This window comes from Scomber japonicus, chromosome 16, assembly GCF_027409825.1.
Source record: "Scomber japonicus isolate fScoJap1 chromosome 16, fScoJap1.pri, whole genome shotgun sequence".
Classification (NCBI taxonomy): Eukaryota; Metazoa; Chordata; class Actinopteri; order Scombriformes; family Scombridae; genus Scomber; species Scomber japonicus.
Window position 1 is genome coordinate 7,712,149 of NC_070593.1, and position 121,896 is coordinate 7,834,044.

At 39.7% G+C, this 121,896-nt stretch overlaps 10 protein-coding genes across 14 annotated transcripts in view; 3 read left to right on the plus strand and 7 right to left on the minus strand.

The window, feature by feature from the left end:
• Positions 1 to 9,063, minus strand: part of rtf1 (RTF1 homolog, Paf1/RNA polymerase II complex component) — a 9,885-nt gene extending 822 nt beyond the window's left edge. Inside the window, exons 1-18 of the mRNA XM_053336182.1 lie at positions 8,927 to 9,063; positions 6,604 to 6,714; positions 6,245 to 6,395; positions 4,950 to 5,151; positions 4,603 to 4,720; positions 4,235 to 4,346; positions 3,997 to 4,135; positions 3,708 to 3,885; positions 3,501 to 3,583; positions 3,294 to 3,381; positions 3,063 to 3,170; positions 2,886 to 2,963; positions 2,677 to 2,798; positions 2,121 to 2,178; positions 1,442 to 1,519; positions 1,245 to 1,346; positions 368 to 482; positions 1 to 254 (exon numbers count right to left, since the gene is read on the minus strand). The exon at positions 1 to 254 is cut by the window's left edge and continues 822 nt beyond it. Of these exons, the coding sequence (XP_053192157.1) occupies positions 148 to 254; positions 368 to 482; positions 1,245 to 1,346; positions 1,442 to 1,519; positions 2,121 to 2,178; positions 2,677 to 2,798; positions 2,886 to 2,963; positions 3,063 to 3,170; positions 3,294 to 3,381; positions 3,501 to 3,583; positions 3,708 to 3,885; positions 3,997 to 4,135; positions 4,235 to 4,346; positions 4,603 to 4,720; positions 4,950 to 5,151; positions 6,245 to 6,395; positions 6,604 to 6,714; positions 8,927 to 9,010 (2,034 nt within the window). The 5' untranslated portion in view covers positions 9,011 to 9,063 and the 3' untranslated portion in view covers positions 1 to 147. The remainder of the gene's footprint in view (positions 255 to 367; positions 483 to 1,244; positions 1,347 to 1,441; positions 1,520 to 2,120; positions 2,179 to 2,676; positions 2,799 to 2,885; positions 2,964 to 3,062; positions 3,171 to 3,293; positions 3,382 to 3,500; positions 3,584 to 3,707; positions 3,886 to 3,996; positions 4,136 to 4,234; positions 4,347 to 4,602; positions 4,721 to 4,949; positions 5,152 to 6,244; positions 6,396 to 6,603; positions 6,715 to 8,926) is intronic.
• Positions 9,064 to 10,347: 1,284 nt separating this feature from the next.
• ndufaf1 (NADH:ubiquinone oxidoreductase complex assembly factor 1) lies at positions 10,348 to 14,125 on the plus strand. 2 transcript variants are annotated; one of them, XM_053336189.1, is made up of 5 exons: positions 10,348 to 10,502; positions 11,773 to 12,309; positions 12,837 to 13,022; positions 13,151 to 13,225; positions 13,858 to 14,125. In XM_053336189.1, exons 2-5 carry the CDS (start codon positions 11,800 to 11,802, stop codon positions 13,996 to 13,998), a joined length of 912 nt encoding a protein of 303 aa, XP_053192164.1. In that variant the 5' UTR covers positions 10,348 to 10,502; positions 11,773 to 11,799; the 3' UTR covers positions 13,999 to 14,125. The 2 variants fall into 2 exon arrangements, with proteins under 2 accessions (XP_053192164.1, XP_053192165.1); XM_053336190.1 differs by having other exon boundaries at positions 11,776 to 12,309.
• A 553-nt stretch (positions 14,126 to 14,678) lies between these two features.
• On the minus strand, positions 14,679 to 18,638 carry nusap1 (nucleolar and spindle associated protein 1). Its single transcript, XM_053336184.1, has 12 exons — positions 18,496 to 18,638; positions 17,514 to 17,576; positions 17,212 to 17,424; positions 16,814 to 16,967; positions 16,597 to 16,686; positions 16,364 to 16,476; positions 16,226 to 16,276; positions 15,989 to 16,125; positions 15,566 to 15,729; positions 15,355 to 15,471; positions 15,149 to 15,254; positions 14,679 to 15,041 (listed from the first exon to the last, which is right to left on the minus strand). The coding sequence occupies exons 1-12, from the start codon at positions 18,568 to 18,570 to the stop codon at positions 14,954 to 14,956; spliced, it is 1,371 nt and encodes a 456-aa protein (XP_053192159.1). The 5' UTR covers positions 18,571 to 18,638; the 3' UTR covers positions 14,679 to 14,953.
• Positions 18,639 to 19,295: 657 nt separating this feature from the next.
• Positions 19,296 to 21,898, plus strand: oip5 (opa interacting protein 5). The gene is made up of 5 exons (XM_053336262.1): positions 19,296 to 19,524; positions 19,945 to 20,011; positions 20,436 to 20,558; positions 20,820 to 20,901; positions 21,809 to 21,898. The coding sequence occupies exons 1-5, from the start codon at positions 19,353 to 19,355 to the stop codon at positions 21,896 to 21,898; spliced, it is 534 nt and encodes a 177-aa protein (XP_053192237.1). The 5' UTR covers positions 19,296 to 19,352.
• Positions 21,899 to 28,680: 6,782 nt separating this feature from the next.
• chp1 (calcineurin-like EF-hand protein 1) lies at positions 28,681 to 35,368 on the minus strand. Its single transcript, XM_053336116.1, has 7 exons — positions 35,037 to 35,368; positions 34,221 to 34,293; positions 32,809 to 32,889; positions 32,073 to 32,200; positions 31,873 to 31,934; positions 30,968 to 31,090; positions 28,681 to 30,339 (listed from the first exon to the last, which is right to left on the minus strand). Exons 1-7 carry the CDS (start codon positions 35,101 to 35,103, stop codon positions 30,286 to 30,288), a joined length of 588 nt encoding a protein of 195 aa, XP_053192091.1. The 5' UTR covers positions 35,104 to 35,368; the 3' UTR covers positions 28,681 to 30,285.
• A 3,227-nt stretch (positions 35,369 to 38,595) lies between these two features.
• Positions 38,596 to 49,927, minus strand: lgmn (legumain). The gene is made up of 14 exons (XM_053335925.1): positions 49,846 to 49,927; positions 49,317 to 49,479; positions 48,430 to 48,527; positions 46,320 to 46,401; positions 46,078 to 46,160; positions 45,905 to 45,980; positions 45,084 to 45,146; positions 44,845 to 44,911; positions 44,191 to 44,309; positions 43,260 to 43,349; positions 42,878 to 43,084; positions 41,571 to 41,741; positions 40,511 to 40,578; positions 38,596 to 39,095 (listed from the first exon to the last, which is right to left on the minus strand). Exons 2-14 carry the CDS (start codon positions 49,455 to 49,457, stop codon positions 39,053 to 39,055), a joined length of 1,308 nt encoding a protein of 435 aa, XP_053191900.1. The 5' UTR covers positions 49,458 to 49,479; positions 49,846 to 49,927; the 3' UTR covers positions 38,596 to 39,052.
• Positions 49,928 to 52,053: 2,126 nt separating this feature from the next.
• pcnx1 (pecanex 1) lies at positions 52,054 to 90,176 on the minus strand. Of its 4 annotated transcripts, none has more exons than XM_053335613.1 (36): positions 89,848 to 90,176; positions 87,752 to 87,966; positions 84,787 to 84,892; positions 81,984 to 82,020; positions 81,034 to 81,099; positions 79,220 to 80,947; positions 75,776 to 75,905; positions 73,362 to 73,555; positions 71,700 to 71,793; positions 71,289 to 71,346; positions 70,396 to 70,613; positions 69,054 to 69,207; positions 68,720 to 68,752; positions 66,497 to 66,668; positions 65,738 to 65,848; positions 65,423 to 65,514; positions 64,766 to 64,875; positions 64,230 to 64,335; positions 63,940 to 64,032; positions 63,232 to 63,382; positions 62,569 to 62,710; positions 62,208 to 62,385; positions 61,908 to 62,016; positions 60,838 to 60,967; positions 60,672 to 60,730; positions 60,215 to 60,430; positions 59,059 to 59,312; positions 58,735 to 58,965; positions 58,165 to 58,265; positions 57,836 to 57,986; positions 57,514 to 57,744; positions 56,764 to 57,038; positions 55,878 to 56,056; positions 54,692 to 55,122; positions 53,678 to 53,818; positions 52,054 to 53,342 (listed from the first exon to the last, which is right to left on the minus strand). In XM_053335613.1, exons 1-36 carry the CDS (start codon positions 89,998 to 90,000, stop codon positions 53,202 to 53,204), a joined length of 6,990 nt encoding a protein of 2,329 aa, XP_053191588.1. In that variant the 5' UTR covers positions 90,001 to 90,176; the 3' UTR covers positions 52,054 to 53,201. The 4 variants fall into 4 exon arrangements, with proteins under 4 accessions (XP_053191588.1, XP_053191587.1, XP_053191590.1 ...); XM_053335612.1 differs by having other exon boundaries at positions 70,396 to 70,628; XM_053335615.1 differs by lacking the exons at positions 73,362 to 73,555; positions 75,776 to 75,905.
• A 2,222-nt stretch (positions 90,177 to 92,398) lies between these two features.
• Positions 92,399 to 96,556, minus strand: med6 (mediator complex subunit 6). Its single transcript, XM_053335672.1, has 8 exons — positions 96,529 to 96,556; positions 94,999 to 95,158; positions 94,492 to 94,583; positions 94,028 to 94,110; positions 93,811 to 93,919; positions 93,500 to 93,615; positions 93,339 to 93,366; positions 92,399 to 93,156 (listed from the first exon to the last, which is right to left on the minus strand). Exons 1-8 carry the CDS (start codon positions 96,548 to 96,550, stop codon positions 93,026 to 93,028), a joined length of 741 nt encoding a protein of 246 aa, XP_053191647.1. The 5' UTR covers positions 96,551 to 96,556; the 3' UTR covers positions 92,399 to 93,025.
• A 1,405-nt stretch (positions 96,557 to 97,961) lies between these two features.
• Positions 97,962 to 103,593, plus strand: LOC128375255 (tetratricopeptide repeat protein 9A). The gene is made up of 3 exons (XM_053335557.1): positions 97,962 to 98,979; positions 99,389 to 99,571; positions 102,500 to 103,593. The coding sequence occupies exons 1-3, from the start codon at positions 98,493 to 98,495 to the stop codon at positions 102,580 to 102,582; spliced, it is 753 nt and encodes a 250-aa protein (XP_053191532.1). The 5' UTR covers positions 97,962 to 98,492; the 3' UTR covers positions 102,583 to 103,593.
• Positions 103,594 to 107,561: 3,968 nt separating this feature from the next.
• Positions 107,562 to 121,139, minus strand: map3k9 (mitogen-activated protein kinase kinase kinase 9). Its single transcript, XM_053335503.1, has 12 exons — positions 120,666 to 121,139; positions 118,850 to 119,263; positions 114,682 to 114,862; positions 112,715 to 112,863; positions 112,241 to 112,416; positions 111,904 to 112,144; positions 110,760 to 110,882; positions 110,605 to 110,627; positions 110,486 to 110,565; positions 110,215 to 110,327; positions 109,014 to 109,790; positions 107,562 to 108,244 (listed from the first exon to the last, which is right to left on the minus strand). Exons 1-12 carry the CDS (start codon positions 121,054 to 121,056, stop codon positions 107,790 to 107,792), a joined length of 3,123 nt encoding a protein of 1,040 aa, XP_053191478.1. The 5' UTR covers positions 121,057 to 121,139; the 3' UTR covers positions 107,562 to 107,789.
• Between the last annotated feature and the right edge of the window lie 757 nt (positions 121,140 to 121,896).

Genomic DNA, 121,896 nt, shown 5'->3' on the forward strand with positions numbered 1-121,896 from the left:
TCGCATCCTCCTGGAGTCACTCTCACTCACGCACTCACACACAGTCATTCGCTCTCAGACACAGACACACACATACATACTCTCTCACTTCCTCTTTCACAGCCAATTACTCATGCATTGTGGTTTCTAGATGAGGGACTGGCCACATCAGATCAGCCCCCTCCTCTTCTTGTAATCCTCCAAGTTGAGGGACCTGCGGGGAGCGCCGTCCTTCACCGGCAGCGCGTTGGAGCTCACAGACAGAGACTTTGCCTCTGTAGAGCACAAAGAGGGAAATTAATCATTGACACAAATAAACACCTTTGTACTATTTATCCATTTTCTGAATCATGTGTCCTGTTCACAGTGATAAGAAACATCATCTCACCTGCGTTGGGAACCTGTAGGTCAATCTTAACGTCAAAATCATGAACTTTAAACAAATCCTCTGAGAGGTCAGTGGTTGGTTTAGGGACATCTTTGTCTTTCAGGTCTGTTTGACCCTGTAACAAACAAAAGGACACATGAGAATGCTTCAAGGTAAAGACTCAAGATTCAAGTCCAGTCAGTGTTCGGCCGTGTTGTACCATTATTTGTTCAGATACCTCATAAAAAAAGAGCATTTCTGCCACACTTCAATTAGTCAGACCAAGTAAGTCTCTTTAAATGTTCCAGTTTGTTAGAATCCTTCGACTGCAACTGAACAGCAAAACACATTTGATGCACTTCATTTGACTAAGACAACTGAAGCTTCATATCATCTGCAGGAAAAACTTTTAAATACGCTTTATTCCTCCTCAAAATGAGGACTGTGGAATTTGTCCCTATTCACTTATTGCGAGCAGATTAGGAGAGGATCTTCTAATGTTCAACCTGTAATGTTTCAACCTGTTCAATGTTCATTTGTACCTCTGACAATTGAAAAATAGTGAACCTATCCTTTGAAGTCGTCATCTTGTTGTCCATCTGGTCAAAAAAAAAATGATGACTCTGCACTTATATATACGTACGTATGACAGTGGTTTTACACTTTCAAAAATGATATCAACCTGATTACAGAAAAGCAGAAATAATTGCAGCAAGCACAGTTTCCTGTTTACACGACAGTTTACTTGGTAAAGGACTACGAGCAGGATTTTGGCATCGGTTCCACTCTGCCAAACATGTGACCGAAAGAAAATGAACACCTGAAAGATTTCCCTTAACATCTTTAGTGTGACAGTAAAGGGAGTGAGGGAGTGTGTGAGTGCTCTCTTTCTGCTTACCAGTTTGCTTTTGTCTGAACCCGCAGAATCTGGTTGTGACCCAGAGCCGTACTTCTGGTTCAAGTGGGCGAGAATAGCTGCGTGGACTGACGGGTCTCTGGCCTGCAGAACCGAGACGAGCAGAATGACAGGTTAGATGAACAGAAGTAGATTTATAAGTGTGTAACTGCACTGCACATATAGAAACGTTTACTTACATTAGACACCATGGTGGGTTTGCACTGTCTTCGTGTGAAAGGATCCATTTGTTGATTTTTAGCATTTTGTCCTTCAGCCTGCAAGCCAGTAATAACAGAGCACATAAACACCAGTGTGGATGGAGATACTGACTCATTTACTATCATAATCATCCTATTCCTAGAAGTTCTGTACATCACTTTTCTGACAGGTGACAAGTTTGTAACTATATTTAAGTTAGTGCAGTGTGAGAACTGCTGTGTTATGGGAACATTCAGAGGCTAATTTTACCATGAGATACAAAAATCTGTTCTCCACACATACACTGCTTTGACTGGCGTGACGTGAACCACAGCGTGACTGAACACATTTCACACCGAGGCGCTGCCACATTAAGAAATCGTTTGAATTGTGGCAGCATTTCAAAAAAGTTGGAGGGTAGTAAACGCATCATTTGCAACCAGTGTGTCAGAAACTCAATTTGCAGGAGCACTTGAAACGATTAAAAGCTTTCCTTGTCGTCCTTCAGGAACATTTTATTGTGCATGTGCTACTCCTCTTGCAACAGACAGTACTTGATGTGAAGATTGTACAACAAGGTTCACATCCTGTATTTGAAAAATTTCTAAATCTAAAAAAAACCCCATATGTAATCACCTAAGGTTATAAATCAACAGCTGTACGAAAGAGGAAACTTACCACAAGAGCTTTCTCAGATTCAACAATGTTCCAGCTTCTGTTCCTCTGATTAATGTAGCTGGACAATTAACAAAAAAAAAAAAAAAGTCAAGCGTCAAATGGGATTCTGTCATATTTCTCCAAAACATAAGAGTTATGTTTTTAAGAACTGTACACAGGAAATCACAATCAGAACCAGATTTATTGCCAAGTAGGTAATCAGATTACAGATAAAGGAATTTGTCTTGGTGGTGTTGTGGTGAGCAGCAACTAAAAATAATATATACACCGGTATATTTTTTTTTTTATTTAAATGGAAGAAAAAAGCTTGAGATAACCCAAGTCCTCTGATATATTGCTACCCACATGTTTAATGTATTAAGCTGTTATTTCATGGGTGAAGTGAAGTTGGAATTTGCTTAACTTTCTTCCCCGTTAGGTAATATTATCAACCCTTGTAAGTGAAAGTACAAACACATAGAAACATTCCTTCACAGTGGACCCTTGAATTATGTAACTGAAGTAGTAAGACCTGCAGAGAGATTTAGTTAAAGAGTAATAAGTGTAGCTTGCAAACCTGATGGCAGAGATGTTTTTAGTCCTCTGTCTGTCAAGTGCTTCTGCCCTCTCCTCGAGCTCGTTCAGCTCATCCTGGATCACTTTCACTTTATCTCCATCTCCACTCTCTTCTGCCATGGCCTAGGATCAAAATACATGATATTTAACACTTCAAAAGGCTGCAAAGACAATAATGAAAAAAAAAAACACTTTCTTGATTTCCTTTACCTTATCTTTGAGTAGCTGTGTTTTCTTCATGGCGTAATTTGGTGGTGCTTTTCTGAATCTGTCTTTCTCTTTAACAATCTAAAAGAGAGAGAAGACCGAAAAAGAGAGTTTATGTTGGACTGGATCAGGAAACCAGAAACCAGAGAAATCAACGAACATCTGGAAAAACAGACTCACATCTTCTATGTCTTTATCATTGAATTTGTAGTTCAGCGCTTCTTTGATGGACTGCTCCTTTTTGGTGATTTCATCAAGAGTTGGGACTTGCATCCCGGCAACAATCATCTGCAGAGGGGGAAAAAAAAAAAATCACACAAGACTTAGACTGTTCCCTCTTTGTCCTTTCAAGTAAATTCCTCAGTAACTGGATATTAAAGTTTTTGTATTTTTGCTCTCAGGTTCACTTACCGCTTCTTTCCACTTCATGAACTCACTTTCTGTAAACTCTTGATTTGATACGAACTCGAGCCTGAAAACTCTCGTGTCACCACCGTGCCTGAGGAAGACATACATCATTAAAGAGATTATATTTATTGGGAGCAGAGATAATGTAACAATAGATCCTAATGACTGAACCCTTAATATGTATAATGTGTCTATAACTGTACACCCTACCTTAATTGTAATCCTTTGTTTGTTCGTGTTGATCCGAGCTGGTAAACCTTTGCAGTCTCCACCACGTCTACAATTTCAGCGACCTTTCAAGAGCAACAAAGAGGATTAAATTTAAGTAAGACTTCACCATTAAGAGTTCTGCGTAACTAGGCATCCCTCCTGATATTCAAAGTCTCAGCTCGTCCCCATCACCATCGCCATGCTTACCCTATAAACTGGTTTACTGCTGCTGTTCCCGATCCCTATTCTCACAAAGCAGCCGGTCACAGTCTTAGCAAAGAAGGGCATGTGACACCAGCGCTCCAGCTTGTGTCTGGAGAGGCGGACCCTGTTGAGCTCGTCTGGTAGAGAAACAGGCTGCGACTTCGGAGGAGTCTCCTCTTTTCTGTTGGAGCAAACAAAAGTCAAGGTCACTATGAAGCCAAAAGAAGTGTGACCAAATTTTTCTAATGCTTAAAAAAAATAAAAATACTACGCCCAGTATAACGACACTTACTCGTCATCATCATAAGACGATGAACGTGAACTCCGGTCGCTTTTGACTGATGACTTGTCGTCGTCTTCCTCCTCTTCCTCTTCGTCGTCAGAGTAAACCTCGCTCGTCTTGAGGGGCTGACGTTTAGCCAGCAGTTCCGCTGCTCACCAAAGAGATGAAACATCGGTATTTAGAGGAGACTGAACTGAACGACCAGGTGACAAAGAAGTAAAAACCCACACAGACAAACGCTGCACACCTGTTTTGTTTTTCTTCTTTTCACGTTCGGCTTTTAGTTCTTCCATGGCCTGGGACTTTTTGTCAAGTTTTTCGTCACGTTTGGATCGTCTCTCCTTGTTGTGTGACATGACCTGGAGAGGGGTGAGATAAACACACGCCACTGTAAAGATGCAGAACTGCTAAAACATTTGCTTGTAATTGAAATGTTGATTTCTGAACTGTGACAGAGTGAGTCCAACACATTCCTTCCATCTTTAAAAAGGGGTTGACCCAAAATTTTGAGTTTAAAAAATGAGATTGTGGACCAGGATTTTTCTCTCTTTTTAGCTCAAACTTTCCACATTCATAAACTAATGAGGGGGAAAGTTACCATCAAACAGGACTCACCACTTGTGTGTCTTGAACCTGAGATAGTTTCCTTTTTTCTTGTTCTTCTTCCTGCTTCTTTTTCTTCTCCTCTTTCTCCTTCTTCTTTGCCGTCTTCAGCTTCTTCTTGATTTCAAACCTGTCAAAATAAATGTCATCTCGAGTGAATAAAAACACACAAACACTCAGTAAATTAAAATGAGGTGTGCTCATTTTATTGCCAGGCTGCTGAGAAATGCAATTAAAGGAAAATTTTAAAAAAATGCAAAAGAACTGCTTTTTTCAAATTTAACAAACAATATGAAAATGTATGCCAGGTACCATATTTTAAGACTCTCCCTGCTTCTCACATCACCACCACTACTCACCGTCTCTTTAGCACCTCTCGCTTCTCAATACGGTTGAACAGCTCTTGTTCTCTCTCCTTCTCCGTCATCTGCTCCAGTCGAGCTCGATCCTCCGCATCTCCCATCAAGTCATCGTCGTACCCGTCCCTGAAAACGTCGTCCTCAGAAGAGTCCGAGTCTGAGCTGGAGGACGAACTGTTGCTCTCTGAATCAGACACCTCACCTGAGAAAGAGAAGATCAACCGCGTAAAAATCCAAGTGTTTAGATAGATAGATAAATAGACAGATAGATAGATAGATAGATACTTTATTGATCCCATTGGGAAATTCAGGTATCCTGCAGCTCACAGTCAAAACAGATAATAGCCAACCACTAATTTAAATCTTAAAATAGTAAAAAGAGATAAAAATGTGAGCAATCCCATCCAGATTAAATGAACATGTGCACGGTAGAGATGTGCTGACAGTTGTTCTCAAACTTTAATTAATCAGTATCGGCACATTAGGAATGAACAAATTCAATTATCTTCTTTTATCTCATTGTGCTCCATTTAAACCAGTTATCACACGTCATGTACAATCTTAGCTGTGAGCTTTGACCTATTTTAAAATGGAAAATGAATGTATCTTAAAAGCTACTTAGTTACAATGCCTGTATTTCAGCAGGTGGCAGTAAAAGCTTCTTTCAACATGACGTGGAATTTAAAAAGGATTTTCTCTGGCGTGTTTTAGATTTGTAAAAGCTATTTATATTTTTAGTTTGTTGTTTATAAAAAATATGAATACTTGTAAGGGGAACTGTGATGTAGGGTTTTTTTTTTCTTCTTACGGCAGTGATTCAACTGCCAAGCATATCTTGGATTAACTCGTTGTGATTTGACACTTTCACTGATTCTTTAACAGAACACGTTTCCAGATTTTTTTACCCAGAGATCTTTCCAGGTTTTCCGTAACTGTGAGTAAGCAGTGTGTGTAGTGGGAACAATGTCACACAAATAAACAAACAACAGCTTAGATTTGTGCGCCAGCTGGAATAAAAGGGATGAATGTGTGAGTCACCTAATCCCCGCCACCTAAAAATACTCATTGTTGTGGCACCCTGGTGATATGTGTAATCTACAGTTCATGACGTCTTGCTGCGTAGGAAGCTGTTACACAAGATCATGTGTGATAGTTTGTTCTGTGAAAGTGGATCATTATGTTAACATTTATCGTACAAGGTGACCGAAAAGGTTGTTGGAGGGTCTTTCTAAGGCATGAAATGTTTGTTATAAAAAGGCATCTTTTCCCCCCATGTTCATGCAGGAAACACATACCCTCCTCTGGTGCGGAGCTCTCGGCTGAGCTGTCTCCATCTGAGCTGCCAGACGCCGTTGTTTTACTAACTTTCTTCTTCGTGGCGCTCTTCTTCTCGGACCCCTTCCCTGGCTTGACCTTCTTTTTGCCTTTAGTGCCACCCACAGTCCACTAGACAAAGGAGGGAAAATTGTTTTGGTTATTAAATAAACCATAAACGGACAGAGAATAGAGGTTTAGAGTAATTCTGCTTAACATTAACAAGCCAACGATTATCCGAAGAGGACTCTAGTATGTTTAAACTATATTCTTAAAGTTTTGTTAGGTCCTAAACTGAAATAAATAAAATCTTTTAGAGCATAGACCAAGACAGTCCCACCTCATCATCGCTGTCGGACGTCTCGGAGTCTGTAGAAGCTGCAGGCTTGCTAACCGGCTCTTCCTGCTCACCGGAATCAACCCTCTTCCTCTTTGCCAAAGACAACAGCTCCTGAAAATGAGATGACACTTTATGTAGTTCACAGACAACAGGCGAAGAAATCACAGTCACACAATATGTCTTTAACTCTAGTCTGGTTAATACCCAGCAATAAAATACTGAAAATCATTGATTCACATGGAAAACCACGTTACACCACGATACACAGCTGAGGATGCACCAGGATGACATATTTAAGGATTTACTTGTCAGCTTTGAACTTTGCATACATGACAACAAATCTCTGAAACACAGGTGATTTAACTAAAACAAGACTTTGAAGGTCATTCATCAGACATGCATCCAAATTACTTCTACACCAGTGTGGCAAAGAGCAAATGTGTACTTTGTTTATCAGTGGTGAGTTTCACACAAATAGCGATTAACAAAATGCATTCTGACGACAGGTGTGAGTCCCAATTAGAGCTGAAACGATGAGGCTATTAATTAATTAGTCTACAGAAAATATTTTAAAACAAAATATTTCCTAGTTCAAGCTGCTGTGATGATTTTTAAATTTAATTAGTCTAATAAACGGAATATCTATAGACTTTGGAGTGTGTGTCGGACAAACAAGCAATCAGTTTCATCTTCAGGAAATTATGATTTAAAAAAAAAACTTTTAAATTATATTTAACTTTATTTTCTGGTAATATACGGACTAAAATCTTAATCCATAAGATCAACAGCAGATAAATTCATGCCACAAGTTTTCTACAGTGCCTGTGAAACCACCAAATAACAAAACGTGAAAATAAATGTGCACATAGATGTTTTTGTCCTCTACTGTAAGAATATATGGCAGCTGTAGTCGATCCAGAAAGAAGCAGCAAACTCATAACTCCATCCAATGCAGAAATGTAGAAATGCTATGATTTGTCAACTAATACATTAATAGCCAACTATTTTAATAATCTACTAACAAGTCACAAAATTGGCATCACCACCAGGCAATTGCTGGTAAAATATGCAAGAAGCTTTTAGATTTGCTTTATTCACTGGCAAAAAAAAATCAATAGCAATCTACTGAGTGATAAACCATTAAACACCTCTAGTAGGTTTTCGGAGAAACAGTCAAGCAGCAAATAACAGCTGATTCGGGAGATGTGAGAAGTTAATTTTGTTCTGTTTGATCAGTTGCTCAAACCAAACAAGTAATGCAGCATTTAATTCATGTTTGAATTGTTGTTATGAGTTTGAGGCCATGTCAGGTATGGACTGACACTGTAGAAAGTAAAAGCAGCTGTGTGCACATGAGATACTAAGTCTTTATTTTAAGTTAGTTTGTCATTATTTTGAGGTACTAAGTCTTTATTTTGAGTTAGTTTGACATTATTTTGAGACACTGTCTTATTATAATAACTTCCATAATATTCATTCATCACACTGGCGGAAATTGACTTCCATATATATCTGATTTTTTCAATCTGTAAGCATCCAGAGAGTGTGGGAAGTAAAGGTGCTAAAGTTACACCAGCTATCAGACCTGCTGCTGGTCTATTAGAGGTAATACTAGTACATCCATAGCTCTCACTACTATTAGTGAATACAGATGAATTACACTAGTGATCACAGCAGACCTGCACAGCTACTCCTCCTGGTGTGTACAAGATAAGATTGCAAAAGCTCGGCAGCAGTCAGCTTGTTTGACAACAACACCACAGAAATAGCTCCTCAGCGCTGCACTCATGATGTCATTAAAAGGAGAGATAAGCTAAAACAAGTGCGACTCTACTACAGGGGTCAGTTTGTGCAGGCATACCACGTTCCTCCTCAGCCTGAGCGCCAATAACTAAAATATCTGCACCATAAACAACTGAGACAAACAGTTAATAGCCATATCCGAGTAGTTTTAACCAGTAAAAAGCCCCCTTGTGGCGCCGCATTTTACGTGGGAAACATAAATACTGCAGGAGTGTAACCTTTACGTTAGCATTACGTTAGCTGGCTGATACTGCGTTTAAGTTGATGTTGCGTTTACATAATGGTAGCTACGTTAAGAGCGAGAGGCTAGATTAAAAAAGCTTTAACAATATGTGTCTATGTGATTTCTGATAAAGTCGTGTTTAAGCAAGGTGTAGTAAATATAACAGGACACCACGCTCAGGTTTTTTTTACAAAGCGAGGCCAAAACAGCAGCGCAGTCAGCTAGCAGCATATTAGCTTCACCTCAAAGACTGCTGACAGCTTAATTACTAACATAAAAATAGAGAAAATTATCTACCTGGTCTAAATTGTCGTCGCTGGCACTGTCTTCGGAGTCAGAGTCAATCACGACCCGACCTTTCCGCTTCTTTACATTCACCATGATTAGCTGCACGGCTAACCTGTGTCGTCTAAATGTTTGAGGTTAGCCGCTGCTGCTACCTAGCTAGTCAGACACACAAAGGCGCTAATGCGCATGCGCGTTCCCACTGCTCCCACCACATTTAATGTCTCAATAATAAATACAATAAAATGAAATAATAAAATACTACTACTACTGTTGCTGCTGCTGCTGCTACTACTACTACTACTACTACTTATAATAATAATAACAATAACATACTACTACTACTACTACTACAACAACAACTACTACTACTACTACAAATAATAATAATGCAAGCTAATTTATTATTTAATTGCTCATTTTGTGTTGTGTTTTGGAAGGATTGGGAAAGTTTTTTGTTTTTTTACTAAAACTTCACATAAGATCTGTATTGACAAAAATAATTGTGCAATATTAGTATTTCAGGTATACCACTAATTTCACTTCACTTCACAAATCTGTGCAATAATATCTAACTCAGGTATATTATCACTCAACACCAAAATTACTCTTGTGAATAATGTTAGGATTACTTTATTTATTTATTATTTACTACTGTTGTTTTTAATGTCTTTGTACTCATTATTCATTGTACTTTATTCTTTTTTAATAACGTTCTTTTTACTATCCACTTTGCTGCTGCATAATTTAAATTTCCCCATCATGGGACTAATAAAGGAATATCTTATCTTAAAAGTATTATTTTCTGTTTTGTGTATCAAAATATTAATATTCGTAGCGCTTTAAACCTTTTTATTTTGTGAGGAATATTTCATATTCACAAATCTAAAATAACAAAAATATACCCCAACATTTAAGTTTTATTTTAATTGAAATAAAATAGTATTTTGAGACTCTACACTGTATTATAAATGAGAAAAGTACATCTGTTATCAAAATCTATTTGATAAGTTAATAATAAGATAAGTTAATAATGAAGATTAAATTCTAATATTTCATAATAATGAAAAATATTTCATAATAACAAACGTATATATTTACTTAATAATTAACGTAGGGTTCAGAATAATTTATTTTACTTTCTGATATTATTACTGATTATTATTACGTTAAGAGGAGTAAATTAATCATTTTTAATTTTTAAAAAGTGTCCTAGAGCTGGGATGGGAACTACATATTGGTAGTGAGAGTTTCAGTCAGGACATGAATGTTTGGTGCAACACGAGCTACATTCAAGATCATCTCTATGTTCAAGACAACCATAAAGCTGCAGTCACGTGTTTCTCTCTGTGTCCTGATCCTGTGTTACATTTACAGCATATCTGAACTTGTGCCTCTGAATGCAGCCTCAGAGCTTCCGGTGTGGAGCCGGACAACCTTGGATCTGTGCACGAACCTAAACCAGCGATGTATTAGTAGTTTGTGATCAATATCTGCGTTAAAAAGAGACAATTTAACACTGTTGTCAAAATAAAAACACGACCTGGAGCCGCTAGTGATGTTTCCACCAGACACGAACATGTTCAGAGTAAGTAGGAACAGATTATTAAACCTACTCTGTGTACTAATGAGTCATTAGTAGTAATTGATTGTAACCTATTTAAAATGTATTTATTAACAAGGCTGCAACAGACACATGTTAGTAATGTAAATGGGCAGTTTCATTATCGATGATTATTGATAATCCTCTGATAACCAATTTACTTAGAGAGCTACCTGAGATAAAACTGTCTTCATATGCACTCACTGGCCACTTTATCAGGTACACCTGTTTAATCTAATGCAATCCGATACAACAGCTCTGCCATCATTTATATCCTAACCCTCATGAACTGTTCAGGCTCAAATTTTACCCATTTTTACATTTGAGAGCTGTAAAAACATCATGAAACATTTCTGTGGACCACTGTATACAAAAAAAGGACATAAAATGCATCTTTTTTTCATTTTTGTGCAGCTGATACACATTTTTATATATGCAAATGTATAAATTCGACCTGAATCAGCATTCAAACATGTTGTTATATTCATTATATTCTATAAAATGTTCTCCTTGGACCATAAAATAGTGAATGTGAATGTTTTTGAATGATTAATCAAACATTTATTAATGACTGACTGGGAATGGGTCATGGTTGATGTACTGGAATGCATTAGATTGAATGGTGTTTTAATAGTATCCAATATTTTCTCATTAACTTAGGAAGACCTTTCAATATAATGCACTCCAGTACACCACAATTAACTAACAGTCAACTTAATGACACAGTGGGATAATTTTCTATATTTTCAACTGATAAACAAGATTAATAGCAAAACATAGATCAGCTAATAGTTTCAGAACTACTATGAAATGCATCTTAGACTAGATAATAATGTAAAGATTTTATATATTGTAAGAACTGCAATGAGTCATCAATCGACAGGAAATGAATCACCAACTATTTTGATAATTGATTAATCATTTTGAGACATTACTTTGAGAAATTAAAGTGAAAATTCTTTGGTTCCAGCTTATTAAATGTGAATATTTATTGGTTTCTTTAGTCCACTAAATCTTTGGGTTGTTTGTCAGGATGAAACAGACATAACAATTAATTAATTCATCAGTTGACAAAGGAAATAATCATTAACAGCAGTCCTGATGCAGATGTTTTTTTACAGGTAAATACAAGAAATTTTGAAAATCCATTATTACCTTAAAACTCAAGTGTCATAACACCAGTTTGTTTGAGCTGATGTAACCATGACTTTTCCTTACTGTGGGATCAATAAATGTATCTTTATCTTTATCCCAGCAGTGAATCCTCCAGATCAACACTGAGATGTCTCTGCCAAAGATCAGTCGTCTCCCTCCAGCGAGGCTGCTGACCTCCGTCCACCAGCAGCTGTTTCTCCCCGCTGTCGGTCCTCCCACTGTGCCCAGAAGAGCTGTGAGTCACGGGGAATACAGACGGCCCGGCCAGCCCAGAGACGACAAGTTTCCATGGCAGAAGATTAATTTTGACTTCTCGAAGGGCTTGGAGGGAGTAAAGAAGCATTTTGCGCTGCTGAAAAAGGAGTTTTCTGAGCGCTGGGTCGGTCCAGACGGGAAAACCCTTACTGAGCACATACTGGAGCAGAACAGAGTCGTGTGGGAGTTCAGAGGTACAGAGAGCCTGGAGCAGTGGGCGGTGTCCTCGGATCGTGAGATAGGAGGTCAAAGTGAAATCTACTTGAAGCTTGGCAAAAACAATAATACATGTCTTCTGTACGGGACTCTGAGCTCTACTCCTCCGAAAGATGGAGAGACACGCTACAGTGGCTACTGCAACATGCGCTCCAAGAAACCTCTGGTTAGTGTCCTGCTGGGTCTTCATGTCCTGGGGAAGTTAGTAGTGTTTACCAGCTATATGATGCTGCCGTTACCTGTGGATGGAACATTTTTCTACTCTATTCATAATGAATCATCATTTTAATATTGTGGGATTTTAAAAAAAGATATTCTATTTACACCCATTTCTTTTTTAATGATCTCTCTTCTGTATGTGGTAGTGAATTTGTGGTTAACTATGAAGCAAGTACTGCATTAAATTCCTTTTACAATGATTTCTGAAATGATTAAAACAATTAAACCAGCAATGTTTTTACAATCTAAGATACTGAGACATTTTTATCTTGTGTATGATGTAGCTTAACGCCACTAACAGCCACTTTTAGCAAGAAAGCAGAAAACAGGAACAGGCTTGAGTATCAGTTGGTTCATTTGGTATTCACCTCCTGAAATGTACACACATATTTCCTCTTCCCCTATTTCACTGTGTGTCCAAAGAGGTTCCTTATTGCTCTTAACTAAACTTTATTTTTTCAATTTCGTCCGCAGGCTTCATTTGATAGAAAGAAGCATTATGATTGGTCAAGTTTCAACACGCTGCATATGCGCGTGCGTGGTGACGGCCGTCCGTGGATGATCAACATAGCAGCAGAAACATACTTCGCTCACCAGAAGGACGACATATACAGTTACTTCCTGTATACCAGAGGAGGACCCTACTGGCAAGACGTCAAGGTATGATGTTATTCAATTTGGTTGTTGCTCTGCTGAGAAATGAAATACTTAAAGAGACATTACACTTTTGTCTTTCCCCACACACGTTTCTCTAACACCTCTTTGTCATTTTCCTCACTCATTTGCAGATCCCTTTTTCAAAGTTCTTCATCACACATCGGGGAAGGATACAAGATGATCAGCATCCTCTCTGGGTGGATAAGGTACAGCAAAGAAAGTCACAATGAAGTGGCAAAAAATTATTAAAATCAAAGTCCATGGCTTTCCTGCATGACATACATTAATAATCTAGGCCAGGGGTGTCAAACATGCGGCCCGTGGGCCAGAACCGGCCCGCCGAGGGGTTCCTTCCTACCTTCCTTTTTTCCTTTTTATCATTCCTTCCATCTGTCCTTCCTACCTTCCTTTTTTCCTTCCATCTGTCCTCCCTCCCTTTCTTCCTTCTGTTCTTCCTTCCTTCCTTCCTCTGTTTCTTCCATCTGTCCTTCCTCTGTTTCTTCCATCTGTCCTTCCTTCCTTTTTTTTCCCTTTCCTTTGTTCATTTCTTCCTTCCATCTGTCCTTCCTTCCTCCGTTTCTTCCATCTGTCCTACCTTACTTCTGTCTGTCCCTCCTACCTTTCTTCCCTCTTTCTTTTTGCCTGTCTTTCCTTCCTTCCCTCCATCTTTTTAATGATCCGGCCCACGAGATCAAATTGGTCTGTATGTGGCCCTTGAATGAAAATGAGTTTGACTCCCCTGATCTAGGCTGTTAAAAACTCCTGGTACATCAGATGTATTTGAGTATGGGCACAGACTGTCTGAGTATATATATATTGAGTCTGTTTCTATCTACAGGTGAACACCATTGGATTTACCTTGGGAGATAAAACAGATGGTCCATTCCAGCTGGAGATAGACTACATTGGCGTCTGCAAAGACACTGCACACACTGAGGAGTTTGCCTATGAGGCGTACAAGAGGAATCCTGAAATTTGAGTGCTACAGAAGTGCTACAGATGGAGCTACTAATTGTATAAATGTATTATACTGTTGCTGGTAATAAATGAATGAACCACCTTCTTGTGGCAGACAACCAATTACACCTTATTTGTCTCAGTAATTCTTCATGAAAGATGTTGTAGAGCTGGATTTTTGTACAGGTATCAATATCACACCTCCAGAATTGAATAATGCCCTCAATAAATGTTTCTGATTATAAAAATGAGCTATGTAATTAACTGTAACTGAATAAAGATTTACACTGAAGTATTTAAGAAAGGCTACTTACTTCAAAGACTCAAATAAAACCCATTAGATTCAGGTCTTGTTGAAGGAAACTGATCATGTGACACTGAAGAAATGTAATTTCAATTATAGAATCATCAGGATATCTTTTGCAGCTCTCCCTCAGAAAAAAAAAACTTTAAAACTTCTTTGCCTATTTTAAGCCAATAATCTAAATGAAGCTTTGTTTACATTAAAACTATTATAAGTGTAAATGCTCATGTTTTCATGGGGCAAAAATTAAAATTATTACACTTTGGAAAATTGGAACAGCCATATTTTAATTTTTTTTATAAAAAGCAAAGGAAACAGACAAGAAATCTTCTGTACCAATGTCTTTTTATATGTCTTCTCCCAAAAAAGGGGGTAAAAACAGCACATCAACTTTTTAAAAGAACAAAATTACAAGTTTCCAAATGCAGCAAAACAGGACATCGATTTTCTACATATCAAAATACACAAATGCATCATTCAGAGCTATAAAATGTTTTACTAATGCACGAATAAAATATAAAAATAAAAACCCCACAGAAGGCTGGATGGAAGCAACAGGTTTCCTAACCAAAGAGACTAAAAAGAGATTGCAGAAATGAGTAAACTGCAGACAGTAAAATATTTACAGTGGAACAACGAGCTGTACAGACGTCTACAAACAAGCGGGACATTTCTACATCATGACGAGGCCTCTTCTTGCACCGAGCATGTTCGCTTTCTTCTGCTTCCGATCCTCAGTGTGTTTTGTTCTTCTCTCCGCTCTTAAATAAAACCAGAAAAACATCCATAAGAGTCTGATGTTGTACCAGTTGAATTTATTAATGAGAAATAAATCAGTATTGATGCATCTTTTAGATTTTAGACTTACCTTGTCTGGACTTGGTGCTGTTTGTAATTTTTCTGGTGTGAGTTTGAGACCAGCGACTTGTTTCCTGCTGCGTTTTCTTTGGCCTCTCCAAACGGCTTCAGTTTACCTAACGAAGAGAGGAGGAAATAAACCCAAAAGAGGTTATTTAATATACTGGTGCTGCAGTATACTTCAATGAATCACGGATACTGAAAGGGGTTTTGTACCTGTATGAGGCTTGTAGCTGAGGGGACGAGACAGACTGGCCTTCAGATCAAAGTTAGTCTTCTTCTGTGTTCCTGGGGTTGTGTTAGTGCTGGTGTTTCCAATGAAAACGAAAGGCCCTTTGAAATGAAAATAGATAAAGAAATCAATCATCTCAGTCCATCCATACCAATAGTCAAGTTCAAATGTAACAAGTTCAAATTAAAAATGTACCTGGAGTCTTGGATGCAGAGAAAGTTAAAGTCTTCATGGTGTTGGGCTTTCCTCCATCTTCGGTCTGTTTCAGTGGGGTACTCGAGGTCACACAGAGGGACTTGCGTGCTGGCGTTTTCACCAAGGACCTCTTATGCTCGTTGTCTTGAGTGGCTTCAGAGAACCTGCATGCAAACACAATCAGTTATTCATACAGCATCATACAGTATTAAAGACTATTTCATTTTTAACATTTGAGAGATTACACCACGAGAAACATGGATGAGAGAAGGTCAGGCAGGATGCTACTTGTCCATCCAAAGATTCAAAACTTCATAGTAATGTCTCATTACTTGCTAACTTGCCAAATTCGCCAAACGGCCGAAATGAGACAGTATTTGGCTGCTGATATTCATGTCTATGTCTGTGAAGAAAGAGACTCACCGAACGTTGATCCTGCGAGTGGAAATGACAGATGGTCTGAATAGAGCATCTTTCTTCTCTGCTGGTTTAGTTTGGGGAGCTGGTCTCTTATTCACCGTGACAGGGCTGAACATGGAAGTACGACTCACATTTGCCTTCTGTAAAATATATACAAATTATCACCTTCACTGCACTCTGGAAGTAACCAATATACTGTGAAATCTGAACGATTATGGATGTTTAACATGTGGGACTCACCACTTGAGTTTTAACATCAACTTTCTGCTGTTTCACTTTGTCTGAAGGCATCTAAAAAATATAAGCAAATATCAATGAATACAATAATTTTATGAATTCATTTCAGCCAACCAGGACTGTCTAGAAGCTGTTGAGTACCTTCAGTTCTTTCACTGGATTCTTGTAGCTCTCAATCTGCTTGTTCTTCCGATGGACGTATGAGTCAATGGACTCCATCTTGTTAAAATGTGCCTCATGGAGCTTTTTGAAGTCTACAAGAGAAATAATTTACAAAAATAATTGTAAGAGTTTGTTGAGACTTCTAATATAGTTTTCCCCCCCAAGATATGGAAAAAGAGGAAACAAAGAGAAAAAAAAAAAGAAAAACTTACTTGGAGTGCTTGGCTTCAACAAAGCCTTCTTCTTCTGGACCCCTTCATAACGAGGGATCTTACCAGCTTTGGGGATTTTTGATGCATTTCCTAGACAAACAATTTCAATATGTATAAAATAAAAATAAGGATGAAGAAATCCTAATCTCCTAAGAAATCAAAAATGATACGCTGTCAAACTGTTACAGATCAGTATCACAATGCACAGGTGCTTCACCTTTGACAGCAGGCTGCTGCTCACTGTTGGCGGCTGGTGGCTCTGCAGGAAGCTCAGTGTCCACTTTTTCAGAGTCACTGGCAGAGGACACGCGTCTCTTTTTAGCACCTCTGGTACCACCGCTTGGACTAGATGCTGTGACTTCAGCATCAACCTAAAAAAAACAAAAATAGTTTAAGGGATCAATCCTGCTGAATACAAGGAACTGACACCACAACAGAACATGCCTGTGCATACCGACTATATTTGTTTTATCAGTGAGGACTAGAGGATATTTGCAAAGAAACATGTCAATACAAACTTGGATTTTGTTTAACATAGACGTGCTTATTAGATTTATCATAGTTGTAGGTGTTGGTGTTGTGCACTGATGTTGAGTATATTATGATGTGTTATACCTCTTCTGCAGTGGGTGGCAACTCATTGCACTCGGTCACCGTTGCAATTTCAGAGATCTTTCTCTTGGTCCCATTTCCTTTCCCCCGACGTGTGTTCACAAACACTGAGGTGCTGGAAACGTCTTCCTTGCAGGTTGCATCCTTATTTTCCTGAGTGCTGACTTGAGCCTCATTTTCATCTTTTTGCTCAACAGCAGCATCCTTCTCATTCCCCTGGTAAACACCACAGCAGTATGTAAACATCACATATAGACAAAACAACCATGGTGTAAGGCTGATTTTATAAGAATGAATTAGCTTACCTGCTCTTCCTCCTTCTTTTTTTGTTCATAAAGCTGCTTGATTGCCTTCAAGAGTTTATCGCCCTGTTTACAGACAAATAATGTTAGCTAGTTAGTCAAATAATAGGTTAAAATGTTAAGCTCTAGTCCCTGAAGGCCTTCTTGTGATATTGGGTTGCTCTGACTTTTTTTTACTCTTCCATCTACAAGCCCTCATGTTTGGTATGGTCATTGCAAAAAGGGTTATCTTGAGTGAGTGGAAGTCTGTCTCTCCTCCTTGCTTTAAAAAAAATAGTTGAATGACATGGTCTCCTGTCTATGCCTTGAAGAAATTCAGTTCCCTTTTTGTCTAATTCCCACCCCAAGTTTCTTACAGTCTGGGGAGCCTTTATTGACCAGGAAAGAGATGTGTCTCACTGGGACTTAATTCAATAGGACTATGCTTTATTCTGCCGTATTGCATTGTATTGTATATCTCCAATAAGCATTTTAAGCAGAATGTGATACATCCTTCTGGTGCTCTGCCAGCTATTCTGGTCTGATATTTGTCATTGTAGACATATTTTTCTAGACAAGGTGGCACCTTGTACATCCAAAATAAGACTGCTAGACTCTACGTAAAAATACATCACTTTGTCTATTATGTTGTGAAAATGCAAAGCTCATAAATAAATGTATTTAAAAAATTACTATGTTAAGATCTGTCTTAAAACGACAGTCAGATGCCCATGAATGAACACTGAAAGAGGTCTGGCTGTATTCAATCAAATGTGCTTTCAATAGAAAGTAAATCATGATGTGTCCACATAGTCATTTTATGCATTCAAAATGTGGGTGCCTGAATGTTGTTTTAAGATGATGTGAATAAAAATAAACCCATTATTTAAATGCTTTGTTCAATTTTGGTTAGATACGTTAGCGTTACACAGACGGACCAGCCTCAACAAACCACCGTAACTGACAAATATCGCTGTATTAATTTAAACAGAGTAGCTTAATTTACCTTCATGTTGGCTTTAAGGCCGAGCTCCTTTGCAAGGCTTCGTAGCTCTGCATATTTCATGGAGTCCAGGTCCATGTTGATGTTATAGTTTGCTCTGTTTGTTGAAATGAAACAAGTATATATCCACGTTGTTGTCCTCTCTCACGGTGCGGTGGGATGTGGCTGCTGCTCCTGACGGTTAAAAACTGTACTGATTCAAAACAGGAGCGGGAGCCGTCTGATTGGCTTCTGGGTGTGAGCGTAAGAGCACCACAGCCAATCAAAGCGGAGGTGCGTTTTTTAGCCGTCAACGTAAAAAGTACTGGTGCGTTCCAGTTACCTCGGAAGTTGGAAGGCCTATGTGTGGGTATTGACTTAGATGAGACACACAAAAATAAGACAAATTTGCTAATAAACAGGATATAACTACACATTTTACACTGTTTATGCACGTGGCTATCATCTTTGATTTTGATGTCGGAACTTTACTTCTTTACGAGTTGGAAATCCGACATCAGGGGGCGTTCGAAGTGAAATTTCCGACTACCGAGTACAACTTGAACGCAGCAAATAAACCATGCGTTGTTTAAACTTCTCTCAGTTAACTCCTCATTTGAATTTAACCTAGCCATATAGATTCATAACGCTATATTTTTTGGCATAATCTTACTTATTATTCAATTATTTTCATCATGTGCTTTAGCAGTGTATAATAATATATATATCTGCATTTCTAACATTGTTCCAGACGGTGGCAGTGTGAAGTCGAGCAAACCTTGCAGCACGTCCAGTTAAACATAAAGAAGAAAAAAATCCAAAATAACAAGCGGGACTGCTATATTACCCAGGCTATTATTTAAAACTCACCTTTAATCAACATGGAGTTTAATGAGAGCCTGATAAGTGAACGTGGTGACACTGATGTAAAGCTGACCATAATGGATGAATGCAGACCGATGACTCTTCACTGCGAGCAATGCAAAACAGTCCTGGGAGACTCCCTTAGTATCTGTGGAGAGGTGAAATGTTTGGACTCGATTATGTGCAGGAGTAAGTTCACTTCATCTCTCATTCATAATTATTGACACTCTATAAGTAAAGAAAATAATGCATGAGTTGTTCAAATGTTGGAAAATATGGACACAAATTAACTCAGATGATGGTGAATTTACCTGTTGTGTACTCGTGGGTGGGTTGTTTGTATGGGAGCCGTGAGGTGCAAAACACTAAATTAGGGCTCAAACTAACAATTATTTTCATTATTGGTTCATTGATTAGTATAAAATGTCAGAAAATGGTGAAAGTTACATATCTAAGTAGAAATTTGTCTTAGGTTTTCATGGAAACAGAGCTATTTGGTGCCATAGGTGGGACAGTGTATCATAATATAGTGCTTATACTGTAGGTAAGATTTGACCCAGCTGTACAATACCTGATATGAAGACATTTTTACTGCTTGTTTTTCATCAGGAGTCACCAATGATGTGGTCCTCAGTGATGAACTGGAATCAGGACATAAAGGGGAAATGGCTAAATGGTGAGTGAATGCAGTGATTCTGGATAAAATATGATGCTCTTATGAGGCAAATTGGTTGTGCAGCTGTTTTCAACCCTTGTGTGACACCCACATATATTAGATGCATACAATAAACAGCATATAATGTATAAATGGTCCTAACATAACATAATGCAACATCAAAGTTAGGTTTAAAATATTAATAATGATCTAAAAGGACTGACCAGGCAGACTGTGGTTGTTTGATTTGAGCCCTTGAACCCATAGACTACAGTTTTAGGGAGCAGGTACCAGGTGTGTGTTGCATGTGAAATCTTCCTCCACCACTTCCTCCCTCAGGTGGTATACTGGGATTAATAAAAATGCTCTTCTTAGTCAACCTTTAGCCATGATCAGGATCTGTGTCAGCGTTATATTTGCTCTAACTGCTCTCGTTTACTTCCAGCATCTACAGCTCTCTGAAATGTCGCGGCTGCCACTGTGCTGTGGGGAAGGTCATTCACTCAGCGCCTTCACGTTTGGCTGTGATTCGCTCCATCTATCTCCTGCACAAAGCTAACATCAGCTGGTAAGCCCCGCCACTTCTGCTGAGCACACAAACATGTTGACTTGTACAGATGCACTGCTGTCTGGAGAGATTAAAATAAACAAGTGCTGAATGAGTTCAGTGCTTGAATGGCCTTTTTTTAAACACAGCAAAGCTCACATTATATTTATATGTTGTGTATCTGAGAAATACACTGTTGTAAAGTCACTTGGTGAAACAGTGCTGGTGCATTATAAATAAATAAAAATCAAGTTGTGCATTTACTTTGTCTTTCCTGTACAGTTACATCCTCAACAGCTGCTCAATGGTGAGAGCATCCACACTCAAATTTAACCTGAAGCCTCTCAAGGAAAACATTCATGAGGTGAGACAAGAAAATGTGATTAACTTGATTTGTGTGTATTATCCTCAGGTTGGGAAGGTTACTTTGGAAATGTAATAGGTTACTAGTTACCCTATTTAAAATGTACTAAGTAATGTTACTATTTTAATTACTTAATCAAAGTAATGTTACTGTTATGTTAAGTTACCCATTAAGCACCAAAGTTCAGGTGTTTTTCATACTGACATGATTTATAAGGGAGATCATTTCTTCTGTTCTGGGCTTACTTGGTACTGTGACACCATTTAAGCACAAAATATAAAAACAAATATTGATCTCATAGAATCAAAAACAGCAATGTATGTATTCAGTAACATGTTAAATATTAAAAAATTAGGAAAAAACCCTCCTGAGCAAAATCGTAAAGGTCTCTCTTCGGATGTAACCTCCTTTTGTAATTATCAACATTTTCGTAAGTAACTAATTTAATTACACATTTTTTTACAGTTAGATTTATTTTGTAATAAAATTATGAAATGCCGTTACATGTAACTAGTTACTCCCCAACATGATATTGCATTTTTTCTGATGACCATGGTTAAGATCTGTGTACAACTACAGTGCTTCATTTCTTACAGTCATTATATGAATACTGTTGTAACATTCAATTTAAGTTTCTTGTTGACTTGCAGACATTTTTTTCTACAACTAATTTAAAATTTGAAGAATATGATTAATCCTTTTTAAAAGTCTAATTTTGCATTAAACGGGTAATTACACTGGCCTGAAGGTGGCACTAGCTACTTTTTAATTTACCCTGCTAGATGTTTCCAGATGTGTTCAACAGGTCAACAGTGACACACGAGCACTGTGTGAAGAAATCCAGGCAGGAGTGACCAATATTTAAACATAAATCTCCCCCCCCCCCCCCCCCCTTTTCCCGCTGCAGGTGAAACGGCAGTTTCAGGCAAAGTATGATAAGATGGCTGTCATTAAACGCAGACTGGAGGACAGTGTTGCAACTGAAGCGGACAAGTAGTGTGAACACTCAATGTTTTCTCCCTCAGCTCCTTCTTGAAGAATAATTTGTGTTTTATGTTGTATTTTTCAGTGTTTGGTGTTTTCATTAAATGTTTTTTGGTGATATAAGCAATGCCGTCTCGTTGATCTTGTTCTGATCGGTCTCTGCAGATGTATTGTGGATATTGGGATGCAGAAAAAAAATCTCATTTATCTTTTAGTTTGCGGATTGGATTAGAAATTTTGTGGCAGGTGTTTAAATTAAATAACAGTAGCCTATTAATACTCTAGTCTTTGGTGATCCACTGACTTCATCTAGTGCCACTGGCAGGTCAAAACCTCCATTTGTCTTTAAATTTTATTTAATGAGAAGATATTTCCTCAAACTAATGATTGATTCTTGTTGGCCTCAGCTGTACTTAATGCAAACCTAACATAATATATATCTAAACATACACACACAAACAGTACTTTACATGCTATCTATAAACATGCCAATAATAGAATGACACCATTTTATACATTAAAGAAATTATTTGACATTATTTGACACATATTGGTATTTGCCCTAAAAATCCAGTATCGGCCTCTTACATCCTCACACAGCTGCTAAACATATAAACAGGAAGTAAACATCAACACGCAGTCGTCCAATTGGCACCATGCTGCATTTTATTGCTGAATTTCTGATACAGTTTCATTTTTTTCTTGTTTTTTTCATTTTTATTTTTTATTTTTAAGTTAATACAAAACCAGACAAGAGGCTCACACGTAATAAGCATGCCCATTTCCTCCCTCTGGAGTGCATAGTTTCTACACAGTCCACCTCCTCAGTGGAAAAGTTGATCAACAAAAGTAATGTCATTAATCATCTCACCTAAGCTTTGTTTGGGTTTTTTTCATTTTTTATTCATGGGAGCAAAGGTTGATCACTGTGGCTGTACTGCCTATTGCCGTGGTCATTAACACTACAGAGTAAGAGCAGAAACCACTCTTACAGCTACTTCTTTGTTGGTGATTTGTTTGTTTGAGGGGCGGGGCAGGGGGGGGTTGGTTTATCTCATGATTAGCAGTTAAGTGTTAAAAAAAAAAACCCAAACAGATGATCAAAAACTACTCCAACATGCTTTCTGTTGTCCCCGACCTTGTCACAGAACATCTGATATGAACATTTCAACATCCTAATTACACTCATTCACATTACAAAGTTGGATTATTGCATGCAATACAAATCATTCATTTTTCTGCTAATTCATGCATATTCATTTTTTAAACCCATATATTCATGTTGCTAAAACGCCTACTATGCTCACAGATTGTGATTGTAAATCCCCACAAAAGAGAAGAAGAGCATTACAGGGTTTGTTTTTCTTTTTTTTTTTAGAACACAGTATTCAAGACAGGATGGTGATGATGACGGTGCAAGTCAGTACATAGAGAGAAAGTGCTTTTCAAACAAGTTTCGATCATTAAGTCCTTTGCAGCCACAGAGTTACTATTACTATTTCTACAAAAAAAAAAAGAAGGAAGGGGTGGGGGTTTTATAGATTTAAAAATGCTACAAGAATCAGAATTGAATCATTTCATGTACTATAAAGCATCTCTCATGTACCGAATGGTTTTAGATTATTGATTTGGTGCTGAAAGAATACAAGGCAGGGAAGTTAAGTCTCTGAAAAATATAAATATTTAGTAGAATTTGTTAATGTAATAACACCATGATGCTACAGCTGTCCTCACCTTATTCTGCAGTAAAAAACCCAAAACCATTATAATAGTAATAATAATAATAATAATAATAATAAGTGATACTGTATTCTAAAGCCAAATATTATACGACCCTCCCCCCAAAAAAGTGACTAATAGAAAGCTACAGTAGGAATAAAAGAGAGGAAGGGAGGGGAGGATCCTTTCCACAAGAGATTACAGAGTCCGTATAACACTTACACCCTGGCACTAAACTCATGCATTATTGTCGGTTATTGCTTCTAAAACTCTAATCAAATACAATTTTATGGATTAAAATATAACGCTCTGAATCCCGAAAAACTATGAGGTATTATGTACAATACATGTCATGGTGAGACTAAAACGCTACGTTGGATCGCTATCAATTTAGACCCAAGTCTAGAATTTAAAGTAATACTCTTAATATAACTTTTTTTCCTCCACCATTGTTGTGTCATGTTTTTTTGGGAGCTTTTTTTTTTTTGGCTGTTGTATAATAACTACTTAATTATTTTCATGCTTAAGAGTGCATGGATATAATTTTAAACATCTCCAGCTTTTTCTTTTTTTTTTTAAATCCCTAAGAGCATACAGCAGTTCTGTTAAAAAGCATTTATATTATTAAGTATATACGCCTATGTGAAACCACTTAAATCAATACTTTGTCATTTTTATACCCTGATTGTGTTAACTGGATTTTAATCATGCAACTTATTCTACACCCGAGACATGAAACAAAAAGGGAGATCTTGCTCAAATTTGTCTCTCGATGTAGTGTGTTTTAATTCTACGTCGATCTGCCGCCTCTTTTCCTTTTTTACTGAAACCCTTTTCCATAGTTTTGAGCTCCAGTTTAGTCTAGAAATCAATTTCACTATTCTTCATGAAGCAAGCATCACTACTGGTCATGCATGGCAACTATAATGTTGGCACCACAGTCCCGCTAAATAAGCTAATGCACATGAGTCTATATATATCTTAATGGAAGACATTGGTGATTTTGTTGCTTTCAAACAACTTGTCACTTGTTTATACAATATACAGTTTGGTCAACAACATGACAGTTAAGATCAAATATTGCACATATCCCGGAAAATGTGATTTTTCTTTTATATAAATCATGTTTTTAAAAAAATAAAATAAAAAGAGAAGCAAGAAAAAGCTGAATAAATGAGACCAGGGTTTCCTTCAGGCTAGGACAAATTCAAGGTGATAATAATAGTTTTCAATAATTTGAAACAAAGCTGCAATTTCAGCACTTGTATCTCTCAACTTACTGGACAGATAGAGACGGCAGGTAGAGACAAAACATGATGATGAGTAACAAACCAAATTCACTTCTCTCTTCTTTTTTTTTGGATCATTTGTTTCACGGTTCATGGCACAAAAGGAACCAGAAAAGGTTAGTTCTGTCACTACCTGCAGTTTGTGGAGAATGTAAAAAAAACTAATGAGAGCTACTGTTGAGTTGAGAAAAGTACAAAATGAGAGCATGTTAAAACCTGAAAAAGGACTAAATTAGAGCGCATCCAGAGAGAGCGAGAAGATCCAAAAAAAAGAAAAAGAAAAAAAGTATGTTAAGGTGAGGGAGAAGACAAAGACATGAAAATGACTTAACTGTGGGAATAAAAAGAAAAAAACAACGACATTTATTTTGAAGGGGGGGAAAGAACAAATTAGATCACTGCAAATTGCCAAAGCAATCTCAAAGATTAAGTCATGTGAATAAACTTGTTAACTTGGAAGAAGAAAAAAAGAGAATAAAAAATAGGGGAGAAAAGCAAAGAGGAGAGCATTGATTAAAAAATACGATCTTCCCCAGAAGAGATCGGTAGGAGACGAGTGTTCGACTGTTTTTCTGAACTCAAAGTAAATACCTGTGCTTGTTTTGTGGGCTGCTCTGTCTTTCATTACACGACATGATGATATAACTGCTGTGGCGCTTGACAACCATTAGGCTACTTGTCCTGATCACACTCCCTTTCACTCCTGTTGGACTTGTTATGGCAATGAGGTAGTGCAAAAAAACGAACATAAAAACACCCTAGGAGTCTAATTTAATCACAGGGCTTGATCTTTGCTACAGTATCTTGTGTCTTTACTTTATTCCCAGAAAACGGGAGCAGTTAAGAATTTGTTATGAAACTGCTTTAATCTAATTACAATATATGTGTGTGTGTGTGTGTGTGTGTGTGTGTGTGTGTGGGAGGGGGGGGTTTATCTGTACTTGTTCAGGAAGCATCAGTAACTATGTTTGCATGAAGCCTGATGAGAATCTCACCAAAATCTGACTGAAAATTTCCACATCATGGAGACTTTTAGGCAAATATGGCCGGTGCAGAAACTCTGCAGCCGTCTTAAAAAGCTGCAAAGCCGCTGCGTAGCTACATGAAGACGTAGTAAGAGTGTGCATCGTGAAAGTCAGACTAGCCCAAAAATCTTAGCAGACGTCCTCACTGATGATCAGGCTGCAGAAACAGACCGGGACAGGAGGAGATGCTGTGGTGGAGAGAGGGCCAACGTCCCAGTGACAGCACCAAGGAGGGCACCCATTGTCCCAAAAACCCCAAAAGAGGTCATCTTCACAAAGACTCTTCATTCTTTACCTCCGCAGGTCTGGGTGGTGGTGATCGGTCAGTGGTGCTGAGACTGAGATGAAGGAGAGATCGCTCCAGTCTGGAAAATCCATCCTATAAAAAAGAAGAAAAAAAAAAAACCCACACACACATTATTTCTATATTATTGCACAACTGAGTTAAATGTGTCAAATTGAGAGACTATTATGATGATTTTGGTCCTCTAGACAAGAGCTGCAATTTATTTATTATTTTCATTGTCAGTTATTTTATCAATTAACTGATTTATAATTTGGTCAAAGTGGGAGAAAGAAGCCATTTAGATCACACCTACAGCCCAAAGCGGTGTCTTCAAATATCTGTTAGACCGACAGCTAAAAATCCAAAGATAGATAGTTTATAAAAATAAACAACACAAAAAACAGCAAATCTTCACATTGTATGTGTGCTTTAAAAATCCACAGTTGTCCTCCTGTGCAAAAATGTATTTTAAAGATTATCTGAAGCTAATATGAAGCTTCAGGTGTCCAGGTTAGTCTAATTAAATAGATATCTTTCAAAGTTACAGCCTGTTTTGCACCAAATTGCCTTATTTATTTGTTCTAATCCCTCCACTGCAGCTCATAAGAAAAAGGAGGAAACACAATGAGGGGGGGTCTGTAACACTGAAAAGGTACCCACTTGCTTTGACAAACTTAGATGACGAAAGCTTTATATTATAGCTTCAGATAAACTTTTAAATATATTTTTGCACAAAAGGAGGCTTGAGGATTTTGGATTGTGTTGCTTGACAGTGAGAAAAACCTGACAGCTGTTTAAAAAAAAACACTAAAAAAATGTGTGAACCTATCCTTTAAAAGATTAATGAATTAACAAAATAGTTCATTTTCTGGTGATTGACTAATCAGTTAATTGACTAATTGTTTCAGCTCTAATCTAGTCAAATGCAGGAGACACTCATTAAGCAAGACAATAAGACAGAGGTCATTATTTGACTGGGATACTACAGGGATACTCATTGTTAATGGGTTAGAGTCCACAAAGTGCTCATTAATTATTTAAGGCCTTGATACTCTGACTGACTTCCAGCTACAGAAGCAGAGAGTTGTCTAATTGTGTAGATACTGACTTTAAATGTCGAAAAAAATCACAATGAATATTCAGGTTTTTTTAGGGGGGTGGGGGGGATTATTTCACCTTTTAAAGCTCATTACCAAAACATGCAAAAAAAGGATGAAAACGGACGCAAGGAGAAATGTGCAAAGTTAAAAGCTGCTCTGACATGATAGAGGAAAAAAAGCACTGACCTTGGTGGACGGTGGTCCGAAAATGATGCAGAGAAATTTCCCCTTGGGTTTGAGCTGCAGCTGCACACAATGGTAAACAAAAAGCCAAGAGGGTTTCTTCCTCCTTCTTCTCTCTACGGTGACACCTTTACGTCTCCCAAACACTGCTCGGTTACAAGGGTTAGTTTCGTACAAGAAGGACCCCCACCGGATTGAGGAGACATTTAAAACACCTCCAGCAGCCCCCCTCTTTCCTCCCTCCGTGCACCCCCGGAGAGGGGAGGAGAGGAAACAGGCTCCCCTCGTCCCTTTCTCTGCACACCCTCCGCTCTACGCCATTTTCGCTCTGCTACTACGAGCCAGCGGAGGAGCTCAACGATTGGGCGGGAGACCTGTCAATCAAAAGTAAATCCCGCCCCGGAAGTACTTTATTATTATTTATTTTTCAGCTTGATTTAGATCAATAAAAACTATTAGGGTTGGGAAGGTTACAGATTACCCTATTTAAAATGTAAGTAATGTAATTATTTCAATTACTTAATCAAAACAATGAAACTTATTACATTTGATTACTTTCTGATTTCTAATTTTCTAAGTTCAAGTGTTTTTAATGGATACGAACATAATTTATAAGGGGAGCGTCATTTTTTTTATAAAGCAAGATTTATCTCTCATTTGAAAATGTATTCATTAGTTCATGTAGATTTTGGAATATAAAATAAAGATATTTCATGAAAAAAGTCAAAAGTCTGACATAATATATGTATTCAGTAATATGTTAAATATTTAAAATGAGGAAAAAACCCTTCTGAGCAAAATCTCTTAAAGGTCTGACTTGATGTAATCTTTTTTATAAGTAGCTGTAATTTAAACATTTTTCTCAGTAACTGTAACAGATTAGTTACATTTATTTTGTAATTAAACGCTGTTACAAGTAACTAGTTACCCCCCAACACTGAAAATAAGAAAGACCCGATTAATCCTGAGGGAAATTTAGATGTCACAAGAGCACCATCCAACACACAATAAAATAAAATACACAATTAAAATGCATTTATTTCATCTCCTCTGACCTGGATTTAATATAAGAAGTGTTCATATAGTCTACAGATTAGAATTAAACCAGTTTAAGATCTTTAAACAAACAAAATCTCTAATAAAAAACAAAACAAGCCACAACAACCTCCCAATAAATGACACAAGGCAAACATGGCACTTACTTTATTCAAATCAAATTCATGAATCACTTTAATAATACCTATAAGACCGACATCACATAACATGTGAATCATCTGATTGATAATCACGTAATGATTAATAAAATGGTCACATTGTACTTCCTGCACTGAGCCGCTGGAGGGTGTTCTCATAATGATTTAACAAACTCACATTAAAGATTAAAATGGATCATACATCTACACTCCAGTTCATGTACACGAGCCTGTACAGAAAATATATTTTTAATATATTTAATCAAGTTTAGTGTCTGGGATTAGCTCGGTGGGGAAGAGTATTGCAAGACATGTTTCAAACAGACAGACACATTTTTTTTTTTTAGCCACTGTGACATTGATCATTCAAAGAGAAGCATAGCACGTTATCTTAGTTTACCTGTTTGTAAATCTGCAAACTAACCGGTCCACGGCCTGATCTCCACCACAGGACCTGACACTGTTATCAGAGCTTTATAAAGTCTCAATCATGGGTTTTTTGCAAAGTAGGCCGCGGAGGCAGCTAAATCCTCGTGATGCAATTTTACAAATGCACTATGTTATCAGAGCAGCCGCTAGAGAAGACACACTATCCACTGTCCAAACGGATAACAGCATTTTGTGTGAAATCTTCATTTTTAGCACAATGCTATAAAGACGTATGCCACAGTTTATTAGTTGTAAATTAAAATCATTCTCTTATATATATCACATTATTAACATGCTGAATCAGCAGTGGCTCCGACAGGCCCCAGGTGGTGACTGGCTTTTTAAAGATAGTCAAACTTGCTTTGGTTGAAATCCAACAATCGAAACAGGTTTATTACAATCTATTGGCAGTAGCTGGCTTAAGCCACAAGAAAACAAAACACTCAAACATGGCCATAGGTTCCAGGTTACCATTAAGATATTAACTTACAAGTGGGAACCAAAGCCATGGCACTTCAGTGAGTTAAACATAAAGTATCAGTGGAGCAGGCCCTGCTTTGCTTTGAGGGACAAACTTATAGCTGGCTGGTCAGACTCTGCCACAAGTCGTAGAGAAGGAGTCATAAGATCCTGTTAGCGTTAAAAACACGGCCTGTTTTTAAGTGGAGTCACACGTTACAAGTTTCGCTTTGAACCGTTGCATATTTATACGGACGAGGACGCCGCACATGCTAAATAACCATTGAACAGCACGAGTAAACTTACTCACTGCAATAGCAAAAAAGCTTTTATGGTACAGTGCTATAAAATCAGTTTTCATGTTAAAGTGGGACAGCAGTGGTAACGAACTGTGACCCTCTAAAAAGGTTTCTAATAAATAATGTTCCATTACTGGGAAAAAGAAATACATAGCAACATTGCATAAAACAACCCAAGGCACGCAACTTTTCCCTTTGTTTACAGAGCGGTGCAAAGGCAGAAATGCAAGATCTACAATACCATCTACCTAATGCTTGGTCTGAGAGTGTTTACTAGAGGTGTGGGCCACAGCAGCCTGCTGGAAAGCTGGATGGGATTGTGTCCTGACATCAACTGAAATGTTGAAGCTTTACTTAAAAAACAATAATAATAATAATATGATAATAATATATTAATAATAATAATACTAATAATAACTTAGTGCAGGAACCGGATGCTCATTTTCTGTTCCACATCCACCTTCTCCAAAACCTGTGAAAACAATCAAAGCAGAAGAAGTTTAGCTGCCAAAAAACACAACTACATGTCTATGTTGAGGTGCTGTTATGTGTAACAGGCACAGCATGATCATTTCACTGCCAGGCTTTAGAGGCTTTACAGAGCTTAGCCAGTATTAACTAACACAAGCAAATCCCCTCTCATAAAAACAGTAAGTGGATGCTGAATCAGCTTCTGAATTTTAATCAATTTGAAACTTGTTAGCAAGTCTTCACATGAATAATGAGACTGTGTGCTTGATGTAATGAAAGTAAGACTCAGGATTAACCAAAATGAATAAATGCTGCACTGTTTTCATAGTAACTAAACAACGATACAAATTTTTCCCTCTGCAAAGGCGTCGTGTGCTGGGTAAAATGTGACCCTGAAAAACAGTCTATTTCCTGTTCTGTGGCTCTAGTTTGTTTCACCACTGAGGTTTCTGATGCTAAAAATGTATGTGCTCATGGTAGTGGTATATGGCCAAGCCTTTTAAAAGCATCCATCAAATACCATTTTTATGATGTTGCTAGTTTAGAAACAGTGCTAAGAAGTCAAGCTTACAGTAGTATAAATAAGTCGATAAAGTTGTGCGTGTGAGGTGACAGAAAACAAAACTCGCCTTGATGAATTCATTGAAGGAAATGGAGTTGTCCCCGTTAGTGTCGGCCTCCTGGATGGTCCTATCAGCAATGCTGCCTAGCTGTTCATCTGAAATGTTTACACCAACCATCATCCGTAAGACCTGCGAGCAATGAACACCATGTTATTTTACAGTTAATGAACGCTGCTGGAAAAAGATTAAAATAATAGTCACAATGTTTTGAAAACAATGTGGTGAAATGTTTTGAAAACAGTGTTAATGCTACATGCATTTAAGCACCACATGAGATCATTTGTACTTATTTTGGTTAAATGGCAACTAATCAGCACCCACAGTTAAAGGTATAGAAATAACAGTGAACACATATTTACTGAAGAACAGCTAACATTATGTAGAGCTGCTCATTTACAGTCTTACGGGATTTTGCATCTCGAGAAGCAGGCGACAGAAATGTTTTGCGCTAAACAAGAGATCTGTCTGAGTCATTTAACACCGAGCTTAATTCAATTACAGGTCACACAATGTCACACAAACTGAGATGGTTTCACAGAGAGACGACAAATTACACAGAGGAAGCTCAGAGGAAGCCAAAATACAGGACATTAGGCTGTCTGGGAAAAAATCAACCTGTACTTAAGGTGAGATGTGGCATCATTATCAGCACTAGGGCAAAGTCTTCTCATAGACAGGGAAATCCCTCTCTCACACTCCCAATCTCTCTCTGTAGAGCGCTTTGAAATAGATAGCGCACAATAGCATTTGTTCCTTTGTTAAACAGAGTGAAGTGCAAATATTACCACGCAAGGAAAGGAAAGGAAAGGCGTCTTTGAAAAAAAAATACACATTGGCTATCTGATTGTGTTAATTGTTTAAACCAACTGTGACTCAGCGCTCCTGTTTACATCACAAAGCGATCCACTCACCTGGAGCAGCTCGTCCCGTGAGATTTTGTCATCCCTGTCCAGGTCATACAGACGAAAAGCAACTAGAAAACAAAAATGTGAGAATATAGAAGTCATGAGAGAGACACGGTGAGCTCATGTTATTAAGTCCTGTGAATGTTCATGATACAGGTGAGCGGCTCCACCCGGACAACGCCTGTGTGACCGGGCTCCACACTCACATAGAAGCTTGTTTGTCCGGCTGTTGAGTGGCTCGCTGGCGGCGGAGTTCTTGCTCTTCTCGTTGTCCTCGATCGGTCTGAAGTGAGCCAAGGTCCGCATGAAACCCCTGAAGTTTACCTGGTCCTCCCTGAGAACATTATGACACAATGAAGGAGCTCACATGGTGGAAAACAACAGACACTAAATGACAAAGCACTGATTTTTCTATGTGGGCTCAGATTACCTTTATACTGGAGATAAATGTTACCTCTGTGGGCGACACAATGAAAACTCCAGCTAGTCGTAACCTAACACCATTTCACAGGGTTATACACTCTCCACCTCTAATCTCGAGTTGTTCTAAAGCTAAAAAAGCCAAAACCAGAGAAAACAAGAGTACATCTGAAAGCATTAAAAGCCATGGCTAAAATTAAGACGCCTACACATCTGACTTTTTTGGATTTTAATGATACATCTGCCAACATCTGGTTTTCAACTTCCACACCGATAAAAACAGCAAAACGGCTGCCAAATATATGGAGAGAACCTGCGGTGCGGTGCTCAAAAACCCCAGTCGATTTTTTTTTTCTTCCTCTGCACAGAATTGGCAGAAAAAAGACGGAAGCTTCTCAAGTCTGCAGTCTCGAAGCCGCAACTGAGAAGCATGACAGGCTGGTTCAGCTTTGTGGCGGTGGTGAGTCAAACGTTTAATGCACACTCCTGCGAAAAACAAGACCAACAACAGGGACGACTCACCCTTCAGGGAAGAAGGCATTGATGATTCTGTCTCCCAGAGGATTGATAGCCAACTCTGGGATCCTCTGGAAATCTTCTCGACTGCAGACATGAAGATATGATGGAGTGAAATTGCAGTTTTATACATTTTAAAAAGACACAACATTGAAAGAGAGATTGCTCAGCTACATCCCTGCATCAAATAACTATTTATATCACATCAGAACAAGGACTGTCAGGCTGTCACATTCAATATTCTTCAAAAGCCAGACTAGCATTGTCCACATAACAAGCATTTTTCAGTGCTAAAATATGTTTGGCTGCTGAAATAGTCAGTCAGTTAAGTCAGTGAAATGGCTCTTTTGTCCAACAAGCATTGAGATACATGTAAAATCTCACTGTTGTGGCAACTAATGGATGATAAGAAAGTCACCTTGAATGTAAACGAGGCTGTACCCGACTGCGTGCCGTGACTTCAAGCCTCAGGGCAAGAACAAGACTTGTTATGTGTAAACACGACATCTTTTAAAAGAATTCGATCTACGAAAATAAAAGACGGATGTTTCATTTGCTTCCTTTTTTTTTTACCCTTGAAAGTTTGATTTTGCAAATGAATACTCGTTGCCAAAGCAGTTTCAATCTATGCTGCCGTAATGATTACCTATGTCTTCACCTATTGCTTGTTCTGTTCAGACTGAGGATAGAGTGAGAAGTTAATCACAAACTGTAGAAATGTCACACTGAGGTCTCAATTCAACACTCAAAATCTGACAGTGAGTGCTCAGATAAGCTTCAATCACAGCCACACTCATATTTTCTGTAATATTGTGAAATTTTAACCTTTTTAGGTAGAGGTTTTCTGTCATTATTCTGTACATTTTAACTTGTGCAAACTAAACTTAACCAAACTAAAGATGACTGATGTTTTACTACACTGTGACTCAACACCTTCGTCTAAATAAGATACGTCATTAACCGACTGATGACATGTTTAAAACAACTTACTTACTTAGTTTATACTATATTTGTCAGCAAATTTCTACAATCTCCAAATGAGTAAATCTACTAAAATACTTTTTTAGCTGTCCAGATTGAGGATGGAGTGAGAAGTTAATCACAAACTGTAGAAATGTCACAATTAGGTCTCAACTTAACACACAAAATCTGACAGTGCTCAGATAATAAACTTCAATCACAGTCACACACATGTAAAGATGATTGATGTTTTACTGAACTGTGACTTACCACAAAAATTGATTTGATAAAAGGAAACAAATGTAGATAAAGCTAATATGAGACAAAAATGACCTGCATGCACCTTTATTTAATAGCAGAATAGACCTGGTGAAGAAACCAAACCAGCCACATCACCTAGCTTAGTGTTTAGTGTTTTAAAGCATCATATTGGTGGTTATGTAATAATGATTGCTTACCTGAGGGTGCCGTTTTCTCCTTTATCCAGACTGGTGAAGCGACTGTACAGGCGAGTGATCTGACTGTGGGAGACTGCAGGGCAGATACACAAGGTGATAAAAGATGTGACTAACAAATAACCAGCAGATGACAAAGCAAAATATCAAAAAATAGGCAAGAAAAAAAAAAGCCTTTCACTAAGACATTTATCACTAGACATTACTACACTATCACAAGACTTTGATAAGTGGTGTTAGAGGTTGTGTGGTTGCACAACTATCCTGTTATACAGCAAAGAGAGCCGGTACAGCAGCATTTTAACAGTACTAATAGTCTCTAGTTTGTTAGTTAATGGGTTAAATTAGGTTATTAAACTGTAAATGTCTACCTACAGTGAATGGCTTAAACTACAAGTAACTGTGATAACTAGTGTTAGAGATTGTATGGTTGCTTGGTAACTACCATGTTATACAGCAGAGAGAGCAAGTAAAGCAGTGTTTTAATAGTGCTAATAGTTACTTGTTAGTAAGTCAATAGGTTAATTTAAGTAATTAAACTGTAGGTATCTACCTAAAGTGAATGGCTTAACCTGTAAGTTACTTTGGTAACTTGAGTTAGAGGTTGTGTGGTTACATGTTATACAGCAGGGAGAGCTGGTAAAGCAGCATTTTAATAGTGCTAATAGTTACTAGTTAGTTAATGGGTAAATTTAGGTTATTAAACAGTAAGTGTCTACCTACAGTGAATGTCAGCGTTAATGTTTCAATATAAAGTAGCTCTAATGTCTTCAATCTCCTTCAACACACACAGGAATTAAGTCTTGTGTCATGACTTACAGCCAGTCTCCTTCTTTATTTCTTCAATTTCCTCTTCTCGGAGTAACGTGGACGCCCGGGAACCCATGGTGAAACCTCTTTTTTTCTTCTTTTTTCTTTAGACCAGATTGAGCAATCAACCAAAACCAGCTGTGAAAGAATCTCGTTAGCAAATAGGCTAACTCAGCGAGCTAAACACCAAAAACAAAACAACCTTGGTCGTTTTTAGCTGTGTTAGAATAATAGGTTTCAATCCAACTCGTCGTTTTTTCTGTCTTCCCAAAGATATATCCAGATTCAGGTTTCTACTAAAGCTTTACTCCTGTCCGTCGTGTTTTGATGTTATGGCTCTGGGTCAGGTTAGCTTCCTGTTTTATGAAGGGGGCAGGCATTAGCAAGGACCCCTCCCTTACAGGACGGCCTCTGCGGAATGTGGTAGCACCGCTTATCGCCTGATTAAAATGTATATTTCAAAAATGTTTTAGCTTCATCATTATGTTTCAGATCGTCGTATTTTTTAGTTGGCTAAACGGGTAAAGATAAAATGTACAATTATAAATTAAAAAAGTGTATATGTTATGTTCATTCATGTTTAAAATAATCCGGCAGTGTTAATCTGTTGGGGCACCATCCTGCTGGGGTGACCGTCTCAGCCATAACACTCGCCTAATAGCTTTATTTTGTGTTTTAAATTTGTTTTCTTTCACATATGATTTTATTGCAATAAAGTGTAAAATAAAATAAAAAAAGTATTAAAAAAAAGTATTAAAAAAGTAAATAAATGAAAAGACAATCTGGCAGTGTTAATCTATATTGCTTTAAAACGAGACTAGGGTACCATCCTGCTAGGGTGACCAGCTGAAAATACCAACATCATCACTTCATAGCTTTATGCTTGTGTTTTTGTTTTGTCTTCTTTCACACACCCTCTTCATATATTATTGCAGTGGAATGTATTATACTTTATTTCATTATCTGTTAGTTTTTAATCAGTCAGTATTTGTAGCCATTTTGTAGTCATATTCTCAGTTGTTTCTACAGATGTATGCTTGAATTTTTGTATTCAATAAAGTGGAAAGAAGAAAAAGGAAAAGACAATTTGGCAGTGTTTGTGTTCACATAAAAAATATACAAAATAATAAATGATAATAATAATAATTTGTTTAAACACTATTTATTGATGTTGGTTTCCAGATCAGTTGAGATGTTTAGTCTTATCTTGTACCTTCAAGTCTTAAACACTGAGAAAAACAAAAACAAATGAGTGAAATTACATTAATGTAATTTAATGTGTACATAAAAAAATCGGCACCCTCTAAAGAAAAGATTAAAAAATTAAATTTAATTAAATTTAACACAGGTTTGATTTAGATTTTGAGATGCAAGTCAAACTCTCTCCGCTAGATGTCGCAATTTCATTATTTTACATGGGATTTAATTTTTTTCACTGCTGCATTGAGTTGATGTGTAATGTGCACCTGTCAATCAAACCCCACGCCCTCAGACAGTCAGCTGATCTGTGGCACAAACAGGCTGACGTCATTATCTCTGCAGATATATTTCATTATGAACCAAAAAACCTTTCTGACCAGTTCAGTGTCTGACCTGATGACTTCACTCTGGGTGAGTTCAAGGGTTGTCAGGGTTACAACAGTTCAATCTTAAAAGGGAAATCAGTTATATATGAATCTTATAATTTAACTATATCAATAGTTACACAGGTAGAAGAGCTTTCATGTGTGCTGCAGAAATTAATTAAAATTACAGTCGCAGGTTTCTTTCTGCATCATCATCTCTCTGCCATGTCAGCAGGTTATTAAAGCCTCAAACTGCTGCTGTTTCAATCCAATTCTAGTATTAAAGTTGTATTTTTATTTTCTCCTTTATTCTAATTTTATTCAGGGTTTTATTATTTATATAGACTAATGAGAGGTCTGTCTGTATTACTTGTTTTCATGTTGTTTTAAACTTTATGTTGCTGTCTTTGCACAAAGGTTTTTAATCTCTGTGAGGTTTTTCCTGGTAACAGAGTTTAATAAGAATAAAAAATATATCCACTAGCTATTGAAACATTTCACTCATGTCCTGAATCAAAACTATAAATGTCCTCAACCTCATGGAGTCAGTAGACAAAAAGTCAGGGCACCACCAAAGTTACCAGTTATCACTCAACACCAATATTACTCATAATATTACAATTATTTTATTATATATATATATATTTACTGCTATTGTTTATTGTTTTTGTCCTTATGTATTTTTTATTGACACTCTTCTATTTTTATGGTCCACTTTGCTGTTGGAGTACTGTACATTTCCCAATCGTGGCACTAATAGAGGTATATATGATCTTATCTTATTAGGATTTCATTCTCTGTAACCCACAACTATCTGAACCAAACTCCATCCAATAGTTTTTTTAGTCATGTCACTTTGTTGGTGAAATATCTCCACATGTTCAGGATGGATTGGCACAAAATGCTTAAGGAGATGAATCCTAGTGATTTCAATGATGCAATGACTTCTCTTCCAGCTCCATCAACTCAAAATCTGACCTCATATCAAACAGTTTGACTTTCTTATAATGAATATTTCAGCCTTACAAAGCTGCTAGTGTGGCTGTACCCAATATATTTTAAAAGAAAGTCTAAAAGTGAAATGACAGTATTATCTAACACAAATAGTCATCTTATCATTACATGGAAATGAATGCAAAACCTCTTTGAGCATTTACGGCTCTCATATGAACACTGAGCAAGATCCTCAAACAGAAACACTGACTGAGTGTAAACATCTCGGTACTCTTTGTATTTTATTGCTGTTCTTTTTAACCCTCCTGTTGTCCTCGAGTCAAGGAAGGAAGGGAGGAAGGATGGAAGGAAGGAAAGGAGGAAGGATAGAAAAGAAGACAGGAGGGAAACATGTAATAAAAGGGAGGAAGGAAGGAAGGAGGAAGGTAATGAGGGCGGAAGGAAGGACAGATTGAAGGAAGGGAGTAAGAAGGAAGGAAAGGAAGGGAGGAAGGAAGGAAATGAGGGAAGGAAAGGAAAAAAGGGATGAGGAAGGAAAGAGAGAAGGAGGGAGAAAGGAAGGACAGATGGAAGGAAGGAAGAAAATGAGGGAGGAAGGAAGGAAGGAACAGTCAAAACAGATGGGGTCAATTTGACCCTGGAGGACGACACAAAGGTTAAATATACAGTATTATAGTAATTACTGAAACACAATCAAGGCATTGTACAATAAAAAGGAGAAGAGAATCATTTAAGATGGGCAAGTCCCAAACCATAATTAAGTTTCCCAGTTGAGTTTCATATTAAATGTGTTTTCTCATGAACTGAAATGTCTTGTAAAAAGGATGTTAAGACAAATAATCTCTATGAAGATGACAGTAATGATGGTAAAGAGGATGTGTGTCAGGAAGGGAATGTACACTTTAAGAGGATGCTAATCATGGGAAAATATGTATTAGGTAGATTTAACACTATATTAATCCTCTTCTGAAGATTAGCTACAGTCATCTGTCAAATAGCATCTCATCATTAAAACACAAATGCTTCATATCCACAGAAAACAAGAGTCATTTTGTGGCTGTTTTGGTCTGTCAGATTTTATTTCCAAGATCCTAGGTTTACAATAAAGTCTCTTGAGGATGGACAAGCATTCAGTGTTTAGTGTATGCTCCTTACACGTCAAACATTCATAAAGCTGGGAGCGGCTGAAAGAGCTAAGAGCAAAACATTTTTCATGAAACCGTCTTGAATCAGAAGAGGTAAAATATCATCCACAAACTCTTCACAGTGATAGTGCAACTTACCATAAAAACACATAAAAAAAAATTCTCAGTAAAATCAAAAAACATCACAAATCTTTTAAAAATATGAAGAAGAAAAAAAAAAAGAGTTATATATTGTATTGATAAAATAACGTTGACTCTGCGTCACATTGATTCGTAAGAAGTGCAAAGAGAAGCCTCGTCTTCTCAGGCACGAAGGAACCGGATTGATTGGAGGCTTTAGTGGATTTGTAGAACAATCCTTTTAGTTGTTGAAACGGCACACGGAGTCCATGGCCAACAGGATCCTGCAGAGGAATAAAACAAAAAGGTTAAAATTGTATTTCTGTAAACCTTCACAGGGATACCATCTTTTAAATGTGTACTGGTTAAACTGGGTTCTGGTTACGGCCATGAATAGTGTACACAAGTCAAAACAGGATATTCAGTTCAGTGGTTTTTAAAAGCAGTAAATCCTGTTTCAAACCCAATGACTGCTGCTGTTCTCACCTTATAAATGACTTCAAACTTTAATGGAGCGCTAAAATTATAGTTTACTAATTTCTGCTTTCTTGTGGAGCATTTAAACAACACACCGTTTCAGCACTAGACTGATATTAACCCTCCTGTTGTCCTCAAGTCAAGGAAGGAAGGGAGGAAGAAGGAAGGAAAGGAAGGAAGGACAGAGGGAAGAAAGAAGGAAGGAAGGTAGGTAGGTAGGTAGAAAGGAAAAGAGGAAGGAAGGAAGGAAGGAGGAAAGAAAGAGAAAAGGAGGAAGGGAGGAAGGAAAGAAAGAGGGAAGGGAAGAAGGACAGAAGGAAGGAAGAAAGGGAGGAAAGAAGGAACAGTCAAAAAAGACTCATTTGACCCGGGAGGACAACACGAAGGTTAAAAGCCTAATTTTACTGGATTAGATATTGGAAAGTTTGGAAGACTGGATCCACTTTGATAAAGGTTGATTCAAGACCACAGAGACAAAAAAGCAGCTTGTAAGAGTCTGTATAATCTGTATTAAATGTTTATATAACAACATGTTACACTAGTAGCTCTATAAAGCAGCCATCTACCTGTGGCCTCAGCAGTGTATCTGTAATTTGCTCTTTAGTCTGTTTATTTCTAAAGTAACAATTAACACTTCATTTCCCCCTATTGAAATGGTATTCATCTTGTGTTACCATTATAGTGATAATGGCTTTTACTACAGGCTGGTAATAATCTTATTATGTATTAAATGTTAAATTTTATGTATCATTATTGGATTATTATTGTTATCCCATAAATACAATGATATAAATGTCAGACTTTCTTTCTGGGCAAATAATTGAATATCTCACTGCTGCAGTTTAAAGCACATGGCTGGTGATTTTCTATATTGTTTTTAACATGTCATCCAATGCAACAGTGAAGCTTATTGACATGTTTTTAATAGTTTTGGAAAACAGCAGAGATCTACAGCAGAGTGAGTGAGAGAGAGAATAAGATATACAGTACTATAGTTGGTTTGGCTCTCTACATGAGATTTGTTGTAACTAAAAGAAAAATATAGAAAAGTTCCAGCCACATCCGTCAAGATTCAATTTTGTTTTACATAGATTAAAAGAAAAGGTATTGAGAAACTGAAATACACCACAATCAGATGACTTCTTATTGTCTACTCTCAAATGACAAAGTTAAACCCACAAGTACAACAGAAATAGGGAGTTAAAAAAGAAGTGGGAAGTACCTTTCTGCAGGATATCCAGTCTCACACAGGTTCACCAGAGCGAACAGATGTCTCAGAGCGTATTCATACTGAAAACACATGACGACATGACATCAGAAATGTTCCCAGACGGTGCTTGTGGCTCATTCAAAATGTCAAAAACAGTTTCAGTTTTTTTTTTTTTTTAGAGTAGAGTAAACCCGAACAGCAGTGTGGAAGTACCCCAAAAAGAACATATTGTGTTTCAGTCCTACAATGATGATGATGATGATCAGTGGATCTAATTACTGTCAGGCAACCTTTTCCAGATCATACATCTCACTCATTTCTAATCTACATTTGTCTTTGTTAGGGTTGCCGGGTAACATCAGGTCGTATCACAGGAAACTCTTTGATGGAGGTGGAGACATAAACAAGACCTATACTGTGCCTGCCTTATGCCTTATCTACCTTTTTTTTGGCTTTCACAAAACTGAAAAACAAGAGTTGAAAGTGTAAGAAAAAAAAAAAAGAAGGAGAAAGCCATGTGTTTCTGTTCTGTGGTAAACAGTAGTTATCTTCCTGTGGTTTACAGCTCGACATGACGAAACCTTCATCCGTGTGAAATCTTTAACCCATTGTTTGACAAGCGTATCAAAAGTAATTGAGGCGGGTGAGGCTTAGCAATCATTGTCGAATGCTGGTTGCTGCTTTATCAAATCCTCTAAATTTCTCTCATTCTTCTTTTTCCTTCCCCTCCATCATACGTGATCATCCCGGTCATGTGTTAAAACATAAAGCCAAGAATTCAAGTTAATCCTGTTCTTACTGCTTGCAGTCAGTAGTCAGTCTGGGTTATTTTTAGCTCAATGCAAAAAAGTCAAATATCTGATACCTACATATGAATAGCATGTGAAACAGACCTGACATTTCCCCTTTTGAAGCAGAACCATATACTTATCATGTGAGTAAGTTCCAACTAGTGGCTGCAGCTAAAGATCCTGCCACAACAGTCACCAGTGAATCAGTGTTTCTAAACGAGGATCTAAAAAAACAGGGTGGCCCCACTTTAAATATGCAGATTCTTCGGGTGCAGCTGTACCTCAGTTTTGTGCCAGTTGAAGCAGTTGTGTTTGTAGTGGTTGACCGCAGCCTTGTAGCAGTGATGCTGGGACAGGTCGGCTTTGGTGTTGAGAATCTCCTCGGCCTTGTGTTTATCGTCCGTCACCTTCTCCACAATTTTGCGCATCGTCTGAGCCATCATCTCCCTGAGCTGAACACACACACACACACAGAAGTTCACACACTTTTAGAAACCTGTAACATGGGAACAGTCATGGTATATTTTCCAGTTGTACAGTCACATCTGTTAAAACTGATTTACATTGCATGCTTGAACAGACACAGACTACAATTACATGCACAAAATATTCTGGCTTTTGCCCTTATTCCAAAAAAAATGACAATATTCCTACTAAGCTGTTTAGATTGCTAATGATAGATTAATATTCCTGTTTGTGAAGATGTTTTTTAGGGTTTCCCCCTCTGCTCCAGTGGGAACAGGAATCACAAAATCTCCACAGGCAGAGAAGTAAACCAGAGAGGTGAAAAAGGTGAGCTGCTGCCTGATATTTATAGGTGATATTAATCTGACTGTTATTTTAAATGTATAGTTACGGGCACAACCAGTACCGAGGTTGATCCATGACTTAACTACACTGCTGACTCGTCACCCTCAGTCCATGTCTGCATGTCAGGATAATAATCAATCTCCTCTGTCCCCATCGTGGAGAAGATGATGGGCTGTTTTTCCAGCTCGCCCTGAACAGCTCTCCACTCTTCTCATCTGTCTGCTCTCCTGCTCCTGTCTACGTCATTCTGCCTACACAGGGGTCAACAGGCAAGAGGTCGAGTGTCGCAAACTGCTGTAAAACTCCCAGCCGGGCCTCGTATTCCAAATGCCCTGTATACGTGTCCGAAAGAAGAACACTCCTAAAACCCAAATAATGTCAACAAATCCCACAGGTTGTTTTTTTTTAGATTTATTTTGGGGTTTTTAGCCTTTATTTTGATAGTAAAGGGCAGAGAGGCCGGACAGGAAACGGGGGGTGACCTGCGGCATAGATCCCTTACTGGAATTGAACAAGGGAAGGGATGCTGCTGTTATGTTACGTTCGGTATATGACCTGGTTCGGCATATCTAAAACAGAATATTTAACATGACCTCTATTAAATTCAGAATATTTGTCATAGTTGGAATAATCTTGAAATATTAGTGTGCATGTAAATGTAGTCACTGACAGAAGACAGGAACGTGCAACCTGCCGCACACAAAACACCAGATAGACCTGAAACAGAGAAAATTAAACAGCTGACAGAAAACTCACAGCTGGTTGTTTCACTCTTTACCTTGAGGTGAACATTGATCTCCATCAGCAGCCCCCTCACAGCGTTGATATCGTTGGAGGCCATCATCTTCCTCTTGAGGATGGCCAGAGGAACGTCAGGGCTCGGGGTCAGATCGGGATCTGCAATCGGCTGCAGGACCACTGGAGTTGGCTGTTTGTCGAACTTGGAGTTTCCTTGGAAGCTTATAACTTTCATGTGGGCCATAGTCTGTGGAGAGAGTAACACACTCGAGATTAATGTCAGAATAAAGACGGGAACCCAAACTCCCCTTTCCCCCTCCACCATCACTTTTCTGCCACTCATTTCTTGGCTGAAGGACACAAACACAGCAACAGGTTTATTTTTATTAACTCTACATTTCAGCTGTGTTCTTCTTTCTCACCTTGTTTCCGAACTGCTGGACGTGGCTGGTGTTTGTCTCACGCTTGACGATCTTGAACTGTTTTAGCAAGGTTTCTTTTGTCAGGTCCTCCTGGAAGCACAATGTGGGACGAAAAAAACATCACAACCAGTACAGTAAATATTTCCACAACAAACTGTAGTAATCTATAAAATCATCTTTTTTTAAATGATGACGTTCAAGTGTCTGTTTTGAGATGCTTGTAAACAGGTTCAATCACTGCTTATACAAACGAGTCAGACCTTTAAACTGCCGCTGGAGATGATAAAATCACCACTTCCTGTTATTGCCTAATTTCACTCCAGATGTTCTCAACAGCAAATACACCTTTCCCGTACTACACGCACTCAGAGTTACAGTTGTACTGTATGATATCAGTCAGGAGTAGTAAAATCATCATTAATTATATAAAAATAACTGGAAAAGACAACATTGTCTATAGAAAATGCAGTTGCTAGCTTGCTGACATGACTCTAATATTTATAAAATTACATCCACGAACACTGTCACAAGTTAAAATTGCTTCAAATCTTAATTATTTGCATGGCGGATTTGTTTGGGGAAGCAGTTCAAGTTTCAGTTGAAGCTGAAGCACTGAAAGGGTTTGAAGTGTCTGATGAAGCGTATGAGACGAAAGCAGCTGAGGTCATGTTTAAACCCTGCAGGCGGCTGAATCGCCAGCTTGTATGTGAGCACTTAAAGTACAGATAGTTCAGGGGTAACAGCTGGGAGCAAATGAAATGTTGACTTTGCTGTCAGAGATGATATTTTAAGAGAATGAGATGAAATTTCAGCTAAAGTTCAGTCATTATACAATGAGTTATTTAATGAATATGCCAGTGTATTCAAGAATAAGCTCCTTTACACTTAACAGGAATAATAATAATAATATTATTATTATTATATCACTCACGGCATCTGAATCCTCCATCCAGTTAACACTGTACCAGTCTCCCAGGTATGTGTCCCTCTTCTCGTCATAGTAACAGGCGTAAGAGGACTCATGAGCGTTGGCAGCTGTAGTGGCATACACTGAAAAACAAAGACATATCCTCAAGTTATATTGTGTGACAATATTATAGAAAAATATCATTAATTACTCACATGTCTGTCTCTAACATGTAACAACAAGTGAAAGACCACAACCTCAAGTTCTGAGGAAAGTTTGTAAAATGAAGGCGTGTAAAAATCCATTTAAGATGGTAAAACCTTGATCTGTGTCCTGTGCAGGTCCTGACCTAAGTCTATCACATGAGGCTGAGCACATGACAGAGTGACTACACTCACAAGTTACAAGCCATAATGCTGACCTCACTGAGCAGAGTGAAGTAAAGTCCACAGACAGTGCTGACCTCAGCATACTGTAGTCTGGACAACACGTACAAACTAGTTTTGTGTCTTAGTTGTTCAGATATGGGTCAGACAGTCACGAGGAAAAGTGAAGGTCATGTTGCTGATAAATAAAAAGAGTTCATTGACAGACGCTGATTATTGATGGATTAAGTTTCATTATCTCTCAGTTTTACTGGGAAGATAACTCATTCTGCTGAGTTTAAGTTCAACTCACCGTCAATATCAGCAGGCAGGTGGGTCATCATTGATCCGGATTCGCAGGCTTCAATGTAGAACACCAGCTGTGTGTGTGTGTGTGTATGAGAGAGAAGAATGAAGATGCATGGCAGAAAAACAAAACAGGCGTTATGATCTGATATTCCTGCACAGCTGCATTAATCATCTGATCACATTTGTAGAGCTTGTCCACACATGCAGGCCTGAACATTTGCACAACTGCATGTTGCTACGTACCTTTTTGTATTTCTTATTTTCGTGCATGTACTTAATGGTTTTTTGGAGGTCGTCAACTTGGAGCTGCAGAGAGAGAGAGAGAGAGAGAGAGAGAGAGAGAGAGAACAAAAACACTTTAATTTGACATTTTCAGAGCAGATAAAGCACCATGTTAAAAACTTTCCCGTATTCAGTCATTGTCAGCTAACAGCATGCTAAAAATGTTTATAGAATATCATGTTCATATTTATCAAAATGAGGGGTTAAAAAATAGAGCTGTAATGATTAGTTGATTAAACAATGACACAATCTACAGAAACTATATAGTTAACTACTTTCATAATTGATTCATTTTGAGTATTTCTTATAAAAAGGAAAAAAAAGTCTAAATGATCTGGTTCCAGCTTCTTAAATGTGAATATTTTCTGGTTTTAGTCTACTATGATAGTAAACTGAATATATTTGGGTTGTGGACCCAAAAACCTGCATCTTGTACTTTGGGATCTTGAATAGTTCTTTGGATACTTCAGACTGTGTTGCCCTTGATGTTTGTTGTATATCATTGTCTTTCCACTCACTTCTGTCTGGCTTTATAATGTAGTATAAATATTTTCAAACACTGATTAGATGTTAAATTTAAGTTTAAGTCTCATATGGTTTGGTATTAAAATATATATTAAAAAAAAAACAACTCTTCATAACATCTGAGTGACTCAGTGTTTATCTGACGGAGAAAGTTGAGCAACATGAGAGCAGTTAGTTCCTGATTATTTTCTGTGCTTGGTGCAGCGAGATCGGGAGGAGTGAGCATTAGAGAGGAGCAGGAAGTTGAAAGTGCTCACATCATCATTAGGGAACGCCAGAATGCCTGGAGCCCCGTGATCAGTGAAGTAAACAAACACGTGATCTTTGGGTCCGCTGCAAAGAGAAAGACAGCGAGTTTAAAAAAGGGGAAAAGAAAACGTGATACGTGCCGTTCAGATAAATGATGATGCAATAGTTTAGATTCACTTACCTCTTCAATACTTTCCCAGAGCCACCTTTGACTTTGGAAGCGTCGCCTTCCAGCACTGCCAGGAAGTTTTCAGGGGTCACATCCTGCAGCAGAAGAACAGAAAAGTGTAATACATGAGGAAGAGATTAAAAACCAGAAGTTTATTATAACAAACAGAAACACTGATTCTTCCACTATAAAAAAAAAAAAAAAAAAGGATGTGATTTGCTCTCTTGTACAAATATTTGCGCTGCAGCACTCACGTCGCCGGTGTAGTCTTTAACTACTCCCTTGTACACATCTGTGCCGTTCGGCCTGTTGATCAATATTCCCGGGGTGGGGTTACTGGAAATAAAAACAATGATTCAGATTTACAGAGGGAAGTGCAACCAGCTGACAAAAGACTTTCACATGATGATAGAGAGTGACACATTATTGATTCACAGATCAGGTGACAGTCACGGGTCAAATAAAAAAACAAAAAAAAAAACACCTCCACAGCATTTCAGGTTTTTCCTCATTTACCCTCACCTCAACTGAAAGCACACAAACACATTTCAGAGAGTTTCAGTTTCTAATAACAGTGCCACCGCTGACTTGAACAGACTCAGTGAGAAAACATTACAAGCTGCACTCTTAGTTAGTTATTAACCTCAAATCAAATAAAAGGCAGAGGATCACATCAGCCATAAAAGAACATGACAATGGATATTAAACAATCAGTGTTGCATAACTTGTCTCAGAAACTTGACCTACATTATGTCAAAGTATTTCAATATGTGGACATGTCTCCTAACACTGAAGGGCAGAGACAGTTAATTACAGCCAATTATTGGTAATTACTGTTTAATCAACCAGCAGTGTGATTAAGCTGCTATCTGCAACTTTACTGTCCACACATGGGTTTACTTTGACAAATAAAGTAATCATTTATATACATTACAAATAGTATAATAACTATAATATACATTACAAATAGTATAGTATAGCTATTCTACATTTGAGTTAGTGTTTGTAGTTACTCAAACTTTATTTATATAGCACCTTGCATACAGCTTAATGTTACTGTATATAATTCAATCTTTAGTTGTTTATTTTACCTAGCTCATTGATTCTGTGTTTTGATTTATGGTCAAATATGCTGCTGTAGCACTTTAATTTCCCTTTAAGATTAATAAAACTAGTCTATAAATTTAGAAATTAGAAAACATCCACCAGTTACAGCTTCAGTATTTGCTGCATTGTCTCTGTTTCATATCACTGCACACTGAATATATTTGGTTTTTGGATTGTTGGTTGGACAAAAGATATTTGAAGATGTCACCTTGGCCTCTAGGAACCTCTGATGGACACTACAGAGCCACCTTTTTTTTTACACTATTACATCTGATACTATTTAATCCTTCTTCTAGAGTAGACAAACACTTTTTGAGAAGGTTTTGTTGAGTTCGTAACATGCAGTAGGTGAGTGAAATATAAAACTTGAAAGTCTTAGTGTGAATTAACTACCAACTGATTTGGCAACTTTCCCGAGTCAACACTGAACCTGGCCACATTGGTATTAAACACTTTTGTTTCTCAGTGCATGTCTGGGGTTTCACATTGATCCCAATTCTTACTGAAACTGATGGATGTGCTTTCACTACTGCTCCTCTGTCCAGTCTCCATGTCAGTAATATAATAATCCAAGCAGTCCTGAAGGAGCACTAAAATGACTTCCTTGTGATTCCTCTCAGCAGGTCTATTTAACTCAGCTGTCTGCTTTGAGTCCTGCTGCTCAGACAATAAACGATGTAGGAAAGACACACCAGAGACATGAGAAATGCCAACATGACAGTGCGATTATTTAGTGGCTCGCAGATGAACAGCCCTTTTCCTGCAAGTAGGGCTGCGACTCACGACTGAACCCACAGTGAGGTTATGAGATAGCTTCATTTTGTCTGACCAACACTTTTAAACCTACATTTTTTGTTTACCGTCACATGAAACAAAGAGAAAGAACCATTACCCAACCTAGAGAAGCTGAAATAAGGTCTTTTTCTGTTAGTGGAATAATCAGTTAATAGACTAATTGTTGACTAATGTTATTCAAATCATTTTAATAAATGTGAAATGATCAGAGTGTCATCATTGCACCTAACAAATTGCTATTTAGAACAGTAATACAACATGTAAATATTGAGCAAAGTTAGTCATTAAAACTCTACAAGTATCCTTTAAACTGAAACACACATGTATTAGTGACTTATAAAACCAAAAAATTCTAAGTCTGCATTTAGGAACCGAGATCAATTTATCGGATGTTGAACTTTTCTTGCACGTTCTACTAACATGCAAAGGGGAAGTAACAAAAAATAAAAAAAGTCAACTCACTCCTCATTCTGTGCCAAGTCATCATACATCATAACCACAATCTGCTCATCTGGGATGCCGTTCTTGTGGACGATCTGGTAGGCATGGCAAGCATCAGCCTGAGAGAGAGAGAGAGAGCAGTTAGTACAGGTCAGCAGCACATTATCAGCATCAGTCTCTCAGACTTTTAAGAGGTTGGGAGAAAAGTGTGGGAATGCATTATGAAGGGGAAGTGACTCATCCTTTATTTCAGTAAAAGTATCAATACAGCAATGCAATAATACTCCAATAAGAAGTAAAAGTCCTGCATGAAAAATCCTAAGTAAAAGGACAAGTAGGATAAGTATTATGAGCAAAGTATTAAAGTAAAAGTAGTAGTTTGGTTATATAAAAATGATATTTTATTACGTATGATGTCATTAGATTTTTGATTGATTCATTCATTAGATTATTAATAGTGAAGCATCAGTGTTAGAGCAGCATGTTACTGTTATAGCTGCTGGAGGTGTTCTGATACACAAATCTGTTTTAAGTTTTTGGTGAAACATTGGATCATTTATTGAAATGAAACCATGTAAGAAGTTTAGAGGGAAAAACAGCTGTTAACAACTCAGACATCTGAAATGTGAGCCAGACTACACACTGCTTTTTGTAAGATGTTAAGAGACTAGTTTCATCTTTAACAATGGGTTGTATTTTAAAAGCTTGCTATATTATCCATTGTTGCAACTCTTCATCTGAAAAGTAACTGAAACTGTAAAGTATTTGTTATTTTCCACCTCTACTTATCCGAATGTAAACTTGGTCTGATCAAAATCAATGCTGATTATTAAGGAAACACTTGAGTCATAGTGTACACATGATAAGGTGACATTGTGGCAGCAGTTTCCTTATTGTGCACCTCTCACCTGGTGTCTGTAGTTGTACCAGCCATTGGATCCAGCAACAATCACCACCCAGTTTTTACCCCCGTCTGGCTGCTCGGTAGGAAACGCGTTAATCAGCCCCAAGCTGACGCCGAGCAGGGCGAGGAGCACTGACCGACACATGTCCACTTTTTCTGGGGAAAGCCTGTATGGATGTCAGGAGGAAGGAGAGGAAAGGGAGGAAGGGGGGGTTAATACCTCCACTCTGGTTAAATTCAATCCCACAATAGAATAAAGTATGTGGCTGAACTTTCGATTCAAGTCGCGACAAATAAACAACAGCTAAGCACAAAAACACACAGAGAGACTGTCCACCTGACTGCCTGGATGTCACATGATAGCAATATCTAGTCTGCTCTCGGAAAGCTACTGTTGCTAGCTGACAGCACAGCGAGCTACAAAACACAGCGGTTAACTTTTTTAAAAGCGCGAACAAAAGCTATTAAAACATACTGTATATTAATATAAGTGAAATTACATATCGAAGAGTGTTATTTTTGGGTTTTGTTACCTTTAGTTTTGTTGTGTGGTACGAAGCAGAGACCTGAGGACCACTGGACCATCCTCTTCGGGACGCACCGGGACCTTTATATACGTGACGTCGGGAAAAAAACGGCTGGAATTTCATCACAGCAGCCAATCAGAGAGCGCGAGGGGCGGGACCTGACTGTAAAGAGTCACATGGGTGAAAAACAACAACATGAAACATAAGTAAAAACGGGATAAACTTTAACCTCCAGTGAATTCTCATAACTGAAGAAAAAAACCCTCTATGAATAACATCATGCATTCATTTATAAGAGAAATGATACCCTTTCCTCTTCACTAACATTAATCTGACAGTGAGAAATCAGTTTTTAACATACAGGGTTGGGAAATTTACTTGGAAATGTAATAGGTTACAGATTACTAGTTGCCCTATTTAAAATGTAATAAGTGATGCAACTACTGCAATAACTTATTCAAAGTAATGTAACATATTACATTTCATTACTTTTCCAATTTTCTAATTCATGTTTTCAACTGTTTACCCATTAAGCCCACCAAAATCTAAGTTCAGGTGTTAATGGATACTGACATTATTTATAAGGGAGATCATTTCTTATGAGGCAAGATTTATCTCTCATTTGAAAATGTATTCATTATTTCATGTAGATTTTGGAATACAAAATAAAGATATTTTATGAAAAGTAAAAAAGTAAGAAGTCTGGCATGGGCTTAATTGGTACTGTGACACCATTTAAGCCCATGTGTGTTCCAGATAAGCCCACATCATGATTTATTCACAAAATATTAAAAAAATATTGATTTGAAAGAATTAAAGACAAACATTTTTTTTTTAAAAAGCTCTCGCACACTGTCTCGCTCATTTGGCACATGCCTGATGAAGGTCTGAGAGAAATGTTGTTACTTGCTACTATCAATTTTTGGTTGCACATTCCTCCTAATCACCTGCCACTATTCAGGTGTGCAGAGCCTTATTTATTTATGTAAAGAATTAAAAACAGCAATATGTGTATTCAGTGACATGTTAAATATTTAAAAAATAGGAAAAAACCCTCCTGAGCAAAATCTTAAAGGTCTGACTTCAGATGTAACTCTCTTTGTAATCAACTGTGATTTAATTACATATTTGTTCTCAGTAACTGTAACGGATCACAGTTACATTTATTTTGTAATTAAATGACATAACATCATTACAAGTAACTAGTTACTCCCCAACACTGACAACATATGCACATACTGAGTCAGTTGTAACACCTGAACACTGTCTGTCAAGATTCAATTTGTATGAAAATTGTATAAAAAGGGGCCTCCCAGTATTAAACCTAATGTAAAGTCATAGAAAGCTCTTGGTTGAGAAGTAATGCACAATTAAAATATATTTCTGGGACCCACGTGTGGCAAATTTGAGCAGTGAGATGATGTGGCGTATATGATAGGAATGGGCCGGTATGAGATTCTGGCGGTATGATAACCATAAGCAAAAATATCATGGTTTCACGGTATGGCGGTATTGCGATTACAGCTCTAAAATGTTCCTAAAGGAAGAAAAATAAAGACAGACATGATAATTTAACCTGAATCTGTAATGAGAGTGTGAGGGGTGGTGATACTCTATGCTGCAGCTGCACCACCTGAGGGATTTCTGACCAGCACTTTCTGTCTTTGACCAGACAAAAAACAGCTCATACCTCAGGAAGGGTATGACAGAAAATTTGGCGGTTTTGGTTATTGTGGCTTTTTCAAATCGCGGTATACCTTGAACACGGTTATCATCCCATGCCTAGTACATGAATGTACTAATTCCTCAGAGCTTTAGTCCCACATGAACAGTGTGTGATGATATGCAGTTTTGCAGCACCTTATAAAACTGTTAAAGTGGATACAGTACAGGACGGTCATATGATCCACTTCTTCCATAACAAACTTATAAACTATAACAACTAAGAAAAAGGGTTAGGGTTAGGCTGTTCTAGGTCACTGTACCTGCTGATCACAAGTCTCATTTTAATGGTCTTCACTCATGCAACATCTTGTTTTTACCGTCTGTTGATGACTCAGCTTCCTCATCACAAAATGCAAACTCAAGCTTCCTCTGACTGCTGACTTCCTTACTTTCCATTTAGTCACTTATGGATGAATACATAAAGTTCATCAATAACAATCGGAGGAGACATATTAAAGATGTCAGCAATAAATCAAACTTTTATTTTTCAATATAGAAAAGAATTAAGTTAAATAGTGAAACAGTCCATCAAAAATTCGGCATCTTGTTTTCAACCAATGGTCCTTAACACATTAACCTTTGTCCCAAAATGAAGGAAAAAAAAAGTAACAAAGTGTAAATACCGTGTTCACAGTAATAAATATTGAAAACAAAATCTTTTATACATTGACATTATATATATACTGTATATATATATATATTTGTGTAAATATATATATAGTTATATATATATAATCATATACAGTAAAAAGTTAATTTCAAGTTTATCAAACATAAAATAGTGAAATAAAAATGGCTGAAAACAGAATGATGATTGCATTTTTTTTCATTCCCAAGGCATCGGTAACCATGGCCATTCAGAGTCTGTAATAAATAAAAAGTGATATTATCTAAAGATTGTAGTGCATTGCTGTAAATAAAAAAAAAACAAAAAACAAAATTATAGTGCAAGTTCTGTTTTCTTTGCGCAAAGTAAATCTTGCAAATTTCAAACTAATCTGAACGGAATGACAACAATGAAACAGAGAAGTTTGTTGAACGCAGCACCGGCACGTCTTTAGACTTCAGTCTGTTGGGCACCACATCCTTTTCTCTGTTGTCTTGGCAGCGGGAAGAAGAAGAAAAAAAAAAAAAAAAAAAAAAGCTTTCACATGTATGAAACCAATGGCAGATATTCAATACCAGGCTTATTTGGCAAATTATTTTAAAGACAAACAAAACACACAAAATAATCTCCACACACTCTTTACACTCAGCTTCGTCAGAATTGCCAACAAAAGTCAATGAAATGCATAGAAAGTAATTACCAGTAGCAAGAACTAACTTAACTTAAGGGTTCGATTTTTTTACTGTCATGCAGCATTTCTAAGATGCAAAGCAAGGCAGATACTGTGGGGTGTGTGTGTCGATGCAGTAAAGGATGTCGGATGAATGTATACTCTGCCTCTGCTTGCACTTTTCCCTGGCTTCCTCTCCCCCTCAGCGATAAGGAACGGGGGGAGGGGGGAGAGCTCCCGTTTCCTTTTTTTTTAAAATTTCGGACGCAGGTGTCCGGCAGGCGTACTGCTGAAAGCCAGGGAGGTCGTCTGGCTTCGTCTTCACACAAGCGTTTAATGTGTGACGTGTGCTTGCTCGTCTCAGACCTCTGCACCCAACTCAATGACCCCAGTCTCAATAATGGGCACTAGCTTATCTTCCACCTGTACCAGCAGGATGGTCTTGTCGATATGGGAGCGATTGGCTGAGTCTCGGCTACAAGGCACCCACCGGTGAATCACCTGCAGAGGGCAACAGATGAAAGGAGGCGACCAGTCAGATTTATGAGGTGTTAAACACAGAGGAAGTAGGTCACAGAGGGTGTTATGGGCCAAAAAGTAGGACACAAATATAAATGAGACCATTATTGCAAAACCACATTATAGCAGAAGAGGTCAGAGAATGTGTGTGCGTGTTGAATTTAATTAATGTTAAAAACTACAGCAGACCTTGCTCACTTGTAATAGTGAGTCAAAGGTGAGCTAATGGCTAACAAGGGGCTCATCCATTAAAGAAAACTCCATACATCACAAGTTAATTGAGATAAATCTGTTGACGGTGATCTCCAAACACTTACATGTCCTTCCATGCCCTCTATGGGGTACCAGTCCCTCCAGCAGGTCCGTCCTGCCCTCAGTCTTATGGTCTCGTCAGGCCACTGCAGCTCTTTCCGCTTCGATAAGTTGATGGTCTCCAGCACCTGACTCACATCCACGATCTGAGCGACATCACAGAACAACAACGACGACTACATTTATATTTTGGCAGCATGTAAGGGGATCAGTACTCAAATATGACGGACATATAAATGAATCGTAGAAGAACAAAGTCAGAGGAGTGCAGATGGTTCATTATTTAGCACTGATGTCTTTTAAATGTTTATTTTCTGGCTACGACACATACAATAAAACCAAAATGTCCCCAGTTTGATTCTGACTGGGACCTTTAATGCATGCCACTGTACACGTTTCCTGTCTGTATCTCAACTGTAAAGTATGTAATAAAAGAACAATATTGCAGTTTATTTCTGTCATAAGCAGTGAAACTTGAGGGAAGGAACCAGCGATCATATACAGAGTCAAAGTTCTTCTTGTGACAATTTATTATCAGTGGAGCAGTGATGTCATGTCAGGAGGTAGATGAGCTCTAAAATGAGATAAATGACCATGACATTCTTTTGTATATTTATATTTTATAACTATCTAAATTCTTTGCTTGATTGTTGACTTACTATTTTGTAATTATTTAAGTTACATAATGCTTAAGTTTCACAAGTTTAATATGTTATTAGATGATTGTATGTTGTATTAACACTTAAATATTTTGGAGGTTGCTGTAAATGTATTAAAAATAAAATTAAAAAGGTTTTTTTAGGCCACAGTGCTGCTGATTTTTCAGAGATTGTTCATCGTCAGTTTGAGATAAGCCGGCTGAACTGACAGGTGCACGACGATTTTAAGGTGGGAGTGAAAAACAGAGTACAAACCACACAATCGTGTAAAGTTCTTTGGCACCGTTCTGTTTGTTTAATGCCAGTGTTCTATTTAGTTTTCACTCTTGCTTGGTTCTCTCTCTGGTTCATTTTACAAACCTGCACTCTGTAGGAAATGTCATCTCTGCGCACGGTGGAGACGGTGGGGTTGTGTTGTTGTGGGTGGTGGTGATGGTGATGATGCTGGCTGAGGGGATCGGTCACGGGGCCGCACATGCCGTCGTTACCCAGGAGGCCCACCAGCGTGTGGCGTTTGCAGGGAGGGATGCTGTGGCTGGAAAGGGATGCGGAGGGGCCGGCCGGGTCGGAGGTGGAGCCCAGCCGGAGCTGTAGGGAGGTTGGGAGCGTGCGCAGAGACAGCTGGCTGGTGGAGGAACGTCGGCAAGGCTCCAGGCCCGTGGTGGAGGTGCGCAGGGAGGAGTGGCGGCTGCTGCTGTAGCGGTAAGAGGACGACTGGCTGGCCACAGAGGCTCGTGCGGGAGAGTGGCGAACCAAACCGGACTGAACAGACTGAGAACTCTGACTGGTGCCTGGACAGGAGGAGAGGAGACAGAAAGAGAACAAAGATGGTTAATTATGGAATTTTTAAAGCAAAACTGGGTCGGATTTTTAACATGGAAAAAAAACAGACCTATTGTTAGTATGTTTTACCGTCCATATTGGATACCCAGTATGGTTAGTGGATCATGTTCTGGTGTCAGACTTTCTAAGCTGACTAGAAAATGGGTTAAAAATAGTTGGCAGGGCATCAGATTCCTGGATCATATTCTGTTTAGGTTACCTCTGGGGAAATAGCTGACATGCCAGCAATATTATTGTATCCTGTTCACTCTCAGTCGCTCATTGTCTCATTGCCTCATGCATGTAGCTTGATGATCCAGGCCTGTATTAAACGTACAGTAAGGAAGAACTCCTGATTCACCTCATCTTTGCATCACAGAAACATCTACTCTCACCTGTCTTCAGATTTTTTTTTGGGGGGTTGTATTTAATGCTTTTATTGAACAGTAACAGCAGAGAGATGAGAGGAATTGAAACACCAATTGTGGTCGCGGCAGTTCATGACCAAAACTTCAACTCACACCCAAACCACTGTGGAGCCTGAATCTTTTCATGTTTAAGCTATCTGAGCAAAATTTAAATTTAATTCCTGCATAATTCATATATATGTAGATTTGTAAAGAATGTCCCCTGTGAAAATGAACATCTCTAAGTTCAACTGAGCCAAAATAGATTCATTTGTACTTTAGATGGTAAAATCAGACACAGAAACATTATTTCTCACCCAGAGTGTGCGGCTGGTACGAATGAGGAGGGACAGGTCCAGAATTTCCACCCTGCGACACTGAGCTCTGCTGAGAGTCACCCCCGGTCCCGTTTCCACTGCCACAAGACAGCCCCCCTGCGTCTGAATCCTCGATGTTCCCTCCGCTGTTACAGCCTGCACCACAGCCTTTCCGTAACCTGCAAGAGAGAGAAAAAAAAAAACACTTATAGTTGAGCTAGACTCAGATTAACCAAAAGAAGCAACAACATCAACAGACCATACAATATCACCACTATAAAAAAACAACATTTATATGGTATAGTATATGTTAAAGGGAAGTACTCTTGTATTGAGGCTGCAGATTGAGCTGTGCAGAATCTGATCATCAATCACCTGAGTCAGCGTCGGTTGGGGGTGAAGACTAAAAGTTTGACAAATAAAACAAATGCGATGATGCTGATGCGGGGGGTTAGAAAAGAAGAGAGGTTACCAAAACCAGAGAAGCATAACACACCCGAATCTCTGCCTGATCTGTCGGTGGTTAAGTTGCTTTGTGTTTTGATCACCTGACTAAACCTCCAGGAAGAAGAATATAAACAAGCACACCTGCCTAGACATCACCCCCCCTCAGGTGCAATCACTCAACCTTAACAAAAGGTTATACATGTGATCTCCTCGTGTTCCCTCTGTGATTACAGCCATGTGTTGTGTGTGTGTGTATTTGATATATAATTTAATATAATTCCCACACACAATTTGATGTACTTGAACAGTATCATCTGTCACATGGCATAAAAAAGGTAATATCTTTTGTTCTGTAACACCTGTGAACTATTTTTTTAAACTGTCCACGTGAGTCTAACAAGTGCAGCAGTACACCATCAAACTACACTCCACCACAAACCTGTGCCATGTGCTGACGACAAAATTTCGGATGTTCCCGATGCTGATGGGACCTCCCAGGATGTGTCCGAGCTGGGGGTGCGAGTTGCAGTAGGAGGTGGTCAGTGGAGATACGTAGATGGGATATCCGATGGGCTGGTCACAAGAAGAATTGATCATGTTCCGCAGAGCCTGTTTAGCGTTCTGGATACTCCCACGTTCTGGGTTTCTGTTCCTCAGGAACACCAACTCCTGCTGCTGCCCTGCCCAAAGGCCTCGGACACATTCTTTATTCACCTGCAGCACGAGAGACAATTTCTTTACCCTCAGATACTGTTCATATCCAGACTCATAATTACATCACATTCATAAATTCCCCGTCAGTCATTAATAAATGCTTGATTAATCCTTAAACTGTCAGAGAACAAACAGAGAGTAATCTATTTATTTATGTGGAAAAAAGACATTCACAATAACTATTTTATGGTATTATAGAATGAATACAACATGTTTGAATGGTGATTTTTTAAAATGTTGGTCAAATGTGTACGTTTGCATGTATCAGCTGCACTCATTTTTTTTAAATGGATGTATTTTATTTCTAATTTTTTTATACTGTGGGTCACATTAGGAAAGGTCTGGCTAAAAGAAATGTTTCACAGTGTTTTTAAAGCTCTGAAATATAGAATTAGGTCAAATTAGACCCTGAACAGTGTGTAAGGGTTAATAAATGTTAGTCTTACAATCAATGAATCAAATCTGTAATATCTACCTTGATGACACGGAAGCTGAGGTATCGTCGATTGAGCATAATGATTTTATACTCATTGGTGCCTTCGTCGAGTACGTGGCGCAGGGCGAGGAGTGACTGGGCGTTAGACAGCACAGCGCTCCTCCAGGCTGGGTCGCCCTCGTGAGCGATGACCAGGTTCTGCTGGTGGGAGGAGATGGCCTCAAAAAGAACCGCCGGTTCATCGTACTCATCGGGGGACGTGAAGTGGTCCTAATAACGAGAGGAGCAGTATTTGGTTGTTAGAGATCAAAGCTGAACACAAAGACTGAGAGAAAGAGCAGTTTCATGAGGAGAGCGTCACCTGGTGTAATTTGAGAGACATTCGGATTCCAGGCACCACAACTTTCCTGAGCAGTTCCATGTCTGCGAAAATCCATTCATCCCGCACTGAAGAGATGCGGAAATCTCCTTTAAATAATGCATGAAGTCCGTAAAGGAAAGACTCCAGGTTGCTGTGATGGAAAGCAGAGAGAACATCCAGAACGTTCATTACTCAAAATCCAGAGCACAGACAGAAAGGAAAAAGAAGACCTTCAAAGTTCAAAAGTTCTGTTTCACATTAGCTCGTTTGGCCTACACACATGAACATTTTAAATTGTTAACTTATTATAATGAAGATTACTAAATAACCTGGACATATGATGGGCTGCTGTTCCCAGAGCTCTCCTTCCCAGCACACACAGGCCGAAGCACAGCAGCACCAGAGCAGAGTCTTTCTCACTGTCCAGAGGCTACAAACACACACAGAGCAGAGACAGAAAAAATATGTATGAAAACTCAAATTCCAGTTAGTAGCAACTTTGACCTACAAAACTTTTGTAATATTGCAAAACATTTGATTTACATGGGTGTATACCCAACCTTTAACCCTGACATGTTCAATGTTTTTCTTCACTTCATCTGACAATGAATGACGCAGAGCAGAACTTATTGGGAATGAAACAAACTCAACCCCATTATCCCTTAACGTTTTATTAAATTCAAACTTCTTGTCTTCACATGTTTATGAATTTTGAGCATCAACTCATGTCAAGCCAGTAATTTCTTTACACTATTGCCAAAAACAATCCCTCTAACCTCCTTCTTTTTAGCTGAATGACTGTTGTCTGTCAGACCTGAGATATTCAGAAACAACCATTGATGCCAAGTGCCTCCTTTTATTGTGACTCAGCCTCTTAAAAAAACATCAGAGAACATTACCTTGGCCCGTCGAGAGTTGCAGTACTGGATCCAGCCCAGATAGACTGCACAGAAACTGTCCCTAGAGATGCCTGCGAGTCGATGGTCATAGTCTTCGTCGATGTTGGGATTGAAGGTGGGATCCAGGTCGACGTAGTTCCTCTCCCCACAACCCCGCAGCCCGTCTTTCATGGTCTCATTAGCCAGCCACTCCTCCAGTTTGGGGGAAGCGATCACATAGTAGATGATACCCTGAAACCAGGAAGGGGGCGATGCAGTTAGAACACATAGAAGTCATATAATGTGTGTTTAAAAACGTTAGATTGGCCTTTTAAACGGACACACCTTGACATAGTAGGTGGTGAGGATGCGTCGTAGGTCGAACACCTGCAGCATGGAGGCTGCGCTGTTGTCTGTGATGCTGTAGCCCTCCAGTACATACTTAGTGACCAGCACCTCCCAGGCCAGCCAGCGCTGTCCGAAGGCGGCGTTAAAGGACAGAATGTGAGGAAGGTGGCCCGGCTCACAGCAACAGCAGCCTTCGTCTTCCTCTACGCCCTCGGTGATGGCCTCCACTTCCCTCTGCTGACAGTAAGTTCCTGTGGAGTGAAATCAACATGTTCAGACTACGATACTTCTGTGGAGACACGGGACGGTTCTGTAAAAATGTGCAGCTAACAGAAACACAGCGATCAAGAATTCTGCCCAAAAATGTCCCTTGTCTGAATATAGAGGAATATAACAGATAGTGGAAAAAAAAGTATGAAAAAATCATTGTTGCTATAAAAGAGTTAAAGTTGTTAAGTTGCTAACAGACTGATGAGGATGCATAATTTTTTGAGGTGTGTTTCCAATTCTATAAAATGTGTCACATGCGCTCTGTTTCAGCACGTTTGTTGTACAGCAGCACTACTGGCTGAATTACACAAAGTCATGCTGATAAAGCGCACATACACCCACACACACACACACACACACACACAAACACACACAGGTATGTTTAACAGGAAGATAAAGCATGACTGGACTGATTAATATGGTGGAATGCTCTTTTCTCAAATGGAAATTCTGGGCAACTGGTTAATAATCCTCATTCACTCTTTCTTTTAAGTTCAGATCAAACTCAAATACTTCTTTTTTTATTTTTTGGGTTTTAGTTTAATTTGTTAAGGTAAAAAAAAACTGGGGCTGGAGTTTATTAAATCAAGAAAAATCAGACCTGGAGACTAAAGCTGGAAGTTATAAAAAGGGCATATTGACCTAATTTCACTAAATCACTAAAACAGTAAAACCACTGGATTTATTAATGACTTTATAATCTAATGAACTCATACTGAGTCTAATGTCTTGGCATTTTATTAAGACTCTCACTGTTGAACACATACTTTATGCAAATGTATATAATTACTCTACATGTCTTACACTAGTAGCTGAAGTGGCTTGAGTTTAACCCAATTTTAAATAAACTCCTTTGGCAGCAACAAATGGACCTTCTTCTCACCTCTGAACTCCAGCCCTCGCAGCTGAAAGGTCACCAGGCCATTGCCGATCTCTATAAGGTGCACCAGCGCGTTCAGGTAGTCGGAGGCCAGGATGAAGCAGTCGCCGGTGCTGAAGTTGCCCCAGCGGCCGAGGAGGAGGTCTCCACACAGGCTGTGCTGCAGGGAGCGGGTCAGGTGCTCGTAGAAGATCGAGTTTAAATTGTTGTCATCAGAGCCTGACGAGAAAAAAGATGAAAAAAAGAGAGGAAGCAATGAGGACAGATTATTTAAAAAACATTTTTAATCACTGACATCACTGGAGCAGACGTACAGATGTGTTCTTTTAGCCTAAATCATCAAGTACAACTTAGATAATAGCTTCCCATTTTTCCTACATGTCTTCCAATTTGCATAAATCAAAGACAGCTGCATCAAATCGTCAAAATAAACTTGTAAAATTGGAGGTTATGCTCTCACCTGGATTTCTGTCCAGCTGAGAGGCCAGTCGGGTGTTAGAGTGATCCACTCTTTTAGTGCTGCATAGAGAGAAAATTAAAAATCACAAATTTCAGATGCACATTCACAGAAATAATCAGTTTGAGATTTGAAAATGAAAATGGGATTTTGACGCATTTTTCCCTACTTGTAATCTCTTTCCCAGAACTTGACAGGGCGGACGTAGGAGGTGATGAAGATGGCACTGCCTAGGAAGGGGTTGAGGGGAGTGGAGAAGACTGTAGACACTAGAGCCTGGATGAACAGCATGGCAGAGTCTGAAGGGGCCGAGGTCAAGGATCATTGGAAAAATATTCACAGTACATAGAATTTGCTCTCTTTATATTTAAGATGAGCTTCATGAAATCTCAATGGACAAAAGAGCTTTATTCAATTTTTAAGGAGGTAGACATGCAGGAGTGATTTGTGCTGTAATGTTAACGCCAATAAAAATAAGTTTTTACTCAAATTTGAAGAAAAATGGCTTGAAAATGTTTTATAAAGGCCAAAATTGAGAACATATGTGCATATCAAATAAAAGAGCTGGTATTCTTCCTCTGGCCAATCGAGGTTGGTTCGATTCAAAAATATTACAGGGGAAAACTGTGTGAATTGTGTGATTTGGGTGAAGTGGAAAATTAGTCCAATTTTCTTTTGTATAGTACAAATTACATTGGCTGCAGAGAGAGAGTTACTGTTCTATGAAATCACTCCACAAAACCCTGTAATCTGGCGTTCAGATGAGCAAAAATTGGAATGGGTATTTAATTTTGATGTGTTCAAGGCTGATAACTGCCTGGAAAAGAAGGCAAAATAGTTGAATGAGTAGTACCTAGACTTTTCAGTAGTACATCATAAGCTCTGTACTACTCAATGATGGCTTTGCTGCTTCTTTATTTTATCTTTTTACTGTTTGATAGTGTATTTGCTGTACTCTGGTCCTGGCTTGATGGAATTTGTGGTGTCATTCACTCATTCACCATTCATTTAGATACACTTTGAGACATTTCCATTCATGAAGAGCATAACATGAAATCAAAAATCCACCGAGTTGACTCAACACTTCCAACCAACCAGAGTTTCAACAAAAACAAAAACAGAATATTATCAGCTTTACAAAGGTGGTGTTTACAGGCGGGCTGTTGTGGTGCAGGTGTACATAAGGAACTGGTGACTCAGTGTGTGAACTGGTGATAAAAGACGGCAGTGAAAGGATACGAGGCACAGCAAAGGGCTGAGCAAAGGCGTGGAAGGCTGACCCCCATGTGATCTGCCAGGGGGCGATGTAGGTGTAGACAAAGTGCAGCTTGTAGAACAACTCCCACATCTGTAAAAAAAAACAGAGTACATAGAAAATGAGCATAAATAGAAACAGTTACATTTGTTTCTACACTTAGACACACCAGTAGATAAATAACTGGTGGGTATTAATTACATTTGAATGATTATTATTATGTCTCTTCTCTACAGCATCAGACCAGAGAAAGCTTTAACACTCATTACATATTCCTCTCTCACCTTGCTGAAGACAATGGACATGAGGAAGAGGTCGAGCAGCAGCGTCTCTGACAGGTGGCGGTAGTCGAAGGTGAAGAAGAGGACGGTGAAGAGGATCGTCACGTACTGGTATGTCGGACTGCTGTAGGAGGAGCGAAGCAGCTTCAGGCCCGCCACTGTGATCATCAGAGCGCCGACCCTAGACGGACAATAGATTACAATATAAATATGATAAAACCTCTTAATCATTATAAACATAGATTTTTTGGATAGTGAGATGTAGAAGGATGATACTGTATTGAGTTATATGAGTAGATAAAATTGGATAGGGGACATCGGATAGAATGAGACAAAGATCTTTAAAAACGTTGAGAATTCTCACTCTGTGTCAAGTTTCTTTGGACTGGCGAGCTCTCGGGCGCTGCCGCTCAGCTCATTAAGGATGACGAGTGGATAGAGGACATTCTTTTCCACAAACAGCAGCCACACGTGAAGCTTTTCAAACCACATCACATGAGCCGCATCTGACGAGAGAGAGAGACACAGGTGAAGCTTAGAAAACTTAATAAGATAAGAGATGAGAGAAAAAGATAATCCTTTATTAGTCCCACCATGGGGGAAATTTTACAGGGTTACAGCAGCAAAAGTGGGTTACAAAAATAGAGCATCGATAAAAAAGAGTAAAGCAATAAATAGTAGGTAAGAAACAAGCAATAAGAACAAAATAGTAACATTATGGACAGAGGAATGGTGTCAGACTGATTAATCATCCTACATCGAGTCATCATTATCAGATACAGCAGCACAGTTAAGAGACACTAAACTATATGAAATCAATAAAAGTCAACCTGGATTTCAATCTGCATTTGCTCTGTTCATATTTACAACTAAGAGAACAAAGTAATAGTTTCTACTGAACACTCAATATTCTTGTCTGCACAGGAATTGCACAGCTGAACAGTAAAAGAACTAAATTAATAGTTTTTATATTTCTTTAGGTGTGATTTAGAACAAAGCAGTGACCCAGAGAGCCATGAGTACTTACCCCTGACTTCAAACTGATAGTACTCCTTAGTTTTGAGCAGAGGGTGAGAGAAGCAGTACCAGGGCAGCTGCTTGCGGACTTGAGGCAGCAGGTAGTGGGTGAGCAACCCCACCGTCCCCAGCAGAGCATACAGGACATAACTGAGGAAAGGCTGAGGGAGCAGAGAGACAGAGGAAATTAATCCTTATACATTTTTGCAGACAGATACTCAATGTGTATCAGACCATCCTTAAAAATGTGCCTTAAATCAAGCATGCTTTTGTAATGTATTTGTTCTTTTCTTTAGGGCTCTTATTGTTTGATTTGTTGATTATTTTCTTGATTAAGCAATAAATGTTTGGTTTTTAAGATGTCAAAAAATAGTGAAAAATGTCAATCACTGTTTCCCAGAGCAAAAGGTACAACCACAAATGTCATGTTTTGTCTCAATAACAATCTGCAACCCAAAGATATTCAGCTTAATGTCACAAAGAGCTAAATAAACCAGAAAATATTCACATTTAAGAAGTTGGAAAAGGATAATTTTAGCGTTTTCTTCCTTAACAATGTCTCAAAATGAGGAACTGATTATCAAAATAGTTGGCAATTAATTTCCTGTCAACTGTCTAATCATAGCAGCGGCAATATCACATATAAACAAGTGATCAGTGAAAGTTTATAGGATGAAATAACAGAAATCAGCCTTTCATTAATAAATATTTACTCTACCTGCAGTGCTATAAACACTGTGCTGACATGGATGGCGAAGTAGAGGACAGCGATGACCACACAGACGATCAGGTCAGACTGCAGACGCTCGTTCTACATGTTCAAAAACAAAAGACAAAGAGTTCAGAAGTAAAGAAATAAAAAAGTTGACTTCATGTTTAAAATGACTAAATGTGGAGAAGCCAGCTGCTTTAACAAATGGACTATTATCAAATGACGATCTTTGTTCCAGTAATATCACCAACAGAAGTCCTGGCTTCATCTAGTTACATGATGAAAGTTTAACTCACCACCGAGGCCCTCAGCTTCTCTGGCAGAGGGTCCTGTACTTCTGACAGAGGGTCCTCTGGGTTCTTGTCTTTCAAATTGGGCAAAAGCTTGGTCTGTATCAGCGAGCTATAAGGCAACAAGTAAAAGATTAGAAGGTTCAAATACCATGAATTTGCTGGGGTTGTTCTATCTCAGGGGGAATATAAAATCACTGCTAACACTACAACCATTGTATGAGGCAGTTTGAAGCTATCTGAACTAAACATTTTTGAAATGCTTACAAAATCCCTCTGAGATAATCTGCAGCATATGTACTCAGAGAACTCACAGATTATTCTTAAATGTGGATTTCTCTCTCACAGACTTGGGTCAAGCGGTAATGGAAAATACTTTTGATGGCCTGTTTTTGCCCTTGCAAGTGCCAGATGGGTGAGTTCACCACATATGACTTGGTGGCAAGTATTAGAAACTCACATTAATATCTATTTCTATGTGAATCACAGACACCGCAAAGACTATCTGAGTGAGTTTGTTGTATGAAAGGCTGTGAACTTACATGAGGACAGAAGGGTCGCCGCTCTGCCGGCTCAGGTGGTAGGACACTGCCACCAAGAGGCCGCAGAACACAGAAAACAACACGGGGATGTGGTGAGGCTCCCACGTCTCCTGAGACACCGAATGACAAGATTTCAACATATGTTATATTTAAATATATTAATGTGAATTTATTACTTCTGCATGAATTCAGGAGCATATGTTGCTGATGATACTGTTAGGATATATTTATAGTTTACTGAACATATTGTACAAGGTCTGATAAAAGTTTGTAATGACTTTATTTTGTAATGGTCTAGACTGTATGTGTGCTTTTAACATTGGCTTTGAGAAACAGTGGTAACTAAATACAGAGCTATAAAAGTTTGGACAGCTGAGGTTATTCTCTGGCAATCATATTTTTTGGCAACAAGTTATTCTTACATCATTAAAGCAACAATACTGAGGCTTTTTTTGCTGCGTGTCCCTGTCTTCAAATATCTTAATATTTATTGCTTTTGTTGAGGTCTTATAATCTGAAACTGAGGCGATAGTTAAATGAAAGTACCTGCTGTAGTGGATATAGCTCATCTAGACTGTATTTCCTTCATCACATTACTTTTTGATAGCAGTTCAATTATTTTGCATCTAGAATAGTTTTCGAAAGATTTGCTCTCACCTTCAGAGCTCCGTAGCAGAAGCCATAAAGCAGAGCGACGGTGACGACGCTGCGCAGGACGCTGTACAGCGATGACAGAAGGCTTGTGGAGGCTGCAGAGAGAGCGCACAGAGCACAGAGAGGATGTCAGCAACGAGACCACTCAACCCGACAGGCGCTAGGTCGGGCAGAATGCTAATCAGCACTTTGTCCTCTTATAAAGTCTGTTATATCATAATATTTAAAGCAAGTGTGCATGAGTCGTTACTGTCTCATTTAGTGGAGGTCAAAGTCACCCTTGCGGAGATGCTGCTGTGCATCTTACAAGTCACTCACCGTTGCCCCCGAACACATGGATGTCCAGCTGCTCAAACAGATACATGACGAATGTGTTGACTTGTGGCAGCAGCCCCACGAAGAAGATGATGGGAAAACACAGGGTGAAGACTGCAGGGAGGCACACACACACACAAGGGGTGGCAGGGTTATTAGCGTGACAAAATAAATCACAGGCTTTTAAAAACACATTTTTCATGTTTTAAATGACATGTTTTCTTCCTTGACATCAAGCTTCAGATTGTGCAGATGACAATGACTTAGTGTTCGTGCGTCTTTGATAAAAGGAGCAACACGTATTATCACTTCCTGTTAGTGCACAGTGGCATGTCTCCAGAGCAACTGAAGCAATTACTGTTGATTGCTGTTTGATGAGAGGCTGAAAATTCCCTAAACAAATAAACCCAGCTTTAAGTATAGAGAGATTGGGGCTCTTGTACATAATGCACTTTCTGAGCCATGTAGCAGCAGCTCAATTTGTCTGGTTTTGCAAGTCTCAGCGGTAAACAATCTTCAGTGTATGGACGGATTATCTCGTGTATCTTTTGTGTGTGCTTTCAGTCATTTTTTAATGAGTGTCAGAAGCAATTAATTTAGTTATCTTTTATCTCCTAATCTGATTTTTCACTGTCACGTTAATTAAGTCTTGCGATTCTGTTTCACACAGCACTATCTATGTGATTGTGGATGTGCCACACGAATATAGATTGTCGTTATTAATACTGTACATAAAATGATATCTGCTTTATTTGACCTTACCTATGACAAGGTCCCTGGCAGAGGCGAGTACCAGGGAGCTGGTGAGTGCGACTCCGTACAGGGTTACGCGGGAGGAAGTGGTCTTCAGACTGCCGTAGTGGAGCAGCCAAATGAGGCCACAGCACAGGCAGAAGTAGACAGGCCGGCTGTACGCTATGATACGATTATGGCCCTAGAGAGGAAAGGGAAGGATGTCATGTATAAGTGGTTTATTAGAGAAGATGGGTTTTTCTTACTGTGGTCCAGTTTGACTCAGCGTTCAGTACATGCAACCCTGTACATTTAAAATGACAAAAAAAAGAAGTTCCCAAGACAGAAAATATTTTACATTTCTTCAAATATATTGTAGTCCATTCTTTACAAGCCCTAAAAATGTGTGCTGTCTTGTTACACTGTAGATTAAAGCTTACAACACATTACATTATAGATGGTGTGCAGGACAGGTCTCTCCCTTCTGGTGGTGTGAGTAATTACAAAAACACTGACGACTAAAGGCCTACTCCGCGGCTTAGACGGAGGATGAATTGATTTGAGTGCCAGCAAAATTACTAATTTCACAATCAGAATTGATCCACTTGGCCTAATAACATTTAGAAAGTCTAAAAGAGATGGAAGATTAAATCATGTTATGCATTCATTCGGCCGCTGCAGGTATGTCAACGCTTACACCAGATTTAAAAACTCCACCTACTGTGAAATATAGGGATTTAGCTGGCGGTGATTTGTTTATTCAGCATTGTTCTAAGTCATTTGGTAAGGACTTGAATGTAAATGGAGGTTTATTTATATGTAAAAGATCCACACTGCAGGATTAATAGCACAATTCAATAAAACCATCATTCTAATGGGACGTTACTGCTATATAAAGAATTAATTCACTAGTATCAGTGTCATATGAGCCGAGGGAACAGTGACACAGGTATAAACAGAAATAGCATGGAGAGTGTGAGGTTTCACAAGAGAGAATGCGTGTGTCTGCAGCGTGCGAGTTTCAACCCGAGAGGCAATGTGCTGGCCTGCTTTTTCACCGAAGGGAGCAACTGACAGTTTACGCACCGACAATCACATTAAATAGGACCAGGTTCCCACAACATGTGTCAACGATATAATGAAAAGGTGGAAGGAAAAGGAGTCTTGTGAGGTGAGGTGAGGTGAAGGAGGGCGGAAAAACAGGAGGGGAGGGAGGGGGCGGGGGGGGTGAGGAGGAAACAGAAGGAGAGAAAGGGGTGAAACAGACAAATAGCAAGAGAGCGAGTCGTGGTCTAAACTCTGGCCAGCTATTTAAAGCTCGTGCCTGCAGCTGAGTAGGAGCTGCATTAATAAAAGACACTGTTTCAGAGCAGGCTACTGACGCAAAGGGAGGGGAGGAACACACGGCCTCGCAGGGGGAAACGCAACATCATTTACAAAAAAACCAGGACACAAAAAGAAAAATAGTGAATAAAAACTATTGGTGCTTTATTTCTCTGCCCTCTCTGTGGGTTGAAGGGTAGTTTGTTCTCTGTTAGTGCTTGTTTCTAATGTTCTCCTCACTAGGTAGGTTATCACTCAAGATATGAGCATCCTCACATTAAAATCCTATAAATCATTATTTCAATACCTCCTTTTATAGTAGTTCTTATTGTTTGTGGTCGGGTTTGTCATTCAAGCATATGAATGTGGGAGGAATTCACAGGAAACATTACATTAATCTAATCCAGTGTTACTCTTTTTTTATTTTATCGCCTCCTAACACTAAATCAGAGCTGTATGAAGCCACTGCTAATGCAAACCCCAAATTTCCAAGAGGCAGTCACAGGAAAAACAATGCTTTTGTCACCATGGTTACAACTGACAGCAAACATTCAACCAATATGAATCTGCAGAACAATACATGGTCATTTTCAGTATTTTGACAGCTACAGCTACATCAGTTTTAAATATTCTATGAGATTAATTTCTCAGTAAAGTAACCGTCTCCTGAAAACTTGCACTGAAATCATGAAAGCATGAAATCAGAGTGCAATTGTTTATGGCATGACAGAAAAAGGGGAAAGTTATTAAGTGACTTAGTTTGGCTGCACTGTAAACAGAGAAGATAATTGCTTCTCTGTTGTAATTCTAACATTATAATTGTTGGAGGAGTGTTTGATGGAGTATGAAAAGGTACTTGTGCTCTTAAGGATTAAATGGCCCCAAAAGTGTCAGAGAGAGATAGGTGATTTCTAAGTGATAATTACTTACATGTCGAGGGGAAGAGGAGTCTGGTTGAACACTCTGTTAATTAAAAAAAGACAGGTGAATTCACTCATTATGTTGATGCCCTGGAAAACTTTGAACAAAGACATTCTGCTACTTCTTTACTCACAGTTCAGAGGAAATAATGTGCAAAATAAAGTTTTGAGTCATTAGCATTGAGAATTCCCTCTAAGGCATACCCAACTTTGAAAAAACTGCAATCATGTGTTTGGTTAAAAAAAAAAAAAAAAAAAAAAAAAATTAAATAGCTTCTTTGTAACAATGGTTCTCTGTTTTCACTTTTAAGGTCTTATCTGTTAATGTTGTGCTCTTAACTCACCTTTAGTAAGGAATACTGGCAACTTGCAATGACGAGGCAGAACTGAAAGACCCAGATGTCAGTGAAGAAGCCTTTTACCAGCAGCACTGAACCCAGGAAGGCCACCAGGACAGCCAGCACTACCGCCAGCACATTCTCTAAAACCTCACGGTTCCTGTAACACAATGGAGAAAAAGTCAGGCCAGGACCACATAGACAAGTTCTTGAACAAAAGACTAAATTTCCCTCATATTTACTATATATATAAAAAACATAAACCATTGCCCAGAGTCTTCTTTTTTTTTTTTTTTTTTTTTTTTTTTAAGTATATTTTTGGGGCTTTTTGTACAGGTTTTATTGTACAGGTTAGTAGAGAGAGAGAGAGAGACAGGAAATGGGAGGCAGAGAGAGGGGCAATGACACACAGGATAGGACTGCTCGGTGCGGGATTTGAACTGGGTTTGCCTGCAGTGAGGACTGCCTCAACACATGGGGTGCTCTACCCACTGAGCTAAACACTGCCACTATTGCACAGAAACATCTTCAATAATATAGAAAGCACATATGCATTAATGTGGTCGTATTATCATTTTTAAAGACTCAAAAGTGGCTTTAAAAATTGGTGTTAAGACTGTATTTATAAACAGATCATCTAATATAGAAGTGAAACTGTTCCAGAGTCTGCAGACAACAGTGAAATATGTTCACTCTTACATTTTAACTGGGGGCATGGCATGATTAGTCAGTACATTTCAAAGGAGTTGGAAAATAGAATAGAGAGTCTAAAGAGGTCTGAGATATAAACTGGCATCAACCCATGCAGTGCTTAAAAGTAAAGAAGTTTAGAATCCACTTAGGCTTCAGCGGTAGATATTGTGTTTCCTTTTGGTGCCAGTGAGGAGCCTTGCAGCTGCATTTACGATTAGCTGCAGGCAAGTCAAGGCTGAATGGTGATGGCACTCCCACATTAAAAGAATTACAGTAATCAAGATAAGGTTGAATAAAATAAAAATTAACAGCATGGTTGATTTGCTTGTCAAATTTAGAGTCAGAATGACATTACTCCCGTTATTATTATTTCCATTTGAGGAGGTTAGCTAGTCTTCTGCAGATATGCACTAAAAAAGTTCAGTTATATTACAGCATTCATGTAGCATATCACTGAGGAGATTTATATTATGAACAGTATCAGTCAGGTTTGGACACTCTCAGTAGAGAGTTCTTCTTTTGAGTTATTTAAAAGAGTTACACAAAGTTTAAAATATAAATATATCTTCCAAGATTCACACTTGGAGATACAAATTGCGTAATCTGTCAAAACAAATATCCAACATGGCAGTAAATGATTGCCTCCCCGCCGTACCTGTCAAACAGTGCCAGGAGAGTGAGCCGATCAAAGTGCAGGCCGACCCACAGGTAGGGCAGAAGCCACAAGCGATAGTACTGCCTGGCTTTGCCGGCAGCTGTGGTGGCTGCAGGGTCCTCTTGGCCCGGTGGTGCATCCTGAAGCTCCGGGCTCAGATCTCCGTCCTGCTGCTCCAGCAGCTCTGGGTCCATCGTCAGCAGACGGTTCAGACGGATCTGAGGGAGGGAGAGCTGTCTCACAGTCAGAACGAGGTCAAGTCAGGACAAGTCAAACCAATTCATACTGAATTTTGTACAATGATATAATTCAAGGTATCTTACAAACTTGATTTTAGAAAGAGCGGTAAAAAGAAATAGAAAAGGATAAACAGGAAAAAGACTGCACCCCTGCCACCCAACCCACTCCCTGCCATCTGGATTCTCATTGCAGAGCTGCTTATTAAGCCAGCACCAGATGATCAAAGACATCTTTATTGCTCATGTAGAACAAGCATATCAGTACGTAGGTGCCAGGCTGTAAAGGGCCAAAACTGAATGTTCAAATTTGGTTAAGGGGCAAACTAGTAGCCACTGTAGTGGTTTTAAATTGGTGTAATATGATTTGTTTTTGGTGTAAGGGTAAGAAGAGTGAGAAGAGAACTGCCAATAAAAGAAGAAAACTATTAAAAAAACAATCATGAATGTGAATATGTAATGCAGGGCACCCACAATAATTAATAATGTACATTAATATGCAAACAGATTGAAACTGGAGACCAAGACAACACATTTTTCTGCATGTGAATGCTTCTGTCACAGTCTGTCAGTCTCCATCCTCTCTGTAAGTGAAGCTCACTGTGTCTATCACACACTGTACACACAACAGCAGCAGCTCACTGGTTGGATGCTCACCAGGTCATGAGGGTAGAAGCGAACTGAGGTAGAACTGGAGAGGTGGGAGTCGGTGTCCCTGCAGGGCATCAGACAAAATGAGAACACTGATGAAGGAAAAGCATTTGATGCACTTACCCTATTAAATCATGATTCACTTCCTGATGACCTAAAACTAAATAGCCAATAGGCTATTTGCTTTGTACAGTATGGTTTTACGATTATGTTTTGTTTTTTTAAAAGCTGCAGTTCTACAAAAAGGGGACACCATCTCAACAAAAACATTCCCATGTTCCTATTCTAAAACAACATAGAGTCTAAGCAACTACTGTAAGCTGTCTGATTAGAAACACAACAAGCTCCTGACAGCAGCCAGATGGTCTACTTTATTATATAAAAGCAAATTAGATTAGTTATCAGCTTGATACTCACCATACATTATTGGAGGCTCGTCTGGTTGCAGGTTCAAAATTGACCAGGGACATGTCACACCCGCCAGCCTCATACAAGGAGGGAGTGAGCTTTCCTGAAAACACACACAGCAAGAGAAAGAAGCACAGTGAGTCCTCAGAAATCATTAGCAGAGCATGACTGTGTCCGTGGGAATAATTCCACTGAGCTACATGTTTACATGATGGGAAGTAGATGGTTTTGGTAATATTACTGTGTTCATCTGGGATAACTGCATTACTGAGTGAATTTGCTTCCTCCCAAAGAGACTATAAGCAAGTCAGTCATTTCTTACTCATCCTGAAAAGCAGTCAGGTTGTTCTCACTGTGTTTCTGTTGCTTCAGTGGAGCTTTACTGCAAACTATTCCTCAGGTGAGATATGAAACTTCAATAGACTCATAAACCATCTGAGGCTTATTTTAAGTATGTCCACAAATCTTATAAAAAGTACATCACGGATTACGAGAATGATTAAAGTGAGATACAGCTTCTCTTAAAAGGTTTAATATTTTTCAAAATATTGTACTTATGGGTGCTGCAAAAGTTAAGTATCCAGTAAGTGGTCAGTCTTCTTTTCCCCTCAGTATCCCTACGAATGGTCTCTGTCTCAAAACTGTTAAGGTAGATTTCCTCCAGTTTGTCAGTTAAAAAAAATAAAAAGATACTTGTTATTTTCCAGGGGAGCTTGTGCAACAGAAAATTTCAGGAATTCCTTTGAGCCTTGAAATACACATCAAGATAAAATGCTGTTTATTTAAGGATATTCGATAAGAATATGACCTGTGTTAAATTTGTGCAATACCTTTCTTTCTGAAGAAATCTTCAGAGAGCTACAAAAGGAAAATATTTTCTTAAGTTGCTTCTTTGTGCTTAGGAAACCCACATCTTTAGTGCCGAGTTCTGAGAATCACAGTGACATCAGGGGAGTGAGTAAACTCGAGACGCTGTCCAAGTAGTGAAATCATACGTGAATAAAGACTAAGATTACAAGCCCACAAACACACACACACCGACCACCAGCTTTTCTTTTACCAGCAATCTGCTCCAAGTCACATCATGAGTAGGAGTAGTAATCCATTTACTGGTTCAGAGGAAGGGGCGGGGACAGCTCACACAAAAACCTCTTCTTTTTTTTTTCAACCATCATTATGTTCATCAACGTCTTAAGAGTCAGCGAGCATTTGTTTTTATGTATAAGCATCAAAAGCAATCGGTAGTAACAGTGTGTTGTCAGCACTGAGAGTGTGAGGGCTGTGACCAAAGGGTAACACGCACATCCAAGTGAGGTCACGTATTGGCTACAGACACAATATCACAGACAGAGATAAATGGAGCATAGATAATTGAGCTTGGCTTTGACTGATTGCAACAGTCCACCGACCGTGGATAATGGAGCTCTGCTATGACTGACTGCAGCAGTCAGGACCGCTATCTAACCCAGCTCTGTTCTAGTAATTACAAACCACCAAAACGTCTGTGGCAACTTTCTTACTGAAGAACAATAAACCAAAACACAAGGCAGAAAAATCCAATATGTCAATACAGATCCACTTCCCCCACAAACTACCAATCCTGCTCTGTGTTCTCTGGGAAATAAAATCCACTTTCTTAAAACATGTCAGCTCTCTTCATGCGCTCCCTACCGAAGTCATCCTGCAAGCTGGTAGCGCCAACCGTTGAGGCCTTGTCCTGAGAACCCTCCAGGTGTGTGCTTCCATTCCTGGCCAGCAGGGAGGCGCTTGCGCTCAGCACGGTCACCTGGGACGGGGTTCTAGATGGCTGACTTTTCACCTGGGAAGTAGAAGGCTGGGAGGCCTGGCTGAGAGCCTCCTGAAGACTGTTGGAGGAGAAGGGAGAAGGGGAGGAAATGAGAAGTGGTGGAGATCGAGGAGGGGAGAGGAGGGGAGGGGAGGAGGGGGGATGGGGGGGGGTACTGTTGATATATAACCTCAGTACAGGGGTGGAGGGGACGGGACAGGTAATTTCACAATAGAGGGATTTTAGGTGATGTGATGCATATTCTGGTTGCCATAGTGGAGATCCCCTACTGTAAGGCTGAAAAATGGCTGAAAAAGCACCGACTTTGTTCTGAAAATTAGATGTTATTGCAATTTTCTATCAACAAATGTATAATCTTGTCACTTTTACACCCAATTTGTATCCAATCACCTCCATGACCATGCTGCTTTAAATTTTCGTGTCCACATTAACTGCAATTTTGTGTGATCTGGAAAAGAGGCAAGGGGCTACAGACATATTATTATCTGAGACCAAACACATCTCAGCAATCTTTATCACTTACTTTTCTTTTTCATGTTCCACTTTTACAATTACTTGCACAGTTCAGGTAAACCTCCATAATGACACCAGACATTGATATAATATGTGGCATTAAGTGTAGAGCTTTTACTGGAAACTTCTTTCCTAAGACTTCTATAAAGTCCCTGTGACTTAGCTCTCCATCCTTTTGATTAAAACCTGTTCTAAATCTACCCGGGGTTTATGTACCCTCAGGATACAGCATGTTAGATCATCCTCAGTGAGGCTAATAAAACCATGCTGGCTGATGAGTGAATAAGGAAAAAACTTGCATCATCACACTAATATGAAGCGCTCCACCTATTTCTTAATATTAACCATATTAATCACCATATTTTAAGGGATCATACAATGATAAATTTTGCCTTTGACATAGTATAAAGAGTCTGATGCACCACTGAGACAGTCAAAAAAGTATTTGTAGTGAAGGGATGGGAGAGGGAGGAGGGATCAGTGGAAGAGGGAACAATTTTGCATTTTGCAAGTTTATTGACCCCTGGCAGGCTGCTCACTTGTTTTCCTTGCTTATCATTTTTCAAGGCTCAGCATTTGGATATGTGACCTTGCAAGATGGATGCGGGAAGATGTAGAGCCTTGGCTAGCGGGGAATAGCTGCTGGCATTTGTACAATAAAACCGGTTGAAGTTATGTACAGACATCATAGGAGTATGATATCTACACCATAAAGCCAGTGGGACATAAACTTTCAGTATTAGATTGCCATATTACATTCACTAATACAGTTAATTTTAGAGATATACATCTGACAGATTTAATGTCTTTTTAAATTGACAGAAGGAATAAACAAGATGTTGCAATGAGAGAATCTGTGACCTTCCAGTTACGGCACGGTCTCTCTAATCAGGCTACGATCTCAGAGGAGTGTCTGGTAATTTGTATTCTGTAGGGCAGCGGTCCATCACGCCAGGTCACTCTCATCTTGGACAGCGGGGGTTTAAAATACAACTCTGGCCAATGTGGACTTTGGTTTTCAAGGTTGTATCTCAGCACATAAAGTTAGAAACACTCACAATTTGACACAACTCTAAAAAGAGTGCAGTGAGATGTAATGTGCCCAAATTTTCGACTGTTGAAAGAAAAAAAAAAAAAAGGAAAGAGTGCAAATTTTGATGGGAGCACATCTTCCACCTGTGTATTGCTGACATGCAATTTAAAACTATTCAAATCTATTTAAACACACTATAATCCTAATGGCAACCAGCTTTAACGTTTGATTTTCACAATTATCAAAATCATCTTCATTTCTCCTTAAAAAAAAAAAAAGAAGAAGAAAAGAGCAAAGTAAATGTGAAACAGCAGGATGTCTGTGTTATTGAAATCATGCACAGCTCTGAGAGGAGACGGTATGTCAGCCAAGTAGATTAGTCAGACCTTGTGGCTTTGTGCCTTTAAGGTTGTAAAGGAGTCCATTCTGTGATCCGTAATCAAAATGGGGAATTTAAAAAGATTAGATGGCATGATAACAGCATGAAAACAGTGAAGTCTTGAGAAAAAAAAAAAGGAGGACGAAAGACATCACATGCAGAGTGGAGACACCAATCCAGTGATACATGCCGCCTTGCACTGTCCCAGCATGCATAGAGCAGAAGACGCAAATTGGGTGTTGATGTGGTGGGGCAAGAAGAAGGGGCGCCAACCTGGTAACATGCGAACACCAGGCAACAAAAAAAACAAAAAAAAACGACAGAAACGATTCCCTGCTCCATGCACGGCGTACCTGAGAGGAGATCCAATGAGAGAGGTGGGTGGTGTGGGGTTACTCCCTGCGTTGTGCCGCCGCCGCACCGCCTGCCGACGAAATGTGCTACGTTCACGTCGAAATATGACCGTCTCCTCGCTTCCCGGGGCTGTCGTGGTGAAAGACATGGGTTGGCCAAGTCAGCGTGGATGTGTTTCCTTTTTTTATTTAAGAGCTTGATGATGACATGTAGAAGGTGATATTCCCTTTTATTATTACCCTACTTTTACATTTTGACAGCAAAGCAACACTTAGAAAATTCAAAATCTGCCACTTTGAACTTCAGACCTCTCTCCAAAATGAGAGCGACCGATGATAATATGACAACCACTACAACATGAGTGACAGACCAACACTGCAGCAGCGTGTACTGATGATGTCCTGATGGTTGAGACATTTGCCACAATATCCTCAATTTCACTCCGGCTGCTTTTACAGAGTATCATGCCCCTCCCTGTCTCCCCTCGCTTCCTGTCTGTATCTCTCCTGTCACTGTCAAATAAAATAAAAAAACCCTCAAAACAATCTTTCTTCTCCCCACAATGAGTCACAGCATGCATCACGTCAAGAATCCAACATGTCACAAACTTCATCATGTCTGGGATAGAGCTGGGAAATAAATTAGTATTATATTAGATTTTGAATATTGTAATATGGAATAAGTGTCTTTTCCTGCTTTTAAAGGTTGCATTACAGTAAAAATGTTATTTTCTGAGCTTAACAGACTGCTCTATTATCTGTCTTTATCCACTTAGCCGGTATATTCACATTACTGATGATTATTTATCAAAGATCTCAATGCTTATATATCTTGTGAAAGCACTGATAAGCACTCAAAATATATATGGTCTGCAGGTTGGCATTTTTAAACCTTTAAACATGAGACACACCTCCGTACTGCAGACGCCCAGACACTACTATAATAATCACCATTCCTCCTATTAATAGTTTACTTTAAATAGTGGGCAATAAATTTCTAACCCAGACACTTGGGGATCATCATTGTTTTGCATCACTATTCACAGCTATGGGATGACTGCAATGTGCACATCTAGAAAATGTGAGGCATTGCATTGTGGGATTCTTAACCCTTGCATACTGTTCAGGGTGAAATTTGACCCAGTTTTACTTTTTAAAGCTGTAAAAATAAATATACACATTTCCTTTGATGGATTTTCCCTAATACGACCCCAAATATACAAAAATATAAATAAAATGCATCTTTTTGTTATTTTTTTGTGCAGCTGATACACATTTTTGTGCATAAAAATGTCCAAATTTGACCATAAAATAGTGATTGCAAATGTATTTTTTCTATTAATAAATAGAATACGCTCTTCATTAAGGATTAATCAAACATTACTTAATGACTGACAGGGGATTTATGAATGTGAATTGGTGTAGAGACTAACTAAATATGAACAGTATGTAAGGGTTAAAGCAGGAACGTTTTTATTCCACTGCTGGAATTTTTCAGGGTATTTTATCTTGCTCAAACTCCCCGTTGCACAAATGATTTTGAACACAACAGCACAAGTGGAACAGGAGGACCATAAACAAGAGAAAAAACAAGAGATATAGTTTGCTTACTTTTTATTCTACTCCTATCAGAAAACCACCGACGAGTTTATCTCTGACATGCTAAAATGTAGCATAGCAGTAGCACAAATCGAGAACACAGCAACATGACTCAGCAAACTGTAGCTAACTTGTCAAATTTAGCTAAAATTAGCCACAGAGCACAAGCGAGACCTTAGTGGTAAAACTGTGTGTGTTATATTGAGCACAAGTGAAGCAGCTTATGTGGCTTCTTTAGTGAAAAGATACATATGCTTGCTGCGTTAAATTAGTGTCTTAAAGTGGTCTAAAGAGTGACATAGAAACATTTTTAAGGCAAACAAATCCCCAATAATCACCACTGACCAACCAACACTCAACTCACTAGGATTTATTGCCAATAAATTCACCCGGGTGAAACTGTCTAAGCGTCTAAAGCAACTAACTAAAAATCCAGACAGTAGGGATCAGATGATAATTAACCACTAATTTTCAAAGGTTTCCTGCCAACAGTCGACATGTCCAAGCATATCCTGGCTCTAATATTGTACGTCCCAGTGGGCGTACACCGAAGAAAGCTAAGAGACAATCAAAACATAACAAAATATCCACAACACACTTAAAGTCAATGAACAAGAAACCCAGACAGTCGAGAACCCAGCAAAAAAAAAAAAAAAAAAAAATTATAAGATATTATCCTGTGAGTTTGAAGAATGTGGGGGAGGGAATGTCTATTAGTCTCAGTGTGTATGACACTAATAAGAGAGCTGCTGTTTGTCTAACCTCAGCACAAAGCACACACTGTGCCATCATGCTAATGGTGATATACACAAGGAACACTATGCTTGGGTCAGGATTGTCACTCCATGGAAACTCACCATGGTTACACTGAATGAGGAAGGCAGACACCATCTCTTATGCAGCCACACACACACACACACACATGTACAAAAGAAATGATGAAGCAAGAATTTTGTCTGGGCTACACCCAACACCGTCTGAATGTTTGTCTTTTCTACCACAGTGCTCCTGCTAACAGGCCAGAATACAGCTATCCAGTAAAATGAGCATGATGTCTGGTTTCCAATACACAACCATAGCATCATTCAGCTTTACTTAACCAAACCGTACCATTCAAAAGATAACAAAACTAGAGTAGGGCTGGGCAATATATTGATATCATATCGATATCCTGATATGAGACTCGGTATTGTCTTAGAATTTGAATATTGTAATATCATGATATAGCATAGGTGGGGTTTTTTTTTATGTATTTTACCCACTTGGTATAACTGACTAGTAACTGGCAGGTTGTTATATAGTGATCTGTATTGTTTTAATTATTAATATCATTATTATTATTCATTTTCTGAACTTACCAGATTGTTCTAGCTGTTCTATCAATTACCTTTTACCCACTTTGTCATTATATCCACATTACTGATGATTATTTATCAAAAATCACATTGTGTAAATATTTTGTGAAAGCATCAACAGTCATCCCTATAATATCATTGCAATATCGATAGAGGTATTCGGTCAAAAATGTTGTTATATTTGATTTTATCCATATCGCCCAGCCCTAAACTAAACTGATAATGCTGCCTGTAGTCTGTCTGTCTGTATCAGTATGACGCAGTTCTGAGGATAATTCACTCAATTTGTGTGTTTGTCTGACCAACTGGAGTAATCAGCACCTTTACATCTGGATATCCACAGGATGAAACTAAATTAAAATGTCCTGTGATGCATTTTAGATTCACTACACTGACAAACATAAAATGTGAACTACTCATCAAACACCAGTAGTAAGCCAGACAGAGTGTAGCGTGTTCATTATGTTAGAGCGCTGTGTGTGGTACGTACCCCGCAGAGAAGCAGCAGTAGCATCCTGAGGCTCAGTGAAGGCTCCCTGGTTGGGCAGACTGTTTCTTGAGCGGGTCACCGACTCCAGCTGGGAGGCCCGACCCAGCAGGGATGCCGCATCCAGGACTTCCCCTTCTTTGGCTTCCAGGTCCGACTTGGAGGTGGTAAGGGGTCGAGGCCCAGCTGGAGCTCCCAGGCGGCTGGGGTCATTAAGGCAGGCGGCTGTGCCACTGTCCAAACTCAACACTCTAGCATGCGTTTTGGCACTGCCTGTGCTGGGGGTACGACGAGAGGTACGCCGCTTCCCTCCGGTTCGCACTCCTGCCTCGGATCCTGCTGCAGCTTTAACTGTGGAGGAGGAGGAGGCTGCGTTGGCTGCGATGTGCTTGGCTTTCAGGGCCCTGTAGCGGCCCTCTGGTGAGTGGCAGGAGCGGGAGGTGGTGCTGGAGGAGCTGTCTGTGCTAAGGTGGTGGGTGGAGTGGAGACTGGAGGCGCAGCTGAGTTCACTCTGATCACTGGAGTCCTCCTCTCCGCCCCCAGTAAACACAGCACTACAAGGCTTGGCCATACCACGCAATGACACGTAGTCCCGGTGACGGCTGGCATCAAAGCTACTTGCCCTTTTCTTGCCAGTCCGTCGACGTCCACTGCGCCCTGTGGACAGGGAAGAAGTCCTCTGAACGAGATTGGCTGACTTTGGTTGGTCGTCTTTAACCTGCTCCTGCTCTATGGCCACTCCACACGTTGAGCCATCAGCACTGGTCCTGATGCCGGGCTCATCCTGGCACCTGCTAGGTTCTACGAGCTCTTGGGCCGCTGAGGACGGAGTGTCAGCAGGTTGTTTAGAAGTCAACTCATTGGCATGAGGGTTTTTGTTGGCCTCCCTAGAGGGCAGGTTACTGAGACCTCGAGAGCTAATACTACCAAGGCTAGAAGTCCTGCCGTCTACAGAAGCAGATGCATTATCTCCTCTGTCCCGTACGCGCTCGTCCCCTGAAAGTGAGAGCAGGCTCTCCACGTGTGTAGAGCTGGTCTGTTCACTGTGGAAGCTGCTGACAGTGCTGTTGGTGTCCCTGTCTGTGCCACTGCAGTAGCTCTCAGTTGAGCCACTGCTGCGAGTACTCAGACTCCGGAGGCTATCAGCGCTGCGCTCCCCTCCGTGGGACTTTCCTCCTCTACCAGAGCCTTTCCCACTGCCACCAACCTCCACCTGGTACAGACCTGAGCTACCTTCCCCGGCCTCCCTGGAGGCGGAGCGGGCTACTCTTCGTGGTTCTTTGTGTCTATAGCACTCTATTCCTGATGTCGAGGCCACTGCTTGGTCCTGCTGGTACAGCCGCTCGCTCCCCTCTCTATCACACAGGATTGGCCTATGTGGCCTCGCAGTCTCCAGCTCAGACACAGGGTCAAGGCCACCTCTCCTTGGTGGAGGGTATAGAGCAAAGTCTGGTAGACACGGGTCTGGGAAAGCAGAACCCGCCGAGCTAGAGGTCCGAGGTAGGCCCCGAGAACGGAGCTCCTTTCTAAAGGTCTGAGATTGCATGGATGCATGAGTGGTCACCTCTGTGTCACAAGAGGAGTGCGACAGGCTGAAGTGATAAGCAGCAGAGTTACAGAGATCAGCAGGCTCTCTGGACAGTTCTGAAGGACACAAGGAGGTGGAGGGCTGCAGGGAGGCGAAGGAGTCGTTGGGAACAAGGCAGTACATCTTTGTGTCTGATAGCAGATCTAAAAGGAAACAAAGTGTTGAAGTGTCACAGCCAGTAACATAAGCAGGTTTTCTGTTTATATACGAGTGCCATGCTTGCTTTTACCGTGATCATGACTGCAGCTCTCAACAAGGGTCAAACTGATGTCATCTGAAGTCTTTCCCACATCTCCTGCAAGGAAAGGAAGAACGCAATTAAGAGATGACAGGGTTAATCAATTATTAATACTTTCACAACCAGTATCTCTAGGCACCCACACTTTAGACAGCTAAGTAATAGACACTCCTTCTCCTTCTCCTTCTCCTCAGAAACACTACTTCTAAGAAGCAGGCTGAGCACAGAAAGGATTTCTCGAATGCCCCAATGGCTGTTAAAGATAACATTTTGAATACATGAAATAGATGAAACAGTTTAAAATAGCGTTCTTCTCAATTAGTGTGTCTCCATACTCTATTTCAGAGTGACCATGACTTCCTGGGAGTTTGTGAAGGACAGCCTGAATGGATGGAAGCCTTAAAGAGAAGATTAAAAAGCTAAACCCCCGCAGAGCCCTTGTTCAACTTCAGACCATTTCCTGTCATCACAAACTGCCAGCTAATTATAATGGCATCAAACACACTCACTGAATTATTCAGACAACACAGCGTCGGTACAATGGACCCATAGCAACTGGTTCACTTCTTCTCTTCCTCTCAGTAGCTCAATAAAGGCCTGGAGAATGACTCCCATGCTAACAGCATATTGCTTTTTCTGTTTTTCGAGCTCAGCAGTGCCTGTCTAAAGCTGCCTCATCTTAGCGTGACTGTTGAGGTCATGGGTAGTGCTGAGTCAGACCTCATCTCCTGCTTAGTGGGGGGTGATCATGATCAGTGATGTGGTGATCCCGCAACAGGAAAATACATAGCACAGTCACAAGACGACTGTAAAACATTAACTGAATTGTAATGTGAAACAATTTCACCTTAAAATTGGTGGAGGTGCACAGGTGGAGAGATCAAAGACTTATGATTTATTTGATTTAATTTAGGTATACATGAGCAGGCAGTCTGAGTTACCTTTGGCTCCTGTTGCTCTTCCATGGCTGGACGCAATCTGAAATATGAATGAAAAGACAAGTGAGGAGGCCATTTATCCTTTGAAAAACATCAGGTTATCAAAAGATCATTTCTAAAGCAAAATCATTCATAAATTCAAAGTGAAAAAGATGTGTGATCATTATGGGGATACAACATCCAAAGAGGACATGAACTGTGTCTTTGCAAACAGCCGGCGCCTCTTCACTCGCATCACAGAGAAAAGTTTTGGCTTCTCTTCCTGCTCGGCTCGCAGCAGCTGAGCAGAACATGCTGGCTGATTATCGACTCAAGGACACAGTACAAAGACACAGAACACGGCACCCATGGGGATTCAGAGGTTAAATATATCTCACAGAATAAAAACAACTAAATATCTGTGAATATTAAAAAGGAGATATGTGCTGACAGGAAGCTATGTGAGGATCATGCCTAATTAAAACACACACACACACACATACCTCCTTCATCTAGTCCAGCCATAATAAAAAACAAGATCATTTTAAACTCTAACTTTTATTAACTTTCACATTAGAAAAAAGGAAAAAAAGGATTAAAAGCTGTCAGGACCTGCTGCTTTGCTTGTGGAGAGATGACAAATAGTTGCCAGTAGCATGTAGAGGCAGTTAATTGATCATTTATCACTTGTAACACAAGTAGTGATACAGAACAACGCTCTGAATAAACTGGTGTATTCAAACACTGGTTGTAGCCACCAGCGACATTAACTGGTGATAAATAGAGTGTCAAAGACAATTAGGCTGTGTCTAAAAATCACTCCCTCGTCCACATTCACTACATCCTACATAATAGATACTCTTTTTATAAATAAGGGAGCAGTACAGAGAGTTTTGGGGTTATGCTATCATCGTCATCAGATAGTAGTAGAGCACAGATTTAAAGGCAGTAAGTGGAGAACATAACATAGCAAGTCTAAAACTCAAACATGTTCAGTGTTTATGACAACTATAAAGTCAAAGTCAACTTTATTGTCAGTTGTGCTACATGTACACGACATATAGAGGGTTGCAATTATATTTCTCTGAGACCCTCTGTGAAGAAGGAAACAATAAAAACAATAAAATAAATAAAAACAATAACAATAGTGCAACTAAAAACACTGCTGTAAAGCTTCAAGTACAAACAGTGGATCAACCTACAGTCTATGGGATCAACAAGGCACATGATATATTTAAGTATATTTACAAAGTAGTGCAAAGGGTGTGAGACAGATTGTCCATGTGCAGCAGATTATAATAAGATCATAATACGACACAAAGCAAAGCAGCAAGTCTTTACACTGAAGTAGCTTCAAGCAGCAGATTCCTTACATCTTCTTGTGGATAAATGACAACACTACCAGCAGAGACAGAGACATGGAGGAATAACATGCAACAAAGGCCCCGCTGCTGGAGTCCATCCACGGGTGTCGTTGCCATATAATGTTGCTTGTGTCTTAGCCAGTAGCCCACTGGGGTGCATGTACAACAATATTTCTATTTACCTACTAATCAATTAATTGTTTCAGCATGATACATTACATTAGTAAACAGGGAGTCATTTCAGACACAGGCTCACTAGGAGCGGGCCAACATTTTGCAGGACCTGGCTTTTAGTGCAGAAGGGATGTACTGTTTACAATGACCTTAAACAGAACTTTGACAGTAAACACACTGTTGGCCCAGTAATAAAATCATGGTTTTTTTCCTGGAAATTACAGCTGGAAAAAAAAATGGTGTTGTCTTACATTCGAGGACAAACCATAAGTGTAGGGTTCACATTTGAACTGACATCAGTACTGGAACCCAACTGTACCCTTTTTGGGTATTTTACTGTCTTTGCAACAACAAAAACATAATTTCAATGGTAAAAAAATAACGTCAAACTTCTGAATTTACACATTTATATGGGACATTTTATTGTGACACATGAAATAAAAACCCCTCCCTACATCCTTCTCCTCTCCCAAAAACCCAAAACTACAACCTCCAGCCTGTCACAGTCATCAGGGCAGAGCGTGAGAACGCTGTCGTGTGTGTCTTGAAGAAAACACATGTGATATCCTTCCCAAGATCTAGGAGTCAGTCTAGGTTAGTTACTAGTGGGGTTGGGAAAAAGGGGAAAAATGGGGGAAAAGACTGTTTTCGGCCTGGATTTGAACAACCTGGAGGTTTAGGGAGGTGGCTACGTAGTCTCTCTCTCTCTCTCTCTCTCTCTCTCTCTAATGTGTACTATCTCACCAACAAGCAGTAAACAAGGAGGGGTTTCTAAAAAGGCTAATGAGGAATGTTATCAATATTTATATGAATTCACAACACAACCCATTATCGAAGTACTGAAATGTGGCACCAATTGATCTAATGTAAATATGTACTCAGTAGTACATACGTAATTTGGTCAGTAACCTTAAAAGCAGCTGAGTTCGGTGCCCAACCCTACATAAATGTCATTAGGCATTAAACACACTCTATTTCTGTCTCTCTGTATCTGTCCCTGTCTGTCTTTCTGCGACTCGTCACATTTGTGTAGAATAGTACAAATGACGGTCGGTTAATACAGTGTACTCACAGATTAATGAATGCAGATTTTTTTCTGGGGATGATATATGGAATTAAACTGTTTGATGTATTTGGTTTTAAGTGAATCAAATCAAAATGAGATTACTTTTATTATATTTATGCATTTGCCTACTAAAAAGGAGGGGTGGGTGTAATAAAATCAGGGTCATCTTGTACTTGTCCCAGTACACAATATGTAGTGTGGAGTATACTAGCGCTGTGCTTACCTGCTGGTTGGACTCCATCCCAATATAGGAGTTCCTGGAACTGCAGTCCACCGGCGGAGTCTCTTGTCTGATGAAGTCTGCCATCTCGATACCCCCTCCAGGGTCCCTGTACAGACAGACACATGAACATAAAGAGCATGTTAACATCCCATTACATGTTATTTATCTCCTTCAATTCACTCAGCCAACCTGACTCTCCTTCCAGGGGGAGAAATGTAACTTGATAAAGCAGGTCCGTATTTTAAAACTGAAAGAGTAAAAAAAAAAAACAGACACAAGCCACCATGTAAATTTTCTCCAGGCCTATATTTAGCCTAGATGTGCTTATTTAACCAGTTGGCATGTTGAAACAAACAACTTGCAGGAGATTGTCTATAAATCATTTCCATATGAGAAAAAAATGTTTCATAACGGGTCAAACCACAAAACATAAACACTCCATGTCATACTACAAAAAGAAGCGCAAATAGAGAGTGGAGATCGGGGGGGAAAAAGGACCGGTGAGAGAGGAAAAAAAAAAAAGAAAGTGTGGGAGTTAGTGCAAAAACACCTTAATCAACTACAGCTCGGCTTGTCTGCTTCTACTGTAAACTCAAACAACCTGGAATGTAACTCCAGATGTGCGGGCAAAGCTGCGACTGCAACTGCCCCTGTGGTCAAGAGCTCTCATTCTTCTCGCTGCCTTCTTTTCCTCTCTCTCTCTCTCTCTCTCTCTCTCAGCGTCCTGCTCAGCGCTCCCTCTGGAATGTGAATATGAGTCACTTCTCCGAGTCATGGGCAGGAAAATGCTGCAACCTCTCTGGCTTTTGTTCCTTCTGAATGAGAGAGCTAGACCTCTTCATTAAAAAAAAAAAAAAAAAAAAAAGAAGAGAGACAGAGACAGGAGGCTGGCATTCAGAGGTGGTGTAACACATTATTTGGTGCTTTGTAATACGCTAACAGTGCCCATTACTTCTCGGTAATGGATGACATGAAGCTTTTTAAAATGTGCATAACTCTTTGATATTGTTTTATTAAAAGGAGGCACCACAGTCACCATTATACTAAAGCATAACCCACATGCTGATGAGCTCATTAGTTACTCTAAATAAAGCTTTATTAGCACATGTTTCCATGACAACATACCTGTCTTTAATAAAGGGACACATGTTGAACTGTATGTGGTTTAAAAAAAACTTTAGAGTCTAAATCTGAAGGAAGCTGTCGTATTAGAAGTGCAAAAGGTTTTCATATAGATGAGAAAAAATGCAGACTTTTAATATTTCTCTAAGGAAAAGTGATTCACCTCCTACCTTTAAGATGTTTATAGACCACTTAACACTTTTTTTTCCTTTGGAGAGACTGACTTATGAGAAATATGGTCATGGAGAGATTTTTGTTGAATTGTGGAGGCTTTTACTTTCTTAGTTTTGAATTTAGGCCTTTTATTTTATTATATGAAATGTTAATTCATTCTTAATGATCACCAGATGCTGTTGCTGTTTTCTTTCATTTGTTGGTTTTGTTTGTTATTATTGTTTCTTGCATTTGTACTTTTGATTTGTATCGTGCAGCTGGTGTGTTTATGTATGACGTGTACATGAATAAATAAGAAGGGTAAAAGGTTTGATTTTTAATGTGTCCACGCGCAAAGCAGACACAAAGACATATATAGGCAGGCATGGAAAGAACCTGCTCCTACAAGAGAAGCTCAGTGTGTTTACAGCTGTTCCAAATGGACCACACTTGAAGGCAGACACTTGAGAAAAGCCTGCCAACACAGAGAGGCAATCATCTTTTAAATGCGGGGATAACGATGCAAAAAACTCCTGGACAATGTTTCCTGGAGGCATTCGCAGAGTTTTTAACTCATTTGCAGATTTGATAAGTGCCAGAAGTTGTGAAAGAAGAGCCAGAGGGAGAAGTTCAAACCCGGCCGTCTCCTTTTTCAGCTACACACACACACACACACACACACACACACACACACACACACCTGTCTCACAGTGTAAATTGGGCGTATTGATGGACTGTCAGCTTCTGGAAATTAGAAATGGTTGGAAGTATGATGTTGTGGGCGGGTGGTGGGGTTTCAACCATCCTAGAAGCACTTTGGCTGGAGCACTCTAACAATGTAAGGCTCAGCGTGTAGCGAGAGCTGCAGTGCAGAAAAAGTGACAAAAAAAAAAAATGCCAATAGTCTTGTAAAGCATTTTAAAAACAATCCTTCACAACTCACTTCTCACTGATGACAAATAACAAATAATCTAACAAGAAATAAGTCATTGGGGTAAAAGTAATTTTCCCAGAGGGTGCCCTTGTGGCTCACACTGCTTGGCTTGTATCAATTAAACCCAGCAGGGCACAAAATTAGCACCAGCCATCAGCCAAACTCTGGAAAAATATGTAAAATGGCTGGTAAATTTGCTTCATTCACCAGCCAAAAAAAACCCCAAACAATGGTAATCTGTTGAGTGGCGGGTAAAATTTGAACATTCTCTGTACACTTGGCTAGTGGACAAAAAAAAGTTAATTTTGCACCCTGGATGCCAGCCTACAAACCTCTGTCTCTATCAGTTGTGCTCTTTCCAGTGATTTCCTCCATCGTTGCTACTGGTTACAGCTGGACATGACTTAACCTATCTGGAAGTCTTTAAGGCGATTTATTGACTCTCCTCGTGGCAGCCTGAATCTCGTCTGCACATCACCACTAAAAGGACTAGACCTTTGACCTCAGATCCAATAGTCAACTCCAGATTACATCACCTTTAAAGTGTCTTGACTCACTCCACAATCATGCTCCATGTGACACTTCACCATCACTGATGAGGAAGCGTGACATCTTCTACCTCATGCACAATATACTCCTACTAGAAAACTATCTGCTTCATCATCTGAGCAGATTAGTTGTTCACACTCACGGAGCATCTTTGTCTTTTATCCTCAGATATCCTTCGTCAGGTGGTAGAGGAGGGCGTGAACTTACCCCGGGCCGTTGCTGTCCTCTCGACGTGTGACACCGCCGTCGTTGGCTCCCTCCGTGCCACCTCTGCTGCCCTGCGTCTCCTTGGCCTGGTGCTCCACCACCTCCCCCTCATCCAGGGCATGGTGGAGGCGGTAATTCACCGTCTTCAGCAGCAGAAACATGGCAGCGATCACACCACAGTAGATTCCCACAATCACCATGGTTGGCGGCAATGCCTGGGATTAGAGAAAGAAGCCGAAATTAACTGTGAGAGAGTGATACTTAAATGATACTTACTATGGAACGAGATAGGCTTTTAATTGTACTTTATGTGGCTCTGCACCCTTTTTTTCTTCCTGTAGTATATCTTGTGTTTATTTTCTTTCCTTTATTTATCTTCAGAGCCACAATCTGACTTACCTGCTCAACTATAACATCATATTATTATTATTCTTACACTCTTCTTAAAGTCTCATCTTCAACAAAGAAAAGAAGATGAAATGCATTTTTAAATAGCCCTGTCTAGATTTGAGCTGTCATGTTGATCCATAAAGGACAATGAGCCAGCAGGTAGGCAGCTCAGTCTCGCTGAAGGTTACTCTGACATTATGATCCACAGCTGACACATCAAGTCCTGACAGGAATCGAACCTGTAAACTGTAACCAACTATTACATCCAACTTCTAGCTCTGTCTATCCTCTAAACACAGCCGAAAGAAGAAGAAAAAAAAGAAACAATAAAAATGCCTTATTATTTATGACACATACGGGCATTACTGCATTCAATTATCATTTTAATGCTTCTATTAATTGCTTTCCAGAGAGAGAGCACCTGTGTGTTTACCACAAGGTGTCCGAGCTCCAGCTTCTAGCTTCACTGTCGTCCTTGAGATAACCTGCTGCATCTGTTTGCAGTTATTACGACAACGAAACACCAGCACCGCTCAAAACCTGTGGCGCAATATATAAACCACGGAGCTGACCAATGTATTTCCACTCCAGGAATAGAACGGAAACCACAGACCCAATTTGAAACATCGGGCTTCTTAATATAGAAAGTTAGTATGCTTAGCAAACAGCCATTTCCTGATATGATGAGTTCATTTATTATATAGAGGGTGCATCTGTGTAAAAAAAAAAGAAGAAGAATCATTCAAGTGACATGTGAACCTGATCTGTACCCCCCGCCCCCCTCCCCTCCTCATCCTCCTCGTCTGCTTGTGTTATAATTTGACAAACATCACATAAATAAACGAGCACAAGCAGCACTAGACTATACCTGCTGCTGCTGCTGATGATGATGGGTCAAGCCCTTTTTTAGGGGGAGGGTGATGGGGGGGGGGGGGGGGAGCTAAGAAATAGAGCTAAAGTAAACACATAATAATACATAATAGCTTTAATAAAGAAAGAGGACAACAAAAGATCTTAATATGTGACAAATAAAATAACATTTGAGCCTCTAAAAAAAAATGTCAGATTGCTGTTGCATCCTTGTCAGCTGCGCTCTTGCAGTCACAGCTGGTAGCTTCTGAAAACTGGTGATACCACAAATCACTACAGACAGGAGGAAAGCAAATAGATAAGAGGAGGAGGAGGAGGAGGAGGAGGTGGTGGTGGTGTAGTGGGGGGGGAGGGAAGGGGAAATTAAATTCACTGATTACAGCTTGGCACATTGTAATCGACTGATTATCCATGACAACATATCCCAAAAATGTAACATCCACAGTGAAGAAATAAACACAGAATTGATGAAGACAAAAGAGCTCTTTTTTTTTTGGTCCCATCTAGTTGGTGGAGACTACACTTTAAAAAGGGAGGTACTTGGAGGCTATTGTGTTCATTTTTACCCTTTAAATCAAGCTCAAGCACGTTTAAACCCAACACCCTCGTGATTTAGTAGATTATTTTCAACACAGCGATAATATTTGGTTATATTTAGCTAAGTTTAGCCACACATTACATTGTCTGCGCTCCAGATAATAGACAGAGACCGGCCGATGGCAGCTAACCTTAACGGACACTTGGTAACTTACAAACACTCAAGACACACACATAAAAAAAAATACCCCAAATAAAACAGAAAGGGGGGGATTAAAAAGAGAAGCGACAACACTCACCATGTATAGTGTGAAGGGGAAACATAGCAGAAACAGCCAGATATACAGATGTAAAGCGTTGACGAAGGTATTTTGATCGGGGTCGTAGTACCACCCGCCTGTGATTGAAGCCCAGACCCCTTGCCTCAGGATCTGCAGCGTCTGCGACCCCATGTTGTTGTGTTGTATCCCCCTCTGAATCCGACCGACCTAGGTGGTGGTGGGTGATGTGGGGGATTGGCTGACACGCTGGCTAGTCGTCGCTGAACATGACAAACGGTGCTCTGTTTTCAGACACTGGCCTGAAAATCCCCTCTGCAGCCATCTTCTCTGCTGCTGCTGCTGCTGCTAGCCAGCCAGCTGGGGCACTGTTGTTTCCAGTCCTCCCAGCAGAGGAGACTACTATCCCACCACGCCCTGCGACTCACTTCTTCTTCGTGGCATTGATACACAGTAGTAGTCATGGAAGCAGCCCTGCACACACACACACATACACATACACTAATATATATCTTCAAACATGCATTCATTGGTTTGGAATGATTTTGTCCTTTTAGCTCCCTCTTCTGGGTGTAAATGCATGTGTGCGCGTGCGTGTGATAAAGCATGTCTGACCTCAGCATGACACTCTGATCACTAATACATGAAATATAATGTAATTTTAGGCAATTAGAGGTTTGGAAAGATCTCTGACCAAATGGCGACACCTGGTGATTTTACCCTCCCATTGCTTTCAGAGAACATCAAATGCTAAGCATGTATAGTATTTAAATCATTTAGTAAAATAAAAGCACCAATAAAGCAATATAAATAAGACTCCATTACTCTAAATGTAGTTGAAAGATTGCAGTAAAAGCAGTGGTTTGGTCCCTCTGACTGATGTATTATTATGTAGTATGACATCAGTAGATTACTAATAGTGAAACATCAATGTAATTAGGTTACTGTTATAGCTGCTGGAGGTGGAGCTGGTTTGAACTACTTTACATATAGTGGGCTAGATTAGTCCAGTGGTTCCCAACATAGGGGTCAGGCCCTTGCAAAGGGTCAGCAGATGAATCTGATGGGTGGTGAGATGATTAATGAGAGAGGAAAGAAGAAAAAACAAAGATCTGATATACAAATCTGTTTACAGTTTTTGATTTTTTCTTTTCTCTAATTTTTGGTGAAATATTGGATCATTTGAACATTTATTGAGATGAAACCATGTGAGAAGTGTAGAAGGTAACATCACTATTTAGTGGAGCTGTTAACAACCCATAGCATCTGAAATGTGACCCTGACTACACACTGCTTTTTGTTAGATGTCAAAAGACAAAAAGGCTGTAAACCACTGGTTCCATCTTTAATTATGTATTTTAAAAGCTTGTTATATTATCCATTGTGTCAAATCTCCATCTGAAAACTAACTCCAGCTGACAGATGAATGTAGTGGAGTAGAAAGTACAATATTTCTCTCTGAAATGTAGTATTTCAAATAAATGTGCTTAGTTACTTTCCACCACTGCTCAGTTCATATCCTTTTGTAAACTTAATAAGCAAATACCATCATTTGTGGAAGAAGTATTCAGATGTTCTACCTAAGTAAAAATATCAATACAACTATGTAATAATACTAAAAGTCCTGCATTCAAAACCCTTACATGAGTAAAAGCACAAACCCAATTAAAGTATCGTCGTTCTGCAAGAAAAAAGCCCCTGTGACTAGTAAATCATTAAATAATCTATTACATGACTACATAGTTAATACTGATTCCTCAGTGTAACTGGCATTTCACTACTGCAGCCAGCTGAGTTGGAGCTATTTTTAACTGCTTTATTTTCAGATCAGTAGTTTAGTCTGGTGGTTCCCAGCATAGGGGCAAGGCAGCCTTTAGTGGGTCACCAGATAAATGTGAGAAGTGAGATGATACATGTTGCAGGAAACAAGGAAAATATTTGCTGTGAAATATTGTAGACTTCTTTTGCTCCTGGAACAAACTCAAATGAATTCATGTGAGAAGTTTAAAGAGGAAAGGCCTCTTTGGTTGACCTGCTAACAAAGCTCATAATCTATAAACTGACCAGTAACTCCAGTTGTCAGACAAATTAAGTGAAGTCAGAAGTACACTTTTCCCATAGTAGAGTACAGCTTTTGAGGCACACTAAATGGAAATTTCAAAAGCAGAACCTCGAAATTGAACTAAATTACAGTACTTTAGTAAACTGTAGTCTCCCCGACTGAAAACCATCATGTTCAGTGAGGTAGAAAGGGGAACTGAGGGCAGAGCAAATCTTGTCTTTACGCTGTCCATCAACATCCAACGAATAAATATTTATTTGAATATGATTCGATGAATCCATCTAGATGTGAAGGTAATTATACAAAAGGCCAGCATGCTTTAAACTGTATTTAAAGGTGCTTAGAAAACAGTAAAGCACACGTATTTTGTCCCTGAAGTGATGAGTTATCAAAATGATCTCACTTACATTTAAGATGATAGAGAGATTTGAGATGATTTTGCTCAGAGGATGTGAAAACCAACCAAGGAAAACTGAAGACTGTTACTTGCCAAAATAAAACACATCAGGATACAGTAGCTGATACTTTTAATACAAAAACATACAAACAAAACAAGATATTAAAGTAGAGAATTCCTTTCAAAAAACAGTTGAAAGTGTATATAATCAAATAAGGGCACTCATGCCAGGAAGCTCTCCGCCTTTCCAATGAGATGATGCACTATGACACATCTTCCTGTAAAAGCAGAGTGGGAATGAAGCTGTCCTCCAAAGTTGCCACAACACACACATAACGCTGATGTCACCAGTAAATCGACACTGATGCTGATGTCAGCTGATCATCAAAAAAAACGCATCCTTAGTGTACACTGTACACTACAGTGTAAAATGCCTGCTGACATCAGGCTGTTAACCCCTGTTCGTACTACAGCTGCTTGAAATGTTCATGATGCCAGCCTATCAAATGCACCAGACTAAGGTTACAGTGTAAAAGTAGTCCTGGCACCGAGAGGGGCAACTGACACGTTTTGTGCCAGTTCATTCTTAGCATCCTGTAAAGTGATCAGATGAGCGGAGTGGCAGACGATCTTCCAATTGTAGAAACCGAACAGAAATTCTCACAATTTTCAACTGTTCTTCATGTTAGTGCTGTAGGACTGTTCACTGCGTTGCTCCAGGAGTGTGAAAGAGACAGCTGTCACTGTAGCCTTGCTCGCTTCTCTGGGGGCGGCTTGCTTGGTGGAGCTGGAGCGGAGGACTTCGTGGCTGGCTCCCTCTCCTCTTGTTTGACAGTTTCTGTAGGAGGCTCCGGTTCCTTCTTCACCTCAACTATAAGACAGGAATATAAAATTAATGGAAAACTCATGGAATTTGGGGGTGTTGGGCTTCTGTTTCTTTTACATTTACATTGAAATATGAACACAAGCCACATTGAAAATTACATATTTAAGCCAAATGTATACACATTAGGTTTGTGATGTAATTAGAGGTTATAACTATCAAGATCATACCTGGAATAGGCTTCTCGCCAGGCTTAGGCTGAAATTGCAGGAAGAAAGAAAAAATCAGAACACCTCATATCAACATGAAATAATAATTTTTCTAGGAAAGATTCCAGCAAAAAGACTGAGAAGATTGTACATTAATAATTCAGAGTCAGTATGACACGTACCTGGTAGAAGGTTGGCGGAAATTTTGACCTGAGGTCCATAAGGAGTGTGTCCACACGGTGCCTCTGAAACAGTGAACTAGGCTCCTCTTTCTTCTTAGACTTAGGTTTGGCTTTTTCTGTGGAGAAAACAAAGCATTCTGTTAATCACATTTTGCCTAAATCAACTTCAACTGGCTATTGCTGTGATAAATATTCCAGGATTGCGTCTCAGGCTCTTGTACTACTCCGTATTTGATTAATTTGGTATAATATTGTTACTACCATGATGTACTCAGTATGACACAGTTGAAACAAAGTGCCAAAAACCTAACCTCTCTCCTCCTGGTCTTTGAAATGCCACCAGTATCCTTTGGATGGGTGATAGCGACAGTACGACATGGACTCATCAAACGCTGACTGGATTCCATGGACAGCAGAAAGCTGAAATAGATATTATTCACATGTCTTCAGTTTCACACACCTGAATCTCCCTTTAATAAACTTTTATTGTTTTAAATGTATCATAAAGACCACATTAGAAATTCTCACCACTCTGGAGCTGATTACTGTTCCCAGATCTGGAGCCTGATAAACCACTCCAGCTATGATGTAGTAGTCAGCCAGAGGAATCACTAGAGAGTGGAAAGAAACAGTCATGTAAGATTATATTTGTGTGTGTAAACATTTGTTACTTTATGACAGTAAGCCATTAATGCAGGGCTGATTACAAATCCAATAAATGGTGTTTTAACAAAATTAATATAACACTTGAATGTTTTGTAACCTGTGACAACATTTACTCTGCTAGATAATAATACAGAGGACTCCAGTAACCAGGTGAACAACTAATACTCCATTAAAATATTTCCCCTTTTATTTAAGTAAAATATCTCGTAGCGTATTTATAGTAACAATGACAACTGCTGATACTTGTGATATATTATATACATGCTGTGGATGTTGTCCACTGACTGACCAAAATACCACAACTAAATTCTTTAGATGCCACTGACCTTGTGACGGTGACTGCCTCTGCTGTTTACGGATTATATAAAGAATTGGCTCCTGAGCATGAAGAAGGATGTACTCCACTCCCACCATCTGACTGAAAATGAGACATAAACAATGTTTGCATTTAGTTTGGCATGGAACTCAATGATATAACAGAGAATACATGTCTGGTCTTGTTGTATTTGGTTTTATTGTTCAGTAGAAGGCACACACATTGATTAATTGCCACAAATCTTCTTACATCATCTTACATTCAGTATTTTCTTCTGACAAATGCTGCTCATTGTTTTCTCTGACACTTAGTCCTTGCATGTAAATTGCAGTGAGAAGTCAAGCTCAGATGGAGCTGGTAGGAACTGTCTGGCTCAACAGCACTTCACCAGAATAGCTGTTTTCTGACAATAACCCCTGCACCTGTATTACTCGCCTTGCCACCCATCACATCATCTTTATTTAGATATAACTATTTGCAAAATCCCAACAAATCCCCCTGCGTACGATGAACTTACTTCAGATGCTCCAGAGTGAGCCGCTGCATCTTCACTACCTCATTATTACAGGTTCGATCATAAAAGGGGTTGCTCCTCTCAGAGAAATAGTCCAGCACATTTCCAGGGTTAAGAATAGGCACCCAGCCGCTATCCACCCAGGAAATCCCAAGAAGGTTGTCTGCAAATTGACCAAGGAGTCAACATTAAATGAGATCAGGCTGATTTCAGTACTATTATAATGAACACTTTTAACGCATTGAATAATGTCACTTTGATGCAACAAAGAGAAAAAGACAAGGTGGTTTCAATTAGGCCTTCAGGGCTGCAGGACTTTGGAAAACTTGACTGACTAAACCTTATTTTGATAGAGTTAGGTTTCAGCTTACTTTAGTTTGGTTTAGCTCCCTCTAATTATTGGCTAAGGAACTATGTTCTCATTGTTTCTTGACTATGTTGTTGGTTTTTATGTATTTAAGCCTCAAACCAAGATGACATCTTCAAATTGTTTGTATTGTCCAACAAACTCAAAGATATTTAGTCTGTTATTGTTTACAGCTACAAAAAGCTTCAATTCCACAAGTCTGAGAAACTGGAACAGCACAGCTTTGTCCGTTTTGCTTAAAAATGACTAAAACAATTACCCAACTATCAAAATAGCTAACAAGTAATAACTGATTAATTGACTAATCACAGGTATAACTACTATAACTAACAAATCAGTAGACTAATCATTGCAGCTCTCTAAGTACATTTCCCCACTGTGGGACTAATGAAAGAATATCTTATCTTATCTTATGCATTCCTGCTTTAAACGTGTGGCAATATTCTGTAAATACATCAATCTATAATGCCATCAAGACAAAAGTTGCATTTAATTTCTGCTAATAAATCTGCAAACAGAAAGAGCATTGACTGTTCATATGTGTGCCTCTCTTATTAATATAATAATGAACTGTCAGTAAGTTAACAGTAACACTGAGACACTAAAGACACAATCTGGGGCTAAAAATGAAGTATTTAAGTGCTGCCAGTACTTCAGCAGCAGTGGCTACTAAATGTTTACCAATCAATGAATGAAAGCATCAAAAATAATCAACACCGACAGACTCTAATAGAGGGATTATTGGTTGTTATTCTCTCCTCTGTCATTAATGAAATTCACTAACATTAGAAGACATTATTTTAGCTAGCTAGCCGAATCGGATATTTGCAGTTATGTTATGTAAAAAATCTTCCTCAGCCCGCATTTAACGTAACTGTGCTTCATGCATTTAGATTTGCATGTGTTTGTACAAATGAAATGAGCCCATCCTGGAAATATAACAAGCTAGTTAGTTAGTTAGTTGGTTAGTTAGCCGAGATGCTAACCGCTGCTAGTTAGCTGCTAGTTAGCTGCTAAGACAAAAGTCTTCATAGCAGATTCATTTTATCACACAGGGTTAAATATACGAAACCACTCGTTAACTTATCACATATGGTCAAACAAAAAAATCATGAAAAATATTAATCTTTGACTGAAATAATACAACAGGGATTCAATTTGGTTACCTCTGAAATCCACCGCCGCCATGATGTAAACAAAACGTCTCGCAATGATTACGTAATCAGCTGATGTGGTTCGGGTCGTACTTTGATGACGTCTTTAATTAGTTACATTGGAGTGAAACGCACAAATTAGGGTTAAAAAAATACCGATGAACGTTTTAATTTAATTTGGAAGAATTTATTGTTTGGTCTAATGGAAAATAACACACATTTGTTCATGATAAATCTTATTATTATTAGAATGGCCAAATTATACCTGTAAATTGACATGATTTATTGAATTCAGCAATGAGATCAAACAATACATTCATTCAATTCAATCCTCCCTAAGAGCAAAAGCAATTAAAACTCTAAGACATTGTGCTATGTTAAAAATCTTTATATATTTCCCTTACAGCGTTAATTTCTAGTTGTAATGTGTACATTTTCTTTTACATGTACGTTTACTTTTCTTTGTATTTGTCATATGTACCCAGAATTTATACGGTTACGGTACAATGTGTAAATATAAACGTTTTTTGTCAATAATAAAAATAACAAAAAGGCACAAATTAAGTCGGTATTAAACTACAAAATACACACAAATGCAAAATGTCATAATTATCTCACAATGTGTTTGTTGTACTTAATGTGTCTATATTGTGTCTGAATATTGTATATGTTTTTGTGTGCATCTTTCTTGACAACAACCGTACACCTACCACGCTCCTTTGATATGAAAAAACAAAACAAAAGAAAACAAAAAAAACAATAAGCAAAAAACCAAACATACTTTTAATAACCAGTCATATTTAATAGCTGTCCTCCTGGCCCTCTTTAATGGTCAGCATGCAACATTTGCTCCAGAGAGCTGAAATACCAGAGACACACCCAGACAGCTGAGTTCACTTCCCTGAGAATGTGACAGAACAGATGGATTTAAGCATGCTGAATAACAAGCTGCACACACACACACACACACACACACACACACACACACACACACACACACACACACACACACACACACAGACACACACACACACACACACACACAGTGCCAGAAAGGGGCGACCTTATTCATCACTTCACTGCCTTCATCCCCCTCATAATGTGGGCTCCTGGCCGCTTTTTAACCTGCATAAACCCCAGTTTGGATGACATCATAGCCTGTCATTAGGGGCTGTAGCTCGTCATGTGTCTGTCCAAACTGGCTGCGCAGAAAGCGAGCAGTCAGGGTAGAGAAAGCAGACTGCTCGGGCGAGAGACAACAAGCTGGATGATGTTTATCTGACACATCTGAGTGGAAATGACCGACAGGACTGCATTCCTCCAATTTGAGATAAAACCGAGAGACTGAGATGAATATTTAAGAGAAAAGAAGACGTGAATGATCACTCCCATCGAGAATTTGCATGGATGTCACAGAGACATGTAATTAAACGAGGGCCCAATTAGAAAGATGTTTTAATCATTTTATTATGGTAAATCAACAACAATACAATAAGTGCAAGATATATATCAAGGTCTGTCTCATTTTTAATCACGTATGAGATCATACCATTAATAGGCCTAATAATAATAAAAACATCACCCACATCATCAATATAGAAATAACTGTTTGTCCAGTTTGGTTTGAAATAAAACAGTATACCCAGTTATTAAACAAATTGATAATGAAGTTATTTCCAGATGAACTGATAATAAAATCAAACCTCTGCTCTTCCTGCTGAAGGACCCCCATAGGACCACACTGGTCCTGTATTTATCGACCAATCGGCTGGTCTGGGAGGAAAAATACGAGAATAGGCTACAACAGAGGAGCGCGCATCTCAGGGTTGCGCAAAGAGAAGACGTAGCTGCGACACTGCTGGCCAGGCAAAAGACGCAACTATACGGCCGAGAGGATGCAGTGAAGGAGCCCCCAAATCTCCCAGCTAAATTAGAGCCCGGTGTCGGGGCGGGTACAGAGAAAAACAACGACGAAAATGAACGTGATCCAAGCTGGGCACGACGGCAGCTCCAGGGTGGAAGGAGGCAGAGGCAACCACACAGACAACGGCGGCGGCGGCTCCCCGAGGCTCCAGCAGTGCGCTCAGCCTCCCAGCAGCAGCAGCAGCAGCCGGAGCAGAGATGCCAGATACCAGCAGCAGCTCCAGCAGCAGAGGCATCATGGTGGGTCGATGCTCAAACAGCCTTCCCACAACGAACCAGCCGACGTCGTGAGGCGTGCGCTGGACTTCAAGTGCCAAGGCACCCAGTGTTACAAGGATAAGAAGTACCGAGAGGCGATTGGCAAGTATCACCGCGCTCTGCTGGAGATCAAGGGGCTGTGCAGGGTTCTGGGGGATCCGGACACCAGCTCCAAGCCTCCGTCCCCCCTCCTGCCCACCATCAGTAAGTCCAGCCCGCTGACAGATGAGCAGAAGGGGGCCATGGAGAATGCAGAGCTGGAGTGTTACAACAGCTTGGCCGGTAAGAGACGTTTTCTATTACACATTACACACATATTACACACATATTACACTACACACACACACACACACACACACACACATTCACACTCTACACTTAATCTGTCCTCTTTTCTACAGAGAAAGATTCTGGGAATACTCCACAGCTCATGAATGATTCATAAAGCGTATGAGTCATTCTCAGGGTTACCCCATTGTTTGTGCCCTCACTTTTCCTTTTGATATGATGGTGTATTTGTTCACCCCTCAAGCAAATTCCTTCAATATATTTGCTTTTTTCTTGAAGAGTGAAGGAAAGATTTCATTGTATTCTGGTGCCCCTTGAACATCAGCTCATGAGGCGTTATCAGTAACTACTCCTCTCTCTCTCTCTCTCTCTCTCTCTCTCTCTCTCTCTCTCTCTCTCTAAGCTTGCCTTTTGCAAATGGAGCTGGTGAACTATGAGCGAGTGAAGGAGTACTGTCTGAAAGTGCTACACAAGGAGGGAAAGAACTTCAAAGCTCTGTACCGATCCGGTGTGGCCTATTACCACCTAGGTGACTTCCAGAAGGCCCTGTACTACCTGAAGGAGTCACACAAACAGGAGCCATCAGGTCAGTATACTCACAGACTCAGCTCCATGTATCTCAACAAGTCTTCTCAGTCACGCTGCACATTTCTGTTTCCCACACTGACAGATTTGCATGTAGGCTGCCAAATGTTTCCAGGTTGAGGTCTCGCAGATCATCCAATAGAAAACGTTTGATTTGTTGTGCTGAGAGGATCACATCTGTTTGTGTTGTGGCGTGTTGTCCTGCTAAAGAATCTAGTCATGAAACAATTAGTCAGAAAATGTACTCTAGTTATATTTTGGTATTTGTCAACTAAAAAACACAAAACATAATCTGGTTCTAGTTACACAAATGTGAAGAAGAGCTACTTGGCTTTTTCCTGTTTCATATCATTACTGAATATTTGTCTGTAGATTGGATTTAACTTGTGATGGACGTTTAAATCGGGGATAAATCATGAATCGATTAAAACCACTATGTGCACAATTAGAAAATGACAGACAAGATATCTTTGAATTTGACCCATTTGGACGCTAAGATGATTTACCAATACAACACATACTGCACCGAATTTCCAGAATAATTTGGGACAAGGTACAGTCAAGTAAAACAAATTCTGCATGTAGTAGCTTTAATCACAGAAAATGATAGATGTAAAAATCATTGTCGACCGCAGCTCTATCTCAGACATGTGGAGGTGTAGCGTCGACCCTCTTGGAGCAAGTGAAGATAAAAGACTCAAAACAGACAAGTAAGGTAAAAGTAAAAATACTACGTCAGTGCTTCAAAGCGGAGAGGAAATATGTTAGTTAACAGGTAGTGAGTCAAGACAGGCAGACAAATCAAATATCTACTATGGTACAGTAAGACTTTGACTGTATAGTAGATAAAGCACAGGTGTTACTACCGACTTTAACAATGGCTCTGTTATATTAACCCTCCTGTTGTCCTTGCGTCAAGGAAGGAAGGACGGAAGGGAGGAAGGAAGGAAGGGGGTGAGAAAGGAAAGATGGAGGAAAGAAGGAAGGAAGGAAGGAAGGAAGGAAGGAAAGGAGGGAAGGAGGAAAGAAGGAAGGAGGGAGGGAGCAAGGAAGGAAGGAGGGAAGGAGGAAAGAAGGAAGGAGGGAGGGAGAAAGGAAAAGAGGAAGGGAGGAAGGAAGGAAAGAAGGACAGAGGAAAGAAGGAAGGGAGGAAGGTAGGGGGAGGAAAGAAAGAGAGAAGTAGGGAGGGAGGGATGGAGGGAGGAAGGGAGGAAGGAAGGAAGGGGGATGGAGGAAGCTACCCAGGAGGACGACACAAAGGTTAAAGAGTCCCAGCAAGACATGACAGTATGACAGTATGACAGTGAACAAGCAATACCAAGACCCTGAAACTGAAGCAGATGAATGCAAATCATCCATCACTGATTTGATTATTTACACGCTCTTATTACAACAGTGACATGTCAAAATGTGTTCAGTGGAAAGAGCCTTTAGGCAAATCTGGCTGCTAATTTATGTGCAGTGCTATCACAGAGCATAAGAAGACAACAAATAACACTGCACTGCCTCTGTCTGACTTCACAGTGTGGATGTGAAGGTGTGTTGGGTGGAGGAGCTTATACCCAGCAGGGATTACTTGCTAGATTATTTTTTATAAATGATCAAACTCTATGATTTCTTGCATTTCAGTCTAAAGTAAAGAATAATAGAAATAAAAATCAGAATTATAGGGGACTGTCAAAAGTAGAATATCAGCCAGGAATCACGGCTTTAAGAGAGTACCCAGCTGGCAAGACAGCAAGACATCACACCCAGGGAGGCCGATCAGCCCGCAACGCTGAACGCTATCGAAACATGAGGATTTAATGGAGATTATGAGAGTATTATTGATTTCATGGGACAGAGGATTGTGGCTTTTGCTGTCCTTTACTTCCTCTGAAGTTTAAGTTTATTATTGGAGCAGTTTATAACAGCGCAGTCCAGAAACGGCATCAGATTTACTTTCATCTACAACCCACATTCGTCTATAGATGAGCTGGCAGGGAGCTGTAGAAAAGGAAAGGGGGGCAGGTTTATATGCCGAGGAGCTGATTAGGGAATTGGGAACAGGTGTGCAGGTAGGCACCGAAGTCAGGTAATGACTTAAAAGTGGAAAACACCGGGGACTACTGCTGGACAGGATGGTAATAGCTGGCTAGTGACTGGCAGACTGGAAAAGAGTACAAGAGTTGGTGGTGACATGACAGTGAAACTTCTGATTAACATAATATGTTTTATAGCTCCTTCCTTTGCTCCGTGTTGCTACAGAGTGAAATTGAACTTGTTCTCATTTACTGAGGACCATCTAGAAATCCATCAGGGACCTGCAGTGGTCCTGAAGCCTCAATTTGGGAAACATATGCTATGAGAAGCTGAGCAAAACTGAACTTGTCACTTTAATTGCATTATTTTAGAGAGTAAAAGAATAACATTTGTGACATGGACTCCTTCATAGTGGTATGGTGCATGTATTTGTTTTTTAAGTGACTGATATATATTCAGCTTTTGGAAGTCTTTATGTTGACCTTTAAATATGAGCATGAAATTCATTCTCAACATTAGAAAATATTCTAAACTTAAGGCCCCCTCACTCGTGTTTTACTAGTGTATCTTGTGGCTCTTTTGAATTCAGATCTATTTGCCGTTGTCATTGTTCACCTGTTGTTGTTGTAAACTGGGGTAATGTTTACAGTATATTGAATTTGATCGATGATATAATTGTTTGCCAGTGTCGGCCCCGGTTGACCCTTTCATAACCCATCAGTATAAGCTTTAAATACATGGAAACAAAAACAAGTTTCTCCACCGTTTTCAAAATATTTCCACAATATTTCCCTCAGCCATTTCAAATTATTAAACGTACCACTGAGCTGTGTTTTTAGTATTAATGCAACTGTTTCCTGTTCTGAGCAGGAAATAAATCAGCCTTTTTCCTGTCTTTGTTTTCCAGACACCAATGTCATCCGCTACATCCAGCTGACAGAGATGAAGATTCGCCGGAATGCCCAAAGGGAAAAGAAAGAGGCGACATAAGCACTGGCTGTCAGCTGACTTCTCACCCGTCAAAAAATCTCTGCCCTACTGTGTGCCACCCAGACCTTACGCACCACGAGTCAGAGGTCTTGGTGTGAATCGATGTTTGTTTGCTTTTGCCTTGCACAGCATCTGGTTGCCAGTTATGTGATTGAACTTTACCACTGTGTGCTTGAAGCATTTAAAAAAAAAAGAAGAAGAAGAATTGTACCCGATACTGAGTTCCCGTCTCCAAAAAACCGCCAAACTTACCTAGTATAGATCCATCCCGAGTACGTTTTTAACCATTACAATCTGATGCACTGCCAGTCCAAACATTGCACATACAGGCCAACACTTGTGATACAGACAGGAGCAACAAAGTCCAACAGAGTGAATCAAGCAAGTCTGCAGGCGAGCTTAAGTGTGTAAATTAACACCTGCCCTCGCACAAGATGTCTTTGGAGTCGCACGGAGAGTAAATGAGTAACAGCCACCTACATTTCTGTAACCATACTTTTTGATTTTAAAAAGTTACTACTACTAAAGATCAAGATTTTTTTTATACTCTTGATAATATCTGAACAAAAGGTGCTTTCAGGAAGAAGGTTTTTAAACTCTTAAGACTTGGGCAGGACATCATGAGCACATGGTTGCTAATTCCAGTATGAACTTAAAGAGACATATCACAAAATGTAAATAGGCTACTTTATAGAAATCATAAGAAAATATAAAGGGAGAGGCCAGCTATTTGTGTTTTGTTTATTAATGCCAAAACAAAGCACTTCATTCACAGCATTTTACTGTTTCAATAAAAATACTGTATGTTTTACTGTAAAGGTATGCGTGTAATAAATGTGTCTATTGATTGGAGTTTTTTTTTGTTTTGTTGTTGTTGTGCTGCAGCAGTGGACTTCCTTTCAAGTTATAATTTTCATTTTTCCTAAAATGTTCCTCTTAAGATATATAAAAAGTCTTTGGAAAAATGCTGATGAAAGCACATGTGTAAATAAACAAGTGATTCAAAGCCGATTGAAATGATTTTCATACCTTTTTGTCTTGGTCGTTGCCATGGTGAGGCTCCGGTATTATTAAGCAGGGTCATGGAGTTGCTTTTGCAGAATATTACGTAATGAGGCAGAAAACCTCCTGATTTAACACAGATAATTATTTAAAAGTGAAGGATAACTGATTTTGTTCGGTCACTTTGAAGGCAGCTGTAAAAACAACACTGACACATGACCTTTCAAGTTGATATGGTGAACTTTGACCTCATCTCATATCAAGCAGATACAGATTATTAGCATTTGGAGTTTTTGGTCCCTTGGCAAATTTAAGCCGAATATTCACTCTCCTTTCAGGTCCGTCTCCACCATCTACTGTAGCTTTTGTCTGGCTGCCATTTTTGTAGCAGGCAGTCCCAGTTTGTGCCTTTTTATGTATTAGAAGTAGCTACATTCATGTTACAGTCTTAACCATCTGTTCCTCAGAAAGACATTTATCTGGCAATGACTACTCAAACTACCTGGGGATAAAATATTCTGTTCACTGCATGATAAAGACAGTTTTCTTATCCAAACCAAGATGGCAGCCGGCTGGTTACCAGGATCAAAAGACAGAGATGTGAAATGGGTTAAAAATCCCCTTTAGACTTCAGAGTTCTTAAAATAACATCCTTAGTCACATATTGAGTTGATCCTGAATCCTGAATATGCAAATGTTTTTCATTTTATGAGTTGCTGGATGCAAGATTTCTCTGACTTTACTGAAAAGTCGATTCCATGTTTTATGTTCACCGGAAGCTCTGTGTTTCTAAATCACACTTGAGAAGCATCACAATGGACCGCGATTGGCTTCGGAACTAGTCATGGTGTCACAAATCATGTTTGTGAGTACAACGCCTCAAACTCTGATTTTCAATGAGCACAGAGAAACTTTCCACTTTCAGCAGATGAATGTGTCAAACTCTGCACATTCATCATTCTGCACAGAGAAGCTCAAACATCCAAGTCAAATAAAAATAGGGAAAACAGATTTTTATCTTGCAGCAGAAAAAAGTTTCTCATCCAGATGTTCTTTGTGGACATACGTTCAGAATCGTGGTGTTTCTCTAGGTTTAAAAAAAAGCTTGAATGAATGAATGCTTCACTCCTTTAAACTTATGTGAATTATTTAGGCTTTGTTTGCTTTTGGCCTGGTTCCTCGTGTAAGACTGTACATACGGGGCGACCTGAGGGTGCCAGGATGTGTCTGCTGCTTTGTGCTTTATATCCATGTGCTGTCCTGCTGTCTCTGACATGCTGCTGCTTGCCTTCGAGCTTTCTTTTCATCTATCTAAGCTGCAGAGCTGAAATACCCTTCTGGGATAAATAAAGCCATCTGATTCTGAGTCAAATATCACAGGGTAATTATCTTTTGTAGAAACAGATCATTAACATTGTGTTAGTACATTAGAGAGTAACTGGGGCAAGGTGCTGAGCAGGTAGTGCACTGTGTGTCAATCAGAGCTATTTAGCTGAAAACAGCTGTGAGAGAGTGAGAGTGAACCTTAATCAGTGAAGTTATAGGCTGGAAAATCAAAACAAAGAGATGAATGAGAACTTTGAGAAACTGCTCAAGCTACTTTTAGTCATTTGATGCATTGTTATTATATTGATTAGAGACCCTTTGATTCAGGACATTGACAGGGCATCATTTGAGGACAGAGAGGAGAAGAAATGGCGACCTGGTTGGATTATTTACTATGATTTTACTCAAATCAGTGTGTTCCAGTGCAAATACAAGTCAGTCAATAACAGTATCATTTCAAACCTGAAACAATGTCCATCAGCGACAGTAAGATCAGCTTATTCGTGGTAACATTTCAAAACAGATAATGACACCTTGGCTACACCTTCAACTAGCACCCTTAGTTGAAACACTGTGTACATCGAGCACGATCACATCCCGCACAGTCCTCAGACAGAGAGCATTCACATTTGCATGAATATCAGGTCACACTTTGGTTAAAGTGAGATCAAATCTCAGAGGATGCAGTAGTCCAGGCTGAGAGGTCACTTGACATTTGAAAATGAACTGAGAGGAACAGGCATTCAGACCCGAGTCAGAGAGTGTTTCTATTTATTATCTTCAAATAATTCTTTGTTTTTACCTGCTAGGTTGATAGTTCATTTAATCACCTCTGACAGCAAATGTTCCTCCCTAAACATTTTGGATGTGAGATGCACTGTGCAGCAGGTGAAAATAAATAGTAAAAATTACTTGAAAATAATATTTAACCTCAGTCTGGCCGAGACAAACACATGAAAAATGTGGAAAACAAAATATAAGCAATGTGCAAAACCCAGCTGACTGTTCAAATTAGAGCTGCGATTAATTACTATTTTTCATTATTGATTAATCTGTTATTATCTTGATCAATCAGTTAACTGTTCAGTCTACAAGATGTCAGGAAATGGTGAAAAATGCCCATTACAATTTTCTTAAAGCTCAGTTTGTCGTCATTAAATTGCATGTTCTCCCCCAGACAACACCTCCAACACCCAAAAAACATTAAATTTACCATAAGATAAAGAAAGGTAGCAAATTATTACAGCTGAGAAGTTATTAGGAATGTTTGGCATTTTTACTTTAAAGAATGACTTAAACAATTAAAGCATTAATTAAATAGTTGCAGCCTATTATTCTGTTTATCGACTAATTGGTAAAACAGTTTCTGCACCCTTGTTAAAGAAGTTGTAAAATCTGCACCAAAAAAAAAAAAAAAAAAAAACCCAAAAAACCCCTGAAGATCATTTAAAATGTTCCAAAACAGAAGAAAAATAACATGAAATGAACACGAGGACAAAAATAAATAATCATGGACCAGTAAACTGTGTCAAAAGAAAAAAAAAAATCAAGGCAAATGCAATAAATAAATATAAAATAGAACATCAGATAAATTAATCAATAAATAACATTATATAAATAAATAAATAGAAATACAAATCATAATCAGGAATGAACTTCCACATGCCACCAGGGCCTGCTACATATTTGCCATTCAAATCTCATGCACTTTGTTGCTTACATCACCTAAATACATACATCCCTCATTTTTACCTTGATCAACAATTTATGAGGCAGAAGATTTACAGAGTTACAAATACAAAGTTCCCTTTTTTTCCCCCCTCTTTGTTTCCCCTCAACTGGTGGGACGGGATCCAAACAAGCTACTCTGACAGGAAACAATCAATCCCAATTCAAACCCAGTCGAGTCAAGCAGTGGTGACATTCTTGTTTATGGTAAAGATCAGCGTACAGAGCTCGAAGACGATGTCAGACATCTCTGTACCGACACTGTCTCGAGACTGTGGGCTGCTAATGCAAAACAGTGCTCATATTATACAACAGCGTCCCCCGAATATTTCTCTAGCAGAGGTGATTGGTGACGACAGGTGCTCAGTACAAAAACAGGAATCCATCCAGCCAACAAGCACAGGAGAATGAGACACACAGATGCATTCAAATAGCACAATACTTTCGCGGATGAGTTACAAATAATCAGAGACAGCGTGTAAATAGGTTTTTTTTTTTTGTTTGGGGTTTTTTTTTTGACAATGGAAAAAAACCTGAAGCTTTACATTCATGATGCTTTCCAAAAGTGCACTTCATTAAAATGCACAATCTTCAACTCAAGCTTGAAATTAAGAAAAAATATGTAAAGCTTAGTGATACTGTCAATGCTTTTTCTTCATAACACATACGATTACAGTCGAGCCATTACATCTGTTTATTCCCCAAGAAACATCTTAAACGACTTGGTTTCTATAAGGTGAGAGGAATCAAGCAATAAAAGATTATTCTCCTTTTCTTATACATTTAAAAACCCTGCCTGGGTTAAATGAGATTTGAAAATCATTTCCACGGTTTGTTTTAGTGGTTATAGATGCCAAATTGGAGGATTTTTTTTTACCACAAATGGCAATACAGAGAGGTAAAGTATTCACAGCAAGTACATGAAAGTTCATTTTGCATGTATTCCTGTGATTGAAACCACATTACTGTAGATGGGAAAAGGTGAACCACCTCCATTAAGTACTGATTAAAGCTAAAAACAGATTCAGAGAACACTTTGTAAGTACTAATTGACGCACACCTTTTACAATCCAACAGGTTAATACCAGGGACTTTCCCCTCCTCGTGTTGGACCAGTGAGGGCTGAGGCTGTATGCACACATGGGACAAAGTTAGGACCAGAATCCGGGTCTGAAGCGGTAAGGTGAGTCTTTGGGAAAGCTGATCTCCGGTCTGCAGAGTGGGACGGTTCCATCTCGGTACTGTCCCTCGTCCAGCTGATCCAACAGGTTTTCGTTCTTGCGGGGGGAGTAGGGTGTCGGGGCCTCCATGGGGGTGGGCAGCACTGCGGGGTCTCTCCCAAACTCTACCGTGGGAGGAGTCTCTGTGCTGGAGGTATGGGCAGGGGACTCGCCGTTACCCAGGGTCTGTCCGTTTCCCCGAGGCCTCGTGTCCGCCCAGAACACTTCACAGCGAGCCCGTGGGGAAGGCCGAGGCCGAGCTACAAAGTCCAAAGTTTTGGGGCGTTCGGGGGCACAGCGACGTCGGGGTGTGGGGGGGAATACTACATTGGGATCTGGGAGCCGGGGAACTTCAGAACAGTCTTCTTTTAATCCTCTAAAACCACCTGTTGCAAAAAGAAAAAGAAAGATGAAAAAAGAACACAAGTTTGATGTTGCTGTTTTCATGTCAGTATTGGCATTTTAGTAAATTATGAATATTTGCTGATAATGTTGTCCACTTTTTACAGATGTTTATGGTCTCCAGAAGACGGAGCCTACTAGCTTTTCTTCCAGTGCCATCATGAGGTTGACATTTGTAGTTTTAAATGTTTCAATGTTGGATGGATTGCTTTGAAATCTGGTACAGACAGTCATGCCCCACCCAAGAATGATTTGTGATAACTTTGTTGATTCCTGACTATTCACCTATTGACATCATCTGTTCAAATGTTAGGTGTATGTAATCACACTCCTGTCACTCTCAGGTGTTAAAAAGCAAATGCTCGCATGCATGAACTGCAACTCCATCTCCACCAGCTGAGCACAAACTAAAAGTGTGAACATGATTTAACATTATATCTCCTAAAGATCAGACTATTAGCACTGTTATTGTGAGCGTGTTAGCATGCAAACATCTCTTCTGTTTTATTAAAGGTTAAACATTTGAGTTATTTGCTACCAAACCCAAAACTATTTGGGTCATTGGAGTTTTTATTTTTCTATGTTGCTGTTTCACCCTGAAAAATATATTGTGAATTAAGTTGCAGGTCATAATAAGAATCAACCCTCCAAAACTCATCATGGTCATTCAAGACATTTGATGGAACATTATAAATGGAAACTGTCTTTGATAAACATTTATAATTCTGCAAAATGCAATAAAAAAGAGGTTACCTGTGCTCTCTAAAGCTTTCTTTTCTGGCAGTGGTTCAAGATTATGAGGAGGGCTGCACTTCTTGATGGCTCCATCTGATGGCGTTCGACGTAAGCTACGTGAGGAACTTGTGGCGGAGGGTACGTGTGTGGGCGTTAGAGACTGGCGGGGGTTACGCTTGAAGCTTTCAAGGTGGGTGTTGACCAGCGGGTTGACCGGGGTTCGGATGCCATGATGCTGCAGGACGGGAGGTGGGAGAGAATGCTTTGCAAGCGGGGAGGCGGGGCGGCAGACTAACAACTCCTCGCTGTCGTTGCGCAGCAGTGAGCGGGTGGAGTTGCAGTCAGACACTGATGATAAGGACAGCAGCGTGTAAGAGGGGGGCAAGCCTCGCTCAGGTAACGAGGGTGCTGAGGGTTTCAGTGGGCTTTCCCGCCTGAATAGTCTGCGAGTTGGGGGGCTGGTGCTCCGCCTTTGGCCCCCTGATCTGTGAAAGAAGCTCTCCCATCGTGGTTTGATAGTCTCTTCTGGTTGGGCTAAAGTTAGAAGATTGCAGCCCAATCCAACGGCTGCCAGCAGGGCTCCACAGCCCAGCAGGACCAGCTCAGAGCGACGACCACCTGCCGGGCTTTTCTTGCACGGTGGTGTTGCTGGCACCTGGACGCTGGGGCAATACTCCTCTCCGTCGGCACCATCAGCGGCAGCACCTGTGTGGCCCTCTTTGTGGAAGGGGATGCAGAGGTAGGACTGACCAGAGGCCGCTCCTGGCTCAGTAGTGAAGCAGCAGTCTTCATTTTCTGAAAACAGCATAATTTACAGGCTAATTTCTCTGTGGTTGTCTTCTAAAGCTTGTAAACTGAAGCAAATGTCAAACACAAGTGCGTACACGCGGTTAATCCTGCACTGTTGATCCCTCATGAAGCGGCTTGAGCCCTGCTGTAAAATTGTTACTTTAATTTCATCCATTCGCATACAGTTTGCTGAGTGTGCATGACCCTTTTTTCAGCTACTGCCTGTTTACATTCATACAGCTCCAAACATGCACATCTGCAAATTTCCCAGGTTAACCACTAAGACCAACGTGGGAGTGAAATATCTTAGTCACTTACTTTCCCCTACCAGTCTGCCTCCATTTCAGCCTTTATTCTACAGCTGTCCTCTGTACTATCATGCAGAGCGTTCATATGCCAGACAAAATATACCTGCTAACGTTCTGCTTACCCATCTCCACCAGGCTTGGCACTCCAGGCACTGCTGGACTGTGTCTCGGGGATCTGCGAAGATTCGGGGCGCTGCAGGACCGCTGCCTGCTCCCCTCATGTGCAGGTTTCACACTGTCAGGAAGAAAAAAGATAAAGATGGACATAATGAAAAACAGGCACAGATTGTTTAATATAGGAGCTGTTATATTTAAAAATACACCCTGTATGTTACTAGGTCATTAAGTACTATTTCTAATCCGTAACTGGGTTAAAGTAGATTCTTGCTTCACCTGGCATCAGCGCTGTGCTCCCTGTAAGGACCACACCCGCGGGATCTGCCCTTCTTCCTGGACCCCTTTCTCTCCAACTCCTCTTCATCCTGCTGAAAGGCTGTGCAGCGACCCCAGGCTGTACACCCCTCCCCTGGAGTGACTGCACAACGAGACATTTTAAAAGGAATACATTAGATTTGATAGAAAGGGTTTCAACATTAACATTAAATAACTTGTGATGAATAATAATCTTAATAGTCCATAGTAATATTTCATCCAAGATGCTTCTTACGCTGTATGGCTCTTAGGCGGGGCAGCATTGGTGGACTAGTCGGAGGGCTGGAGCCGCTGCTGAGCAAACTCCTGCGCCGATCATGAGAAGGTGACGCCTGCACTGTGATTTTGTGCTGAAAATCTAAACAAGGATTTCAAAAAAACGCATATTAGCTTCGAGGCTGCCTGAGGGGGAACGTCAAGCTTGAAACGCATTACTATACAGAGTAACTTTACATGCCTGCAGACAAGTTTTGCATTTTAAATCGTCACACTCTTCTACATTTAACATTTTTCCTTTGAGTTTCCAACAAGATCTGGTTAAGAAAGAGGACTCAAATATTTACAGATCTAAGCTAACAAACACTGACTATTTTAAGCTGCTATGTAACTTGGCAGTAAAATACCAATAATTATACATTAAACATTGACTGTATGTTTATGCAAAAGACGCCAGTGCAATTAGTCATGGAAATAGCAATCAGTAAAGAAAGGCAAAATGAGGGCTGCAACTAAAGATGATTTTTTAAAGTAATCTATCAATTATTTTGGTGATTAATCAACAATTAGTTTTGTAAAAAATGGTGAAAAATGTCACCATTTCACAAAATCTCAAGATACAACCCATAATGTCTTGTTTTATCCTGACCAACACTTCACAACCCAGATATTCAGTTTACTGTCAGAGGACTAAAGAGACCAGAAAATAGTCACATTTGGCTAGAGGGAGAATTTTAGCATTTCTTCTTAAAATGATTCACTGGTCCACTGATTATCTTAATAGTTACAGAGCCGTTTTCTGTGGACTGACACTCGACATTTTTTGGTATAATGGCAGATGATAAAACATCTATGTTTCCAGCTTCTGGATCAACATGACAGTTGCTGCCTCATTAACATGACATGAGTGACAAGTGTTGGCTGTATGATCATTTAAAGACCAAAATGACAATATTTTCCAGTCAGTTCCTTGATACTGATGATGTGACAACAAGTTGGGGAAAAACGATAAGTAATATGAAAATAATGGGCCAAGCAGGGAGTGGCATGCTGTGAAAGTCTGGATCTACTAAATGTGATCAGGAAAAGACACAACATCCCACATCAGAGGTGAAACTTTCCCCTTTGATATCCAAAGCAGCACAACAGTTTGTCTGCGGTACCTGAAGGCAAGCTGATCCTGTTCCCATCCTTGAGTTTTAGGCGGTTGCGTCGGAACTTGCCCTGTCTGCTCTCCACGTGAGGCTTTTCCTGGTAGAGCTGGTGAATCATGATGTTGAGCTCTCGCTCCAGGATATGGATCTCCCTCTCGGCTAGTTCCTGCTCGCGCCTCCTCAACGCCTCCTCCTGGCACTTCTGCTGCAGTGCCGCTTGGGTCAGCTCTTCCTCCCAAGATCGCAGCTCCTGGAGGGGTCCAAAATGAAGAGGTGAAATAAAAACCATTGACACCTCTTAAATAGCTGTATACAAGTCCTAGCAGTTAAAACCTCTCCAATTTACCTTCTCCTTGGTCCTCAGTTGGTCAAACATATCCTGTATCTCCAGTCTCCAGTCATCCTGCAGAGAGTGGAAGGACTCTGCTGGCATCTCAAAGAAGCCTGACTCCTCGATGGCGGTCAGCTGGTCTAAAATAGTTGTGAAGTGCGGCCGGGAGTGAGAGTCTGGGCTCCAGCAGTCTTTGGCAGAAGATGAAAAACAGTCTCAAAAATTTGAGCCAGGGATGCCTCAAGCAAAAATGCATTTTTACCCTTCAAATTTTTCCAAAAGGGAGAGAATGTATCCTGTCTGTTTATTTGATGCTTTGCAGTTATGTTTTACAAAATAATTAGATTGTCATTCATCCAATTTTTAATAACAAATGTAATACACATTTTTGCATTAGACATAGTTCTGCAATAATCATAATGACAGTTTCTACATAATTTGGAGGATAATAAGTAATCCCTAGCAGGAAATATATATATTTTGTCTTACCCTCCATAAGACGTACAAATTGCTCAGGACAAGTTGTGGGAATGGGCAAAGCCAGCTTATTCATTGCCACTCCATAAGCCACAGCGAGACCATCGATACCCCGAAAAGGAACCTCTCCCGTCAGCAGCTCCCACAACAGCACGCCGTAACTTCAATGAAAAGAAAATAAGAGAAAACAAAAAAAGGTTATGTGAATTTTCTTTAATACATTTTAGATATATAGACCATCAAATAATGTGTTTTCTATTAAGTTTTACACAGTTAATGCCACAAAATCCTCCTGAGAGAGAGGGGGGCTCGATGTAAGTGCAAAGTCACTTACAGCATCAAAAGATAAATGTGTATATGAATATATGAATGTCAAGCAGGATGTTTGCTACAAGAGAAGGCTGGATGTTCAGCAAATGTTCAGGTCTACTTTATTTGAATAAATGTCAAAAAGGGATTAGAGGAGCGCTATTTTACACTCTACTCATGTAAATATTGAGGTGAGACAGAAAAGGTCAAAATTGAAAGAATGTCAAAGGAGTAACAGATCCACATGACTTCTACCAAGAACACTGATGAGCTGCAATAAATGACCAACAAACTGAAGAATTAAGAAATGAATGAGGGTTACAGATACATGCTCTGATGTGACTGTCTACACTTCCTATTGTGGATTGCGTTGTCGTATGGAAACTACTATAATACGGCAATCACAAACTATTTAAATAATTCAGGATCATTTTTTGAGTTTATTCTACACCGCCGTAGAAGTATTGATTAGAGAGCCAAAGTGATTCCCACCCTGGCTGGCACTCAAGAAGACATTCATCTTTCTATCATTACCGTTATAATGCTCGCTGCCTTCCCTCAGCTTTCTCACCGATAACACTTTAATCCTGTTTTAGAGGAAAACTCCACATTGTGTCAGGGATAGCTGAGCTGAGCTGGACAGTTAACGCTGCTGGTTGTACAATAACAAAAATGTCAGACTGGCAGAGGATGAAGATGACACATGGCATTAAAAGCAGACAGTTATTGGTCTTGAATCACATACTAAATCACATGCTCACACATACAGGCTGAGCTTTACCGTGATCTTACAGCAAGACTATTCAAATTCTTACATCTGAAGCTGCTAAAATATATTATTAGCACATGTGGTTCATATGAGGAGGAGTGTCAACTTGTCTAAAGCAATTTAATCTGTGGTTATAACAACTAGAGCAAATCTTTAACACATCACATCTCTATGATCACATAAAATCTGAATAACCTGAATATTTGGATACATGTTATAAAGTGTGCCTTTCAACTGTGACATAGGAAGATTTTATATTTTTATATGAAAAATTGAGCAGCCCTCCTACACACTTCACTACTCATTCTCATCTTAATTTTTTTTAGTTTTAATCTAATATATTATATATTAGCCTCAAGAAGAGTATGCCACCTTGCTTTTCTCTGCACTCACTATTATAGTATATTATAGTATAGCATTGCTGTTGGACCTTTTATCTCCATATCTTGTATATCTTATCATCCCCCCCTCCCCTCCCCATAAATCAATACTACTGGTCACCCTTTACATCTGTCTGTGGGTTTGTCCTGAAAATGATGGTTTGTAAATAGACAAATAACATGCATGAACTCAAACTGTGCTACCCTGCATTGTATCTGACTGTGTTAAATCTTTAATAAAAGTGAAGCACCAGATCCTCTGTGATGACTTTTTGTGCTAATTTTGAGTATCACTTATATGTATTTTTCAGCCTACTCTAGTTTTGCACCCATCTCATAAACACTACATTTTGTTCCCATGTCTCAGTATGTCCTCTGTTACTATGGCAACTGCTGCCAGAGCTGAACTTTTCTTTTTTGTGCATGGTGGGTAAACCGGTTTCTTTTCTTGGCTCCGTTTTCAGATTGCTGTTACAACTTGGATGCAGTTAGTTGGCTGCATAAATCCCTCCTCTGCCCACCTCCAAACGTCGCTACCCTTGGAGAACGTGGACGAGCGGATGACTTCGGGAGCCATCCAGGCGTAGGTCCCGGCTGCGCTCATCTTGGTGGTGCGGTGCCACTCTCGAGCCAGGCCGAAGTCGGTGATCTTCAGGGTCTTGTTACTGAGGTCTTCCATCTCAACCCTCTCAAGGATCAGGACTGGAGCGGGATATATGGGTAATCCAGGTGGAGAGGGGGGGACGGTAATGGTGGAGCAGGAGGTGATGAGGGGATTTCAGTTGGAGGGGATGGGAAGGAGTTTTGGGGGGATGTGGGAGAGTGGGAGAGTGGGGGAGGATTCGTGCAGATTGGCAGGTGGGTTGATGGTAAAATAAAAAAAGGTTTCGGGGGGAAAATCAACATCACCAGGATTGAAGTGTTGGGAAAGGCAGCAGCAGCACAATGAGGCACATGATCAAAAAAACAAAAAAACAAACAATAATGCACGTGCGAAAATTAGATACACGATGCATGAACAAAACAGGGTGCGGTTGGAGGGAGGCCACGATGAAAGGATTGGAAGGATAAAAGCGGTGTGGAGAAAGAGAGAGAACAGAGAAACCAAGAAACAGTGAGACACTACAACAGAGGAAAGCAGAGATGAAAAACACAGACTTTGATCAATGCTAATGATCTCACCCAAGAGTATTTTTTTTTTAACAGAACATCTCAAATGATACCCTGATACAACTGTTAAACTACAGAAATAGACAGTTACAACACTCCCATTTGCTCTAATAGGCACTAAAAAGAAAAAAAAACACAACCCATTCGAAACAAGCAAAATCAGTGCTTCTAAACCACATGCTCACTCTCCCCCCATCCAGCTCCACCATGCCAGGCCATCTGCTGTGGCTGTGCCCAGTGGAGAGGGTGTGTCGACAGACTGCGGTGCACATCAAGCACCCCTTCATCTGCTGCTCATGTGGCTCTAATGCTACAGAGGCAGTTTCCAAAGGAGCTAAACCCAAACATGTGGCTTGAGGAAATCCAGCTCCTGTGTAGTTGGAGAGGTAGTACATGAAATGAACACAGACGATTCTCCCCCGGGGGCCCGATATCAGCCTCCAAATGTATGCACTCACCGTAATGCATAGTGCTTTCGCAAGAGCATCGACTAAATGGCATGTTATGGGAAAGGAAGTGAGTAAGAAACAATGAAGATGGGATGTTTTTAAGAAGGTACAAAGAAAAACCCCACCATGGATTAATTGATGTTTTTATGTTTTTTTAAATGACAAATTACTGAGTGGTTTAAAAAGTGTTTTTTAGCAACACTAGTGGCTCAGTGGACGGCAATGTTGGTCTGTTGGTTGGCTTCCTACTTTGGTTCAGACTTAAAGAGCAGCTGTGACTTTTTGTCTTCCCATTTTGCAGTCAGGAATAATGTCAATATGTTGTTTTTTTAATTTATTGGTAATATCTTTCTGTTATTAAAAAGGAATACAAAAAAATCTTATTGGAAATGTCAGAAATGCTCCTTTATGTTGTTCAACTGGAGGGTGTTATAACAAAATCAAATTATTCCACTCCAAAAATATTAACATGGGTGGAGAAAATTCTTACTGTCATTGTGCCTCTGTCTCCTGCTCTCCACAGTAACAGCAGTCATCTGTGTGCAGCCGATGTCAAGTTTGCACATGTTTTTTTACACGTGCAAACCTTTAATAAATCAGGCCCAAAGTGTCTTAGTAAGGTGTTGGGCCACCATGTTGCACGAGAACAGCTTCAGTGCTTATTGGCATTGATTCTACAAATCTGTGAACTCTACTGGAGGGATAAACATCACTTTCAAAAGATATTCCCTCACTTGGTGTTTTGATGATGGTGGTGGAGAGCTCTGTCTAACATGTCCGTCCAAAATCTCCCATAGGTGTTCAGTTGGGTTGCGATCTGGTGACTGTGAAGACCATAATATATGATTCACGTTATTTAAACCCATCAGTGACCCCCTGTGTCCTATAAATGAGGGTATTGTTATCCTGGAGGAGAAAAGTCCCATCAGGACAGAAATATTTCATCATAGGATAAAGGTGATCACTCAGAACAACTTTGTATTGATTAGCAGTGACTCTTCCCTCTAAGGGGACAAATGGATCCAAACCAATGCCAGCAAAATGCCGCTCACAGCACAACAGAGCCACCAGATCCCCTCACTGTAGGAGTCAATCATTCAGGCCTATACCGATTTTTCCTTTAATTCGTCACCTGCCTGTTCATGTCATGGGCAGACAGTGTGTTGTCAGCGGGGGTATTTAAGAGTAAGAACCCCACCAGCAGCTAAGTGGATTGAAGTGACATTTGCAGGTAAGTTTAAATAATGCATTTTGTTTACATGCTGTTCAATATGCTGCAGCTGAGCAGCTAATCAGCCACCTAGCCTGCTACCTGACTGCTTCTCCACCTTTTTAGATGGATACCTAACAGTACTCCATCATTCAGTTAAGAGGATGCCATTCATTAAACCTAAAAATATACATTTCGCCATTTTGGTTTATGATTTTTTTTTTCTACAAGTGGAGCACAGGATGGGTGTTTTATAGAGCAGATGCTGGATTTATGCTGGAGCAGATCAAAAAATTTAATTTCAGTTGGATTTTAACAGAGAGATATGAGAGCTGAATCAACCTTTTCATCCAACCTAAGAAGAAAGCAAATAAGCATTTCTCAAAATGTCAAAACTATTATACTAACTATATATGACATTAGGTTGATAAGTTCATGTTTATTATTAAGTATGATTATGTTTACTGATGAGTAACCAATAGATGTGAAATGTCTGAGTTTCTGTAATATATAGCTGGAATTTCCAGCCAGCTTTTAAAAGCACACAAATAAAAAAGGATGAGAACTCAAACTGAGATGAAAAGATGACTCTTTCACTGCTGGGGGGGAAATTTTGGAAACCAACCACGTGGCCGTGAGCCAGAAATGAAAGACAGTTGGTTGGCACACTGTCCTGTCCTGCTGTGTGAAGAGAACATGGGTTTTCCCCAAAGAGCCCTGGATGGCAACTAGTTAGACTGACTTAACACTTAACACGGCCTATAGGAAGTGATGAGGCTGAGCTGATCATCAGAGAATGAGCCAATGGCAGGCCAGGAGCCGGTTGTATGCATCGCTGTAACCTCCAATAGCGAGGCAGGGGCAGAGCATTGGGCAAATCCTCAGTAATAGGCTTGGGATTTAGGGGATCCACTAGGGTAAAATGTAAGATTACAACTGCTATACAAACATACATGCAAACTACTTTTCCTTTCTGCTGTCATGTCTGATCATGTTATTATAGCTGCGGATCAGAATCACTTTAGCATGCAGTGACTATGGTGTAATATGTTTTAAAATGTTATTTCATACAATATTTTAAACAGCAATATTTTTTTAAGAGATTGATATCAGTGAAAAACACTAACTTCTACATTACTGGCTTGTCATCCTGCTTCACACTACAGAAAAACACTTGTTTTCAAAGACAGAAGAGACATTTATAACCATTATTATTATATTATAGTCCACTACAGCTTATCACAGACCTGATGATAAGGCAAATCTGTGATTCCTGATAGAGGCTATCTAAGTCCTGAGTCACTTAGAGGCTAAAACTATGCAAAACAGCACTAAAACACTTCGGATGATGGATAGAAATAACAATTACTACTATTATTGATCAATCAGTTTATCATTTGTCCTGTAATATGATATTGATGGATCAGAAATGGCTAGAGACCAGACTGATGTTACAAAATAGCTTGTTTATGTGTGACAAAACAAGCAGAATAAATCTACAATGATGTAAAACAGGAACATTTGCAACTACAGCTGAGACAATTTGATCACCAGGAAATTAATCTGCAGCTGTTTTGATAATTAATTAATCAATTGAAGCCAAAAGTGTGGAATATTCTCTGATTTCAGCTTCTGAAATATAAGGATTTGCTGCTTTTCTCTGTTTCGTATCATTGCAAATTGAATATGGGATAGTTTTATACTGCTGATGAGATACAACAACTCATTTAAAGATGTGGTTTTAGGATTAAGGTAACTGTGTCAGGTATTTATCCCTATTTTTTGACGTTTTAAAAACCAAACCATGAATACATTAACTGAGAAAATAATCACCAACAAGATACAACTGAGGGAACTTACTGTTGCTGGACTTGAGGTCTCTGTGAATAATAGGGACGATGGCCTGGCTGTGGAGGTAGTGCATGCCCCGGGCGATCTGTACGGCCCAATCCACCAGTGTGCACGGAGGGATTCGTTTCCCTGCGAGGGCCCGGTTGAGGGGGCCGCCCCGAGCGTACTCCATGACCAGGCACAGGTTGGGCTCTTGTAGACAAACCCCCAGCAGACCCATGATGTTGGGATGGTTGAGCATGGCAAAAAGCTTGGCCTCCTGACGGACGCTCTCCAGGGTCTGCTCCGCGTCCTCATCTGGGTCTCGTCGTGCCGCCTTCACCGCCACCTCTGAGCCCCGCCAAATGGCACGATAGACTTTTCCAAAACCGCCCACTCCGATGATTTCCTCAAGGGTCAGCTCTAAGAAATCAATCTCCAGGACTACAGGAAAAGAAGATAAAGATGAGAGACTTAGAGAGACAGAGAAAGACAAAAAATATAAAGCTATATTCCCTTAAAACATTCAATCTCATGACATGATTTTGATCACGTCTTGTCATGGAAATCACATTTTTGTTCACAGTGATCCAAGGACATTAGAGGTCAGGGTCAACCTGTCTGGAGCTGGCAGGGATTCACTGTTTCACTCTTCAGCAAGGCAAATAATCGCTAACAAGGATTTCAAAACCAGGTCATTTACTAAAAGGATGCTTTCTCAGAGCACTAAGCCACCCTGCTGCCCCAAATACATCTGGTGGAAGTGGAACTATCCCTCCTGCTATTACACAAGGATGAGCATCTGTCCTAAAAATCTGGCTCGGATGTTCGGAGAAGCAAAGAATGAAGATTGTGTAGAAAAGATGAAAATCCCTTCCCACTGAGTGTTTAAAAGTTAAAGGGTGTGTGTGATGATGTGAAAAGGAGCCTCTTTGTCTGTGGTTGTAAACCTTCATGTCGTGGATTCCTAACAGTCTACTAAGCAGACTGACCTTGATGAATATTTCAGGTGAGATGGTATGTGAAAGTAGGCCAGCTGCCTCCGAATATGAAAAGATGAAAGCCAACAAAGACTGAGACAGCCAACAAGACAGCTGAGGCAGTGAGGACTACCCAAACAACTGGGGTTAAACACGCTGCAATTAAGTTTTATTTCATGCTTAAACGCAGGTGTAAGATTTGTCAATGGTTGGAAATCAGGTATTGTAGCTGTGGAGCATCCTTTTGGCAAGCAGCTGAAAGAGCAATAAGAAGTTAGCGTGCTTTCACTTTTGGCTCCACAGTGCAATCCACTAGTCTGATTCTGACTGAGGCCTTGGCTGCTGCTTTTCTCTACATGCACAATTTGACATGTACACACATTTCTTTCCTCTCTTGCAGCACAAATTTGGTGCAAACACTACAGGCTTACCAGTCATCATCAAAATGCATGCATACCAAGTCAATGCATGTATTTAAAAAGCATAACAAAGGCTTGTGTTGCATCTAATGATAATACTGCATGTAGAGGTACGTGATCATTCATTATCTCTGCTGAGGATGCGGAGCACATTGTGCATTGTAATTTGAGCAGCGAGGCGGGGTGCATCACTGGTGTCTGTTTGTTTGACAGGCAGTGTGATGAATAATGGTCCTGAAGCTGGCCTGCTGTGAGGATGCTTCTCTTTCTAGGCCAACAGGAGTGCACTGCGCCTACCATGACACAGCACTCTCAACGTTGCTTTATCTGGCCTCCTAACAAAAGACATGGAAAGACAACCCACAGCCCTATGCTCTATGCTCTGTTTTTTTTTTAAGTGATGGCACTCTTAATTTCATTAGGCGTGAAACACAATGGGATACTCACGGTGCAGAGGAGGCACTGAGTACTGCTGCTCTGAGGTATCCCGTATTTCCTCCGGGATGCCATTCCCTTTACTGACATAATTACACGGGAAAATGCCAACCCGATCTGCTATCATACCGGTCCACCATCCCTCATCTCCCGACACCAGGGAGTCCTTGGACAGCACCTCCACCAGGTCCCCCCTGCGTAGACTGAGCTCATCGTCCGCAGTCGCCTCATAGTCAAACACGGCGGTCCAGACGCCCGGTGCAGAGGGTCTCGCACCCGGCGTTGCTCTGATGCCATTCTCCGGTGTCGGCCAGCGGAAAACATCTGTCTCCGCTTCTTCCGATGAAGGGACGCTCGCCTTAGGACTCAAACTATTGTCCAGAGCGGGTTTGAAGACATCCATGGACGCGATCCATAGGGGCGACCTGGATCACTGCACACACAAAGCTAAGTAGAGGCTAATCCCGCACACAAACACTGCGGTAACCTGACAGCACCATCACCATCCTGCTGCTGCTGCTGCTGCATCGTCTGCCTTTCACTCACCGATGGCTGCTATCAAACACACACACACACAGAGACATATACACACACGCGCACACACACAAAGTCAGCTTGATGATTTTTTCTATGCACAATCCTACACCCAATCACCGCTGAAACTCCTCGGACGCAGCAGTCTTTAATTTTAAGCCAATTGTGCCAATGTGCGACTCATCCCCGGCCTCCTATTGGTGCACAGACACGTCAGCAACAGTTTATTTCCCACCCTCCTCTTCGCGTCAAATGCTGGTCACCCCTTGTCATAGCATGAACCTGCTCCATGTCAATCAAACACAAAAACAAGGATTTTTTTTTTTCAAATTGTCTCATTTATTTAGTTATTGACCCCCTTCCCTCCCCTCCTCCCCAGAAAAGAACAAATAAAACATAAAGGATTCAACTTAAGGTTTAAATTGCATGCATAACTCCCTGAAATAAAAACTCATAGCAAAGAGTAAAAAACAGTCAACATAACACAAACAATCAAATGAACAATTCCCATAACTTTAGTGATATGATGGGAGTGTGTGTGTGTGCGCGCGTGTGTGTTTTTAAAAATCCACTAATAATCCATCCCTATTTATTTAAAACAGATATTCTTGATTAAATCCCAACAATGCAAAAAAAAATCAAGTAAGACATCAGGAATAGATACTGCAGCTGTGAGGACAGCTTCAACCAGTTCAGGTGGACACACACA

What these genes read in the sequence shown, in the direction of transcription:
- ndufaf1 (XM_053336189.1), top strand. Translation starts at nt 11,800, where the DNA reads ATGTCTCTGCCAAAGATCAGTCGTCTCCCTCCAGCGAGGCTGCTGACC. An exon ending in TGCGCTCCAAGAAACCTCTG is followed by an intron (nt 12,310 to 12,836) that starts GTTAGTGTCCTG and finishes TTTCGTCCGCAG; the next exon opens with GCTTCATTTGATAGAAAGAA. An exon ending in ATCCTCTCTGGGTGGATAAG is followed by an intron (nt 13,226 to 13,857) that starts GTACAGCAAAGA and finishes TTCTATCTACAG; the next exon opens with GTGAACACCATTGGATTTAC.
- nusap1 (XM_053336184.1), bottom strand. Translation starts at nt 18,570, where the DNA reads ATGGACCTGGACTCCATGAAATATGCAGAGCTACGAAGCCTTGCAAAG. An exon ending in GCAGCAGCCTGCTGTCAAAG is followed by an intron (nt 16,687 to 16,813) that starts GTGAAGCACCTG and finishes TTGTTTGTCTAG; the next exon opens with GAAATGCATCAAAAATCCCC. An exon ending in TTGATGTTAAAACTCAAGTG is followed by an intron (nt 16,126 to 16,225) that starts GTGAGTCCCACA and finishes TATATTTTACAG; the next exon opens with AAGGCAAATGTGAGTCGTAC.
- oip5 (XM_053336262.1), top strand. Translation starts at nt 19,353, where the DNA reads ATGGAGTTTAATGAGAGCCTGATAAGTGAACGTGGTGACACTGATGTA. An exon ending in AAAGGGGAAATGGCTAAATG is followed by an intron (nt 20,012 to 20,435) that starts GTGAGTGAATGC and finishes GTTTACTTCCAG; the next exon opens with CATCTACAGCTCTCTGAAAT. An exon ending in TCAAGGAAAACATTCATGAG is followed by an intron (nt 20,902 to 21,808) that starts GTGAGACAAGAA and finishes TTCCCGCTGCAG; the next exon opens with GTGAAACGGCAGTTTCAGGC.
- chp1 (XM_053336116.1), bottom strand. Translation starts at nt 35,103, where the DNA reads ATGGGTTCCCGGGCGTCCACGTTACTCCGAGAAGAGGAAATTGAAGAA. An exon ending in AATAAAGAAGGAGACTGGCT is followed by an intron (nt 34,294 to 35,036) that starts GTAAGTCATGAC and finishes TCTGCCCTGCAG; the next exon opens with TCTCCCACAGTCAGATCACT. An exon ending in GGAGAAAACGGCACCCTCAG is followed by an intron (nt 32,890 to 34,220) that starts GTAAGCAATCAT and finishes TCATGTCTGCAG; the next exon opens with TCGAGAAGATTTCCAGAGGA.
- lgmn (XM_053335925.1), bottom strand. Translation starts at nt 49,457, where the DNA reads ATGTGTCGGTCAGTGCTCCTCGCCCTGCTCGGCGTCAGCTTGGGGCTG. An exon ending in TCTGGGAAAGTATTGAAGAG is followed by an intron (nt 45,981 to 46,077) that starts GTAAGTGAATCT and finishes TTCTCTTTGCAG; the next exon opens with CGGACCCAAAGATCACGTGT. An exon ending in TCCAGCAGTTCGGAAACAAG is followed by an intron (nt 43,085 to 43,259) that starts GTGAGAAAGAAG and finishes CTCTCTCCACAG; the next exon opens with ACTATGGCCCACATGAAAGT.
- pcnx1 (XM_053335612.1), bottom strand. Translation starts at nt 90,000, where the DNA reads ATGGGGTCGCAGACGCTGCAGATCCTGAGGCAAGGGGTCTGGGCTTCA. An exon ending in GCGAGGGCTGGAGTTCAGAG is followed by an intron (nt 59,313 to 60,214) that starts GTGAGAAGAAGG and finishes TTCACTCCACAG; the next exon opens with GAACTTACTGTCAGCAGAGG. An exon ending in ACATTTCCTACAGAGTGCAG is followed by an intron (nt 53,819 to 54,691) that starts GTTTGTAAAATG and finishes GATGTCGCTCAG; the next exon opens with ATCGTGGATGTGAGTCAGGT.
- med6 (XM_053335672.1), bottom strand. Translation starts at nt 96,550, where the DNA reads ATGGCGGCGGTGGATTTCAGAG. An exon ending in CTCACTCTGGAGCATCTGAA is followed by an intron (nt 94,584 to 94,998) that starts GTAAGTTCATCG and finishes TCTCATTTTCAG; the next exon opens with TCAGATGGTGGGAGTGGAGT. An exon ending in CAAAGACCAGGAGGAGAGAG is followed by an intron (nt 93,616 to 93,810) that starts GTTAGGTTTTTG and finishes TTTTCTCCACAG; the next exon opens with AAAAAGCCAAACCTAAGTCT.
- LOC128375255 (XM_053335557.1), top strand. Translation starts at nt 98,493, where the DNA reads ATGAACGTGATCCAAGCTGGGCACGACGGCAGCTCCAGGGTGGAAGGA. An exon ending in GTGTTACAACAGCTTGGCCG is followed by an intron (nt 98,980 to 99,388) that starts GTAAGAGACGTT and finishes TCTCTCTCTAAG; the next exon opens with CTTGCCTTTTGCAAATGGAG. An exon ending in ACACAAACAGGAGCCATCAG is followed by an intron (nt 99,572 to 102,499) that starts GTCAGTATACTC and finishes TTTGTTTTCCAG; the next exon opens with ACACCAATGTCATCCGCTAC.
- map3k9 (XM_053335503.1), bottom strand. Translation starts at nt 121,056, where the DNA reads ATGGATGTCTTCAAACCCGCTCTGGACAATAGTTTGAGTCCTAAGGCG. An exon ending in AAGGGTAGCGACGTTTGGAG is followed by an intron (nt 112,864 to 114,681) that starts GTGGGCAGAGGA and finishes TTTTCATTGAAG; the next exon opens with TTACGGCGTGCTGTTGTGGG. An exon ending in CAGGATCAGCTTGCCTTCAG is followed by an intron (nt 110,883 to 111,903) that starts GTACCGCAGACA and finishes ATCCTTGTTTAG; the next exon opens with ATTTTCAGCACAAAATCACA.